Raw genomic sequence first — 144,179 nt, 5'->3', positions numbered from 1 at the left:
GCAACATATAACATACACAAAAATATAAGATCTCACCACTTGTAGAGGTAGTAGGATGATGCAGGTGATATGGTGGAAATGATAAGGACTAGAGCAACAAATAGGTTTGTGCAACATGGTAGGTTGACCCAAATGGAGATTGGTGACTATGTAGGGTGTTAACATGGTTGGTTGAATAGGTGCACATTTTTTTGATGGACCAATAAGAGTGTGTCACATGGAACTGACCAAGAGTTGACCAGATGGGCAAATAGCAAGGAAAGACCAAATTTGAGTTTCCAAGGAAATTAAATATAATATCCATAGTCATGTGTACCACAAAAAGGTATTAATTGGGATATTACGTCAAGGTATTATTAAATACTTAAATTTCATGGTTGAGCACCCAAGAGAAATATGAATGTTCCATGTGGGACCTGCAACTAAGGGAAAATTTAAAATAAGAAATTAGTGTGGATAAAAGAAGGTGGGCCCACATGTAAAGGAATATGATATAGTTGAAGGTATGCTAAATAATAAATATTAAAGGGTCTTGACATTAAAAATATTTAATTAGAAACTATATAGTTATAGGCATGTGTATTTAAATAAGGATACCTATGAAAATTTAAAGTAATGAGAAGGTAAAAGAGCATGACAAGGAAAAAATTACTATTGTTTTTTGGTTCATTGGTAATGATTTTAAGAGGTAACAAAGATTGATGACTATGCAGGGTGTTGGCATGGTCGGTTGACTAGGTACACATGATGTTGATGGACCAATTAGTTTGTTCCATGTGGCAATGACTGAGAGTTGACCGAATGGATGAATAGGAGGGAAAGGCCAAATTTGAGTTTCCAAGGAAATTGAATATAATATCCATAAGAGTAACATGCACCACAAAAATGTATTAAATGGGATATTACATGAGGTTAATGAATAGTTAAATTGTATGGTTGAGTACCCAGTTTAAAGGAAAAATATGAATGTTCCATGTGGGACTTGCACCTAAGAGAAAAAATAAAATAGGAAATTAGTGTGAAGAAAATAATGTAGTCCCGCATGTAAAGGAATATCATATAGTTGAAGGCTTGCTAAAGAAGTAATATTAAAGGGCATGCTCATTAAAAGATTTAATCAGAAGCTAAATGGTTACAGGCATATGGATTTAAATAAGGATGCCCAGGAAATATTAGAGTATGTTGATCTCAGATTGGCTTTGACTAGTGAGTGTCTACACACTTAAGTCATCTACTTCATTCATGTAGAAAAAGTAATACATGTTGATGATGCAGGAGCATCCAGAGGTATAAGGGCAATCCTGTGTCACCCAAAAAAAATGTATTTAGACTTAGTTTCTGTTTTATGTCTTTACATTTTTGGATACCAATTTGGCTCAAATAAAGGTTCCAACTCTCATAGTTCAACTATTAGTGCATTTGAAAATCTCAAAAAAAATAAGAGCATGTATTTGGACCATCATTTCGGTGAACTAGAAGGTGTGAATTGACTAGATGAATGTAATCATGATTTAGAGCATTCTAGAAAAAGAATCAGGTCAATAGGCCCCACGGTTTGAAAGTTATTGCAGTTTTTTAGGTTTTGGAGACCTCCTAAGAATGCTTCCAAGTCAGGTTTAGGGCATTAAATGACCTCGAAAAGGGTCAAAAAATGGGGGACGAGCAAAGCTATCCTTATGGCTATAGAGCGCTTCGAGAGCTTTTCAAAAATGTAAACGGTTTGTCTATCGGAGCTACGGTTCAAAAGTTATGCCTCCCAGAAGTTCGGCTACCATTTCTGGATTCTTCTAGATTTGCACCGACTTCTAACGCAGCTTCTGGAACCTTCTATTTTGTCGTTGGATGCCTACTAGCACTTTCTAGAATGTACTCCTAGTCCTTAACCCTCCGGGGTCTATTTAAGGAGATTTTTGGCATTGTAAAAGGCAGTTCGCATTAGAGCTTGAGAGGAGGTGCTAAAAGGAGAAATATTCTCCAGATTTATGCTATTGTAAGCCCGTAGGGCATGTTCTGAAGTTTATTTTCTCTGCACTATTTGTACTAGCTTATTTTCTCAGTTAATATAAATTCCCTTTTCTATTGTGTCCATTCTGTTGTTGGGTTGTGTCCCCATCAGTCGAGCACAACATGTATATGATAGATCATGATGAGTCCATAGTGAGTGTTGAGTCACTCAGGTGCCAAGTAGACAATGTATGCCAAGTGATTCAGGTGTTGGGCAAGCAGTGCATGTTGAGTAATACATATGTCAAGTAACAATATACAAGATAGTATATGTCGAGCATTAGAGACTTCATATGCCGAGTAAGATAGTTTTGTCGTAGTTGTTTGTAATGGTACAAACAACTATGTAAACCATTTTTGAGCCAAAAGATTGAATTACAATATTTTGGAGATAAGGATGAATTTTAAGTTGGATTCCCAATGCATTACATGCAACCAATCAGGAAAAGGGAAAGTTTAAGTAGCAAAATGGATGAATCACAGTCGTTGATTCATACCTAACCCTAAGTCACCTAAGCCTTCTTAAGGAGGACAAACCCTAAACTTTCTAAGGTGTATGAAGGAGCAAAGAGAGAAGTTTGCATGCACAAATAGAGCATTCATGGTGGCTAAGGAGTTATGATCTAAGATTGCATTGCAAAATTAGTTAAAGGAGAATAGAGGAAGAGAAGAGCATACATCAAAGAGACATCTGATCAAGAAGGATTGAGAATACATTAGTTTAGAGGTGATGTGTTATCAAGCAATCAAGTGCTTACTGTAGGATCAATGTTGAATTATTCTAGCAAGTGAATCAATTATATCTCTTAATAGAGTAGTCCTAATAGGTTCTATTGAAATCCTCTAACAAGGTTCTTGCTTAATTATGAGTTGAAGTCCTTTAACAAGGCACACTTTTAACAGCGTGTTGAAATCCTTTAACAGGGTGAGACCTAAGAGTCTTTGTAAGCCTTTAACAGGGTAGACCTTTCACAGGGTAGTTCATGTCTCATGATCAAAACATTGTAACCTTCATTGGATACACTTTATTACTGCAATAGTGAGGATTTTGGGTGTCATCCCCAACCCAGTTGTACCTTCTCACTGGAGGGTTTCTGGGTAATCATATCTGGTGTCATACATGTGTGAATGTCTACTTTTTTACATGTTTTAGATGTATATGCTTTACATGTTATTTCAGTTTACTTAGTAAATGTATGAGATGGATGTGTGGTGAATGATTTTATGGGTCAAAGTTTAAACTATTTATTCACACACCCCCCCCTGAGAAATTTACCTTTCCTATTGTAATTCCAACAAGTGGTATTAGAGCCTTGTTCTTTGAAAGAGAAGCCTTGCATCTTTGAGGAAAGATCTTGAAATGGAAATCTACAAGTTGGGAAAGATCATTGAGAATCAAAGGATTGAAATACAACTCACCCTACATCAACTGAATGAAGCAAGAGAAGAACTAAAGAAATCCTTGAAGAGAAGGAAGGAAATTGCTATTGAGGAGAATGACACACAATATAGAGAGATAGACACTACTAAGCTATTTTCTAATGGAGACTCCAACGAATTTGATGCAGCAGTTATAGATCTAATGGAAAAGAATAGAGCCCAAGTAGAGGAAATTAGAATTCTCAAGTTAGAGCAAGAATCACAATCCATTCTACTATGTGAGGTGATTGAATAGAAGAAGAAAGCTATGGCAGATAGAGACATGATTGAAAAAGGCAAAATAATTTTGGCCAATAGACTGGAAGAGAAATCATCAGTGCTAACCAAGATTTTCAACATACAATTAGATACTTTGAGTCAAATGATGAATGCAACTATGAGTTGAATATCAAGGGCATTGAGATAACAACATTGAAGTTACAGAATGAGCAATTGCAAAGTGACCTAAAAAGGGAAAAGATTTTTTTTGAAAGTTTCAATAAACCAAATCAAGCCATCAAATACTTCGAGAAATTATTGAGATCCCCTAGATCCAATAATGATACATTTGGACTAGGATACACAAGTACTGAAGAAGGAGAGTCATCCAAAAGTGCTAAAGAAAGGAGCAAAAAAGGTAAGAATTCCAAACCTACTTGTCATAGTTGTGGTAAGAAAGGACATATTGCTAATGTGTTCAGGACCATAACTACAAATTAGAATGTTAAGCATAAGAACATGGGTCACTATCATAAGTGTAACAAATAAGGTCACCAGGCACATGAATGCAAAACCAAGACCATACACACACAAAGATTTGAAGGATATTATTATAACTATTAGAAGTATGTACATGGAGCTTTTGAGTGTAGATCCAAACCCATGAGGTCACTAAATAGGAAAACAAAGGTAAGGAACAATCGCAACTCTTATAACTGGGATTATAATACAAGATATAGTTGTCACTACTATCAAGAATATGGACATGTTCCTGAGAATTGTATTAGGACACACTTCAAAGGTGACTACAAGAGGTGGTTGAGTCAAACCACATGTTTTAGTTGTTTGAAGACTGGTCACATCAATCGATATTGTCCAACAAGGTCAAAGGCACCAAGTTGTGAGTTTGATAAAGGCAAAGGCAAAGTAGATGAAAATGTCAAAAATGAAATGAACAAGACATGGAAGAAAAAGGATGATTGCAGCACATCAAATGGAGAAGGGACCACTTCACCCAATGGGTCAAGTGATCACACCTCATCAAACTAAGCAATCAAGAGGTATGTGGGACTAATATTCATAAGGTTATATCATACATCAATTCCAAAGGATTTAGTACTGAAAAGATTACATAAGCATGAACAAAGATGCAAGATGTTATTAGGAATCAAGGAAAAATCTTTAAGTTTTTCATGTTATCATTGAGCATCAAAAGTTTCCTATAAGTGTCAAGTGAAATGATAGAGCATGTCAAGCTAACAGACTGGCTAGTTGATGTCAAGCTTGTAATGGTTGTCGAGTGAATGAAATGTTAATGGATATCGAGTGAGCCTTAAATTGGATGAAGTTGAGCTTATAGTTGTGTAAGCACTCAGCATTGATGGTAGGTTTTCAAAAGGGTGTTTGATCAATTTTAACTCATTTTACATCATTTCAAAATTGAGAAAGAATAAGGAGAGCAAGAGGCAATTAGAAAATTCATCCAAAGAAATTGTAGAAGATTTCAGCACCAATTCAACACCATTTTGTCAAATCTTGCAACGTATTTATCAAGTGTCGAGTTATGTTGTTTATATTTTTGTAAACCCTAGTTTCACATAATGGCATCTAGTTCAAAGAATGTAGAGGGTAAAGAGGTTTTGAATGTTCAACTAGTTAGTAATGAGGTCAATCAATCAATATTCAAAGCCATTCCAGACATTTCTTACAAACAAGACCCCTTTAGTGTGTTATCCATGATACCACTAAATATTTTAATGATTCAAGATGTTAGGAAATGTTACAATTGAAAAATTGGCAACATTGGTGAAATGGAGATTAGGCAGCCATATGATAGACTCTGTGAGAATGGTGTATTGAGGAAAGAAATTAAAATTGTAGAAAAGAAAGAGTTAACTCATGCCCTAGATTTCTCGTATCAAAATAACCAAGAGGATAATACATAGGGTAACAGTGTATCCAACCCTAGATTGGCCTAAGAGTCTAAGGAGCGATTCAAAAGAGGTTATTGAAAAGAATATAGGAGCTGTGTGGAATAAGAGAGGAATGATAATTGACACCATTACAAATCCATTGATAGATTTTGCAGTAAGCATTATTTCACATAAGTTTTAGCAATCCAACAAATTGAATAGTGTGCCTTCTATTGCAGTGGATGTTGGTTATAAGATTGTGCAGAAAGATCACACATGTGATCTTACAGAGCTACAATTATAGCAACTGGTTGAGAACCTAGGATCTATAAGAAAGACAAAGAGTCCTCAATGTAAATTTGGTTCTATTCTGATATCTATTTTCTTTTATGTTCAAACCACATTTCCCACATTTGGCATAGTTGCATGGAAAACAAGCAGGTCAATGGCAGTACAAATTTGTGAGTTCATTGAACAATTGGGTGAGAACTTTGAGTCAGTTATAACCAACTACTTTGAAAATGAAGACTTTAAGCAATCAATGAAGAAAAGATTGAGAATTATGGTATCTTTAGTGGAAAAACATTACAATGATGTTTGTTTTTTGGTAGATGTTGATTATACTTTTGTTCAAGCAGCAACTCCAAGGTAAGATGGTTGAGACCCTTAGGATATGAAATAAATGTAGATGAAGCCTCTGTAGCTATTACTACATTACTTGTAGAAGATACTGACAAAAATGCTACTACTTTTGGAAACTATGAGATGGAAAAATCCAAGATTACTATGGAACTGAAAACTGCCTTTGTTATAAAGAAGAAGGAAAAGTTGGTGAAGAAGTTGAAAGAAAAATTTGGTGAAGGTGTCAAGAAGGAAGAGGATGAAGAGGAAGAAGACATCTAGACACAATCACCACTTGCACTTACACAAGGTCAAGGTGAAGAACAGCCAGTGGAGGTAATAGAAGTTGTTGAAGGTGCCTTGGAAGAAGAAGTTGAGGAAGCACCTACACCTACTGACCAAAAGAAGAGGAAGGCTAAGGCACAACCAATGACAAGGGCTAAGAATACTACAAAACCAAGCTAGCCCAAACTAACTACACCTACTACAAGGGCTAGTGCATGTATCATTGCACTAAAGGCTAAGGAGAAAGTCAAACCAACTGAGCAGGAAGGAGGTGTGTAGAGAAGGAGGTGTGTAGAAAAGGCCGAGGAGGAAATACATTGCACAAGTTGAATCTGATGAGGAGAGAATGAAATCAGATGACAATAGCCAATTCAAAGTGGTGAGTCATAATCCAGCTTCAGATTTAGAAAACCTTTTTGAAAATGTCAAGAATAGTGCAGATTTCATAGGATTTACTCATGTTGATTTTGATAACCTTGGTAAAGTAGAAAAGAATCAAGTGGAGGAGGCTATATATGCCATGATGGAAAATTTAAGAAATTCCCACTAGAAATTGCCAACTCAATGCCTAAAAGTTTATATGAGAGAGTTGAGTAGAAATGGCACTATTGTTTGAACTCGGAAAGACAAATAAGGGAGACTTCACTTGCACAAGTGATGCCTAAACTCAGTAAGACACAAATTGCTAAGACTATGAAGAAATATGCAGTTAAGTTTGTACCTAAATATAGAGCCTTTAGCATACTGCAAAACAATATTGAAGATGTTGTGAAGAAGTCCACACAAATGTAGAAAGTCACATATGGACTAGCAATAGTGAAGGATGGTGAACGAGAGCCCATAGAGGTCAAGGATGATGATGAAGATGATAAAAATGAAAAAACTATAGAGGAAGGGACATAAATGAACATAGATGACAAGGCAATAGCTGAGGTAGAGCATCAAGAAGAATAGAGTGTACAAAATACACAATTGCCTAATGTCATCCCTCAACATGTAACAAATGTAAATACTAAAACAATCACAGTAAAGGATGTTTCTAATCTAACTACTCAGAACATCAATCCCCTTATAGAGGAAGATTTGAAAAAGATACTTGATTAGTCTATACTACAAGAAAAATAATGTGATAATCATGTATTGGTGAGTGTAGATGAATTGCAAAAAATAGTGAATGACACAACAAGGGAAGAGGTGAATACACAAGAACCACCTACTATCACCTCTCAATTTACTAATGTACAACCTTTGGATAAAGTACCTAAAGCTACATCAGAAAAGGTTGATATAATTGAGAAGAATACAGTGGAAATCCAAGCTACTACTAATACATAGAGTGAAATGGGTCAGATAATCTTATTTGCACCTCCAGCACAAGTAAAAGGTGCATCAAAAGGCATTATGGAAAACAAGGATAAGCCTAAAGAGATTGAGTTGACACCAAAGGTGAAGGAGCAAGTAGCAATTCAAGCCCCAGTAACTTTACTAGAATCTAGCACTCCTTCCTATCACACTCTTCGGAAGCCAAGCACAATGCAACACCATTGCAGATCTTAGTGCCTAGTCCAAGTACATCAAAGACTAAAAAAGTGATACAATATGGAGATGTAAGTCTTGATGAAGAGATTGTGTTACCAAACAATGGAAATAGAGCAGATGGGTATATTGCAAGAAGCCCTAGCTAGAAAGAAGCATCAGGAATTGCTTAGAAGGGAGCATAGGCAGAAGCAAGCATTATTATATATTAAAGACATCTTTTTAGATGCATTTAGTCTTCCTACTCTAGATGAGACCAAGCCACTTATTGAACAACTAACAACTACAGTGAAAAAGGTTAGTGATGCAGACCTTGATACAAATGCTAAACTGTTAGAATGGTCTGAAAGGAAATTTTGAAGTAAAGTGAATGAGAAGATATCAAGTGACATAGCACTCACAAAAGTTGCATTGGAAACTAAGGTAGAAAGTATGAAGAAGGTACTTGAGAATATTTTCTCACTATACACTAAATTGTGCAATCCAATACTCTTCACACAAGAGACCAAAAGTCACATTTTGAGTTCAAAAAGTCAAATTAATGCATCAAGTGCAAAACTGCCTATGACACTAACTCAAAGTGAGAAGCACTTCAGAACTTTGCTACAAAGCCAAAGTCAGTTAGCAGTATTATCAGCAAATCAAGCCAATATAAGGGAAAAATTAATTAGCATCCAAACAACATTGACCCCACACATGAAGATTTTGCACAAGGAATTAGATTATGTTGAAACTCTTATGAAGAAAGACCCCAATCTTTTAACATTAGATGGCCTAGTCCACCTTGCTATCGATCTGGCCATCCAAATCAAGTTTTTGGATGTAGCATGTGAAAATTGGGATGTAGCTCTCAAATTATTCTAGATCTCCATGAATCTTTCTTGGAAAAACACACTATCAGTGTATAGCCCATTGACATCATTGTCAAAAAGGGAGAGAAATAAAGGAGATATAGATTTTGGGGGAGATATAGAATTTGGGGAGATAGAGAGGAGAAAGAAAAAGAAGAAATAAAGTAGTAAAGACAAAGGGGGAGACAAGTCATATGAAAGAGTATTAGTTGAGGCACATTTACTCAGCAGGAGTACAAAATTTTGAATACAGAACAGACCTATCAACTCAGGGGGAGTTATCAAATTTTGAGGTATATAAGTTGTTACAAAATTTTGAATTTTTGAATTTTTGTACATAAGCCAAATAAGATATATGTTATGCTCATAAGATTGAGGATATTAATGCATGACCAAGTATTTTTGACACTCATGTCAAAGGGGGAGATTGTTGATCTCAAATTGGTTTTGACTAGTGAGTGTCTACATAATTAAGTCATTTACTTAATTCATGCCGAACAAGTAATACATGCCAAGTACAATATGTATATGATAGAGCATGCCAAGTTAACAGTGAGTGTCGAGCCACTCATATGTTGAGTCACTCAAGTGTTGAGCAAATAGTGTATATCGAGTGATTCAGGAGTAGAGCAAGCAATGCATACCGAGTAATACAGATGTCAAGTCACAATATAGAAGACTGTTATGTTGAGCATCAAAGACTTTAGATGCCAAGTAAGATAGTTTTGTCATAGTTGTATGTAATGGCACAAACAACTATGTAAACCATTTTTGAGCCAACTAAAGATTGAATTAAAATATTTTGGAGATAAGGACAAATCTCTAGTTGGATTCTCAATGCATTACATGGAACCAATCAGGAAAAGGTAAGGTTTAAGCAAAAAAATGGATGAATCACAGTCGTTGGTTCATACCTAATCCTAAGTCACCTAAGTATTCTTAAGGAGGAAAAACCCTAAACTTTATAAGGTGTATGAAAGAGAGAAGAGAGAAGTTTGTATGCACAAATAGAGCATTCATGGTGACTAAGGATTTATGATCTAAGATAGCATTGTAGAATCAGTTAAAGGAGAACAAAGGAAGAGAAGAGCATACAAAAAAGAGACATCTAATCAAGAAGGATCGAGAATACATCAGTTTAGAGGTGATTTTTTATCAAGCAATCAAGTGCTTACTATAGGATCAATGTTGAATCATTGTAGCAGTTGAATCAGTTAAATCTCTTAACAGAGTAGTCCTAACAGGCTGTATTGAAATCCTCTAACAAGGTACTTACTTAATTGTGATTTGAAGTCCTTTAACAAGGAACACTTTTAATAGGGTGTTGAAATCCTTTAACAAGGTGAGACCTAACAGTCTTTGTAAGTCTTTAACAGGGTACACCTTTCACAGGGTAGATCATGTCTCATGATCAAAACATTGTAACCTTCATTGAATACACTTTATTACTATAGTAGTGAATATTTGTGGGTGTCATCCCCACCCCAGTTTTACCTTCTCATTGGAGGGTTTCTAGGTAATCATATATGGTGTCATACATATGTGAATGTTTACTTGTTTACATGTTCTAGATGTATATGGTTTACACATTATTTCAGTTTACTCAATATATATATGACATGGATGTGTGGTGAATGATTTTATGGGTCAAAGTTTAAACTACTGATTCACCCCTACCCCAACCCACCCTCCCCCCCTCCCCCACCCTCTTAGAAGTTTACCTTTCTTATTGTAATTCCAACAATAAGAGGGTAAAAGGGCACAACAAGGAAAAAGTGATTAATTTTGTTTGGTTGTTATGTAGTTCATTGGTAATTATTTTAATAGCAATGGGGAGTGAAAGTACATGTTATAGGATGACCATAACATAAATATTTTGAAGGCTATTTTGGAGCATTTTGGTAGAACCATAATCTAAATTCTCTCTAGACTTAGCAGAACTTGTACTTGTGTGTTTATTTTGTTGTTGGAACCATTTCTCTTAGGTTTTATCAGTGATTTTAGTAGAAATTCAATTTTTTTTGGAGGACTTTTTCTTTATCATTTGGACCAATTTTGAATTTGTCTCAATTGTAACAATGAAGATCCAATTTTTAGTTTTTGTGAGATTAGATTGAAGGTTGTTCTTCTACATATGGATGAAGAATCAAGTGGACAAATCACAACAGATCAGATCTAGATTCCTCTTCTTCTATATGTTTTCTTCTCTTCTCATTCTCTAAGGTTGGTTCTAGATTTTGGACAAGTTTCTATTTATGTGATGTCATTACCCAAAGATTGTATGAGCACCATGTTGTATAGTTTCTTTGAGCAAAAATAATGGATCTATGTTGAGTCTATTGTAGGGTTTTAAGTCTTGTGAGTTGCATTGTCATTGTATATCAGTGATAGCAATAATTTCATGAATAAAATTATGATTTAGCACTTTCCTTTGTGTAATCAATAAGGTTTTGAGAAAAATAGAATATGTGTTTCCTTCTCTCATTGTCATGTTGTGAGATATGCATTTATCTTTCATTCTTTAATCCAAGGGATTGATTAAATACCTATTGGATATTGTAGATTTTATTGAGTTTACACATATATGCACCCTAAAATGGTCACCCAAACTATGGGGCCCCATTATTCAATTTATCAATTTATCAATTTCTTGAACCAATGGTTTGCAATATTTTATATAATCAATTCAAATCAATTTCCTTGATCAAATTTGATTATTTATTTTTCTAAGGTTGATCATTTTATCCTAAGTCTTGTTTAATTAAAAGAAAATCTCCCTTTTAATTAAATAAAATAAGTCCCAATTTAATTAAAAGAAAACTTCTCTTTTAATTAAATTCATCCACAATTAATTAATTAAGAGAAAAACCCCTCTTTTAATTTAATTAAATATTTCCTATTTAATTAAAAGAACTTGCTCCCTTTTAATTAAATAAATTCCACGTGAAAAAGAAAATTAAATAAATAAAAATTAAACCCACTTGAAAAAAGAAATACAATTAAATAAATATTTTTTATTATCTCTACACTTGAATGCACATATCTCTAAATGGGAATCCTCTTTTTCCTCTTTCCACTTTCTTCTCAAACACTCCTCTTTTCCCATTGGTGGAATTTTATCTCACATGGATCAAACTCTATTATCCCATATTGGTTGTGAGAAGCCTCTCACCTCCATATTTTCCTTTACAGGGGAGAGCCCTCTCCTCATTTTGGACATCCACAATATATACACCATTATACATCCACGATTGATCCACAATTATACATCCATGATTATACATCTATTATTATGCTATGGTTATGTTGTAGGTTTGGAGAGTGATTTTTGAAGAAGGAGTTTGAGCATTAAAGCTTTTTGTGGAGAACTTTTATCTTCTTGTCTTATTCTCTCATGCATCCATGGCTTCCATCATGAAGTTTCATTCTTGCATTTGCATATTAGCTTAGATCCATATTTGTTTTCATAGATTAGTATTGCATTGTTATTACATTTCCTTTATTGCATTGTTTTGCATTGTTATCATATAGATTAGTTTTCATCTCCATTTGCATGCATATTAGATCCTTGAATCTCTTATTTCATGGTGTACTTGCATAGGCACAAACTAGGTCAAGCTGAGGGCTTCCATTACAAATCCTTGCACTCCATGAATAGAGAGCTATGAGCCACCATTCGAGACCTCATTCTTGAGCAATATGATAAGAAGGCTAAATTAAAATTATTGCTATGAATTGTTGTAAGGCAAAATTTCATAGATACAAATTTATTTCATAAGTTTGTCACATAATGTTGTATTTATCATGGCTCTTAGACCCAATGGTGATAAGGTAGTGATATTAGTTATAGAGGCTTTGGAATTTGGTTGATGTTGTATGTTGTGGTTCTCCATCTCATGCTCCATGAATATGGAAGATGAATGGGTATTTAGCATATACTTAGTAGCTTTTTTCATGTTTGATGCCTTCCTTGTGAAGTTATTTGTTTAATGGATTTAGATTTAGTCTCAACATAGGTTTATTTCATGAATCCAATGTGCACCTACCTAGGTATTGTAGAACCTAAAGTCTAGGATGATTTTATCCTTGTAATTTGGTCTAACCTTTCAAGGAATTCAAGCATTGTAGTTGGTTTTCTCCCTATAATTTAATGTTAACTATGTTGGTAGTTGTAGAGCATAAACCTACAATTTTGGGAACCAACAGGTTGTTTATGCTATTATTTTAATTTCTCTAAGGATTACACCTATTTGGTATTATTGTCATGATTGAATTTACTGGAATAAATTTTAAATTAAACAAGATTATTGGTGCATAAATAAGGTTAGTTTCTCTATTCGATATTGATATATTATTTTGATTATACTTATAATAAGGTCAACTAACAATGAAGTACGCAGTCACCCATTAACTCTTACTTTGTCTTGATATTATTATGGTAGGATTTAGAGCTAATAATGATTGTCAAACTTTAGGCAAAAGCCTACAATGCAACGGTAACTTGTGAGCCTCTTATGTGGGAGGTCTGTGTTCAAATCTACCTTTGCTTAGCATACTATAATTATTTATTCAAACAAATAATAATAATTAATCTAGGCTTCGGCCATTTATCGATCAAAAAAAAATGATTGTCAAACTTTCTAGATTGCATGTTATAGTTAGTCATTAAATGATTCTTTAATTATGATATTTACCAAAAAACATTGATGCTTCACCTTTGAGTGTTTAGGTATACATGTTCTTGATCGATGTAATCGTTTGGAATAGTTTTATAAGACTATTTGAACATCTCAACATGTTAAATATTTTATAGTTGAGTCAAAAACTTGTGAATATGTGGTATATATAGTCTCTCGATCCATCATTTTCACTGTCACAAATCCAAATCATCAGCAAATTCTAGATAACTGTATAGTGGGTGAATTTTCTAAGTAGTTGGTTTCTTCAGTCTTATTTTGTTTAAATTATGTTTTCTTGCACTTTATTAGTCTAATAAAATACATTCTTTATAGTGTTTTTGGAATATTTTTCAAGGCTTGGTTGAAAATATAATTATTTTGTCATCTTAACGTCAAGGTCTAATTCATGTAAATATTGGAAAATAATTTAGGAATTAACTTAAAATAAATCATTGAAAAATAGGTTCATTTGTTAATTTAACAGATTTATATCAATATAAAAAATGTATAAATTTGAAACAAATGCATAACCAAAATATTTCTATGAGAGAATAAATTATAAAACTAAACAAAGTGATTTTAGACTTGTGATTCCAAACAATGTCAAAATGTCAAGATAACAAGATTGTATCAGGAACTCAAAGAGAGGCTGTAGAAGAATGACTAAACAAATACATAATGCTAGTTTATGCAAGAGGGTCATAGTGCATACAAAAGAATGTTAAATACAAGCTAAGTAATGAGTTTATATAGAAATAAGGAGAGAATGGGGGTAGAAAATGTAACCAATAACATGTGACCACCAACTATTCTAAAAATAGAAAAGAATGCAAGACTAAGAAAATATGCACTAGTAGATATCGTCAATTTGAGCATCATAAACACAATACCCTAAGGGGAGGAATGTAGTTTTTAATTCTTGGATCTTCATCAACATTTTATCTAGAACCTTTGTCTTTAGCATCAGTGCTTCTTTATTATGATAAGGATACCTTGTCTCTTCTTTTCTCTCCTATGGAAAGAACCTTGATTGTACTTATGTGACCAATTCAATACTCGAGAGAACATTGGGAGTTCCTCACACTTAGTCACATGTATTATTTTTCATTTATATTTCAACCTTTTGGAGAAGAGTTTTCTTGTACTAGATTTCTTCATTTTCTTTGTTTACAAGAGTTGGATTAGTTTATACATGAGTACCTAATCAAACCTTATGGTTGGGACATTCCTTCTTGTATTTCATGCTTAAAGGTTTTTACTTCTCCGTAAGTTTCATTTTGGGGGTATTTATGCATGCACATTTGTTGTATCATACATAGGTTTGTTACATCATGCATATTGTTGTATTAAATAACTGTGCACATGTTCATGCATAATTGAGCACAATCATGCTCATCTACTCATGCATAATTGAGCACATGTTTGTGCATGCATGCTCATCTACTCATGCATAATTGAACACATGTTTGCACATACACACTTAGCTTGATTTCACTTGGGGGAACTTTAGTTCTACCTAATCTAGCCTAGTTAAGTGTTTGTTTTCTTTTTAGTTTTTTTTTATAATTTTTTTCATTGCTTTCTATGAAAGAAATGTATTGTAATCTCAACTCATTTTTTGTACAATCATACATGATTCTTAGGTCATTTTGAGCAGATTATCTTGCTTGATTTTTTTGTTATAACATGTGATGTACTTGCAAAGCATTATTGGCTTGTAAGTTGCAATCATCATCAACTTCTATAAAATCTTGAAATTTTTATTTTTAGATTGATATTGTAGGTTGTACAAAAATCGTATTGGTTAATTTTTGTTGAAGAAATAAAATTATAAATATACAAATTGTAATATTTCTTATTTCCTTATATGTAGATATTTTATTTTCAAGTTTTAATTTAAGTGTTGAGAAGGAAAATGAAAGAGTTTTTAATGAGAAATTTTTGATCTTTTATTATTGTCAATTTTTACAAGGTTCAGGTAGAGTTCAATTTAACTACATAGAAAATGATTATTTTGGATTAAGGATGCTTATATATAAATAAATAAAAACATGTGTTAGTTATTTGTTTGTGCTCAAAAAAAATTAGGAAAATATATTAAATTGTGATATGGATATTTCTTATTCACATGTGATTAAATTATTTGATAAATTTTCACCAACACTTGCAATATATTTTTTCTAACATCTAAGGTTATGTCTACTAGTGCTCATTCTCGAAATATTAAAAAAAATTGGCAAATTTATTATATAAAACTTGGTTTATTGATGAGAGGGGATAAAATGAAACGTAAAACTCTTAATTAATTTATGCCTATAGTCTAAAAATAAAATGAAAATTAGTTCAATATTTTTTAATTTAAAAGTAAAATTAAAAATTATCGAAAAAATTTAGAAAAGTGCAAAGTCAATGTAATGTCAAAAAAGGGCTCTCAAATCGCTAACTCTAATATCTAGTGCAATTGCATTGTCTAACCTTGAATATACTTTGTGAGTGAAAAGTGAATTAAAAGTGATTAGTACAAAAATTTGAAGTAGAGAGTCATGGACAACATTTTTTCAATAGATTTGTTATCGTAAGGAGGAGATCATCAAGGTAAATTTTTTATCTTTAATTTAAAAATTAAATAAATTTCTTAATTTGTATTTGTTGATTTGCTACAATTCTCTATGTTTTGTGCACTATTAAATTAGGTGGCATGATAGAAAGGGAATAAAAACCTCATGGGAGATTTGTACAATACATTATAAAGATAAAGAGGAAATTCAACATTAATGAGTTGAATACAACTAAATACAAACTCGTATAATGTATTATTGATCATAGGTGGAATAAATAGCATATCCATTTCATTACATACTCTTCAAATCTTGCAATTCCATTCTCCCCTTCTTTCGAAATAACTAAAAAGATTATATTGCCCCATGAAATATATATTAAAAGATTGATACTTAATGACAACCTCCAAATCATCACACATGATGAAATAAAGATTACAAGTGGGCAATGAGGGAATTGATTGCTTTGACTTCATACATGCCACTTTCTAGTCATTCATATTTTATCTCAATCTTGTAATATATCTAGTTGTGATGTGGACCAAGAAAGAAAAGATACTTCAAAATTTTCAAATCATAAAATTACACTCCAAATCATAGAATTTATTTTATTAAACAAACATCCACTCCTATCTTACACTCTTACAATCTTGTAAACTTGGTGTGTGTGTGTGTGTGTGTGTGTGTGTGTGTGTGTGTGTGTGCACGCGTGTGCGCATGTGTGTGCATGTGCGCGCACGCGTGTGCATGTGCGTTGTGTGTATGTGTGTGCCTACGCATGCATGTTTACATGCCACTTTCTAGTCATTCATATTTTATCTCAATCTTGTAATATATCTAGTTGTGATGTGGACCAAGAAAGAAAAGATACTCCAAATTTTTCAAATGATAAAATTAAACTCCAAATCATAGAAATTTTTATTTTATTAAACACACGTTCACTCCTATCTTACACTCTTAAAAGCTTGTAAATTTGGTGTGTGTGTGTGTGTGTGTGTGTGTGTGTGTGTGTGTGTGTGTGCACGTGCATGTGTGTGTGCATGGCTCTGTGTGTGTGTGTGTGTGTGTGTGTGTGTGTGTGTGTGTGTGTGTGTGTGTGTGTGTGTGTGTGTGTGCGCGTGTGTGTGTGTGTGCACGTGCATGTGTGTGTGCATGGCTCTGTGTGTGTGTGTGTGTGTGTGTGTGTGTGTGTGTGTGTGTGTGTGTGTGTGTGTGTGTGTGTCTGTGTCTGTGTCTGTGTCTGTGTCTGTGTTTGTGTCTGTGTCTATGTCTGTGTGTGTCTATGTAACTTTGGAACTCCCTAATCCACTAAATATGGAACTAATTAATAACTTTACATAATTACCAGTTATCTAAAATCTTATCTAACTAAAATTAAGATAAAGACAATTCAAAAGATTTATCTTCTGGAACTCTATTCTTGGTGATTTGTTGATTCTGCATTAGCCTCATAGGGAACAAAAGAACTGTTTATGGGCTCTTTTCCACGAGGTCCTCAATATCAATTCCATACTTGAATAGGTATGATCCTATCATCCATGTGGAATCTTCAGTTGGATGCCCTTTCCATTTGACCAACTATTTTAGATGTTCCCTACCTCTTGTTTTCATGATGACTTTTGTGTCCAAGATTGACTCATGTTGCTTTGGTGTGGCTCTCGACAACTATTGATCCCATTTGATGACTTGTTCTTCAACTATCTCAGGATCCTGAATTTTTTTATCTCATCCTTATAAGGGTATAGGTCTGACACATTAAATATAGGATAAATCCCAAGGCCATTCAGAAGCTTGATCTCATATGCATTGGTTGAAAACTTTCGTAGAACCCAACAAGGACCAATTTTCTTTGCTTTCAGTTTATCATATTCTCCTCTTGGGAATATTTCCTTTCTAAGATGAGCTAGGATCAAATCCCCAACATTAAAATTGACTTATTTCCTTTTTCTATCAACTTTCTTTTTGCACTTAATAGTACTTTTCCTCAAGTTTCCTTTTCACTTGGTCATGCAATTCTTGGATTAATTGGCAAATTCCTCATCATCAACACTCCTTGTCTCCATTTTACCTAGATTTCTTAGCTCATACACTCCTCTAGGATGCATTCCATACAATATTTGAAAAGGACTCATACATGTACTTATGTTAGGAGAATCATCATATGCAAACTCAACTTGTGCAAGCACCAAGTCTCATTATTTCAAATGCATACCTGCTAAGCTTCGCAAGATGTTTCCAAGGCTTTTGTTGACTACTTCCATTTGACCATTAGTTTGGGGATGGTAAGCTGAATTGAAACTCAAAGTAGTACCCAATTTGATTCCTACAAATTTAGTGTCTCAATCAAAGACAATACTTCGATCAAGTCCATACAGTCTGACTATCTCCTTGAAGATCAAATTAACAATATTAGTAGCATCACTTTTTTTGTACATGGGATGAAATGAGCCATTTTAGAAAACCTATACACTACTACAAATATTGAATCATGTCCTTTATGTGTTCTTGGTAAACTAAGTACAAAGTCTATACTAGTTGAATCTGATGGCCTATTTGGGATTTGGTAGTGGTTGATACAACCCTATATTCTAGCTGCTTCCTTTGGCATGTTGGCATACTTTACACCACTCAACAAAATTTTTAACATCATTTCCCATACTTGGCCAATAACAATGTGAACTTAATTGCGCTAGTGTTCTATTTTGTCCAAAATGCCTTACTAAGCTTCCATTGTGTTTCTCCTTCAACTAATTCTCTTTCATGGAACTTCTTGGAATGCAAAGTTGGTTGCCTTTGAATATAATACCCTCTTGTATCATGTAATCCATCCAAGGACTTCTATCACTATTCAAAGGATTTAAAAAATCTTAATATGCTTCTTTCAACTCCCTATCTTCTTTGTACATCCCTTTCAAGTCATCAAAGCCTAATATACTTACTTGAGATTCTTGCAAGATCAAACTCCTCCTGCTCAATGAATTTGCCACTTTATTAGATTGACCACTCTTATGTTTTATGACAAAAGTAAAAATTTCCAAAAATTTAACCCATTTGACATGTCTTTGGTTCAACTTATGTTGACTATTGATAAATTGCAAAGCATGATCGTTAGTAAACAAAACAAATTCCTTAGGCATGAGATAATGCATCCATTTCTTTAATGCTTATGTGATGAAATAAAACTCTTAATCGTATGTTGAATATTTCTTCTTTGCATCATTAATCTTTTCATAGAAGTAAGCAATAGGCTTTCCATCTTGATTGAGGACAACACCTATAGCAATCCCACTAGCATCACATTCAACTTGAAAAGGCTTAGTAAAAACAAGATAGGTTCCTCTGTAATTTTATTTTCAAGCATATGAAAGCTCTTATTATCCACTTATGTCCAATAGAATGTCTTTTTATCTCCCTTAATGTTATCCACCATTGGAGCACAAAATCCCACTAAAATTCCTTATGATTTTTCTATAGAAACAGGCCAACCCATGAAAACTTCTTACCTCAAGGATGTTAAGAGGAGTAGGTAATTCAATGATTGTCTTTTTCTTGTGTTAGTCCATCTTTGGTCCTTCTTGTTAGATGAAAAAATCGAGGTAAACTAATTATGTCTTCAAGAAAGAACACTTGTTGAGATTGATTAGTAGCTTTTCCTCATGCAATTTATTTTTATACCATCCTTAAATGTTTCAAATGTTCTTCCTTTGAGCTACTATATACTAGGTTGTCATCCAATTATACTATGACACATGTATACTATGACAAACTTACTCGTGAAATATTTAATCACCTCATTCATTAGACACATGAAAGTACTTGAAGCATTAGTTAAGCCAAATGACATAACTAGCCATTCATAGAGACCGTGGTTTGTTTTGAAGGTGGTCTTCCACTCATCACCATCTCTAATTCTAATATGATGGTAGCCACTTTTCAAGTCTATTTTAGAGAAATATTGAGCCCCACTTAAACAATCCAATAAATCATCAATTCTTGGAAAAGGGAACCTATACCTGATAGTAATTTTGTTGATTGCTTTAGAATCTGTGCACATTCTCTAGCTCCCATCCTTCTTAGGTCTTAAAAAAATTGGAACTACACAAGGGCATAAGGTTTCCCTTATCAATCCTTTCTCCAAAAATTCTTGCACTTGTTTCTTAATTTCTTCATTCTCCTCGGTGGTATCCTATAGGCAGCTTTATTTGGAAGATTTGCTCTTGGAGTCAAATCTATGTGATGACTAATATTTCTTAATAGAGGTAAAGCATTAGGAAGATCTACACTACAATGTTTTTATACTCTTCCAACATGTCTTGAATTTCTTCATGAAAATTAATTATCTTTGTGCTAGTAACTTCACTTTTAAGTTGTCCTTTGGCAGCTCTGATTCAGTTTGGTGTTGCTATCCCTTCTTTTTTGGTTGTTCAAAACATTGTTTTTGGTGTTGCTTTAGTTGCTTTATCTCCTGATGCGAGGGTGTTGGGGGATGGTTGTGGGGTTGTTTGCGCTGAATGGCAAAAGGCTATTGGGAAGGTGGAGGATGGATGGACATCAGTAAAAAGAAAAAAAAGTCAAATCCTCCAATCCTTAATTTCATGTCTTTATGTTCTCAAAAGATGGGACCAAAATGTAAATCTTGATAGTTTGTTTTGAACAAGGTCTCGGATCTTTTCTAAACCTGTTGCTCGCTTGCTCTTTTAGAGGTTGTTTCTTTTTAACATTAATAGATTTCCACAATCCATTTGTAAATAATTGGTCTTCTAGATTTGATTGTGTGCACTTTTTTAGCATCAACGTTTTGGATCATACTACATGATCCATCATCAAGATGAGAAAGCGCAGGAGTAGAGATATTGCAGACTGAGCCTTCCTCTAGAGATATAAAAACAGCAAGGGAGAGCACGAAAATTAGTGCAAAGAACAAAGGAGTACAAACTAATGAAATAAATGAGACAATAAGAGCATAAAGAATTTAAAACTAAAGAACGGCAATAAAAATAAAAAATAAAAGAAAGCAAAGAAGACCTAAACCACAAGCACTAAGAGTAAGAAAAAATAATTAAACAAAAGAGAGCAAGTGTATATATATATATATATATATATATATATATATATATATATATATATATATATATATATATATATATATATATATATATATATATATATATATATACATATATATATTAATAAATAAATTGATATATATATTTATATGCATACAAGAACAGATCTATATATATATCTAATTATATATATTAATAAATATATTTATATATATTTATATATATACTTACAAATATGTATTATATATATTTATATATACTTATATAGAGTATATAAATATATAAAGATATATATTTATATATATATATATATAAACACAAAAACAACCAAGGAAGCTAATGTAAAAAATAAACAAATAAGAAAATTAAATAACACGAGAAAGACAATTTTTAAAAGTTATATATAATAAAAAAAATTTAAAATTAAAAAAATTGAAAAATAAAAATAAAAAACCAAGAATGAAAAAAAAAAAAAAAAAAAAAAACATAAGAGCATATCTAAAAACATGAATGCACCTATATAGGCAAGTAAACATGCGGATATATATATATATATATATATATATATATACAAGATGCAAAATACAAAAGGAAACAATAACAAGAAGAACCCGCCAAGTCAAAAGAGAAAAGAAAAAGAACCGAGAAGACCATCCTAACAAAGACCAGACCCACACAACTCAAGCACTACAGAGACAAAATTAAACTAGAACATGCAAGGACCAACTATTCCGCTCAAGGTTTGTGTGTGCCTATGTGTGGGAGAGGGGGGGCGGGGAGGAAAGAGTGAGGGAGGGAGGAACAATGTGTGTGTGTGTGTGTGTGTGTGTGTGTGTGTGAGAGAGAGAGAGAGAGAGAGATCAACACAAAACAAGAAAGAGGGAGGAAGCCAAGAAAACAAGCTAAAACAAACGAACAAAAAGGATGGAGAGAGAGAGGGTAAGACCAAAAGAGAAAAGGTGGGGGGGACACCACTATACCAAAAAGAACAAAAGAAAGAGAACGGAGGAGAACCAAGAGACTATCAAGGATCACGAGGTCTGTCAAGCGTGCCATGTTGGGGGTTGTCAAGAGCATCAAGTAGGGGGCGCCACGTATGGTTGATGGACCACCCGTCATCACGGTTAAGGTTAATGGGATGGTGGGAGATGGCAATGGCCTCCTTTAATTTTCTCTTGAAATAATTGTCCTCCCTAGACACGATTTTTGCATTCTCCAGACAAATATGATGCTTGGTAGAAAATGAGTGTTCTGCTAGAGCAGACTTTTGCACCCTCTCATGTTTGATGTCGGCACTGTGCTCCCAGATCCTGGTGATAATAGAGCGACCAGTTTCCCCAATATAAGGCATGTCGCATGAGCACTCAATCTTGTAGACACCAGAGTCCTGAAGAGAGTTATGTGAGTCCTTGATCGGGGGGATAAAATTTCTTAATTTCGAGAGGGGTTTGAAGGCAACCCGAAGGCCCTTTTTAGATAAGATTTTGCTAATTTTTTGGGAAATGCCTTCCACAAAAGGAAGAGAGACATAACGCGGAGGAGGGTCTGAGGGGGTCTGATGACTACTGCCAGAGAGATAAGAGGACTTGGCTTGGGTGAGAGCTTTAAAGATTTGCTTATGCGAGTACCCATTGAGCTTGAAGACTTGGCGCAAGTGTTCAAGTTCATGGGGTAAGTTATCCAAAAGAAATAACCTAAAGTTTGACTAAGTTTGATAGCATTTTTTTTTTATAAGAAAGTATAACATACACATCAAACACAAATTAGCAAAAGAAATAACATACATAACAGGTTGCATTCCTTAAAGATCTCATGACGTTGAATCACATTTAAAACTAAGTCCATCAATTACTACATCATATGAAAGAATAATGAAAAGTCCAATGTCCATATAATATACAATAGTTCTGAATGCTTCTTGGCAAATTAATTCGGAATGCTCATTCATCCACTGTACATGCCACAGGGTATGAAAGGCTTAAAAGAATATACATAAGCAAAGATAGATATGCATCATCCTCTTCGGATCCATGATACTCGTGCAATAAAATAAATGAAACCATCCATCATACATAATAAATCCATACATCAAGAGATATACATCCATCATAAAATGATACAACATCCAACATATAATATAACCATCTATCATAATGATCCATGAACAGAATGAAGGTATATGCCAACAAGAATACTCCAGCCACGGTGTCTCGGATGGATCTCAATGGTAAGAGTAAAAAAGCACTACCACCTAACCACATGGAACCTAAATGGTCCACTCCCACCGCACTGAGGAGATAGTCTTAAGTCCCAAATAAGATATCAAATCACCTGACACAAAAACTCTCTAAGTCCAGGAAATCCTATAAGTATGCTAACTCAAAGGCTCCTAAAATAGATTGACATCTAAACCTAGAGGCACCACAAAGACACGTAGGTATCTACTATGTAAGCGGGAAAGTGTCATCGCACAAATCACATTCGGAGTTACCCGAGTAGTCCCTTAGAACTCCTGGGTCCCTAGTGATCCCCGCGGCCACTAGTATCCTCTCGCACTGACAAGGCATACTACGGAATGCAAGGTCATAACTAATCGTTCTCTCTACTCCCATCCTAGTCTGTAATAGCACTCATGGCATGGGCGAGAACATACAATTATCTCTTATTAGGTTCATTTAAGTTAGTATTAAGTGTAAAGTTATCACTTATTAAACAACTTACAATGGGTTACCCCCAGGACGACTTAGAGTCCTCGGCCCCCATTGCAAGCCACTTCCCAACACTACATAAAGATAACCTACCCTAAGCTCATGAAATCAAAAATCACATAATCATAGCAAAATCACCTCAGTCCTATACAAGTGACTGGAAAGCATCATAAAGATAATCATAATAATCACATCGGTTCTCTATGAGCAACTGGAAAGCAACAAGATATATCAAAATATCCATCTGTTCTCAACAAGCAACCAAAAGTAATCCAACAGTACTGATCAATGACTCATAATGGTTATTCAGGTATCTCATAGCATACATTTCGCTATTTCACAAAGACACTGAAAACATAGTAATCAACAAAACGAATATACTCATCATAAACATACCATCACATACATGGTTGAGCAATAATGATCAAGATCGAGTCAACATGATACCACACTCACAAAAGCCCCAAGCCTCTGGTAGACATCCTATAACTAGTCAACACTCTAGTCAACCCAAAAATTCCAAACATAAATAGCATAAGGAAACAAGGTACAAGCACATGTTTTCAGTTTTAAGTTAAATGTGGGGTTTCAATTTCCATTTTCAAGTTTGCTAACAAGTGGTGGAATATTTTCATCGTTTTTCCTTGTAGTAAATTCCAATATTAGCTTAAGTATAACAAATATTTACCCCATGATCAATTTCCCAAATTTAGTAAGGTAAATATTATTATATTGACTTAAATTAATGTTCATCTATTTTAAAATAATTAATTAATATCATTGATTAATAATATAGTTCACAATATAAATCTTATAAACAAAATATTATTAAATATTATTTTATTTAATATTTAGAATATATTAATAATATTAATCTTGTTAATAATTATTAATAATAAAAATAATAATTAAAAATTAATACATATTAAAAAAACTATTAACAAATTTTAATAAATTAAAAATGATAATTAAATAATTTTTAAAATAAAACACATTTAATTCATGCATTTATAGCCCACGTGGCTAAAATTATTGTCAGCCGCAGGCCAGCTGCTGCCACAGTTTGTACTGTGGTCAACGCAGTAGTATATGTTGCGGAAGGTAAGTGGGGACGGGGTGGGGTAAACCCCCCCCCCCCCCCCCCCCCCCCCCTCCCAATTCATTTCATTCATTTTTTTTTATAAATTTAAAAAAAATGTTTCTGAATCGACTATGATGTTTATATATATATATATATATATATATATATATATATATATTCAAAAAACAAAAACTAACATTTTATAAAAACCGTTTTTACAATCTTTGTCCAAAAGAAATTTTCTTTTAATAATTTTGGAGATAATGAATTTGATTCATCTAAATTTATTTTAAAATTCTTTATTTCTTTATCATTTTTTATTTTTTTTTTAAGATTTTCCAATAAAATTTCTACCCTTTCTGATAAGTTTTCTCAATTTATAATCTACTGGAGAGAAATTATATTGAACAATTAAAACATTCCATGTACAGAATAATTTCCCAATATCCAGAATGCACAAACATGATATATATTCTTTACCAGAATTATCCAAACAATCATTTAGCAAATACTAAGAAGACAGTAATTAAAAGAACGTATTTAAATTATGCAAATCTTCACAAGCGTCTACCTAGACACTGATGCTAATTTGCTAGGCTCCAAAAATCTGTAGAAAACAATTCCCCTTTCAAAACTTTCTCCTTCTCTGAAATTTTCCTTCTTCTCCTCCAAAATTCCCAGCCTCCTCAAAAATGAACTCCCAATTTGTGAAAAAGGAGTTCTCTCCCTAAAATCGGGGCACTAATTGTGCATTCACCTCAGAGAACTCTTTGCTCACACCTTTTTAACTCTTTATTAACTTTTATTTATCTTTCTTTTATCTTTTCCATGCACATACAATAATCCATTAAATTAATTTATTTAATCTTTACTTGACCTCTTTTAAATTGATTTATTTAATTTAGTATCATGCACGTATTATGCAATCATAAAACTTTTAATAATTTAATTTTCTTTTCCCACTTCTAAATTTATTTTTGAACAATAATTTTGATAACTATCCATTAATTTAAATAATAATATTATTTAGCATTTATTTAAAAATGCACTCCAAATATATATATTATTATTAAAATAATTAAATATTATCATGTTCAAATTTAAACTTATAGATTTATTCTCAAATTTAATTCTTTTATTTGACTCTTTTATATAATTAATTTCTCAATTAATTAAATAAAATATTAACATAACATATAATTTTCTATTAAATTAAATTATTAATTAAATTTATTTAATTAGACTTAATTAACAGAAAATTCACCAAAACTCAAAAGTAAAAATACGAAAACCCATCATAGTAAAACACATACAAAATTCAACTAAGGGTTTAAAATCATGAATTAACGTCATCCGACGCATTCGAAAGGTACATGACTCGGATACTTGTCCTAATTGTCAATTAGGACGAATGGCTCAAAGGTTTAGGATTTGGACTTAAGAATTTATCTCCCCTCTCTTACCATTGAGATAATGCGATAGGGTACGCTCATCCTGGCAATTCAAGGAAGTCGATACTCGGTACCTGCAACCTGCATAAAATCCACGCATGTACATACACAATATATACTAAGCTAAACAGGCAATGGCAGGAAGTGGTGCATCGTGTAGATCTCGACTAGCAGGTAACTACAACTCCCTTCCTTAACCACATCATAAACATCATACATAAAGAAAACAAACACGCACACTATACACATGCAGTATGGGGTAAGTATCCATCAGAAAAGACATAGGATAATCCATCTAACTAAACATCATCAATAATCTAACAGCATTGTAATAATCATCATGCACACATGAAGTATAGAGTACCAAGTAATCTCATCATATATCAATTGAGTCTAAAACAATAACTAATAATCTCCAGAGAATGCTACTAATCATCAACATAAAACTGGTCTAAAAGAGTTTGGCAATGATAGCAGAAATGCAACTAGAAAAATGTAGACTAGGGGCAAGCACTACAGTCAGGCTCTCCTGGCCTTCTTTGGCCTATTGTATCTTTGTTGTTTGTTAAGGCTCAAGACTTAATGTCTATTTCTTTTGTAAACTATTGGCTTTCAGGCACCCGTTAAAACCTATTTTACTTAATCAAAAACTTCACTTTTAAATTCTCCTATCAAAGCAAATTTTACCTCTTCCTTCTTAATTTGGTGTAAAAAATGTTGACCACCCATTAACATCACTCTTAAACTTGGTTCAACAATAGCATGTTCCTCCTCCAAGGGTGTAAGAATGTGCTTGTTCTCATTTTTCTCAAAAGTGTGAGTATTGTCTCACCCATCATTCATAGTCTTTATGTCATATTGTTAAGGTCTTCCAAGAAAAATGTGGCATAATATCACATACTATTTGATCTTTGTAAGTTCCTATTTGTAAATCCACTTTACACTATTCATTAACAAAACTTTGATGCCCTTTTTGCAACCATGATACTTTGTAAGGAGTAGGATGCATTACCTTTTTCAATCCTAGCTTCTCCACCATATCTATTGAAACTAGATTGTCAGTGCTCCCACTATCTATGATAACCTTGCAACATTTTCCTCCACTTTTGCATGTTATTCTTGGCAAATTTTTCTTGAGGTGGTTCTTTCACCTTCTTGTTGTGTTTGAGCAACATTTTTTCACCAAGAGTGATTCACCCATTCAAGTTCACCATTATAAGTGGTTGGTTCATGTACGTATTCCTCTACTTCACCTTCAAAATGTGTGCACTCCTTTAACTCGTGGTAGGATTTTTTGGACACTCATAAGATCTATGTCCATATTTGTTACATTTAAAACATTTTCCAAAAAATCCTCTACCAATTGAATAAGGCCTTCTTCTAAAAGAATAGTTACCTTGATATCGTTGTTCTTGTCGATGTGAGCTACTAGCTTCTTCTTTTTATGCTTTACATTGTCCTCTACCTCCTTGTGATCCCCTTCCTCTAAAATTTTGACTTTTCCCTCTCAAGCTTTGTGTTTGTTTGTTGGACAATTTCTCTTCTACTTTAAGAGCATATTGGTATGTTTTCTCTAATGTTCCAAAACAAAAGAGTTTAATTTCATCTTGGATATTATATTTCAATCCCTTGAGATATCTAGCAACTTTTTCAACATCATCCTCAATGTGACCAGCTCTAATTGTCAGCTTATAAAATCCTTCTGTGTAATCTTTAAACTGTAATGTCCTTTTGTCTAAAATTTTGTAATCTTTTGAAAAGATTAATTTGGTAATCTTTGGGTAAGAATTTACCTTTTAGTTTTGCTAACATTATGTCCTAATTGTTGATCTTGACCTTTTCTTGATGCATCATTTCATCTTGTACTCCATCCCACCAAATGGATGCATGACCCTTCAATCGGGTTACGACAAATTTCACTGTCATTAGCAACATTTTCATATTCAAAATACTTGTTCATTGCACTAATCCAATCGATCAACTCCTTAGCATTCAAGTTGCCTTCACACATAGGTACTTCCATCCTTGGCCTGGAACCAACTTCCAAAATTGTTCTAACAGTTCTTTTTTTCAGCTCCTTCATCTTCTTCTTCTCGTTGAGGTAGTGCCTCTTCATCACTGACGTCCCCCATGTCAGCTTCTCTTCTTTGTGCAAGTTCCATGGCTTCCAACCATGCCTCCATGTGTCTCATCCCCTCTAGAATTTCTGCATTGGTGGCTTGCCTTCTTGGACCTCTTCCTCTTCCTCGTCCTCAAACTCTAAGTGTCATCTCCTAGCAAAAGTCTTGTCTCTCACTGACTGAGACTTCTTCACTTTCAGACCCCAATAATGATAGAGGGCTGAAAAATAGTCTTCTTCTCATACAAATTTTGATTTTTTTTGTAGTAATATCAAAATGCTAATTTAGAAAAATATTTCAACTATGCAACCAACATTTTACACATTCTAATAAAAATTTGTCACCTTCTGTCTAAAACTACTCATTTACTAGATTGGATTCTTAAGAATGACTTATGGCTTTAGATGCTCCTGGCTCCTAGATTTCCGAAACATTTTGAATTTCTCCATTTTGTTATGAAACGAGAAATTTATGGACACTTAACTAAGGCTAAGTTTTAAGGAAAATCTGCAAACTCTTCTATAATAAAACACTTCATACACATCAACCCCTTTGAAAGGGATTTTTTTCTTCGCGTGAATTGTCTCTTCAGGTCAACTACCAACATCAATGATATTTTTGTTGTTGTTCCCTTTTAACGACATTTCAAGTCTTTAGCCTTCAATACAAAATATCCTCAACTGGCTTTAGCAAGTTTTCAAATTGAAATGCTTCATCATCAAGATCTTCAATGGCTCTAATACCAAAAATGATGTGCAACAAGAAAGAAAAGATACTCTAAAATTTTCAAATGATAAAATTGCACTCAATATCATGGAATTTATTTTATTAAACACACGTCTACTCCAGTCTTAAAAGCTTGTAAACTTAGAATATTTATATGAAACTTTGGAACTCCCTAATCCACTAAATCTGGAACTAATTACTAACTTCGCATTATTACCAATTATCTAAAATCTTATCTAACTAAAATTAAAATAAAACCAATTCAAAATATTTATCTTCTAGAATTCTATTCTTGGTGATTTGTTGATTTTGCATCAAGTTGCAAGGACAACTTGTAGGTATCAAGGCTATATTGTAGGTATCAAGGCTATTCATATAATTAAAAAATGTGATGTATTGGTTCAAAAAGTTTGAATGATCTTGTTCACAAATATTGAAAATTTGGAATCATTTATTGGTAGGTGGTGTATTGAATTCTAATTTTAAATTCTATCAAATAGAGTAATAATATGTTCCAAATATTCAATAATATAGATATTTTTGTAAAATATCTTTACAAAATAAATTAGTATTATGTTATATATATTTTTTTTTTGATAAATTTGTCAAAATATTACAATTTTTTTTCCAATATTTTAAAAAATATAGATCACTTCATTTAATACATAGTCCAATTTTTGAATTGTGTTAGATAATCAGTTGGTGGGAGAGTTAGCAAAAGGTAAAAATACTATTTAGTCTTACAACATAGACTCTCATGACACCTAAGGAGACTTATTATTTTAGAGATAATTAGTTTGTTTGGAAGTTAACACAAAGTAAAAATGTGATTTAATCTAAAAAAAACATCTCAATTGCACAGGAACAAATCTCTTCAATACACTCATAACACCTAAAAAGACTAATTACTTCTTTTTTTCTTTTTCAATAGGGTTCTTGTTCCTCCGTGTGTTATGTTGTTGCACCAAAACATATTATTTACTACAAAAATTGATTAATATATATTCGTTAAAAAAGTATACATTCTGGTAGATCATAGAATGTAATCTAAATGCTGTGGACCCTCATCCCTTACGATGTCGGGCCTTGCACTGAACAAGACTTATCCCTGGTGGCTCTTTAGCATTGATCAGATTTTCTTACTTAAAGCAAAGTACAGTGACAGACTTTAGCTAGAGCATCCACGAGACAAAATATCCTTTTCTACCATTTGTAGAGCAACACGATCCTGTTAGTGTTAAAGGATGTGGAATAAACCACTACAGATTCATTATCAGCAGCTTTTAATGATCTTCGTTAAAGCACTTTTCAACTCAGCGAAAATCTTGGTTTCCGTTGAAGTAAAATATGCCTGACGCTTTGTGGCAATTGTTTCTAGTTATATCTTACCAAATATTATGTACAATTTTGAGATGATGGGGCCAACAAGATGGCATAATCTCATTAAAATCTCTGGTTATACACCGCTAACACAAAAAGTATTTTGATCCTTTGGGCAAATTACCCTCGGCCTCGAATGAAAAATACCAGCTAGATGAAAAAGAAGAGAATTTATTACAATTGACATAACACATTTATGTCAGATAAGGATAAAAAACAATATCACTTCTGCTAAAAAATGGAATAAAATCATATATAAAGGAATCAAATCATCATATATCCAGATAATATGGTTACTCGGATGGTAGCGTTAATTTTGTCCTAAAAGTCCTTCCAACTACTTTTTTTGGGGTTGGATCATCCACGCCTCTATCACGTTGCCCTGATGTGAAATAGAGCCAACCATCCCAAAACGCAACGAGAGTTGTTTTTACGCGGTAAGGCATCTTACCAATTGTTCTCCATTTCTGCATATCAAACAGCCAAATTCAGAAATTCAAAACATTAGAATTCAAAAACAGCACGGGGAGTTGTTAAATGAAATAATCTATATGAGAATATTCAGCCACTGAAACTTTTCCATGACTTGTTCACAATAATATTTTAATACTGCATTTAATTGACGCGTGCTAGTGGGTAGGATGCAAACTGCAGGCAACCTCACTTCACATTCCACAAAAATGTATATTCTTAAGAAATCCACCACAACCTCGCAGGACAGGGCAGAAGAAAATAAACCCAAATTTGCCAATAAAAAAGACTTGACCTTTTATGCTACAAGTCAAAAGAAGCGTATGACTTGTGTTGCAAAGGGCTACAAGATACAAAAGAATGATATTTAATGCTTCTTATTAGAATGCATTGATGAGGTCTACGGGGGATAGATATCAAGTTAAAGGGGTGGTTTCTCCATCGGCGTACTACAGTTCGCAAAAGATATCCCCTTGACCAGATTTCATTCCACAAGATTAGATTTACTTATTGGAGGTACTGCAGTCTACAATAGGTATCTCCTAAACCAGATTTCTCCCCACAAGATTAGATTTACATATCTAATAAAAACATCAACTGCAATTGTTGTATCTTGCAAACAAAGATTGTCAAGGTACTGCAGTCTACAATAGGTATCTACTAAACCAGATTCCACAAGATAAGATTTAAACATGTAATAAAGACATCAACTGCAGTTGTTGTATCTTGCAACCTTGTAGACTTCGTTGTAGTTACTAAAGTCTACAATAGATATCTCCTAAACCAGATTTCATCCCACAAGATAAGACTTACATGTGTCATAAATACATCAACTACAGTTGTCGTATCTTACAACCTTGTAGACATTGTATGTACTACAGCCTACAGTAGATATTTCCTAAACCATATTTCATCCCTGAAGATTGTATTTACATATGTAATAAAGACATTAACTGCAGTTGTATTTGTAGACTTTGTTGTAGGTACTAAAGTCTGCAATAGATATCTCCTAAAGCAGATTTGATCCCACAAGATTAGACTTACATGTGTCATAAATAGATCAACTACAGCAGTTGCATCTTACAACCTTGTAGACTTTGTATGTACTACAGCCTACAATAGATAGTTCCTAAACCAGATTTCATCCCACAAGATTGTATTTACATATGTAATAAAGACATCAACTGCATTGTTTTATCTTGCAACCTTGTAGACCTCATACTTTCCCTTCTGTATGATGGTAAAGCACTTAGGGAAGTGCAACGTTCGGCTTATTATGAATACAATAAAACACATTAAGCACATGGCATGTACCATGTTCTACGTAAAAATTAAAAGAAAATATGATGATAAAGGTCCTCCACATCAGAATGATCAAAACTAAGTAAATTGGATGTAATAACCACTATTTTGCCAGTATTCAAGAGCTGATGTGATGCTAAGCAATTGAAGAACCACAAGAAGATGTCTGTGAGTGAGTGAGAGAGAGAGAGAGAGTACCATGACATTCAAATCAAACTGGAACACTTCCCCAACCAATATCATTCGTTTTGTGATGGGGTGTTTCTCTGTTGTGCCTCCTACAATCACAATAGAATTGTTCACGACCACCCATGCAAACTCTATATGAGAATCTGGCTTTGGCATGGGAGGCAACTGCTTCCATGCAGATCCATCTTCAAGCATATAAACATCACCATAAACCACCTGTGCCGATTAAAAGATAATATTGCTTATTACATGAAGGAATATCCAAAATGTAGTTTGAGAAACCATACATGAACAGAAGACAAAAAAAACTTGTGGAACATTAAAGATATATTACATCCATTACAGAAAAGAATAATTTTCATTAAAAATCTGAAAGAAAAAATAGTGAAAAATAGGCTCGTTATAAAAATTTGGTGATCAAAAGTAAAACCAAATAAAAAGATCTGTAAACTTTAAAACAATGTGGGACAAGCAAATCATCTAGAATAAATGGCATCAGTAACTTGCAAAATCTGTTTGTTACAGATTGCAAAAATTTGCTACATGACTCAAACTCTGTGATTGGAATTGCCAAAGATCTTAACTACAAAATAAACTAAGTGTCGTACTTTCTATCAAAAACATGAATGCACTTGCAACTTCAAATTCAAGCTGCCATCTGGATTACTTTGTAGCACTATTTCTTACCCAACAAATCTTTTTAGTCTATTGCCAACAACATCATTTTATTTAGCCTTTTGCACAGAAGCTTTCTGATCCAAGATAACTGGCATGAGTATCAGATATTTTCAGAACAGAGGAAGAACAGACCAAAACATCAAATCACAGGCAGAAATATTATCTATTACTTCCTCATGAATCCTCTTCACATAATACATTTAAAAGATGTAAAATAAAGTAGTCAAAGGGTACCATGATTTGAAATTCAAATCTGGGCGGAATGTAAAATGTTCACCTAACTCACTTAAATACAAAACTAACTGTCGAAAAATTCAAACGCGCGCAGTTAATGTGATGTGAATTGACAAGGTTAACCGGCAGAGAAATACCAGAAAACTAGAGTCAATAATTACATTTAACGCACCCCCTTAATTTTGACTCTATCTACATTACAAGATTTTCAATACTAACAATTCCTAATTGCTGCTTTTGAAATTCAAAACTTGCTTTTGCTAACAGCTTTGTGAATATATCTGTGAATTGATCCTTTGATTTGCAACGTTGTAGGTTGATTTCTCCATTGCTGACCAGCTCTCTGATAAAATGGTAACGAGTGTCAATGTGCTTGCTCTTCTCATGCAAGAATGGATTTCTGGAAAGTGCAATCACTGAGTTGTTTTCACTAAAAAAATGATGATTGGCTCCTTCTTTGATGCTGGTTCAAGATCACTAATCAATCTCTTCATCCACACTATTGATCACTAATCAATCTCTTCATCCACACTACTTGACAAGCTGCTGAAGTGGCTGCTACATACTCTGCCTCTGCTGATAAAATGGTGACAATTGGTTGCTTCTTGGATGCCCATGAAACCTGGCGTGCTCCTTTTGTCACCTACACTTCCAGCAAAGTCACTATCTGTGAATCCAATTAGTTGGTTGTCTTCATTACCTGCATACAAAATACCATGTTGCATTGTTCCTACAAAATACCTTAGTTTCTTTTGCCTACCTTCCAATCTGATGTCTTTGGTGATTCCATGAACCGAGAGAGAAGGCTGACTGCAAACATAATGTCTGGCCTTGTTGCTGTCAAGTACATTAGGCTGCCTACAAAGTACTTGTATAAAGTGGAATTCACTGCTGCACCTTCATCATTTTTGCTCAATTTTGTATCTGGAACAATAGGCGTGCTGATCGGCTTGCAATTATTTATTCTAAATTTTGTCAACACATATTGTGCATATTTCTTTTGACTAATGAAAATGCCCTGTTCCAATTGTTCAATCTCTAAACCAAGAAAGTATTTCATGTGACCAAGATTGGTCATTTCAAATTCTCTTTCCATGTCAAGTCTGAATTCTTCAAGATGCAAAATACCAGTGGATAGTAAATCATCAACATAGATACATACAATTAAAACTTCACCTTTCAAGTTTGTCTTTGTGTATAATATTGGCTCATTGTTGCTACGCTTGAACCCTTTATTGAGCAGATAGGAATCTATCCTGCTGTACCAAGCCCTTGGTGCTTGCTTTAATCCATATAGAGCCTTTTCAGCTTATAGACCTTTTGTCCTTGTCCTTTGATCTCAAACCTAGGTGGCTGATCAACATATACTTCTTCATTTAGAATTTCATTTAAAAATGTTGATTTCACATCTAATTGATGAATTGACCATTGGTTTTTTGCTGCTACTGCTAATACGGTTCTAATTGTGTCTAATCTTGCAACCGGTGCAAATGTTTCTTCATAGTCTATACCGGGCTGTTGTACATAACCTTTGACTACCAACCTTGCCTTGGGCTTCTCAATTTTGGCATTTTCATTAAGCTTTGTCTTATAAATCCACTTAACTCCTATTCTTGTTTTGTCTTGTGGCTAGTCTACGAACTCCCATGTGTCATTCTTCTCTATGGCTGCAATTTCATTGTCCATTGCTTCTGCCCACTCTTTCTTCTCAATTGCTTCTTCAAAGCATGCAAGTTGACTAAACATCAAAGCAAATAATACTTGTTCATTGTTGTCCTGCTGTTCATATATTTCTCTAATTGTTCTAGTCTTTTGGTTCCTTAATTGTGCTAGTGTAGGGTCTAAATCACTACTAGAAGGACTATGCACTTTTTCTCCTACTGCTATTGGAACATCTAATCTAGGCAGTCTTTCTCTTGGCTGATCAACATTTGCTGGTTCAATAATATTTGGAGTGGGCTCACTATGAGCTGTTTCATTATCTTGTTCATACTATGACTTATCTTCAAGAAATTTGACATCTCTAGATACTATTGGCTTCTTAGTGATTGGGTTATACAACTTATAGGCGTTGATGCATCACTATATCCTACGAATATGCATTTCTCACTTCTATCATCAATCTTTTTCCTCAGCTCCTCAGGCAAATGTGCATAAGCTACACTTCCAAAAACTCTAAAATTTGTTACATCTAGTTTTAGTCCACTCCATGCTTCTAGAGGTGTCTTATCCTTCACACTTTTTGTAGGTGCTCTATTCAAGATGTAGATTGAACATACAACTGCCTCAGCCCAATATTCTTTTGGTAAGTTTTAGCTTTCAACATGCTTCTTGTCATGATCATGATTGTTTGGTGTTTCCTCTCTATTACTCCATTTTTTTCCGGAGTATACCTGGCAGTAAGTTGTAAATGAATTTCTTGTTCTCTACAATATGCAACAAAGCCTTTGGAATCATATTCACCTCCTTCATCAGACCTTATGACTTTAATGTGCCTACACTCTAATTTTCTACCATTGCTTTAAATTGTTTGAATCTCTCAAATGTGTCTGATTTGTTCTTGATGAAATACACCCATGTCATCCGACTACAATCATCAATAAAAGTCAAGAAATAATAGCTCCCTCCTATAGACTCTGTTTGCATGGGGGCACAAAGGTCGGTATGCACCAACTCTAAAAAATCTTTGGCTCTATATGTTGCAGCATTTAGAAAGGCACTCCTCTTATGCTTGACAAATATGCAACTCTCACAAGCATTATGTGAACATCTATTGCTGGTAGAACTACAACTATTGACCCTTTTTGCAACATATCTAGATTGTTAAATGCTAAGTGGCCATATCTAAGATGCCATAACCAAGTTTCATCAGAATTTGTGACATACTGTGCATAACCAATAGGTTGTTTGACACTCAAGTTTAGAGGATATAATCTATTTCTTGTCATTTGAACTCTAGCAATGACCATTTTACTTGGGGTTTTGTCTAGGATAATGCAAGTAGGTCCTTCAAAACTAACTTCAAACCCATTCTCACTAATGTGGCCTACACTCAACAGATTATGCTTCAAATTCTCAACATAGTAAACATTATGGATATCTTTCTTTTCATTTTTCTTATTTACAATTGTGACAGTACCTCTTCCTAGAGCATGAACCAAGTGATCATCTCCTAACTTTATCGTGGTCTTGACTATTTCATCAAAGCTAGTAAAAAAAATTTGTTACCTGTCATATGATTGTTGGAGGCGTTGTCCAACAACCATGTGTCTTCTTTGATGTTATCTTCTGCTGCTGAGCATGATAGAAACAGTGAATGAGCTCCCTCTTCTACGTTGGGCACGTTATCTCTTCCTCTGTTATGGTCTACGTGTTTCTTGCTGCACTCACTCTCAAAATGTCCATGTTTTTTGCAGTAATAAAATTGTATGTGTGATTTATCAAATCTGCCTCTTCCTCTTTGGTTGTGAATGTGATAGAGGTTGTTGTTCTGCTTAATTTTCAGCACCATGTCTGCTATCAAATTGAAATGAACTTCTTTCTCTTCTTCCTCTGCCTCTATTTCCTTTACCTCTTCCTCTGCTGATCATGGCTTGTGTTTGTAGGGCAATCTCCAAAGATCCATTTCTCTTTTGAATTCTAGACTTATGGTTCAGCATTGAACCAGTCAACTCTTCAATGGAATATGTAGAAAGATCTTTACATTCTTCAAGAGTAGTTACCAAAGTATCATATGGTTGTGGAAGACTTCTAAGGATTTTCTCCACAACTTTTCCATCTGTGACATTTTCACCATAAGCACTCAGCTGATTTACTACATCCATAGCTTGAGACATGAACTGGTCTACAGTCTCAGTATCCTTCATTTGCAAGCTTTCAAACCTTTTTCTCAAAATCTGTAGCTTAGCATTCTTCGCCTTTTCTACTCCTTGATATGTTGTTGCAAGTATCTCCCATGCCTGATTTGCATTACTTGCTGCTGAAATTTTGGGAAAGATGGATTCTTCAACTCCATTAACTATGTTCCACAAAGCTCTTGAATCTTTCCTTGTGTTCTCTACATTAGCATTTCTTTGTGCAGCTGTCATTTGAGCTAGTTCTTGTGTATTGGGTTCTTCATACTTAGTTTCTACAACCTCCCAACAATCTAAATTCTTCAAGTAACTCTTCATTTTGATAGCCCATATAGAATAACTTTTGTCATTCAATATTGGTCCTTGTGTGCTAGGATTACTTGTGTAAGCCATTACTACTTTAATCTATTTTTCCCTTTCTCCTGAGCTATATAACAAGATTCTTTTGCCAAAAAATAGTTAGACACACTATTACCTTGATCTGCTCTTCTTCTAAGAGAGATTGTATACCCTTGGACATTTTTGTTGTGGAAGCCTCTATCTCTGTAGGTTAAACACGACTGGTTTAACTTCTGTCTTTGCAAGGTAAGAGCATGACTAGTCCACCCAAAGCTTTCAAACTTTACTCCAGCAAACTCTTGATCTTCTTCAACTTCCAACTGTTAACTCTCAACCATTACCTTTCACCCATTGGCTTTCAACCATCATCATCCAACCATCAGCTTTGATACCATATCAGATATTTTCAAAATAGAGGAAGAACAAAGCAAAACATGAAATCACAGGCAAAAATATTATCTATTACTTCCTCATGAATCCTCTTCACATAATACATCTAAAAGATATAAAATAAAGTATTCAAAGGGTGTCATGATTTGAAACTAAAATCAGGGCGGGAATGTAAAACGTTCACCTAACTCATTAAATACAAAACTAACTGTCGGAAAATTCAAATGTGTGCAGTTAAAGTTATTACAATAATAGATAAGTCGTTTATTATTAGTTAATGGTTATCTATTGTAAATATCTAGTTAGCTTTAGTTAGCTTTCACTTTTTTAGCTTTATCTCTTAGAATAGAATATTTCTATTCTTTTTGATAGTTTCCTAAGGAAATATTGCTTTATTCTTTTGTATAGATTGACCTTTTGGTCTCTATTAATAACAAGCAAGTATTTACCAATTACTTCCGTGATATGGTATCAGAACCTAGACTTCAAATTTTTTTGAATTTCTTTTGAAATTATCTGCTCCAAAAAAAAAATTGAAATTATTTCTTAAGTCTTTTACGTGCTTCGTAATACCTTGTCACAGCTAGGGTTTCAGAGACAATAATCTGTGAATTCATATGAAAAAAAAGGTGCATTTTCTTGGGCATTTTGGTCTGTGCTGTCCTTGCAAAAATGCCTCTATTTTGGAACAAATCAGGCATCTTTTTGCCTGCAAACGTCCTTTTTTCTGCCATTTTTTACCTCCATGGCTGCCAACTGTATTTTTTTTTAAACCCTCATTTCTGAGCTCGAAAAAATAAATTGATTTTAGATTCTTGGTGGGTTTTTCGAGAGCTCAACTGGGTTGTCGTCCATTTTTTCTGGGTACCTCAATTTTTGTGCCTCAATTTGCAAGCCAGTGGATCCAAAAAAGAGCAGCATATTCCTTTTGGGTTTTTCGAGCTCTCTTCTAAGTCACTTCGATTTTTCTAGGTCTTCTGTTTTTTGCCTCGAAGAATGTGCCTTCACAGATTTTCAGTCATTGAAAAACGTGCCATGGCATCTCTGACAAACATTCTGCTCGAGCATAACTCCAAATTCAATGGTCGAAATTATGGCACCTAGAAGCAGCGGATCATTGCAATTTTTGAATATCAGAACACCGATCAACTTGTTTTGGGTGTTACGAAGCGTCCGACTTCTCCGGGTCCTAATCAAGATACATGGGATCTGAAAAATTGAGAGGCAATGATGCTTCTCAAATTATCCGTGGCTAATGATCAGCCTTTTCAAATTCCATCCGACAAGACAATTGCCAAGATCTGGACATATCTCAAAAGTCTTCATGAGACTCCTAACAAAAGCACAGTCTTCTTTCTAAAAAACACTCTATTTTCTATTGTCATGGATGAGTACACCTCGCTCCAGGCACACCCGAATCGGATTCAGGAAATCCTTGATCAATTACTTGCCATTGGTTGCAAGATGGAGGAAGAGGATATTGTGGTTATCACTCTTTGGAGTTTACCAAAATCCTATGAGCATTTTATCAGGACTCTCAACATCACATCTTTTGGTGTTGATTTGAAATTCACTAATCTCTGCACACTACTGCTTCAGCAAGATCGGTGGAAACAACAATTCAATAGCAGCTCTAGTTCCACCTCCATAGAACAAGCCTTTCCTACAAAATCCTTTCAAAAGGATAAAAGCAAGTTTCAGCAGCCATCTCAATAGAAGTCTTCTACTCCAGCATCAGATGGTTCTAGAAAGAAGAACATTCTATGCAACTATTGCTACAAGTTTGGACACATGAAGGTTTAATGTCGGAAACACTTAGTTGCACAGTCTAAGAAATCAGGTTCACAGCCAAAAGCGAATAGTGCAAAGCACACTAAGCAGGTGGAATCAGCCTTTTACGCCTTCATGGCTAAAAGACCTGCAGATCATGTGAAGTCGTTTGCCTGGTACATTGATTCAGGTCCCTCTCATCACTTCACTCACCGCAAACACTAGTTTATTGACTATCAGCCTTATTCATACTCTGTTATTTTTGGTGGTGAAGAAGAGCACATGGTTGTCGGTAAAGGCGACATTCAGATTCAGTCCGTTGGGAGGAATCTCATATTCCTTGATGTGTACTATGTTCTTGGGATGGAACTAAATCTACTCTCAATCAGTCAATTGCTGCGACATTCTCCACACTTGGCAGTCACCTTCAGTTCACATCAGTGCACCATTACTGATCAAGTGACTAAGTCTATAGTTGCAATGGGTCTTCAGGATCATGGTCTTTTTAGACTTACTGATTCTAGTGATTCTTAGGAATTGGCTATGGCTGCTCGGTGGTCTTCTGTTAGCACACTTTGGCATCAGCAATATGGGCACTTAAATGTACATTATCTCTCATAGCTTGCTCGAGATGACCTTGTTCTTGGATTGCTTGAGATTCAGACTCAATAGCTTGAAGTTTGTGACGCATGCCAAGCTGGAAAGCAACATCGCACACCTTTTACTAGTGGCAACTCATGGCGAGCTTCTATGGTGAGTGATATCTACAGCCCTATGGCCACTCCTGTTCTTGGGTCCAGATATTTTCTATTTTTTGTTGATGATTTCAGTAGAAAAATGTGGGTGTGTTTCGTTAAAATGAAATCAAATGCACTTCCTGTATTTCAAAAGTTTAAACCTTTAGTTGAAAAAGAGTCTGGGAAATCAATTATTACTTAGATCAGACAATGGGGGGAATTTTGTTCTAATGTTTTCTCCAGCTTCTTGGATACACATGGCATCAAACGCTAGTTAACCATACCCCACACGCCACAATAGAACAGTGTAGTTGAACATGAAACAAGACAATCACTGCGATGGCTCGATCCATGCTCGAACACAAACATGTTCTGAAGCAATTTTGAGTAGAAGCAATTGACACTGCAGTTTATCTGTTGAACCGGTCACCCATAGTGGCAGTCAAAGGTAAAACTCCGGAAGAGGCCTAATGAAGTTGTAAGCCCAGAATCAATCACCTAAAGTTTTTTGGCTCCCTTGCTTTTGTTTGGATCCCTGATGCTTCGCACACCAAGTTGGATGCCAAGAGTTAGAAACTCATGCTTGCTAGAGATAGAAGCCTTCACAAAGCCTACTGCCCAATCTGTTAAGACATCTCATCTCATCTACAGTCGTGATGTAGTCTTTGATGAGTAGGGAGGACCTTTCATGTATGCTTCTCCTATTCCTGATCCAGCAGACCAGCCTATGCAGGCTCATGATTTGGGAGTTCGACTTCCATTAGATCCACCTGATAGGAGGGCTCCAGTAGCTCTTGTAGCTCTAGTTATACCAGTGATACCTGTACAGACACCTCTGGCTTCTCCTGCAAGATCACCTCGCTTTGTAGATGCTTCACCTAAATTTAATCCAATTTTTTCTAATAAGGATCTTGTTGATCAAGCATCTCCTAGTACTAATGTTGGGTCATTCTCCTATCCGGCCTAAGTGGTGGGCTAAGACACTTGTTGATCTTCATGATGATGAGCTCATTGATGGGAGATCTGCTCGGAAAAAGAGGAAAATTGCAGATTTTGTTAACTTTGCTTTCATGGCCAACATTCACAGTGTGTTTCAACCTCAAACTATTCTAAGGCTAAAGGAATTCCAGAGTGAGAACAAGCCATGACATTTGAACACTAGAGCCTACTGAAGAACAACACCTAGGTCCTTTCTGATCTTCCACCAGGGAAGAAACCCATTGGCTACAAATGGGTCTACAAAATCAAATACAAATCGGATGGTACTTTGGATAAGTACAAAGCTCATTTAGTGACGAAGGGCTTTTCTTAGCGTCAGGGCATTGATTATGAGACCTTTGCTCCTACTGCAAAGATGAGCACCATCAGATTAGTCCTAGCCATGGCAGTACAATTTGGCTAGAAGGTCCATCAGATGGACGTCAAGAGTGCTTTTCCTGAATGGCAATCTCCATGAAGAGGTCTACATGACGCAACCTCCTGGTTTCAAGGTTGTTGGTAAAGACCATTAGGTTCTCAAATTGGTAAAAGCTCTCTATGGCTTGAAGCAGGCCCCTCAGGCATGGTACATAAAAATTGATAAGTACCTCAGTGATCAAGGCTTCAAGAAGAGTTCTTCAGACTCAAATCTGTACATCAAGACTACTGACAGTGACATCATCCTTCTAGTTATTTATGTGGATGATCTGATCATTACTGGTAGTTTGTCATCTTTGATTGAGGGAATCAAACAGAATTTATGCCAGTCTTTTGATATGACTGACCTTGGGCTCATGCATTATTGCCTTGGTGTTGAAGTTTGGCAACAGTCTTCTGGTATATTCATCTCTCAATCCAAATATGCTAGGGCCCTGTTAGACAAATTCCGTATGCAAGATTGCAAACCTGCATTTACACCTATGGAGGAAGGTCTCAAGTTATCAACAAAATTTGATTCTCCTTCTGTTGATGATACTACATACAAGCAACTAGTAGGCAGCCTCATCTACCTCTCTGCTACTAGGTCTGATATCAGCTTCGCATTCAACTATATTTCACACTTTATGACAGCTCCTAAGGCTGATCATTGGACGGCAGCAAAGCATGTGCTTCGTTATGTAAAGGGCACTTCAAATTATGGACTTCTATACTCTTAAAGTTCTAATCCTAAACTCAATGGGTTCACAGACTCAAATTGGGCAGGCTCTATTGATGATAAAAAGTCAACCTCTGGATATGTGTTCAATTTGGGATCCAGTGCAGTCACATGGACCAGTAAGAAGCAGCAGGCAGTTTCTCTCTCCTCTACAGAGGCAGAATACAGAGGGACTATTAAGGAAGGATGTGAAGCTATTTGGCTTCGTCGGATGCTTGGGGATATGCAGATGTCACTAGCAAGACCAACTACTCTGTTTTTTGATAATGAAGGCGTTATTAAGTTAGTACAAAATCCAGTCTTCCATGAACGAACCAAGCATGTGGATGTTCACTGTCATTACATACAACAGCTGGTTGAAGACGGGACTATAGATTTGTAGTATGTTCCTACCATAGATCAAACTGCAGACATTCTCACCAAGCCTCTTGGTCCTAATAAGTTTGTTCTAGATAGATTAACCATTAAGGGAGGGTATTACAATAATAGATAAGTCGTCTATTATTAGTTAATGGTTATCTATTGTAAATATGTAGTTAGCTTTAGTTAGCTTTCGCTTTTTTAGCTTTATCTATTAGAATAGTATATTTCTATTCTTTTTGATAGTTTCCTAAGGAAACATCACTTTATTCTTTTGTATAAATTGACCTTTCGGTCTCTGTTAATAACAAGCAAGTATTTACCAATTACCTCCGTAATAAAAGTGACGTGAATCAACAGGGTTAACCAGTAGAGAAATACCAAAAAACTAAAGAGTCAATAATTAGATTTAACAATAAGGTGCCCTCAATCAAGCTTCTACTGCTGTTGGAGTGTGTTATTCCTCACCATGTGGTTTTTTATCATTAATAATTGTGTTAGGTACTTTATGGGCACTTCAGCAGCATTTCATTTTATTCATCAGAACATCAGACACCGCTGTGCTTGCATAGATTTATTTCTGTTTTCACTTTGGAGTTTTTTATGTAATTCATATTCTAATTTCACATTGCAAACTATCTCATTGGTTTCTACTTTTGCTATTCATTTATCATCCTCATTGAATAGTTTATCTATATATTCCTTTTAATCTGGAAAGATACTTATGATATCAGACAGAATATTATAAACAGAAACAAAGAGCACGCCTATCTAACAGCTGCCAAAGCAGTAATGGTACCATATTACATTGATGATATATCTCTGCCAATAATCGAACGACACATCTTTCACTGGAGGGACAGAACCTATTTTAGGTCTTCCTTCACTGCATGCACATCTAATCAGCTATCGTTCTTCCATAAATCTATCCCATTTACTCTTTATATATTGGAATATGCAATTCCTATGTATTTCTTTATACACCATATGGTATCCTACATGTGCACTTACGGCATGTTCATGTGACAAGTCCAGAGATGCCATACAGCATCAATATAATCATTGGTTATTTCTGTTGACTGAATGTTTGGAAAACATGAATGCGTGAGCTTTTAAAATCAGTCCTTGTTTATCCCATAAACCAGCTCATCAAGATTTCTATAAAATTATCCCTCACAGTCATCTTTCTGAATAGCAACCTAAAGGATCAGGCCCTAATGAAGAGGTTGGAAGAAGAGATGAGAATGTTGGTGAATATCACTAGAAAAATTAATGGAAATATTTTCCGAGTATGGAATGTTGATGAATATCAATAGAATGTTAGACGAATCTTTCTTATTCTAAGAAAATGTTTTTAAAGGCTACATTCTGCTGAAAAACATATGATTTACTGTTAAAAAAATTACAAATCGGCAATTCCAATGGCTTTAAGTAAATTTTGTTACAAATTTAATCAATATATTTATAAAAGATTGAATCTTAAATTTGAAATTTGTGTGAAAAAAAAATAGCCAATCGACCAAAAACAGCCCATTAAAAATACTGATGATATTTTCAAGATAGAGTGAGCATGTTTACTACTTATTTACTGTCCTTGGTTAGCTCATCTTAAAAATGACCTAATGATGATTAGGGATTGATGCAAACTTTCTAGCAGCCTTCTCAAAGTCAAACTTTAAACAAATATTTTAACTGTTTGCCTGTTGAAGTGCAAACTTGGATGTCAGCTTTTATGGGGAGACAAAGTCCCTGCTTTCATGTTACTCAACCAATGCAATCACTTCTTGAATTAATATAAGATGGATTTCTCACCCAGAAAATGAAATAATGTGCATTAACAAGGAAGAACTATGAGGTTTACTAAAATATGTGGCATTGATTGCAGACACCCAACCAAGACTCTTCACTACTCTTTGGTGCATCTAAAATTAGTCCTGTTCTTTCTTTCCTTGTGATAAGGATTTCCCTGTCTCGTCTTGTATGTTTCTCACTCAATGATTAGGGATTTTGAAGCTGCTGATACAAGAAAAAATTCATCCTTTGGTCTTTATCTCAACCGAACCATCTTCTGGCAGGTTTTCTTTGCTATTACTAATGGGATGACATTGTCATTGAAACCACCCATTGTGGGTCTTTACCCATGGATACTGTCTCCTCTATCCACAGTGCAGCAAGGCTGGATGACTATCTAGTAAGACGAACTTCACCCATAATCTCCCCAATCTATCACAAACACTGAGGAACTTCTGAAAAAGAGGCAAACTTAAGTAAAAATCAGAAGCTTCCTTAAAAGAGAATCTATCTTCAACTCTTGGAATTGCCATCAGTTATTCTCAATGTTTCACAGGGTCTGGCAACCTCTACAAGTTATTCATTCCTCCATTTACCCTCTCCACACCTCCCATCCCCCATAAACCCCATCCCCAGAAATTCTTCTTTCTTGTATGGACAAAACCTGGCAAAAGACCAAGGAAAGTGCTTCTACATGGATCAGCAACATTTTCTGGAATATTTGTGGCAGACATGGAGCTTTTTTGCAAGCACTCAACGATTGAAGGGTAACTGATCTAAAATTTAGCAATGGTGGTAAATGCACAACATTGATTAAAGAAAATAAGGGCTTTTCAAATCAATTTTGCAGGGGTATCTGCTTAACCAATGGATCTTGATCGATACCTAACATTGAATAATGTTTAAAGCAATAAATAAAATTTGGAAGCCAGCAAGATAAAAAGAAAACATTTGAGTCATTGGGTGTGAATAAGATCAATTGTGTAGAGATACTTTGACAGAAGACATTGGGTACCTACTGTTTTGTGCCTTGAAAGACTCAACTGTCAATCCATCTGGATCAATGGCACTTAGAACATCAAATGAATTGATGTCAACAAACAGGTTTTTAAAAAGTTGGTATATTATTGGTTTCCGACTGTGAAGTAACACAATTGGCTGCAACTGCTGAAGCTTGTTATCATAACAATGAAGTAAGAAACATTGCAGAATAACTAAGGGAGTTATTGTTAAATATATGCAGGTATATATATATAACAAGGTTGCACGGGTACGGGTACGCATACTTTTCAAAATAGGGGACGGGGGTACGTGTGTATGCCTATTTTTTCTATATAATTAATATTTTATAGAAAATATAAAAATCAAAATATATGTCATGAGTCATAACATTGAGCATTCAAAACAAGAAATTTGAAATATATATATATATGCTATTGCTGAATGTTTAATGTTTAAAGTATTTTTCATAATAGGGGACGGAGGTACTTGGGTATGTCAAACTTATTTAAAAATTATACCTTTATATTTATACAACATCTGAAATTATGAGTCATGACAATGGTTTTTCAAAACAAGAACAGTGATAAAGTTTGCAAATGTAATGTATTGTTTTCAGTTTCAGATTTGCTATATGTTTGAAATAATAATACATGATAAATGCTTAGATGCATAACAAAGAAGGCAGACTTTAAACATGAACAAGAGGATCCTAAATCATATTACAATGACATATTGCAAATGATAAACTTATGACTTGAACAGTGATAAAGTTTATTGTTAATGAGTATCAAAGTTTCAAACTGATTTGGTATTGAATTACGTTTGATAAACAACAAGCTAATACAAAAATAAAAAACCAAAAAAAAAATCAGAATCTTAATCAAGGTCCTTAGCTATGATGCTCTCCACCGAGTACCCGGTATGTGGGATACGTGTACCCGGTACTTGGGTACGTGGGTACTCGATGGGTACGAGTACCAGGGGTGTGGGTACGAGTACTCATGCAACCTTGATATATAATTATTTTTCTCCTCTATATCTTTGAGAGGATGAAATATTTCTTCCTTAATATTTATCAGTGGTGCCCCTTCACTAAAGGGTCACCACTTATAATAATGTAATATAATATAATAATTATACTATTATATCATATAATATAATGATTATATTATCAATTTTAATCAAATCATAATATAATAATTATAATACAATTATTATATATTATAGTTATTTTATTATTAGTCAATAATAATAATTACATTATCATATGATTAATTATATCTTAATATTTCTATTATCACAATAGTATAATCATATTATCATAACTATTTATCTTATCTAGGTCAGCTTCAAAAAATTCATCCATAGCTACAAATCAACACTCCCTCTTAGTTAGGGAGGAATCCTTCTTGATAACTTCTAGTTCATCCTCCTGACACTATCTTCAACAAGCGATTACCTATATGTATATAGTACAAGTGAGAAGATGTATTAGTTCAGATAACCAACACATTAGTCATATGTTGGGTTATGATTAACTGATGCATTAATTGACTGATGATGACTGATGAGTGTAAACTGATAAAACATTATTTTATAATAATCAATGCATTTACTATAATTAGCGATGGTAGAGAACATATATTTTGTTAGATTAATTTAATTTATTTATGAGGGCAATATATCTAAATAAGTTATGATAAGTAATCAATTAATTTTATGGATTAATGTCTCAAATAATACCTTGTATTATTTGAAACATTGTTGTGAATCTGATATGTAAGCCTCCCGAGACTAACTTCAACACTCCATCTTAGCTAGGGAAGCTTTCATATTAGGTTTAGGTCATAATGATTAAGTCATTATGATTCAACATAAATATTGTAATAAATAATATGTGATATTGTAATAAATAATATGAAATATTGTAATAAATAATATGTCCTCAGATATCACTTTATGTGATATTGAACATTATGTTCTCGAATGCCACCTTATGTGATATTGAACATTAAGTTATGTCATGTTCTCGGATATCACCTCATCTGATATTAAAAATTAGATATATATTGTTAAGGAATGTCATTCGGAAATCACCTCATGTGATATTGAACATCTAATATCGGCCATTATGGCATGTTCTTCAGATACCACCTTAAGTGATATTGAACATTAGATATCAACGATTATGGCATGTTCTTCAAATACCACCTCAAGTGATATTGAACATGATGTTCCTAAAATACCACCTAAGTGATATTGAACATTAGGTATCTGCTATGTAGAGAATGTTATAAAAATTCAAGGGGGGTATTATTCAGAATATATTCAGATGATTTTTGAATTTTGATAATTTTCTAGGGGCTTTGTATGAAGCAAATTTCTGGAGACAAAAACCTTCAAGAATTCACCAAAGAAGTGAACTAAAACCTAGTTCTTGAATGAGGAAGATTCGTGACAGAGTCTATATTTGGGCTAAAATTGTAAAGTCTTCTGTCAGAGACAAATTGTTTCAGAGGTAATAATATTCTGCATCTATTTCTTATTTGAGAAAAGTAGATAATGTATTTTTGAATCCATAGAAAATTATTCTCGAAGTATAATATCCTAAATATTGTGTTTGGGCATGAGTTCTATGAAAGATTGTCTTATTTTATATTATGGGAATTAATTCTATGAAAAATTATATTATTTTATACTCTGAGAATCAGGGGCAAACAAGTGGTGGGACCCAAATTAATATTTGAGCCGGTTCACATATGGTTCAACAATTAAGATTACAAAGCTTGCCATGAAATATACAAGAGATTGACTTATGTTTAGAAGGTTGAATATCTTATTGAAATACATAAGTGATTCCCTATAGTTGGCTTAAAAAGTTATTGGTGAAATAATAAGCTCTTTGCATAAATACTTATGGGACAAACATTTGAGTTTATATTGGTTTTTCATATATGTAATTGTCGTGGTCGGGAACCATTTCCTCTGTATATAACTATGTCATTTCATCAACCAAAGCAGAAATCTTAAAATCCGCTTGGCATGAAATTCTCATATGATAGTTCTAGAGCACGTATGCCATGGTTACCATATTTACAATGATCATAAGGAACATCTATTCTTTGGGGCAATATCTATTTACGTTGAATAGAGAAGCCTTGCGAAGAAATAGTGTGGTTCTCATTAGCAAAGTGTTAGGAGGTAGATACATACAGAGATATGAGGACATGATCTGGAGTATTCAAAGCACTATTCTATATTATGAGGCCATGTAATGTCCCCTTTCTAGCATTCATAGCATGATGTTGTCATTAGCCTATTTCCCCACAGTCCCGTAGGCTAACTAGGACATTAAAGGGGCTTAGAGGCCATTTGGCCTAGACAGTTTCAGTTGCAGGTCTTTCTGAGGGGTTCTGGGGCAACTTTGGGCATACTTACTATTTATAGTAAGTCATCTTGGACATGGCCGAACATTCAGTCACAGTGGTATGTCGATGGTAATTGTTTAAAATTGACAGGAAAACTTATTTATCATTGATAAGATTTGTTATGCATTGATAAAGCCATTTTATAAAGTTAAATTTAAATATTTAACTTTATTAATGCATAGACTATAGTTTGTGGGAAATATTTAAATTAAAAGAGTTCCCTTTATTTTTATAACACATTGGAGACATAAGGTACATAAAGGGAGTTATGTTTTATCCCACATTGAGAAAACGAAGGATTGAGCTCTTGTGAGAACACTATAAAAGAAATGGAAGAGTTTTTTTTTTGTATGCTTGGATGAAGATTAATGTTATGTTGCTGGATATCTGATTATTGGGCTTGGAAGACGGAATCCCTCTTTGCTAGCATTCTCTTCGCTGTTGGAAGACACAGTCAGGAGGATCAAGGGTGTTTTCACTTCAGGAAACACACTGGGTTTCATTTGGGGCGTTCACATAAAGAAATTTACAAGGGTTTGAGGTGCAGATCTGAAGTTAGTTATTGCTATAGTGCCACATGAACAGTATTTTGCTACAGTACGGCATGAACAGTGTTGGTATCAAGTTTACTTGTTTTTTCCGGCTGATTAGAAGTTTGGAGGGCTGCCGACTACATCTGCAAAAGACTACGGCAACTAATTCTAGGTTTCTTCTGTCAAATTTTGATACTTTGCATAATAATTGTTGAATACAAGTTTGAATAGTTGTTGCAGCCTTTAAGGCAGCTGTAAGTGCACATCTACATTTAAAAATCACCCTTTTATCAGCAGATTGAAAGAGTTTCCACATTTTTCATATACTGTTGAATGTGTGCCAAGTGTTTGTGAAAATGTTATGATGTGTATTATGCATTTTAATGTCACTTCATAGTTTTTCGTAAATCTACTCATTGGAAAGCAATTTATTGAGGAAATCAGCTTTATGAGTTTGCATACAAAGTGTTTGACAATATTCCTTAAGTTAAATTTCTACAAGTCAAAGTTCAAATCAGGGGAGGATATTACAGTGGTATCAGAGCTATAAGTCCTGCCATCCTGTGGAGGTCTTATAGGAAATTTGGAACTAGTGGATAGAGGGGAAAGTGTTTGATGAAATGTCAAAACACTAAAATCAGAGAATTTATGTTTGAGCATGCGACAGGGGCCTTATAATTTTCGCAATACCAGAGCAAGACAAAGTAGGAGTTCAGACCTGCAAAGCAAACAGTCTAATTCATCTGTACAGGGGGGTATAGAATCCAGTCATACAGACACAGCGGAGGTATTCTTTGATCAAGACAGCAATATGGGTGACCGAGATGACAGGAATACAAGATTAGGTGGAGGCGGGAATGCCGGTCCAAAGCCTGGAGAGGAAAGATTCTTACAGTTATTAGAGACCTTGGTGCAGGGTCAGCGAGTAGCAGAACAAAGGGCACAAGAACAGAATCAAAGATTGGATCTTATGATGCAGATGATGGCTCGTCAAATGGGGTTGAATGCTAACATGGGTGGAGGAAATAATCAGAATGGTAACAATCAGAATGGAAATGATCAGGATGGGACACATAATGGAGATGAACAAGTTGGGAACAATTTCGGTCATGCACCCCAGTGAGCTAGGACAGTGAGTTCAAGGCCCATGATTCCTACATTTCCTCCTAAAGCTCCAGAGCAGCTCGTACCAGAGCCCCAGATTACTGATATACAGGACCAGTTGAGGAGAGATTGGGAAGCTGAAGAGCCATATTTTACTGCTGCAATTACCTTTAGGGAGTATATGGATGTGCGGATGAAACATATGCCACGTGGACATGACAGGAACCAGAGCTATGAGCTACGTAAGAAAGTAGGGAGACTTGAGTTACCATATTATGATGGCTCAGGAAAGTCTACAGCAAGAGCTTGGGTTCAAAAGCTTGACACATACTTTCAATTGAACCCTATGCCCGAGGAAGAAGCTATTAAGTACGCAGCAATTCATCTAGATGGGTTAGCACATGGGTGGTGGCATCATGGTATGGTCACTATGGGACATGCACACATTACCTCATATGTGGAGTTTACAGAGAGGCTAATTGAACGTTTTGATAGGAAGGATCCAGAACTCCATTTCAAGGAGTTAGCTCAGCTTAAACAGTGGGGATCATTGGAAACATACATTTCAGAGTTTCAGAAACTTGCAGTGTTAGTAACAGATGTATCTGAACGGAGGATACTAGTTCTATTTATGGATGGGTTAGCTGATCCGTTGAGAGGGTGGATTAAAGCTCTCAACCCTCCCACTTTGCAGGAAGCCATTAAGAAAGCTCGTGACATGGATTCCTCTTCATCTTCAAAAAATAAATTCCAGGCAAAGAGCTTCCCTTCAAGGAAAGATAAGGACAGGAAACCTTTTCATAAAGAGGTTCAGCCAACTAAGGAGGAAAGTAAGAGGTTGGACAATGAGACACTTAATGATCTCAGGAAGAAGAAGCTTTGTTTTCATTGCAGGGAGCCTTGGGATTTGTCACATAAGTGTCCATTGAAAGCAAAAGCTAAGCAGATGGAGTACTTTTCAGCCGAAGAGTCAGTAGATGGAGATTCAGAGCAGTCATCCGAATCAGATGGAGATGATGATAGTTCTTCACAGGAGGAAGCACGCGGTGATAGCACGATAACTCAGTTGTCAAGTATACAGGAGGCCGTCACTTTCAGAGTTAGGGGAACCTTGGATGGACAGAGAGTTGTGGCACTCATTGATACAGGGGCGACACATAACTTCATTGATGAGAAGTTTGTGACACGCAGAGGGCTACATACAGAGGAGCATAGGGGATTTAAGGTGATGGTTGCCGATGGCTTCAAAATTGAATGTACCAAGAAAATCTCCAACTTGCAGCTTTGTTTGGGAGATTATGACATGACAAGAGATTTCTTTGTGGTCAACATTGGTGATCAGGATATGGTGCTTGGGATAAACTGGATGAAGTCTCTGGTAGAGTTTACATTTAACCTTGAGAAAATGGAAATGAGGTTTGAGGCAAATGGTAAGAAGATAGTGCTCAGAGGTTGGTCAGATGGGAGACTTCGAGTGGTGTCACTCAAGTGGATGCAGAGTTTCTTTAGACATGATCAGGTGCAATGGGCAGCAGAGTTTAGAGTAATGCCTGAGATGACAGAGCAGCATAAACAAGAGTATCCAACTGATGTACAAAAAATAATAACCAAACATACTAAGGTGTTTGGTGAGATACCTCCAGGGAGACCCCCGGATAGGGGAATCGAGCATGTTATTGAATTAGAGGAAGGGGCTAAGCCAGTTATCATCACACCTTACCGCCATCCGAAGAGATGTAAGGATGAAATAGAAAAGGCAATTAAGGAGTTGATTGACATGGGGCACATACGGCCAAGCAAAAGTCCTTTCGCTTCTTCAGTAGTATTGGTGAAGAAGGATGGTACAATGAGGATGTGCATTGATTATTGGGAGCTAAACAAGAAGACAATCAAGAACTGATACCCTATCCCGCGCATCGATGAGCTTATTGATGAATTGCATGGTGCATGCTACTTCTCCAAGATTGATTTGAGATCCGGCTACCATCAGATACGGGTTAGAGAGGTGGATGTGGAGAAGACAGCTTTTAGATGCCACTATGGACATTTTGAGTTCTTGGTCATGCCCTTTGGGTTGACAAATGCCCCTGCCACTTTCCAGTCCTGTATGAATAGAGTGTTCAGAGATCAGTTGAGGAAGTTTGTGTTGATATTTTTTGATGATATACTGATATACAGCTGTACTTGGGAAGAACATTTGAAGCATATTGATACAGTGCTCAGTATTCTAGAGAGGGAGTCATTATATGCCAAGATGAGTAAATGTGAGTTTGGGATGACAAAGTTGCTCTATCTAGGGCATATTATTAGTGCAGGAAGTGTTCGAGTTGACCCAGACAAGATCAGGGCCATTCTGGATTGGCCACCACCGAGGAACACTTCACAACTCAAGGGATTTCTCGGGCTTTGTGGGTTCTACCGCAGATTTGTGAAGGGATTTTCACAGATAGCAGCACCACTTACAGATTTGACACGGAAAGATAGTTTCAAGTGGTCAGAGAGGGCTCAGGATTGTTTTGACAGGTTTAAGGAGCTGATGAGTACATGTCCTGTTTTAGCCATTCCAGATTTCACCAGGCCCTTTGAGCTGCAGTGTGATGCCTCGGGAGAGGGCATAGGAGCTGTTCTCATGCAAGACAAACATCCCATCGCATATGAGAGTAGAAAATTACGAGGTGTGGAGAGAACCTATAGCATCTATGACAAAGAGATGCTAGCAATCATGCACGCGCTAGCTAAGTTCAGGCAGTACTTAGTGGAAAGCCGATTCACAGTAAAAACAGATCATAATAGCTTGAAACATTTCCTTGGACAGAAGGACCTTAATAACAGGCAACAGAAATGGGTGAGTAAATTATAGGCCTATGATTTCGACATAGCCTATGTCAAAGGGAAGAAAAATATTGTTGCAAATGCTTTATCTAGAAGGCCTCATTTGCTTACTGTTGGGATAGTCATGGATGATTGGAGAGAGATGATCTTGGCAGAATATGCTAAGGATAGTTGGGCATCTAGCATTATTGAGGGAGCTATTCAAGATAGTCGATACACTGTCGTAAATGATCTGATCATCTACAAGGAAAGGATTTATTTAGTACCCGGGTCTGCTATGAAGCAAAAGATTTTGAGGGCATTTCATGATTCACCAATGGCAGGACATCCCGGATTCTTTAAGACATATCAGTAGGTGAGAGAGCACTTCACTTGGAAAGGACTCAAATCAGAGGTGCTTCAGTTTGTGAGGGAATGTCCTATGTGTCAGCAGAACAAACAGGAACATTATTTTCCGGGTGGTTTACTACAGCCCCTACCCATACCAGAGAAGAAGTGGGATAGCATTTCCACGGATTTTATCACAGGCCTCCCCAAGGCACAGGGTCAGGATTGTATCTTTGTTGTGGTAGACAGATTGGCGAAATTTGCACATTTCTTTGCAATTTCGTCTACATATTCAGCAGCACAAACAGCAGAACTATTTTTTCGAGAGGTATTCAGACTACATGGGATACCACGGAGCATAGTCAGTGACAAAGACAGCAGATTTATGAGCCACTTTTGGCAGGAGTTGTTCAGGTTATGTGGAACAGAGCTCACTCCGAGTACCAGCTACCACCCCCAAACTAATGGGCAGACAGAGATAGTGAACAAATGGGTTGAGGGGTACCTTCGAAACTACATTGCAGGAGAGCAGAAGGCTTGGGTGAAGTGGCTACATCTAGGGGAGTACTGCTATAATACCTCTTTCCATATGTCTATTCAAATGTCCCCTTTTATGGCACTGTACGGGTATGATGCTCCTAATTTTTTGGATTTGTTATTTGGGGACAGCAGGGTGCCTAAGGCCAAAGATACTTTGCAGGAGTGCCAGGACATTATGCGATCCTTGAAAGAAAATTTGCAAAAAGCACAAAATCAGCAGAAGCAATATGCTGATCAGCACAGGGCTGAGAGGTCTTTTGAGGTGGGAGATATGATGTACCTCATGTTACAGCCGTATAGACAGTCCTCTCTCAAGAAGAGTGGAGCAGAGAAATTGAAACCATGCTACTATGGACCGTTCAAAGTAATCAGGAGAGTGGGCGAAGTAGCTTATGAGTTGGAGTTGCCTACAGACAGTAAAGTGCATAATGTGTTCCATGTGTCACGCCTTAAGAAGGCATTGGGTCACAATGTGGTGCCTTCAGTAGTATTGCCACCTCTTGATGATGAGGGAAAGCTTATCTTGGTTCCCGAGGCCATACTTGACTCCAGGGAGAGGGTGCTTCGCAGGAGGACTATCAGGGAGTATCTAGTGAAGTGGAGGAACCTACCTGTCGAGGATGCTACTTGGGAAAATGAGCAAATATTACAGCATCCAGAGCTGAAATTGCTTGAGGACAAGCAATTTTGAGAAGGGCGGACTGTAATGTCCCCTTTCTAGCATTCATAGCATGATGTTGTCGTTAGCCTATTTCCCCACAGTCTCGTAGGCTAACTAGGACATTAAAGGGGCTTAGAGGCCATTTGGCCTAGACAGTTTCAGTTGCAGGTCTTTCTGAGGGGTTCTGGGGCAACTTTGGGCATACTTACTATTTATAGTAAGTCATCTTGGACATGGCCGAACATTCAGTCACAGTGGTATGTCGATGGTAATTGTTTAAAATCGACAGGAAAACTTATTTATCATTGATAAGATTTGTTATGCATTGATAAAGCCATTTTATAAAGTTAAATTTAAATATTTAACTTTATTAATGCATAGACTATAGTTTGTGGGAAATATTTAAATTAAAAGAGTTCCCTTTATTTTTATAACACATTGGAGACATAAGGTACATAAAGGGAGTTATGTTTTATCCCACATTGAGAAAACGAAGAATTGAGCTCTTGTGAGAACACTATAAAAGAAATGGAAGAGTTTTTTTTTGTATGCTTGGATGAAGATTAATGTTATGTTGCTGGATATCTGATTATCGGGCTTGGAGGACGGAATCCCTCTTTGCTAGCATTCTCTTCGCTGTTGGAAGACACAGTCAGGAGGATCAAGGGTGTTTTCACTTCAGGAAACACACTGGGTTTCATTTGGGGCGTTCACATAAAGAAATTTACAAGGGTTTGAGGTGCAGATCTGAAGTTAGTTATTGCTATAGTGCCGCATGAACAGTATTTTGCTACAGTACGGCGTGAACAGTGTTGGTATCAAGTTTACTTGTTTTTTCCAGCTGATTAGAAGTTTGGAGGGCTGCCGACTACATCTGCAAAATACTACGGCAACTAATTCCAGGTTTCTTCTGTCAAATTTTGATACTTTGCATAATAATTGTTGAATACAAGTCTAAATAGTTGTTGCAGCCTTTAAGGCAGCTGTAAGTGCACATCTACATTGAAAAATCACCCTTTTATCAGCAGATTGAAAGAGTTTCCACATTTTTCATATGCTGTTGAATGTGTGCCAAGTGTTTGTGAAAATGTTATGATGTGTATTATGCATTTTAATGTCACTTCATAGTTGTTCGTAAATCTACTTATTGGAAAGCAATTTATTGAGGAAATCAGCTTTATGAGTTTGCATACAAAGTGTTTGACAATATTCCTTAAGTTAAATTTCTACAAGTCAAAGTTCAAATCAGGGGAGGATATTACAGGCCAGTCACGTAAGCAGTTAGGAGGCAGCATTTGGTGTTTAAGGAGTCATGGCTTATATTCCATACAGCCACACCAAAGACAATCACGCTGACCTAGCTGACTTGACAGGGAGACACAAATAACAGAGAGTCGGGTTTCACTGGATGCTATTGGGACATGAGTCACATGCACAATCTGAACTCAACTTTCTGCCATAACCAACCACGCCTGAAGGAGAATCTTAATCGGTTATGTCTCAGAATTCTCAATCATAGGTGCACCGACTGAGATTATGATTTGCTGCAATATTTCTGCCTTGCCTATTCGTCACAATTTTATGTTGTATTGTAAAATCGAACATATACAAATCTGTAGCAACTTTATAACCTCAGAGAGAACAAGTGATTGGTGAAATTCGGAACTATTAAGTGTATTATGTTGTGTATACTTCAGCACTGAACATCATACATCCAATCTCAGTTAGACCAATATCTTATTTATCTCAGACAAAACAGCTTTTATTATTTGATGTCACATGCCAAACGTTCGATATAATGTCTTGAGGAGTTAGTGTTTATTCCTGAATAATATAATCACATGAATGTTTGATTTTAATGGTTTTTTTAATGACCTAGTGATTTGTGTTGAAATCAGCAATTAGTTTTAGTAAGAATTCTTACACAGCAATCCTAAGGTCCATCCAACTTTGGACTAAGGATGGGATCCAATAGGGGCACTTCAGGATTTAAGAGTAGGAAGTCCCATGGAATTAAAAATAAAAAATTGGTTCAGCACTAATTAGAATCTTTCCTCATAAATAGCAGCCTCAACATTTTAGGGCTGCAAATTTAAGTGGGTTGAAAAGTGCGGAGTTATTGACCCAATAGCTTAGCCTTTTTTCTTCAACTTGTCAATAATCTCAAGTTTTTCAAGTTTATGCAATTGATTTTTTTATTATTTTCTATTTATTACTCAACATGCTAAATAAGACTCTACCCATGAAACCACCAACTTCCATGTATTTTGGAGCAAAAATTTTTAAGCATATATTTAACTATAAAACTCATCTGCCCATCTACTTTATAATAATCCTAAAAATTCTCAGCTGCACTCATTGAGATTTTTTAGGAAAAACACTCCCCATGGGACCCCACCCTAACTGATCTTGACTTCTAAAAGATTAACAACAGCTTTTACCTATGCCAAACAGATTTGGAAGAGGCGGAGTTGGGATTTGGGACAGTGAGATTGCAAATGTTAAAACTAGAGCCCAGAAATCAATAAAGATAACGAGCAACAAGGAAAAGATAAAACTGAAACAAAGACACCAGAAATATCTTGGGAAAACCCTTCTAGAATGAAGGGAAAAACCCAGCCACACAACAAAACTTATCATTTTATTGATAATAGATTTCAAGTGTAAAATTCCTATCACTTAACATGATATTAATAACTTAAGGAGAGACTCTTCACATTCCAACTGAAGGTCTCTCCAAATTCCCAAAATGAGACTCCTTATTACAAATACAATAACAACTCTTTGAGTTTCCACGCCTCAATGCATGTCGAATGACACGTATCATTATATTTAATATTAAAATTTAAACATAAGTGTCCTTTTCAGCTGAACGTAACAATAACAGTAATAACATTCATATTTCAAGAGATAAAGATCTCTATCGCAGCTACCATCTTCAACAGCAAAATCTAGTAAATACAGCTGAAAATGAAATGCCATCATCACAAATCACAAGACACTGCTCCATCTACAAATGAGAGAATGGAAAGACCTCTTTCAAGTTTTCAGCACTACAATTTTCTTAATGTTACTAATCTATTATTTTATTATTTTATTTTAAATAGAACCTTTACTTGTTTCTCATTTTATTTTATTTTATTTTATTGTAACTTGTTATTTTTAAATTTTTTATAGTTAGACATCTTACTCAAACAAAAAAAAATTAAAAAAATTTAACAAAAATTTAAAAAAATCGTGAGTTTCAATTTAATAGCTCTTTTAATTTAAATTTATTCCTTACAGTAAAATCATTTTCAAATTTAAATGTATAATGAAAAATATTTATAATTTACAATATTAGTGTCTTTCTCCTCATCGTCCTATGATTGGCCAGATAAATCATGACTGGCAGTTTCAGTCTTTTTCTGAGAAAGTTCATAGATATCAGGTCACCTGATCAGTGATTCGTGAGCTTATAAATTTGCTCACTTTGTCCCAAGATCTTTCACTTGGTTCTTGTTTAATACATTTGGGAATTTTATTTTATTTTTTAACAAACACAAACATGCACTTCTATTGTGTATGTATAGTCTAAATTGGCTGTGTAATTGACAGTTGTTCTTTGAACCCTACACCAAAAATGACTTATACACTGATACAAAGACATACGTATGTAGTAAACTACAACAAAGTTTGCTTACATAAAATCGATACAAGACTGATAAATCACATCTAAATGAAAGCATTAAAGAATTTCCCCTTTGCCAAGGTTGGTTGAGGTGGTTGCATGGAGTTGGACCAATCTGTCAAAAAAACAAATCTAATGGAACATGCAGCAATGCAGGAGTAGTTCAAGTTTCAGAGCCTTCATGTATCTTATTTAATATTCTGAGGTCCTCAAATGAAACATGTTTATAGAATGTCATACATAAAAATGCATTTAAATTGTAAATTTATATTCTATCTAGACTAGCATTCACGTAGTTTTATCCATTAATTTTCTGCAATAAAGATCAGGAATTTTGCATCAAATAACTTGAACTAAACAATTGCATGCCATGTGATACTAGGCAATATTCAAGAATTGAAAATGAAACAAGAAATAATTACCTCATGCCTCCTAGAACATTTAAAAATAGGAGATCCTGGTTTAGCCATGAAATCTCCCTCTTGACCTCCAATAACATAGAGTCGATTGTCTACCACAATACATGCCCTGAGATTATGACAGAATTGTTAACCATGTGAAGAAAACTATTAATCAACATTAAACATGCTAATATAAATTACTGTAAATTGCTCTTGCTATTTTTTAGAGAAGATTTTCCTATATATATAAATATATCTCATGTTAAGCTAAGATACTGGTGCGTCTGGAAAATTGACAGATGCAGGTGCATCGGTGCTTTTGGGTGCTGCGCTGGTTCTGCTTGTGCTATGCTACCTTGTTATGTTTGTTCTACCACAATCTATATCGCATATATTATGCTTGTTCCTTGCATGTGTTGACTTGGCACCAAGCAAATATTTTGGATTTGCTGGCAGTATGTTTTATAAAGTTAATGATTCCTATTAATGCAAAAATTTGCACCCTGTTAAACTAAACAAGTTTAACAACTTTGCCTAACATGGGATTCATTTCTGCATGTGGGAAATGCGAAATTAGAAATGAAACCTCCTAGAGATTCTAGGCTGGTTCCTATTGGATAATCACTGATAACTCCAGAAAAACTAACATGAACTTGTGGCGAAAAGGGATAGAATTACTAAAATAAACCTAAGATCTTAAACTCTAAACTAGAGAATCAGGTGATACACCGAAATATGGATACAAAATGCATGAACAGCTTCACTTTGGTATATTCTCTCTATGACTTGAACATTTCTACTTTGTAAAGGTTTGCATAAATATTTCACAATGAGGTTTTTGAAAAAAAAGCTATAGAAACAATATTATTTCACTTAACAGTCCTAAGAAATGGCACACAATGTAACCTGCAAATAGACTTACACTCTTGCAATTTGGTAAGGGTTGAGACAGAAACAAAGGAGTCCTAAAACTCACAGATTTATCTTATCAATCAAACTTTTACATAAAACTGCAGAGAAAAGGAAAAGGCTTGTAATCAATCCCAAGAAAATTACTCTAAAATGCTCCAATTCATATATCTTGTTCAAAAAATTGAGTTACAAAAGGCAAAAAAATATCTTAAGGACACCAGAAAATAAGTCACAAAATCCCTTTTTTGCATAATCAGAACTCCCTCCAAAATCAGAGTTCAAAATACTAAATACAAACCCCTTCAAATCCATGAAAAATGCCTCTGAAAAGGGAGTCATAATCACTGAAAATGATGATTCACCTTTGAAAAAGGTCCACTAAGTCATAAAGAGACTTATGACTCACTAAAACTGCCCTCAAAAGACTCAAAATGTCAATAAATGGCCTCAAACTGCCAAGAAAAAGTCAAAATCCGACCCACAGTCCTGAAATGACTCAAAATTAAGATACTCTCTCCATGACTTTAAATCAAGGTTGCACGAGTACGTGGGTACGGGAACGGGGACGGGTACGGGTACGGGTATGCATATTTTTCAAAATAGGGGACGGGGGTACGTGTGTATGCCTATTTTTTCTATATTATTAATATTTTATAGAAAATATAAAAATCAAAATGTGTCATGAGTCATGACATTGAGCATTCAAAACAAGAAATTTGAAATATATATATATATGCTATTGCTGAATGTTTAATGCTTAAAGTATTTTTCATAATAGGGGATGGATGTACTTGGGTATGTCAAACTTATTTAAAAATTATACCTTTATATTTATAAAAAATCTGAAATTATGAGTCATGACAATGGTTTTTCAAAACAAGAACAGTGATAAAGTTTGCAAATGTAATGTATTGTTTTCAGTTTCAGATTTTCTATATGTTTGAAATAATAATACATGATAAATGCTTAGATGCATAACAAAGAAGGCAGACTTTAAACATGAACAAGAGGATCCTAAATCATATAACAATGACATATTGCAAATGATAAACTTATGACTTGAACAGTGATAAAGTTTATTGTTAATGAGTATCAAAGTTTCAAACTGATTTGGTATTGAATTAAGTTTTGATAAACAACAAGCTAATACAAAAATAAAAAACCAAAAAAAAAATCAGAATCTTAATCAAGGTCCTTAGCTATGATGCTCTCCACCGAGTACCCGGTACGTGGGATACGTGTACCCGGTACTTGGGTTCGTGGGTACTCAGTGGGTACGAGTACCAGGGGTGTGGGTACGAGTACCCATGCAACCTTACTTTAAATGATATTAAAAATGCCTAGTCAAGGATTAAATTCGACCCTACATTTGGCTCCTATAATTCCTTCTCATGATTTAGTCTTGCCTAACATTTCTCCTCCTTTCCTTCTTTAAGCACATGTCACTTTATAACTTAATGACCATGGCATATAAAAAAGTCTATCAGCCTTTATTTTGCATGAAGAATAGAAAATATTAAATGATTTCTAATGATATCATTAATATTTTCTTTTTACAACAAAGACTTATATAAAAAATAAAGAGAAGGTTCATTAAAATAATTAATAAACTTACACATATGCCATAATATCTAAGTCCACATAAAAATTGGCAAATAAACTCCAACCTATAATCATCGATTTGTAAAAGGGTTTGAAGGAAGCGGACTTCAAAACTTATGAAAAAGAATAAAGGGATGAATTATATAATTTCTCATAACCCTAAAGTTGCTCATTTTGCATTTTCTTGGAAAGGACTTGTGGCTAGGGTTTGACAGTAGCCTTGGGAACTTTTAAAAGAGGATAATGTTGTTCATTTTCAACTTGCTGAAGCTCATTTTGAGCCGCTATAGTTTTGCTATTTCTTTATGCAAGTTGGGCATATTTATCTGAGCCGCCATGCTTTGAAGGTTATCTTGGCAAATATTTATCATTTGTGACTTTATTTCTTACAGACACGAGGATTTTTGCTCTTAAATCGATTCTGCTGAGCACATTTAAATGTTTTTTCAATAAACCCGAAATGGGGTTTTCCCTTCCTCTTTTTGAAGTCATACTGTCATTTCGTGCTGCTGTAAATTTCTTGAATTTTCTGATCTGCTACTGTATTCTGTTTGCAAGAAAATGTGATTTGCTTTGAATACACTCAATTTTTTGGGGTTTTCACGTCCTCCATTTGCTAGCTTTAACTTTTCTGTTTGTGTCTCTTTGCTAGATCCATGCCTTGACTGAATGCTCACTTGAATGAGCTACTCTATCTTCTTTGCAAATCTGGGCGAGTTCGAGCTCTTGATATCGTGACTCCTTTTCCTCTCTACAGATTTACAAATCATCTCTTAGTTGCATTCAGATTAATAACCATACATAAGGGTTTTGATAGGTTTTTTTCCTTTGGCTGCCATTGTGATTAGAATGAAGATTCCTTGAAGTCATCATTTGAGCGCTTGCTATTGTCTTGATATTCTGAGTGCATTTTTCTTCTGCATTTTGTAAGACATCTAGAATTAATGAAGCTAGAAAATGCCATGAGAATTATATTGGAATATTTTCTTTTGTAGATGCAAGGATTCTTTGTTATTATTTGCACGACTTCTTCTTCTACTTGTTTGAAAGCCTTGATTACTTGTTGTTTGTTAAAGCCTTGATTACTTGTTGTTTGTTATATTGAAGGCCTCTGAAACTTAAAACTGCCATATCTGCTTGCTATTAGTTGAATCATGGAAAATTGCATTTGAGTGCCTACTTCAGATTACTCCTGCTGAAAGTTATAAAGATAGATAGTTTTGTTGGAAAATTCAAGTATTACACACACTTCATTCACATCCTCTGCTGATTTTATATTATCCATCCTATAACTTTTGTAACTTTTGTAACTTTTGTATACCTGTTACAGTTGAAAATTGATGTCTTCATGTGAATTTGCAAGATTTTTGGTGGAGACTTTGTCGATCATGCTTCTTTTGATTTGTTGGAATGACACTTGCAGTTGATGTAAGTTTTGAGGCTGCTGTTATAAAAACTTTTCCATGAATCTGGATTGCTTGCAAGCTCTTGCTCACTAGTTGTTGAAATCTGGAAGATTATGGATGTATTGCTTTTCTTCTGACACAATGTATGACTTCAGCATATGTGTTTTTATCTATATGCTCCACTTCTTCAGCTTGCTCATGAAATCACATAACTGATGAAATTTTGCTTTAATGGCCTTTTGCATATCTCATACTGCTACAACTTTGTGGAAACCATAAGTAAAACAATTCTTATTATTAAGAACATAATCCGCTGTATAATTTTCCCTTTCTGGTATTCTTCTCTGTTCATACTATAGCTTGTTTGCTTCTTGTTGAATCTTGATGAACATCTTGCTTCGAATTTAGTACATGATATCATTTATTCTAGTACTTCTGTAGCAGCTACTTTCTTGTATCATTTATGAGGTTCGAGCATGGGCTCGTGACACTCATAAACCACTTTTGTAATTTGCAGCTATTCCTTATGAATCTAACATGCTTGTACTTGATTTAATGAAAGGTTTCATATCAAAAAATAATAATAATAATACGTCCATTTGACATTATATTTTTCTGATTTTTCCTCATTTGTGCACTAAAAATGTACTTTACTATTTTTTATATGTATTCAAAATAGGGAAAGATGGTACATGTATGGGATGACTAGTTACAGGTATTCAGTCATTGCTTAGATCTTTCAAGATCTAACCCCACTTTTTTTCTTATTCAAAGAAACGAAGACCAAAACTTAGTGGATCAGGAGCTGGACCAAGAACAGCATCATGGATCACCTAACCAATCAAAAGCTGAAAAGGCAATGACTAGTTACCTCTAACCCTACCTTCATATGTATCATTTTTTCATATTCTAAATATGTATGAAAAGTAGTAGTTAAACTCATGGCTTGTGTGAGATATTTCACCTTCAGCATTTCAATTCATTTCACTCTTTTGTAAATATCAGTTGTATATTCGAAAATGAATAATACAAGGACATTTCTATTCCTTTGTAAATATAAAATGAAAAGTATTCTTCAGCAAATACAAATTTGATTTTCAGAACTGAATTTTAAAATGAGTTAAAATTAAGTAATAGTTCCCATGCTCTCATTGATGATCCTTTTTAATATTTACGAAGATAACCGTTCATATTTTATTCCTTGCCATGTGTTTTTGTAACCGTCATTGCTTGAAGTGGACGAGCAACCCTTTAGCTGCAAAGCGTCATCTTTTTCTTTGCCATTGAGATTTATCATTTATACATGGTTTTCATGCATCGGGTTGTTGTAGCGTGACAGTCTCTTTGAGAGAGATCATACATTCAGCTCTGAGAGTTTATGTGCAGTTCTTTAATTATTTTTGATCTAACAGTATTTTTGGGTGAGCCCTATTTTTTATCACACAATAAAGAAGTGCTGAAGTTTTGTATTGCAATTCTGAAATTGTTCTGAGCTAGATTATGGTACTGATTTCGAGAATCTTAACTCTGGTATAGTGATTGGTATTTGAGAGACTGATATAATTTGTTAAAGTCAGACCTATCAATTGATTGCTTTGAAGAATTCAATCATAGCAAGCATCTACTATCAATGGTGAAGTATCATGATAAGGAATGGTTTATTTTTGCATTTTTCTTGCATTTCTTTTCATACACACACACACACACACACACACACACACAATGGTTTATTTTTGCATATTTCTTGCATTTCTTTGCACACACACACACACACACACACACACACACACACACACATATACATACATATACATACACACACACACACACACACATACATACATAATACATATATACATACACTAAAACAATATGTATATAGACGCATCCAAAACCCCCTAAAAAAATTTGCACATCCGTGCATCAGAATCCCGCACCCGCATCAGCATCAGAACCAGCATCGGTAACTTAGATGTTAAGGTTTAAAAGCTCACTTCATATTAAGGGCATTGTTCAGTAGATATTCCTTTTTGCATGTATGAAATAATAATCAGCCTCACTGCTCTAGCCATCTGAATGTTATGTATCTGTGACAAATATTGTGAGATCAATGGGAATATGCAGCATTCTTTGATTAAGCATTATTAAATCATAAAATAGTTTTCATACAGTTCAACACAAACCTAAGTTTCTGGTTTATATTCAGAATCCGGTCAAGGTTTGGATTCTGGGAGTCTATATGGAAGTTCACCATCTTCTTTTTGACCAGGCTCAGTACACCTTGAGCATGCTCATACAAAAATTATCTAGACATTCAAAATCCAAAACAAACAAACAAAAAGCAGAATTTTTTTAAAACATACAATTTATTTAACGTTGTTAGGTTAGCTAGCTGATGTTATGGCTAAGACAAAACAAAATCTTTATGATTGTTTTTAAAAATTGGATCTGTGGTGACCCAATTTGCCATGGTTATAGCCTGAGTACAGAATTACTGTCCAGGTACACTCCAAATTCATCTTTGACAACCCCCAGAGCTATGTCACAAGGTTCGAGTTCGAATTCAAGTTCGACAACAACAAAATAAGAATAAAGTTTGGCGAGGCCAAAAAAATCGAAAAAAAATTGTCTTATATAAATTTCCTTTTTAAAATATAAATATTAAATCTAAAACATAAAAAATATCATGTTAAATTTCAATGTAATATAAATAAATTTCAAACATACTCATATTATGAAATTTAAAAAACTTAATTTAAATATTAGTAATTACTAATTATAATAACAATTATATTAGATTATTATATAATTTTAATATTTAAAATATTAAACTTTAATATATTTAATAAAATACAGATCAAATAAAAATCTAATAATCTAAAACATAATAAAGGTAGATTAATTTATTTTAAAACAAATTTAAAGCAAAACAAAACTTAAAAATTAAAACTAAATATTTAAATTAAATCTAAATGTTTGAATTTAATCTAGATATTTAAAGTTCAAAGGGAACTGGACGACCATTTAACCTGTCGAGCTAAATTTAAAACTTTAAAAGAGGAGCCGAAGATGTTTATGCCTACCGAACAAGAATATTTCCATTGACAGAGCATGAGCTCCTATGCAGATTATCTTTTCCGCGCCATTCGACATGGAAACGGGCAGCAAAAAAAAATTGTGGTTGGCGGTTGGTATGTTCATGCATGTCGTTCAACACTAAAACCTGATCTAAGAAATATTCGCCAATGGACATTTCATCGCTGCTTGACGTGAAAAGGCCCTGAGTAAATGATTATTTAATATGTTTTATTTAAATAAACTGCGCCCTTCCTCCGTACGAATTTTGGGACGAATTTTTACAATTGTTTAGCAGAGTTTTGAAGTTCGCCACATTTCGAATTTCATGGATGAAATCTGGCGAACCCTGTGACTTAGCCCCAGCGTGTACCCATACACCACACAAAAACCGGAAACTGGTAGCAAAATAAACAAACTTGAGAGCTGGCTGAATTTACATAGAAAAATTACTTTCTTTTCCAAAGAATCTTAAACAAAATCATGTGGTATAGAAGTTGTGCAGACAAAGGATGGCACATGTACATTTGGAAGAAGGCTTAGGTCTGGAAGATTGAAATTTCAAATGACTTGCACAATCATTCAGGGTGTGTAAATTTCAGTGTACATTAGAGGAGCCAACAATCAACTTATTTACTCAATAAAATTCATGTTGAAACCACACACATACAGTTCCAAACTTCCAAGGGTTGGGTACCAATCCATGCCATAGATGATCCTTTTATCATATTCAAAGGCACAGATATGCATGGTCCACAAATAAAGAGACTTTAAGTTGGTCAACTTATTTGCATAAAAGAGACCATCGAATTCTTTATCAAGACACTCAGGTCTCTATAGATTGTGGGAAGAATCGAAAGACAATAAATAGCCATAAAAGTCTTTCTTAGAATGTGATGTCCCCTTTTAATTAAACTAACAAAGATGAGGCCACCTGACTCCTTCACAAACCCAATGAGAACAGAAAAATTGAGAAGTCAACCAGGGTCAAAACATCACACACAGAAGGATTTGGTTGTTTGACTATTCCGTAATCAAATATTTACAGTGATTACTTAGCTCTATTAGTTTTGTTTTGTTGTTTTGTCTGTCTCCAGGTTTTTGAAGCTTCAATCTTTAGAATATGAAAAACTATTAAAACAAAATTGTAAATAGAACTTCATTTACCAATGCAACAGCATTGTTGTTGATGTGAGGTTGTGAACATAAGTACATCAACCACAACTCAGAGAATCTATTGTCTACAGGAATGTATTTGTTTTGATTCCATACTGATTCAATGAAAAGGAAGCTAAATACCTGTGTGGCCCACCACGAGGAATTGGTATCTCAGGTCGCCAATCCAGTTCCAAAGCTTTCCCATCCTTGACTGCAATACTCCAGTGCTCTAAACCAGGTTCATGACGATCCTCCTTACTACCTCCCATGACATGCAATCTTCCTTTCCAAAGCTGTGTTGCTGGAGCATATCTGTTAGTTCCCATAGAATTTCAATATAAATAAATAAAAAGTGGGATATTCCCAACACATTTTTAAACATTAAATTGCAAAAAGATAGTTGAGATATGAAACAGCCAAAGAAACAAAATACAGTCAATGTGAATAAAACAACCCAACAAACAAAGATTCCACCAGTTGCTTAAGGCATTAGAAAATGATTTAAAAAATAAAAATTCTGGGAATCAAAGATTACAAATAAATATATGTTGAATTGAGAAAATCATCCACTTCAAATTGGAGAGCAGTCAACAGCAAAAAAAGAAGAACAAGAAACTAAGATGCAACTGTAAATAAGACAATGATTTAGAAAATGGAGAAATGTGCATGGAGCAGGACATGGAATTTGCCTTGAAAATGATTCATTCCTTTATATTCTGTGTCAAAAGTACCACATATATGTAGGTTGACAGAGAGCAAGAGAAAAGCAGTGAACTCGTCAAATGAAATATAACAATTCTCACAAGATAATCCTAGTACTCTTGTACAAATCAAGAACAAGACTCCCCAAACAATTTACTTGCTTGTGACTGTCCCAAAGATCTAGCAATTACGTAACAAACGAGGCCTCTTTTATGTTTACTAAAACCCCCCCTGGCTACAATCCAATCTTGAGAAAACAAAGCTTAAGCTCAAATGCCTCGTAAGGAAAGGTCCGGATCAGCCTATATTCAAAACATTTAATGGTGTTTGTCTGCTAATTGTTGACAAGTAGGTTTATTAGGCCTTCCACCACATCTACAAATGGAATATGATAATAGAAACAAATGATCTAGAGAGAAAATATACGCTTGATCATCACTGTGCACTATAAGATAGGATTTTTGCAGCAGATAGAATGTGATAAAGTCTCAAACATCAAACATTATAATGCTGGGTTATCTGCATAATGTATAAGTAATCTCTCTTATGGTTATTTCAACTTACTCGTGGCTATGAGCAAGAGGATACAAACATCATAACATGTGACTGCTAAATGTTTGGTTCATTAAAAATGATTTCCTTGCAGCAACATTTTAGATTGCCATGGCACTCCGATGCTTGCTAATACATACTTGCACGTGCACAGGTTCATCTTAATGCACATGTGTAAAGAAATTATGTTTGACTTCAAGTCCGGAGTAAAAAGAGCTCACAAATTCACCATGGATTTTATAACAATAGAACACAGTATATAGTTTGTTGGAAGTTTAACCTATGCAACAACAGAGCCAGACATTTCTTTTGTTACAGTCCTCTCTAGAATGACATAGCAACTCAAAGAAAATTGCACGGTAGCAGAAAAGAGAGTTCTTAGGTAAATGAAAGGAACTTAGAATTATGGGATCACATACTCCAAGGCAATAGACTTCAAATTAGCCGAGTATTCAAATTTAGACTATGCAGGTGACTTGGAAAATGGGAAATTCGCTTCAAGTTTCCTAATGCATCTAGGGTCGAGAATCATCTCGTGGAAGTCAAAGAAGAAGTTTGTGCCAACTAACTCATCAGCATGAGTAGAATATCTGGCAGCTTCAAAGGCAACCAAGACAATATTATGGCTCACACGGATTGTTGAAGATTAAGAGAAAAGGGTTTCATCTACACCTCTCATAGTTGACAATACTTTGGAAATCAAAATGGCAAGAAACAACAAATACCAAGCACATTAACACCAAATTCAATATACTTTTGCATCATGTACTAGTAGCACTGTAAAAATCAAATATTGTCAAAGTGCAAATCAACCAGCTGATGTACTCAACAAATATAGCTTATAAGAGAGAAAATTGAAAAATTCAAAGCCATGCTTGGTCTCACAATCTCTGCAGATCAAGTAGGGAATAGAACATTCATGGAAATACTGATTTTTGGTGTAGTATAGTACTAATGTGATTATAATAGTTTATTATCATTACAACTCACCGGTAGGAAATTGGAACAATCATAGTAGAAGATGAACTGAACTGTCATATTAGACTGTTAAATATGTACATTAAAAATGTAATGTAACTTTCAGATTTTTGATTTGCATCAAATACAATTCATGATTTGTATTGCAGTCAACTTTCCTGGCCTGATAAATAGCAGATGCCTGTAGCTCCCTTGTTTTTTTTGTGATTCCTTATGACATCTATTGTGATCTATAAAGCCCCCAATGCTTTTTGGAATTGCTCTTGGCTTCCTTCATATACAAAACCATTCCAAGGCATCTTGTACTATAGGGATTTAATCCTTTTTATGTCTTGTAAATATTGAATTTGAGATAGAAGAAGCTTGCAACACCCTCATTGTGACAAATCTATTTGATAACCCCAACGACACCTTAGATGCTAGGTATGTCCTCAATTATTCTTCGTGATGCTTTGTGACATACAATAAGCTTTATAAATCCTCTATTGTTTATTTTCTTCATTTCTGTTGAGATTAGCAACTCCCACATCCCCCAACAACAACCCTCAGTGACTCACCATACTCCTATGAAAACATTCTTTATAACTCCTATGACATTTTCATTACTCATATATTACTTGTCCCATAGTCTATATTTTGGAAAATACTTCCTTGATTTACTAAAAACATTTTTTTTTATTTTTATGATTTGAATATCAGTGAAACATGGGGACATGTCCCCTCCCAGAGCCCCAAGTTCCTGAGATGGAAACTTGTGCACGGCAACGGGGCATCCCCCCACTGTCCTGGCACTAGGACAGATGGGGACGGCCAGGAATCATTGGGACGTCTCAGGGATGCCCAAGAGTGCCGTAAGGAGCTTGGGAACTAAAGTCTCCCATCCCTAGACGTTTAAAAAGTGTCTTTTTTTTAATTTCTTTTTCCTATATATCTTTGCAAGTGAAACAGATATATACATATATTCTTGACTAATTGAAGGACATTTTCAGATCATTTGCAAACCTAATATGGGCAATTTACTGGTGTTTATACTTACATTATTGCTGATTATGCTGTCTGCCTAAACAAAAATCAGAATTGTGGTTTCTATGTTGGTGCTCCGATATTTACAATTCATGTGGTGCTAGTGTCATATTTATCCAACAATGCATTATCCAATTCCATTTTCATATATAGTTAATTTCAATTTATAACGGTTCCGTATATCAGTGGTGAATGACAATATCACTATCCATAAAATATGAGTCATAATGAGCAGTCATTTTTGACATATTTGATACATAAAATCATATCTTAGTATTTGCAGTTTTCCTATTTTACTAATTTGTCAATGTCTCATTGAAATTTAAGTCCTATAAATCTTTTCATAGCTAGTTTTTCTAGTATTATATGTATATCAGCACCGCCCCCGGCCACCCTTCTTTCACCATACTTTTCATAGCTAGTTTTTCTAGTATTATATGTATATCGGCACCTCCCCCGGCCACCCTTCTTTCACCATACCCCATCGTCCCTAAACTTAGGCCCTTCATCCCCGCTGTTGCGGAAACCTGTCCCCGCATCCCCAACAGGTGGTGGAACACTGGATTTTATCTTAAACACAAAAAAAAGATCTATTGCGTTCCCCAAAGGAGTTTAGCATTTTTTAAAGGAAAAAACTGCACATTTTGTGATCTTAGCTAAAAATTTGAAAATCTAAAAATCTGTGATGTGTTTTCTTTTCTTCTTCTTTTTTCGAACTAAAATATTATGGATAGCAGAAATTTTCTCCAAAAAAGGAGAAAAAGAAGAACCCAAACAGAACTTTACTACAATATAGAAACAGTTCTAGGTTGTACATAGGATTAAAAAAGGCAAATTTCTTGAGAAACCATGAGCACAACTCAGACTGAGTACCCTCCATGTGAGGTATCAGCATTGCACTTGGCCATGGACTAGTCTTTGCCAACTATCCACACAACCAAATCAATATCTTCGAGAATGGAAATACTTGTAACTCCTCCATTGAGACAAGAGTCTTTGTTGATCCCTTTAACACCATTAGACACTTCGTAATTTGATTTTTGTTGCAACTGCTTGGCTGAAGTTCTGTGGATACCATTATTATTTGTAACTTTGACAAGATTTTATGGCACACATTTGTTATGATCTCTATGATAACAATTTTTGTAACTAGTAGACATTATCATGATATATAAATGGCCTTGTTCTGTGACACGTAATTGAATACCCTTACTGCGATCAGTGAATATAACTTTACTTTTCACCCAAGATACAACCTAGATCATAACAATTTTTCAATCTATGCTATATTTGTAGAGAAAATTCCATTTCCTCAGGGGTTACCTCCTTAAAATTGACAATCTTTTCGATTGAACTGAAACAAAAGACTTGAGATCTTTCCCTGAATTGTCTAACAAGATGATGCAAAGCAAACTAAATTTAAAGATATTGTTAAAGTAAATTGATTTCCCTCAAGAGATTTAAATAGAGGAAGAGATCATTCATGGCAGCTATATACGAACAAAACTAAAACTAAATTAAGTACCCACCTTTTGTTATACATGGCATGTGTCTCCAATTGGAAATTATGGCCAAGCACTATTGCTTGATTATAAATAAAGAGAACTCCAAGATTCCAAGAACTTTTCAGAATTACAAAATTCAAAGAACATAGCTATCAGGCACATTCATTACAATTTGAAATAAAATATTAGGTATATTCTGCAAAACTTTACAATATAAGTATATGCATGTAATTCTAATATTGATACATCCTATCATGGCATCACCAATATTTAATCCAACATACACTTCCAAGCTATAAAACAAAGACAGATCAATTAACAGAGATAAATCATTCTGTGGCCTGAGAATTCCCTTAAACTAACAAAATAAGGGAGCTTATAAAAATAAATAACTCAAAAAGCACGTGTACCTTGGTACAGGAAGTGGAGGCAGCCTAGACCATTTCTTGGTTTTCGTATCCAACACAAAGTTCAAGGCTATTGGACCTCTACACTGTGGCCCATATTGTCCAGTTACAGCATATATATAGCGTCCATCTGTTGCCATTCCCAAATGTGAATGTGCCATTTCTTTTGGCATGTCAAATTTACCTCCCCATGTGTTGTCTGTCAAATTATAGATGTCAACATGGGAATGTACCTGCACTAAAATAGCAGCAATCTCTTACACTTCCAAAAACAAAATAAACAGTTTGAGAAAATTTATTCAATTCTAATAAAATATTTGCTCAAATCACTACAAACTCCAGTGCCACCAATTGCCCTCACTAAGTATAGATTCCAGCCTATCAAACCAAAACAAAGAAGAGCTGAAGCTAAAGCACAAATGAAAGCAATAAATGTTGGCTATCCTTATTAGGAGTGGTTGACTTCCAATAGAGAAATTTATTTTCTCTAAAAATCAGTTTCTCTAGCCTAGAAAATATTATTTGTAGTCCATGTTGGGCTGGAATTATTTTTAAAATATACTAGGATCTGTGTCACAAACTGTAACTGTATTTGGAGGAGGGAATTGTCAACGTGATTTTAAGGACCAGAATTTTGTTTGCCTCAGGACTGTGATGACAAATTCTACTGCTTTCTGAATAGGGATATAACATAAAAGAAAGAAAACGAGACAAAATGATAATGCTCACGGAGGGTAAAGAAAATTAACTCCTTGGTGCATCTGCCCTGAAGGATACAGTTTATTGCTTTAGTTTTATGACTTTGATACCAAATGTAATCACAATGAAACACAAAAATAGAAAGGAAATTCAAAACAACTCCACAATAAAATGACAACAAGAAGAGAATCTTCAGCTTCCAAGAAATGTGTGTGATCCATTGTACTATATCGATGTAAAGATTAAAATCTTATTGTAAATACAAAATTTGGAGTAACAGATCTTTGAATTTATTTAAAATACAGACTTGTACAGTTTATGATTTCGTACAGATAGCCTTTGCCTTTCTATTGCTATATCCTTGAGCATTTTGGTGGAGATATGGTCAAAAGATGTTACACAAAGACATTGTACAAACAATACAATAGTATGTGCACCTGCCTAATCTCTTGATATATAAGAATGGCAAAAACAGAGGAATGCTTAGTAAAGGTGGAACTGTGATTAGGCAGATGTCCAGTGAGATTTAATGTTAGCCCCCCCTACTTCAAACTCTTATTTCTTATATTGGAAATAAAAAATCTTTAAGAAACCTCTTGGATTTGGATTTGTTATAGACTATAATACTCAGTGAGAACAAGCTTCAGCTGTAAGCATTAGCACCTTGGAGGTGCCATGGAGCTAGTTGTATGGATTCTCTAGAATCTCTTTTTTGTATTTTTATATTATGTTGGTTAGCTGGGTCCCCAGTCTCGAGTGTTCATTCTTTTGGTTTATTAGAGGCACTAGCTGTAAGAAAACTATTAATCTGACAAGCTAAAAGGAAAAAGAGCTGAACTGGCAAAAATATAAATTGACTCATTGAGTGTGGAGAAAAACATGGTTTGTTAAAGCAAGTTCTTGAGCACAAGTCACTCTGAACACTGTGTTGGACAAAAACAGCATCCATATTGTACAGAACTCAGCTTGAGTCAGCAAGCAAACAGTCTATGTGCTTTACAGCAATATTAGAGTTTTGTTTGCTTTCCAGTTTTTTGCCTCTTTAAATCATTTTTACGGTTGAGTTTTATACAGTTGATCAGAATTTTTAATTTCATGATATCTTTGTCCTTTGTAAGATGCTTAAGTAAATTCAGAAATATTTAACTTTAGTTTTGTGCAATGTTGCCAATTTCGCTTTGGTAATTTTGGGAATAAAAATCCCAGAATGTGTTCTACTCTCTCTCTCTCTCTCTCTCTCTCTCTCTCTCTCTCTCTCTCTCTCCCCACACATATATACATATATATTATATATTTAGATGTATATAAATATATACACATTATTCTAAAGGTGAAGAGTGCATGCCTGAAACGTTTTTCCCACTTGTGAAGAGTGCAGCTCAATTTGAGTGTTTTTGTGCATAGTTGGTAGAGTACCCAAATTTTATAGAAAAGAAGATTGCCATTTTAACTTGCCAATTAGTCTTGCCAAAAATACACCATTAATGTTGCAAAAACATGATTTTCTGCCCTCTAAAATCATCCATGCCCATCTCACTTTGTACACGGCACTCTTTCATCATTGTGAGAAGATTGGAAGGAGACTTTGGTGAATTTGAAGGGTAAATTTAAAGAATTACAAGAGCAGGTTAGTAGTTTTTTGTTTTAATGCATAAATATTAAATATATTTTGGCTAGTAAAATGTATAAAGTTAAAAATTTCCTAAATCTAAGTAGTATTTTCAAACTTACTTCCAAATAATTGGACTCATGTTGTGACCTTTAAAACGTTGCCCCATTGCAAATGGGGACCCCCTCTTTTTGCTGAATGAGCCAAGTCTTTTTGCAGTCAGTCTCCGGACCCTTATAATACTTGGGTGGAAGTGGATGTGTCTGGATTTGAATGCCTTCTGCTGCTGAATCTTGTTAGGAACGGTGAACTTGCCCAAGTGTAACAGTGAATTTATCTTTTAGAAAGACTGTCTGTGAAATCTTGAACTTTTTGACATAATTGTTATTTTTAGAAATTTCTAGTTTAGTGTGTCTACTTTAATAAAAGTCACTCTCCGATTGGCCTAATTTTGTGTTTGAACAAACTTACTCTATATGGTAAGTCTATTTTGGGCAGGTCATTCTGGCAGCTAATGAGTTATGGTTGAGGAAGAGGAAAATATGTGATATCCCCTTTCCACGACAGGATTTAATAATAAATAAATAATTATAAAGTAGAAATTAATCAATAAAAACAATATTAAAATATAAAATAAATATGTAAAACAACCAAAATAAAATTAATCAATATTATAAATCAATGATAATCTCTACTGTTATTATGAAGATAAAGGTGTGTTATGAATGAGTAGACATGTCTTCCCAAATACAATTATTCGGTCAGTGAAATATAAAATGGAAACTGATCTCATTCGATAGCAGGAGGATATGAAGAGTCAGAGATAGAAGTTGAGATCAGCAGAGTTGCAAAAACAGCATTTAAGTAAGAAATCAACGAAGTAGTCTGAAAGCAAATAGTAAAGCAATTAATAACTGATCAACACAGAAACAGAAAATAATATCACGAGATTAATATTACCATGTTGAATTATGATAGAATACATATCGGCAAAGTATAGAATAATTGATAGCAGAATTAATAACTTTACCATCATCCAAGTTTGAACATTATCACAACTGGCTGAGGAGTGAATGATAGAAGATAATGTTGATTAACAATCTGAAAATGTCAGACTAATGAAGAAACTTGATAAACTGCATTCTGCAATGATTCGTGTATGAATCTAATCGATATGGATTGACATAAATATATATTATGCTCGGCCATTATAATGTAGGGGTGCAACATGAATGCACACGGCTATGACTTAATCAAGAGGCCAGGTGATACGTAAGCATATGTTCAGACAATTCTTACTTAGATACAACTATGAGTTGCAGTCTGTCAAATGATAGTTATTAATACATAATTATTGGAGTCCAATCAATTATGATAGTAGACGAGGCGCTAGTCTGATTGGAAATCATTGAAAGAGTGTGATTAGCAATAATTATGCAGATTATCTTGAAAGGACATGAGGCATGTTCGTTAACAATATTTCAGCATCGGTAAATAAGATGTTATTTTATCCCATTCAAGGGAGGATGGAATATGTATTATATAATATATAAGTATTACTCTTCACAAGGAAGATATACTCTAAATAAATCAGCGACTATGCCTAGTGTGATCGCAAATAAGGCTATCGAAGGTATTAGAGTATTATATCTGAATTCTATAGTGTGATGATATCAGGGTTATTCATATTGTATCACATATATATATACTAAGTTGCCGATTCGGGTTCGGGGACGGGTTCAGGTTCGGGGTTCGGTTCGTGGATTCGGGCAATTTTTTATTTCCCCATTTGGGTTCGTGGGTGGGTTCGTGAGTGTATATATATATATATATATATATATATATATATATAAACACACACACACAAGAGAAACATGCATAGTTGCAAAAAAAAGTCATTTCACAATATGAACAATTGTTGCTTGATCATTGATCAATGCCAAATGCCAAAGGGTTTCAAGTCCCTTCAAAACCTGTTTTTACCTGAATCTAAAAGCATTAAATACTCGCTCATTAATCTATCTTCATGATTGTAAAGAAAATTATACATTGAATTACTAAATTGCAAAACATAGACTAGTTCATCAAATAATACATTGAATTACTAAATTGCAAAAGAAAGACTAGTTCATCAAGTAATAAAGATTGAAACATGATGATAGATGACAAGTTTTTAGTAGTTTATCAATAATCATAGTATCAAATGCCCTTCAAGGTTCAAATGGATCATCACAAAATGAGGGATCAATGGCTTCATCTCCAACTGCAACTATATCTAGATCTTCATCATTGGAACCCAAACTGGTTCCGCTAGTCCCATATGCTGCTATATCATCGTCCTCCTCCTTGACATAAGGGATTAGATGAGTGAAATGGTTTTTATTAAATTCCTTTGAGAGTTGCATAAGAAAACAATTAAAAAAACACACTCTTTTATATTGTTTTAGCCTTGGGTTCGCTGTGGGTTCATCTGGGTTCGCTTCAGCAAGGACCCAGACGAATCCACAGTCAAAACTAAGGACCCTGCCCGGACCCGAACCGAACCCAGGGACGAACCCGGACCCGTATGGACCCGAACCCGAATCCAGGCAGCAAGGGACGAATCCGGCAACTAAGTATATATAGTAACAAGGGTATATGTGCTATCAAGGATTAGCATATCTAAATTAGATATGTATATATGCCATCACATCATCAAACTATTGAATTCATTCAATACTGTATCAGGTAAATGCTGAAGCCTGAAACTATGATTAACTATACAAGTATTTATACTTATATATTGAGACCATCTTTAAACCTACTTACTGCTTGACTCAAGGAAAAAAGTTGTAATGTTTACCAAGGAGGGGCTTGTGTAAATTCCGACAAATGGATCTTTGTCTCAAAATAGGATCGGGAACAGCAACACCAAGCACCTTGAGGCCATCATATCAAGAAAGGCTTAAGGGTGTGATATGTAAACTTTGAGAAAATCCATTGATGGTGTCTAGGCAACTTGGATAACGTCAACTCTTTCCGTCTTTGGAATTAGTAATAAGTTTGGATATGAGTGTTAAAGATAACTTAATCTAATAAGATGAACAAGTAAACCTACCAAGGAACAATACAATTCAAACCCTAATTGAGAAAGATGTGATAAGATCCCAACTGGGGACATTAGGAAAAGGGTACCTAGTTCTATATCCAAAAGCATGACCAAGCGAGGCAAATCATCAGAAAATGGTCAAGTCTAGAAGTATCCTTGAAATATCTAGAAGTGGAAAGGCATGAGAAAAACCAAAAAAATGGTTAGGTTTGAAGAGAGTCTCTGAAAAACATCCAAAAAAGGAAAGGAGATGAAATTTCACTATGGAAAGAAAATCCTCCTTTGCCCTCGAAGTGTGCCAAGGAGAGGGAATTCTCTCAGCTCAAAGAATTTCTTCAAAATGGAAGAATCCTTCTTTGTTCTCCAATTGCACCCAAGAAGGGGAATTTTTAAAGTACAAGGGTCTCAAATGCGCTTAAGAGAACAAAGAAAGATGAAAAATGGCTTAGTGTTGGAAAATTTCTCCTCCATGTCTAATATGTGCCCAAGTTGAAGAGAACAAGGAAAATTGCAAAAAGGCCAAGTGGTGGAAAATTTCTCCTACTAGATCATGTATAGTCAAAGAAGAAATTGCAAGTAGTAAATGAAACTTGGCTAAGTATGGAAATTCCCTCTCCAAATTGCAACATTCACCCTCTTCAAGCGTGCGCCCATGGATTGAGAAATGTTGATGAAGATAAACGTCAAAAAGGCAATTCTTGGAAAATAAAATAAAGATGTGACAAATTCAATTTAAATCATGGGAAGAAGAAGGTATGAATTTCGAAGAGAGGGAAAGAGTTTCTGGAGAGAGAAGGCCTGAGCTTTTAAGAAGAAAGAGGAAGAAGAATTCCAATTCTAGATATTCAAGGAAGATGTTCAAGAATTCTAGTTCCAATATTGAAGACATCCAAGTTTTAAGTAATTCAGTTCAAGGCATTCAAGGTTCAAGACCTTGAGAAGTAAAGTTCAAGGGTAGAAGGAAAAGGCGACATCTTTAAGTCCCTCCATAAATCCAATGTCAAAAATATGAACGTCCAATCTGTTTCAAAAAGATTGATTCTAAGCAAGTAGATGGAAGAAAGAAAATGATCAAAGGGAGATAATTTCAAAAATAGAAATCAAAGTTGGATATTGGTTACCGAAATGATGCAATTAGAAAATACCTAAGTCCACATGGCACCCAGCATGTTGGAATGGTGCCTAGTCATCTTCACCAACCAATTAAAAGTATTCTAGTCAACATATCCAAATCCATTGCATTCAAGGAATAGAATTAGGCATAGGCTATTTTGGGCAAAGGAGCATTTAATGCTTAGTGGGAACCGTCACACATTATGAGTCGTCTTTGACCACTCTCCTACTGAGTGGACACCAATTTTTTAATTGGTCCATATGGCCCTGCTCATTTATGACACATATTCTCTCTTGCCCTAACCCTAATAAGGGCTGAGATGGCAAAGTTTGGACCCTCTATTATGCTTCAATCTAGACCACCCATTGTAATTTGAGACCTATATAAAGGCCTCACTTCTCATTTATAAAGAAGCGAATTTTGAGATTGTTGCTATGAGCCACCAAGATAATAAAGTTTTCATTGCTGATTTCATCTTGGTTACTTGAAGTGTTATGGTGCTTTCACGGTTTCCTTGTTCCCTCACTTAGAGTAGATTAATTAGATAAAGTGCTTTGATTTCAATGGAGAAATGTAATGGTGTCTGATGAATTTCCATGGATCATACTTTTGGTAGCTAGCTTATTATAAGTTGTCATGTGAAGTTAGCCTGATCCGTCTTTCTTATGGATGCTTAACTTCTATCATTAAGTGTGCAATGTTCGTTATGATGACATTCATTGCTATATTAAAATTCTTTGTTTAGCCCTTGAATATTGCACCAATTCTTGCAGACTTGTAGGTGGTCCTTGTGAAGCAGAGCTTGGTTACTTAGATTTTTTCCACTGTAGCATTATCCATTGATATCATTGCCCTTCGGAATAGATCTGGATCCTTCTAACCCTTTCACTTTTAATTTCAGTTCATTTCAATTGTGTTTATTAAAAGAAGCATCCCAAAAATTGTAATATCTCATAAAGAAGTTCCAGCTAGCATCGCAAAAGAAGTGAAGAATGATTCAAACATAAAACCCTTTCACTTACCAGAAAATTACAACGGCCACATACCTTATCCATACAAGAAAGGAACCTTGAAGTCACATGTATAATCTTTTGCTATCTTAGCATACACTGGATTTTGTTCAAGAGAGGGTGAGGTATCTCAATATTTTATTTTGTATTATTGTGTTCACCAGACACGCATCAACAATTAATTCATCACGATTTTTTACATTTTTATGATTTCTTAATGAATTTGTTATTTTTTGTAAACATGAGTTATTTTTTGATTTATCCTTTTTTGAGAATAAAATGTTTAGTTTAAAACTTTAACTTTATATTGAATTCATACTAATTCAACTAATTTATGTTAAACAAATAATGGCTATATTTATGGTGAATTTTAAAATTGTTGTTAAATTTAGACTATTTTGGAGGTACTTGAAAATTTTAAAAAATCTGTTTTCACTTTGTACTTGCAGGTTAGATACAATGCAAATAGAGAGGCTTTTGAAAAAAGATCAAGATCAAGCTTAGAGTCAGCCCAATCAATGCCAGCTATAGGCACTCATCCTCCTAGAGATTGAAACCTTGCTCAGGAATATTTTGTACAAGGACAACACTTGGGACAATTACTTGCATAAGATGTCAAAATATATATCATAGAGGCATAAATTGCCTCAAACACCATATTGCAAGCATTACTCATCACAATAACAAGCACAATATCAACACCACAAAAGAGATAAAGTGAAAGATGAATGTCCACCTTGAATTGACAAAAGAGGGAAAATTACAATGGGAGAAGACAAAAGAAGCCATAGCAACATCCATAACTAGGGGTCACAATCCTCAAATGCAAGCAAGAATAAATGAAGCTATAGCATGTTAATGCATGGTGGGCTTTATTCATGGTCCATTCATAGAAAGAACATTAGCATCCACTATATATTTCAAGGAGAGCGTCAATGTCTAAATGCATACCACATAGCTTTTTTATACCAAAATACATACTTGGAGCACAACCATCATTAGAAGCTCCAAGGTGGAATAGGGAGATGCATCAACAAGCAAATAAAGGATATGCCAATTTTTGGAACTTCAATAACCTTCCCTTTAATATGGCAAGCAATAAATATTGGGAGGATTTGGCAACTACATTGATAGTAGCACGAAAGGCTACAAGACACCTTCTCAGAAAGACTTATGTGGCAGTTTTCTCATGAATAGCAAAGAAGAAGCATTTTTATAGCCAAAAACATGTCTAGGGCATAACCATCATTGAAAGCTACAAGGTGGAACAAGGAGGTGCATCAACAAGCAAATAAGGGATATGCCAATTATCAGTACTTCAACCTTCCGTTCAATGTAGCAAGCAATCTTTATTGGGAAAATTCAATGATTGTATTGGTAGTACCTAGAAAGGCTACAAGGCACCTTCTTGAAAAGACTTTAACTGGCATTTTCTCATGAATGCAACCAAAGAGGCAAAGTTAGTAGTGGAAGACCAAAAAATGCAATGGCACAAGTATGGTCGAATTATTCCTTCAAATATGTGGACAAATAGAAAGAACCACACCATTATCAACTTCTTAGTAGGTTCAAATGGTCGCATATTTTTTTGAAATTAGTGGATGCTTCTGATAAAGTAAATAAAGAAAAAGCAATGAGTATAATGTTTTAAGAATATGTCATGGGGGTGGGCAAAAATAAGGTAGTTCATATCATAAATGACAATGCAACAACAAATGTGGTGGATAGGAGATTGTTGGGATAGAAGCACCTCACTCTTTTGGACCCCTTACACAACACGTTGTCATGACCTTCTTGTGGAGGAGACAAGCAAACTTGATCAGAAGAGGCAATTTGCAGACAATGCAAGAAGTATGCCAAATTTATTTACAATCATTGTTGGGTTCTTAGTTTGACGAGAGACCACACCAAAGGGAAAGAGTTGGTATGATCAAGTGTCCAAGGTTTGCAATGATATTTATAACATCACAAAGCATAGTTGGTACATCAACTTCCTTAAAACAAATGTTGGTGAATTAAGCATGACTAGGCTCATCATATTCAAAGAAACTTGAAGGATAAAGGGTTTCAAGAATAGTCTTAATAAACTTTTTGCAAAAAAACCAAAAAGATCGTGAAGGTAAACTCAAAACTACAATTTTAAATTCATATTAAATATTTTAATTTTTAATTTAAGCTTTCATTCTAAACTTTTAACTTTAATCTTTTTGCATTTGTGAACTTGCAAGTGTTGGAGCCCTTGGCTAGAGTTCTACATCCAACAAATGGGGATCGAAAGCAATGGGATACATTTATGAGGGCATGGATAGGGCCAAAGAGTCCATTTAAAACTATTACAAAGACTGCAACCTTAAATTTGGTCCCATTTGGGAGATCATTGATCAAAGGTGGAATGATCAATTCCACCAACCCATATGTATATAATCATATTATTATTTTTGCAAAACTATTTATTTGCATATCTTTTATTCTTTTATTTTTCACATAGCTATTAATTTCTAGTGTGTGGGCATGCTTCATGGACTTGTTTCAATGTCCTCTCCTCTCATTTTCTCTCTCTTGTCTCTTAGTTTTTGTGTCACTCCCCCAACCCTACACTACACCTTCACAACTTACTTGCTCTGGATCTACTATTCATTCATTTCTCTTCTCTAGCTCACTATCCTAATGATGGATTGTGGAGTATGATTCGGAATGTTGATTCAAAAAGAGGCAGTGGAAACTCAAAGTCTTTAGTAAGATTTGTTGCTTCAAAATCTCCCTTCTCCACAAGTAGTTTTGTATAGCATGGGAGGCATCACAGCATTTGAAAAGATGTTCTTTAGGAACAAACAAAAAAGGCACAAAGGGGATTTATGCAGGGCATCAACATGACTAAAAAATTAAATTTGAAGATTCCAATCCCCTCTCTTGTGCGTTAAAAAATTCAAGGAAGAGGAGACTAAAATTAATAAACAAGGAAGTGTTGTTCGAGTAACATACAAGAGAGGGAGAGTGTCTTTTAATGAATCCGTTTCAGGGTGCTTTTGGTGGGGTTTGTCTAACAATTTGGGGGGGCTGCAATTTCCTTTTCTTGGGAAGCTTGTTTTCAGAAGAGGGGGGTGAATAGTTTTTTTTGTGTGTGGCTAAGTGTGGGAGGAAAGGTTTTTGGGGGGAAGCTGTGAATTTTTCCGAGGTCTGAGAACAAACCACTAAAAATCAATTTTGTATTGTTTTGTATTGAGAAGCCAATCCTTGGTTCACTGTTTTGTAAATCCAATTGAACTTCAATAAGAATTCCAATGAGTTTGTTTGTATACGTTAATATTTGAAACTGTGTAATTTGCAATTGTAGATCAGATTGATTGTGTGTTTAAAGTGTGTTGCAGGTGTTTTCTGAGAGGTTTCTCCAGCCTTTGCATCAGTGGTATCAAAGCCAGAAGATTCTAAGTGTGCAGACCCATTCACAGGAGGGACAAATTTTGCACCAGGATCAAGCTTGTGGGTGTTGTGAATAAAGTCTGCAAGAAGAGCCCCATGTGGTCAGTATAGAGTTGGCACTGGAAGTGCAGGGAGAGGTCTTCCGTATGTTACCCTCTAATAATTTTAGAGCTCTTGGTAGCCAAGTTGAAGATCTGCAAGAAGAAATCAGAAGTGGGTTTGCTCATAAAAGAGCACCTGAAAGTGAAGATGATGAGACTGAGGAAACTTCAGAAGAAAATGAAAATGTTGGAGAAGCTGTAAACGATCTTGTGGTTAATGCATTGATGAAGATCGGGAAAACAATAAATAAAGGTTGAAGTTCCTTTCTTCAATGGGAACTTGGATCGTCAAGAATTAATAGAGTGGATATATGATATGGAAGAATTATTCAAGTTTAAAGAAATAGAAATTCCAGACAAAGTGAAATATGCTAAAAACCAAGCTAAAACGACATGCTAAAATCTGGTGGAAAGAGGTACAAGCTGGAAGAGGAGGAAGAGGAAAAAGCAAGATTTCCAAATGGGATAGAATGGAGAAAATGATGTAAGGGACAGTTTATTCCTAATAATTATAAGTTAGACTTGTTGAGAAAAATGCAAAATCTGAAACAAGGACAGTTAGAGAATGAAAGGAGGAATTTCACAAAATTCTAATCAAAACAAGTCTTTCTCAAACAAGGAGGACATAGCTTGTTACATCAGTGGGATAAGACCAAGCAATTAAGAAGAGGTGGGTGTAATAAGAATTTTTGCCGTGGAGGATGCATTACAATTTGCTCTAAATTTTGAAGAAAAGACAAGGAAGAAATTTGAAAATGAGCAAGGAAAGAGTCCAAGATGAAAAGTGTTAGTGAATAGTTTTTCCTCCTAGTTACTTTGAAGTTAAATCAACAAGAAAAACAATTTTCACCACAAATGAGTCTAAAAGACTTGAACAGAGTATCTATGTTTAAAGGCACAGCTCCCTTCTACAATAATTTATCAATGCAGTTCTGATTGTAAATGAATTATAGCAGTCATTCTTTTAACCTGAAAGAACTTAAGGGAAATGAAAACATCCTCTCATAGCCATAAAAGAATGTTGCAGATTTAATTACTAACATTTGATATATATGCCATACAACACATAGCTTAGAATTCCAGAATTATGATCAAGCTCACCAAACCAACAAAAGGAAAAGAACTACAGCACAGCTAATGAAACAACATCCATACGGGAATGAATTTCACACGAATTTCATCACCAGCAAGATAACCACATGATTATCAAATAGATACACCAGAAATAACCATACGATCACTTCTATTATCATTAACTTTATTGTTCATCAACAACCAAAAGGAAATAACTAAAACTTACTAGCAAATGAAAACATTACATATATAGCCACGCAGGGCTTTCCGAATTCCTTCAAAAAGTAACTCCCTTGAAGAAGTTCAAACATTTTTAAAAACAGAAGAGTTTTAAAACGAAGATAACTAAAAATAAGGAAAATGATGCAAGTGACCCTTGATTCTCTTTTAGGCTCCAGTTGTACTATCGATATTGGCACGAGGTCCTTGGGCATCAGAGTAACTACGATCATTTTCTTTCAAAACTTTGTGCACTGCAAGGAAACCAACTAGCTCTCGCTGCTGCAAGACACCTAACAGCTCCAGGCGAAGTTGCCACGCCCTCATGATTTGACAGATATGACCCAACTTTTTGTCTTGTACCTCCACGTGATCAATACAGATAATCATCATGGAGTCTGCCCTGGCGAAAATGGTTAGATCTTGGACTGAGACTTCGCTCGTTTTTTTCAGCAACTTAATTTTGGAGAAAAAGGTTGTCTCCACTTCCTTAGAGGGCTTTTCACTTCGATCCTCATTTCCCATAATCTTAACATTGATGCATTTTATATCAGCAACCAAGATTTTCTTCAAACATCCTACTTCCTTTAGCAGTTCGGAGCACTCTTCCAACCCATGTTCCATTACTATGTTTCTCCATTCCAGATTAGCTCGGGCAATGAACAAAAAGTTAGAATCAAACTTGGCTTTTGGATTTTCTTTCACAAATTTGTCTATGCCATATTCCTAAACTTCAGAAATGTCGATGATATACTCATCCCATTTGATCTTCTCGGATTCCCAAGCGTTCATTTCTAATTCTAAAGCTATTGTCAATTTATCAACTCTTGCACTGAAATGAGAGAAATAGTGGTCGCCTGAGCATGAACAGCGTTCAACCATAAGCTTGGGCAATGGAGCGATCACTTTTAACCTGCTCTATGAAGCTCTTGTCCAAGGGAGACTCAACATCAATAATAGAAATTGCAGTAGGTAGGGCTTCTGCATGTAGGCTCTGAAGCTCATGAATGTATTTAGACATTTTTTGCATTGATTACTTTAACTCTTGTTTATCCCTCTGATTTTTCCGTATCCGCTGGGAAATTCTAGTGTTCCCTACATTCCATATTTTCATATTAGTGGCCCTTGAAGCAGGGCCAAGAATAGTCTTCTCTGCCACATAATCTTGGGGTTGTATTTCATCTATACCTTTCTCAGTCATTGGCTTCATTACTTCTGCAACCCACTGCCATGTATCCTCATCGATGTCCAGCATAGTTTCAATCTTTGCCCTTTTGGTCTTAGGAGTCTTCCCAAGGCATTTGCTTACCATGTTGCCCATAGGGAGAGTCATTGGCACTATGCTTCTTTTCTTACTCACTAATAACTCAAACCAATTAGGGACAGGAGGATTCTCTTTGGGAGGACTCTATAGCACAGGTGATGAACTAAAGTGTCATCGCACTCAGAGTGTTAGCACCTTCTATTGTTTGTTGGCACCCTCGTTCCATCTCACCGATTAGGGATTCCCCTATTTCTTCTGTCTCTTCTCTTAAGTCAAGCTCTATCGTCGTTGGTTTGTCATGATACTCGTTCAAGCCCTTCGATTGCTCCTACTTCTTCCTACTTTGAGAACAGGTCCACTTGAAAAATGGAGGGAGATGAATTGAACCTTGAATAGAGTGTTCAGGTTCAACACTTGACTTTGGCTTTCCTGCAGCGGGAGAAGTCACAACTTCATTAGAACTGAGAACAACCAAGGGTGATCTTGAACTAGCATGAACCCTTCGAACATTACAAGCCACTGATCTTGACTGTCTCTTGCTTATGAGCCATTTCTCTGTTCTGGTTAGGATGGGTAGGGTTCTTGTATGTTGGTCATCCTCCTCTAGCATTGTCCAATCAATCTCCGGTAATGGGTAAGCTTCAACTTGCTCAATGTAAGCTAGGTCTACAACTTCTTCATTTGTTTCTTCGATTGCCCCAGAAATATCTAGCGGGAGATTGAAATCTTTGATTTGTACTAGTGACAACCTAGACCATAGTCTCCTCCTAACTTCATAATCATCCTAACAGTTAGCCCATAAATCCTCTGGATGGGGTACATAAAGAGCGGAGGAACTAAGCTCGGAGTATTTTGGGGCAAACTCCTAACTATCAAATTAGGTCTAGTAGAATAGGTTAACAGACTCAGATTTAATATCAGCTTTAAGCTTGAGGGCATCTTCGATTGTCTCACATTTGTAATGTCCAAGTTCAATAGGGAAGATGTAACCGGAACCTTTCCGAGTTTTGTAGTTCTTTTCAACCTCTGCTAATTGTTTGCATATCTCTATCAACACAAAACAGTCTAGGCAGTGTCAAGGTAACCTCAGAGGCTTTCCCTCATATCCTCTGATCCTAAGATATGTGAATTTGGGAAATTGGGTAAAGAAGCTACCATAAATATCAATCAACTAGTTGGCTTCTTCTGTTAGCTTCACGTTCTCTTTCCCTTGTAGTTCAAACACCAATTTGGCTAGAAAAGTGTCTTGGACTATTTTGAAACCTTCAAGGTTTTTACTCTTCTGCAAGAGAGAATAATACTCATAAATGGGCATGCTTGGATTCCAGTCTGAGTGTGGTAAGCCTTTCCATTCTCTACCGCAAGCTAGGATGTAAAACAAATAAGAGGTTATATAGAAACCAAACATTCCAAAAGCTTGGGAGAGTTCTTCCTATAGCCTAGTAGCTATATATCTGTCCAATTAATGATCTTATCTTCCCCCAAAATGGTTTGGATGAAAAAGTACATCCAACTCTCCCAATGAAAAGCATGAGAGTTCCCTTCTACCCTATTCAGCAATGTAATGACGTCCTTAATCTCAGGAATCATGTGTTCTCTGATTAGTGGACGTGCAAGGCGGAAACCCCCTCTCGGATTGGAAAAGCCAGCTTATTGCAATGTTGTTAAATTCAGTGACATCCGCGGAAAATTGGGCGTAGGAAGAACTAATTGTCCAGTCTTCATAAATTTCATGCGAGGGAATTCTCAAAGCACCCATGACAGCAACTCGGCTAACATACACCAGGACTTCGCCATTAAAGGCACGAATGCACTTTTCGGCGGCATCGTATCTATCTCTGCATGCTAAGACTAATTCAGGACAGGGGAAGCTTCTGGGAAGGCAAACGCTTGCAGTAGACCACTATCTGAGACTTTCTGCGATATGAAACCAAGCTTTGGGTTTTCAAATCTAGCCAGTAATTTGCCCATGTCTTCTTTAACAAGGAGTGTGTCTTCCATGTCAGGCAGGATACTATTAATAACAGATTCCCTAACCTTGTCATGTAGCTTCGGGCAGAATGGGGTGGCCATGACAAGAATTTAACCAGAACAAAATAGAAATGGAAAGAATACATTGCCTTAAAGTAATGCAAAAAGAAACGGCACCTAAAAGATGAAAAACTAGAAACTCACCGTATTGAGTGCATGCAAACTTGTAGAGACAAAAAGCATAAGCTATCGCCACATAAATCTAGACAAGGTAATCTTTACCAAAAGCAAAAATGGCAGGGGAATGAAAACAAGGCGGCTTCCATTTAAAACATAAACCTAGACTTGAAGCGTGTGAATAGATGACAAGACAACTGACGGGACAAGTATTTAAATCATTAATAGCTCACTCAAGATCTGCACGTGCCGCAACATGCCTTAACATCATTACCTTTAACTCCCAATTAATACAAATCTTTTCTGTAGATTTGGTAAGCATTGCGCCCCCGCAGAGCTGTTCGCCTGGACACATGGCATTGAAGCCATCAATCTTTATGACCACTTGAACATGAACAGTTGAACTACAAAACAGTTCAATGTTTGAGTTCAATAGTCACAATATATTGGAAACCGCGCTCATAACGACAGACTAGTCATGAAGGTGAAACCATGAACTTGAACCTTGAACAAAGTGTTCAATGTTCAAGTTCAACGTCAACGATGGGCGACAGTATCCATGGCACGATTGACTTTACCGACTCGACCAAGAGAACCGATGAACTTATGAACCTTGAACATTGACCAAAGTGTTCAATGTTCAAGTTCACGGATTCGTTCAACTGAGAGACTTAAAAACAAAGAATGCCAAAAAAGTTAAGATTCACGACGGGACTTCAATAATAGACCATCCTTTTACAAAAGCTTAAATATTACCTTGATTATATGCAAGAAATAAATGTGAACCATTCATGGGTAACAAAAAGAAAGAGAGAAGATATACATAGATTGGGATGAGGATTCAAATCAGAAAATTTAGAAAAGTGAAGACCAAAGCAAGAGCAAGAGTTGGAAGAATGATGACTCCTATGGCACAAAAGATCAAAGTTTACGAGGCAGGGGAAGACTACGTAGAAGCTTCAAGAGAGGAATCTGTTACAAGTGTGATGAAGAAGGCCACGAGCCCTATGAATGCCCTCGTGAAGGTCAAACATTAAGGACTGAAAACCAGAATACCGTAGAAAAGATCAATGAACAAGAAGTCCAATCATCACAGCCAGATGAAGTGGAAAAGGATAATCCTAGTAACAAGAAGAGCCTATTACGAAGTAATTGGTAAAATACTTGCTTGATATTAACAAAGACTGAGAGGTCTATATATACAAAAGAATAAAGCAATGTTTCCTTAGGAAACAATCATAAAGAATACAAACATTCTATTCTAGCTGAAAGAAAGCTAAAAAAGCTACAGCTAACTAAAGCTAACTAGATATTTACAATAGATACTAGATATTTACAATAGATTACCATTAACTACTAATAGACAATTATCTATTATCATAATACCCTCCCTTAAAGGTTAATCTATCTAGAACACCAAGCTGTCCTCTAAATTTGACAAACTTATCAAGCCCAAGAGGCTTGGTGAGAATGTCTACAGTCTGATTTGTTGTAGGAACATACTCCAAATCTATTGTCACATCTTCAACCAGCTGCCGTATGTAATGATAGTGAACATCCACATGCTTGGTTCATTCATGGAAGACGGGATTTTGTGCTAACTCGATAATGCCTTCATTATCAACAAATAGAGTAGTCAGTCCCGCTGGTGACATTTGCATATCCCCAACCATCTGACAAAGCCAAACAAGGTCACATCCTGTCTTAACAGAGTTGCATCCCAAAATTTTGACCTAATTAAAATTATTATAGCCGTTGAGTTGATTGGATTTTTCTTTCCTGTTCATGTGAAAAAGGTAGTTATATGTAATCATCATTTAATATGAAATTGGTTGTTATCGATTATTATGTATAACCGTTTAATGATGATGGTCGTTAACCATTACTTGTCATATGTTGATGATGGTAGTTAGCAGTTTCTTGGTTTCGAAATTATGGTTATTAACTAATTTCTTTACTATTATCTATGTTATGTGTTGATATGGATTTATCATGAGAACTTATTATTGTGGAAAATGTTGCACGGGTGGTTGTAGGAGCAAGTGAAGGGGAGAAGCATTGCTTAACGGGATCTACGAAATGGGGTACTACCTTAGTCCATTTGTCTAATTGATAGGTATGACCTCTAACTATCTTGATAAGGACCTAGCAACTTGCATAACAGGGTACATTCATGGGACATGTGTGAGCTATAGGACAAACATTAAACATTTTAACTTAATCAAAGTACATACCTTTAATGGTTTATGTTGACATTCTCATCATTTTGAATAATACATATATATGTATGTGCACGTAAGTATAAAAGTATGGTGCCACCATAACATTAAATTATACAAGCTCATATCTATTAATATACATATACATAAATATGGACATAGCCTAAGAAGATATGAAGATAAAATAATCTTCCAAGTATACAGGTATTTAAATATACCTATCCAAATAAATATAACCTTGGACAAAATAATAATATGATGTCACCATTCAAAATAATATATGTGTGTGTGTGTGCAAATATATATATATATATATATATATATATATATATATATATATAAGTTATCCTTTTTTATTCGATAACCTTCGAATTCTTCCTCATATTTATTAGTCTCTATAAGAGACGAGAATGTACACTTGGCATTTCTTTTTATTGGTGAATCAAGAAGCCAATTTTCTTTCTTATAACTGTTGCAAGAGTCACGGCTTCTTCCAAGCCTTTATATTTTTCCGTATGTCTTCTTGCAGGATACAAGTCTGAGAATCAAAACCAAGTTCAGCACTTTACCTATGTTCTCTCTTTCTTCTCTTCATTATTTCTGCAACTGGATTTGAAGACAAATCTAAGTCATTGTTTTTATTGAAAGATCTCTGATTTGAGCTCTGCATTTTGGAACTCGCACTTCAAGAGCCGGATGTACACAACCAAGCCCAAAGCTCCATATCTATCTTGATCAGGCTAAGTGATCAGCTTTCCCAAATCATATTTGATATATGTTATGCATTCGATAGTACAAATGAAAGGATTGTGTCAATAATTTCTATGTATCAATGTTTGATTGTAATATCGAATAGTACATTCGATGAGTCCATCTCACCATGTTAAGTTTGAACCAATTATATATGTTAAGCTAAGACACCTCTTTGTTTCAGTTGGATTCTAGATTCAAGTTACTTCTCTGCAATTCCTTAAGAAGTTCTTGGGTCTTAAGAACTGTATTATGACTGTACTAAATTTATATTATTCTTTCCACCAGTTGAGTTTCAGCAAAAGAGTTGAATTACTCTGAGATTTGACACCTAGGACTCACCCGGCTGAATGGCCAAGAAAGAGGGTGAAGAGGTGAGAGAAAGATCTGCAAGAACAAGAAAACAAAATCAAATATGATACAATAAATTTATTACTTTTAAAGAATCATTAAATAGCTCATGCATGTCCACTCAATTTACCTGTTGTCAAGTTGGGTATTAGAAACTCATCCAAAATCCTTGGCCAAGGTCGTTAAAGGCATGCTTGCCTTCCAAAGATCACATGATGTCGATAGCACCAGTTATTTAGACATGTCTATCTATAACTAAGTGGACATTCTAAACATCAGTATTGCTCGGATGGCTAGACTAGTACTGCCCCAAGCCTAGCCCCAAGGTAGGGAGGGCCTTTCTTTTCAAAAGATTGTGTGGGGATTGATATGGTCCACAGTTGGGAGGTTAAGCCTAAGCTAATGCTTCTCCTCTTATCCGAAAGTTGAGGCTTGCACAACTAGTTCAAGACTCTCTAATTAGCTTTTGTATGTTCTTTCTCTATCCTTAGCTATGCATTTACTTTGTTTTGTGAATATCAAATATCATAGTATGAATGGTAATGTTTTGATTTGCTTTTGTAAAGATAATAGAAAACAGTTATTTCAGTTGGTAGTTATTTCAGTTGAATGTTAATTCAATTATTATCCCATGAAATATAATTAAAGATGTTATATTTCGGTTGTTTAGTTGAAGTATTACTTTCATATTTATTTGAAATCAGATTTTAACCCTAATTTTTTAGTTAAGAAAATTCATTTATTACATATGGTATCAGAGAGTTGGGTTCGACACTGAACCTTGGGCACACTACCTAAGTAGGATTAGTAAACCTGACATTTTCTTAGATTAAATGTAACAGGATGCAGGTACGTAAGACACCTCGCAAGAAAGCACAACATCCCATCTTTCCATACTTGATTAGGAACATGCCGAACTACGATTACACTTGTTGTTCCATGCCTCAGGACAATGAAACCTTAAAACAAGCTTTGCAACGAATGAGGAAGGAAAGAGTTAGGTGGACTCCTGCCAAGAAAGCAACCTATAGAAACAAACTAATTCAAACTTGGAACGTCCGCTAGGCCAACCCTCTTATGCACTTTCATAGATCTTGGATGGTGCGGGATATGTATAAAACCAAAACTGAATGGGATGCTACCAATAAAATTTCAAAATAATTCAATCTATAGTGAAAACATCCTCAGAAGAGGAAAATTTTTGTAAATAAAGGCTTTTGAAAAATGCAGCAGAGAAGTTTTAAAATTGATTAAATAAATTGGTCTATTTATGTGTTCTTTCTACTTGCAATCTCTTTATTTTCCTGTAAACGTGTAAAAAAAAAAGAGAGAAAATTTTTGACATAAGGATTAAGTCCCACCTATTGCTCCATGGCCTTAGAAGAGTAGGGCGCTGCCCATTCTAATATAAGGGCCCTTCAAATGGTAGGGGTTGGGCCCCATAGAATTGTAGGGGCCCATAGCCCATAAAAGGGGTCCTTTTAGGTAGGGGACCCCATAAAATTATAGGACATAAAAGGGGTCCTTTAGGCCCCCTAAAATAGGGGATATAATAGTAGGGCCCATAAAAGGGGTCCTTTTAGGTAGGGACCACCTAGAGACATAATACTCTTTTCCAATAATTGGTCTTGCAATTATTTTTCAGGTCAAACAATTAAGAAACATGAGCAGTGACGAAAATGTTGCAAGCCACGACATGTTCCATGAAAATAACCCACAACCTCCTACTGAATTGCTACTTCAGATTTTGCAAGAAACACAAATGAAGTTAGACAATGTAGAGAAAAGAACAAACAAAATGGTAGCCATGGGGCAAAACCAAGAAGAAATGCAATCCTCGCCCCCTCCCAGAACAAAAACAGAAATCTCTGAACACAACGAGAAAACCCCTCAAGCCTCACTTACCCAAACCGAAAAACAGAAGAAACTTGAAATAGTAAGCAACCTATCTATGGACATTAAGAAGATCAAACCACCCAAGCTCTCTGGTTCTAAATCCGAAGAGAATGCAGAGGCCTGGTTAATAGAAATGGAACAATATTTTGAAATTAGTAATTTTTCAGAGACCTCAAAGGAAGTTTGGGGAATATACCATTTTACAAGAGAAGCTACTACATGGTGGGGACACACCAAGCTTGAGCTGAATATTAAAATAACTAAAATTACCTAGGAGAAGTTTGCAACCATCTTTAGAAACTGTTGGTTACCCCAAACCTTCTATGACCAAAAGCTGTTGGATTTCCAAAATCTCAAACAAGGAGATATGACCGTACATAAGTATTGGGAGAAATTCACCCAAATGCTGAAATATGTACCTCCATACCAACAAGATAGGAATCTAAAGGTGAGAATATCGTGGGGTTGAATAATAGGATCGGAGAGGTAGTTGATGTTCTCACTCCTCGAACCATGAAAGAAGCTCTAGAAAAAGTTGTCCGTCAAGAATATAAAATCAAGAGAGATGATTCTATCCGAGATAACAAAAGGAAACCGAATTGGAATACAAAAGGTGCAGATACTGGGTCCCAAAAGAAACAGTTTAAGGACTACAAATTTAACAAGCCAGAACCAAGAGGGAATGGTATTAAGGATTTTAGAAGTAACCCCAGTACAAATAAGAATGGCAAGGGCAGTGAAAAGAAGGGGCCGCCTTCCAGATGCTACACTTGCAAAGATCACTATGCTAACAAATGCCCCGTTAAGGCCAACACCAATCAGCCACCCTGACCAACACAACAGCGTGTTTACCAACAAAGGATTCACGCGGCACTTGACAATCAGTAAGCAGAACAACAGATAGGCCTAATCCAAACTCTGGGTAAGATCTACAAGAACCCTATTTCTATATTAATTGATATTGGAGCTTCTGAATGATTTATATCACCTAAATTATTAAGTAGATTTCCAAAGAGATCTAGTTTTATGGCAAAAACATGGACAATTGAGTATGCAAACCAATCAAGGGCATAAAGCAATGTCTGGTTGAGGCTCGGGTTGATTTTCCAAACTTCTCCACTGAATTGCACTTGTATGTAGCACCTCTTGGGTCTTACGACATTATTATAAGCATTAACTGGCTCAGTGAGCATAAAGCCAAGGTTGATTGTCTTGCTAAAATTGTAGACTGTTTGGATGACCAAGGCAGACCTGTAAGCATTAAGGGAGTTATACATGAAATTAAATCAAGACAGATATCTGCCATGCAACTCAAGAAATGTGGAAGAAAAGGTTGTGAGATCTTTGCAGTAAGGGTTGAGGATTTGAGAAAACCAATGGATGCCACGCATGGAAACAAAGAAGTTAGAGGAAAATTGAAGGAATCTTTCAAAGAGAAGTATCCTTACCTAAAGAAATTTTAGGATGTGTTTCCCGAAGAACTCCCCGGATTACCTCAATCCTGAGTCTTTGATTTTACCATAGATTTAGTACCCGGAGCATAACCAATTTCTCGAGCTCCTTATCGGATGACCACCACAGAATTAATGGAGTTACAATTGCAGTTGCAGGATATGTTAAATAAGAAACTTATTCAAACCAACATTTCACCCTAGGGAGCCCCAGTATTGTTCATCAGGAAGGACGAAACTATGAGGTTGTGCATTGATTATAGGATGCTCAATAAGGTCACCATCAAGAACCGATACCCACTTCCTAGAATAAACAACCTCTATGATCAAATGAAAAGTGTTACAGTATTTTCAAAGATTGATTTAAGGTTGGGATATCACCAACTCCGTATCAAGGATGAAGACATTCACAAAACTGCATTCAAAACTAGATATGGGCATTATGAGTTCACAATATTACCCTTCGGGTTAACCAACGATCCGACAACTTTTATGAATTTGATGAATAGCATATTCCAAGATTGTTTGGATAAGTTTGTATTGGTCTTCATAGATGATATCCTAATCTACTCAAAAAATGAAAAAGAACATCAAGAGCATCTAGATAAAGTCCTACAAAGATTGAAAGAACATAAACTATGCGGGAAGTCATCTAAATGCGCTTTTTATCAGAAAGAAATCCAGTATTTAGGACATATTATATCAGCCCAAGGGATAGCCGTAGATCTTTCAAAAATCAAAGCAATTAGGGAATAAGAATGCGATGGAAGTTAAAAGTTTCATGGGATTGGTAGGATCCTATAGGAAGTTTGTCAGAAATTTCTCCAAAATAGCTTACCCAATCATTTCACTTCAGAGGAAGGGAAAGAAATTTATATGGATTGAAAAATATCAGTCAACTTCTGAGTATTTGAAAGAAAAGTTAACTACTGCACCTATACTAAGAGTACCACAAAAGAAATTTCTAGTCATAATTGATGCATCAGGGAAAGGAGTAGGAGGTGTGCTAATGCAGGATAAGCAGGTGATTGCATATGAGTCAAGGAAGTTAAAGAATTACGAGCAAAATTGGAGGCACTATTTGATTGGAAAACCTTTCGAACTTCGATTCGATAACCATGGTCTAAAATATATCTTTACTCAACCCAACCTTAACGTCAAACAGAGAAGATAGTTGGAATTTTTAGTGGATTATGAACTTGATATTAACTATATTAAGGGTAAGGAAAACAAGGTAGCAAATGCCTTAAGCAACAGGAGACATTCCGCAATGGTGGTCATAAATTTCAGATTAAGGGACCAGGTACTACAACATCTAGAGCATGATGAATTTTATGAAGAGATCAACCAAGTTCTCATCAGAGACCCACAGGATCCCAAGTACCCAGAATTTAGAATAGAAGAAGATGGATTGTTAAGATATCATGACAGGATTTACATACCCAACAAACCTGAACTTCGAAGAGTGATTCTAGAAGAATCCCACTCGGCTCCCTTATTCACGACATCCTAGAGTGACTAAGATGTTGTCAGATATAAAACCACTATATTTTTGAAAAGGAATGAAAAGAGAGATAACAAATTTTGTGGCAGGATGCCTGGAATGCCAAAGAGTAAAAGCAGAAAATCGTTAGCCAGCTGGCCTCTTACACTCAAACGAAGTACCAGAGTGGAAATGGTAGATAATTTCCATGGATTTTGTACAAGGATTACCTATGACACGAAACAAACACAACACCATCCTAGTAGTGGTGGATACATTGACTAAGGTTTCTCACTTCATACCAGGAAACCTAACCGATGGAGCACTAGAAATCGCTCACAAATTCATGAAAGAGAATTTTAGACTTCATGCATTTCCAGAGAAAATTATCTCAGACAGGGGTGCTAGGATAGCCTCCAAATTTTGGCAAACATTTATTTACAGCATTGGGAACTAAATTAAATATTAGCTTGGCTTATCATCCCGAGACTAATGGTCAAACAGAAAAAGTAAACTAGGTTTTGGAGGATCTTTTAAGAGTTTATTGTATGGATTGGCAATACCAGTGAGAAATGTATCTACCCTTGGTGGAATCTGCTTATAATAATTCCTATCAATCCACCATTAAGATGGCCCCCTTTGAGGCCTTAAATGGTCGCAAATGTAGAACTCCTGTAAGTTGGAATCGTGTTGAGGACACATATAATTGTTGGACCCAAAATGCTCAAAGAGATGGAAGAACAAGTAATACAAATTTGTCAAAGATTGAAAGAAACCAATGATAGACAGAAAAGTTATGCAAATGCTAAAAGGACGCCTAGAGAATTCTCAGTAGGAGAAAAGGTGCTACTAAAAGTAAAACCCCAAAAGAGTACCATCAAGTTTGGTAAGAATGCCAAGTTAGCCCAAAGGTATGTGGGACCCTTTGAAATATTGGAAATCATGAACTCGGTAGCATACAGAGTTGCCCTACCTCCAACTCTTGTCAAGATGCATGACGTCTTTCATGTGTCATCTTAAAAAATACATCACTCATTGTAATCATATAATTGATTGGAACCTATTGCAAGTACAAGATCCAGGGTTGGTGGAAATAGAACCATTCAAAATACTCGAGGTACATAAGCGTAGATCCAGGGTTGGTGAAAATAGAACCATTCAAAATACTCGAGGTACGTAAGCTACACTTACAGAATCAAGATGTGACTCAACGCAAGGTCCAACGGGATTAGTTTGCAAAAGATAATACTACTTGGGAAGACTACAATGAGATTTTCCAAAAATACCCCCTTTTCTCCAGGGCTAGAGCCTGATCTTTTTATTTCAGTTCTTTTATAGCTGTAATGTTTTGAACAAATATTACGTTAAGTTTTGTTGTGGTATTCATTGAGGACAATGAAAACACAAGGGGAAGGGTATGTTACATCCCAAAATTTTGACCTAATTCATGTGAAAAGGGTAGTTATATGTAACCATTGTTTAATATGAAATTGGTTATTATCGATTATTATGTATAAGCGTTTAATGATGATGGTCATTAACCGTTACTTGTCATATGTTGATGATGGTAGTTAGCAGTTGCTTGGTTTCGGAATTATGGTTATTAACTAATTTCTGTACTATTATCTATATTATATGTTGATATGGATTTATCATGGAAACTTGTTATTATCATGGACAATGTTGCACGGGTGGTTGCAAGAGCAGACGAAGGGGAGAAGAATTGCTTAACAAGATCTACAGAATGGGGTACTACCTTAGTCCATTTGTCTGATCGACAAGTATGACTTCTAACTATCTTGGTAAGGACCCAGCGACTTGCATAACATGGTACATTCATTGGACACGCATGAGTTAGTGGACAATCATTAAAACATTAAACATTTTAATTTAATCAAAGTACATACCTTTAATGGTTTATGTTGACATTCTCATCATTTCGAATAATACATATATATATGTATGTGCACATAAGTATAAAAGTATGGTGCCACCATAAAATTAAATTATACAAGCACATATCTACCAATATACATATACATAAATATGCGTATACCCTGAGAAGATGTGAAGATAAAATAATCTTCCAAGTATACACGTATTTAAATATACGTATCCAAATAAAGTTAACCTTGGACAAAATCATAATATGATGTCACCATTCGAAATAATATGTATATGTGCAAATATATATGTGTGTATAATTTTATAGGTTATCCTTTTTGATTAGGTAACCTTCGAATTCTTCCTCATATTTATTAGTAAATCAAGAAGCCAGTTTTCTTTCTTATAATTGCTACAAGAGCGGCGGCTTCTTCCAAGCCTTTATATTTTTCCGTATGTCTTCTTTCGGGATACAAATCTAAGAATCAAAACCGAGTCCAGCACTTTACCTCTATTCTCTCTTTTTTCTCTTCATTATTTCTGCAATTGGATTTGAAGACAAATCCAAGTCATTGTTTTCATTAAATGATCTTTGATTTGAGCTCTGCATTTTGGAACACGCACTTCAAGAGCCGACTTTATAAAGTCAAGCCCAAAGCTCCATATCTTTCTTGATCAGGTTAAGTGATCAGCTTTCTCATATCATATTTGATATATGTTATGCATTCGATGGTATAGATGAAAGGATTGTGTTAATGATTTCTACGTATCAATGTTTGATTGTAGTATTGAATAGTACATTCAATGAGTGAATCTCACTATGTTAAGTCTAAACTAATTATATATGTTATGCTAAGACACCTCTTTATTTTAGTCGGATTCCATATTCAAGTTATTTCTCTGTAGTTCTTTAAGAGAAGTTCTCGAGTCTTAAGAATTGTATTATGACTGTAATGAATTTATATTATTCTTTCCACCAGTGGAGTTTCAACAAAAGAATTGAATTACTCTAAGGTTTGACAAGTAGGACTCGCTCGGCTAAATGGCCAAGAAAGAGGGTGAAGAGGTGAGAGAAAGACCTACAAGAACAAGAAAACCAAATCAAATGTGATACAATAAATTTATTACTTGTAAAGAATCACTAAATAGCTCATGCATGTCCACTTAATTTCCCTGTTGTCAAGTTGAGCAGTGGTGATTGGGTATTAGAAACCCATCCAAAAACCTTGGCCAAGGTCGTTAAAGGCATGCTTGCCTTCTAAGATCAAATAATGTCAGTAGTGCCAATTATTCAAACATGTCCATCTATAACTAAGCAGACATTCTAAACACCAATATTGCTCGAATGGTTGGACTAGTAGTGCCCCAAGCCTAGCCCCAAGGTAGGGAGGGCCTTTCTTTTCAAAAGATTATGTGGGGATTGATATGGTCCGCAGTTGGGAGGTTAAGCCTAAGCTAATGCTTCTCCTCTTATTCGAAAGCCGAGGCTTGCACAACCAATTCAAGACTCTCCAATTAGCTTTTCTATGTTCTTTCTCTATCCTTAGCTATGCATTTACTTTGTTTTGTGAATATCGAATATCATAATATGAATCATAATGTTTAAATTTGCTTCCGTAAAGATGATAGAAAACAGTTATTTCAATTGAATGTTAATTCAATTATTATCCCATGAAATGGAATTAAAGATGTTATATTTTGGTTGTTATTGTGAGTTGAATTACTTTCATTTTTATTTGAAACCAGATTTTAGCCCTAATCTTTTAGTTAAGAAAATTTGTTTGTTACAAACAGTCCCTCTATATTTGGCCTTTGTAGAGGAGAGAGAAACTGCCTGCTCCTTCTTACTAGTCCATGTGATTGCACCAGATCCCAAACTGAACACATCTGGAAGTTTCCTTTTTATCATCGACAGAGACTGCCCACTTTGAATTTGTGAACCTACTGTGTTTAGGATTAGAACTTCGAGAGTACAAAAGTCCATAGTCGGAAGTGCCCCTGACATAATGAAGCACGCACTTTGCTGTCATCCAATGATCAGTCGTAGGAGCTGTCATAAAGCGTGAGATATAGCTGACTGAAAAGTTGATATTAGGCCTAGTAGCAGAGAGGTAGATGAGGTTGTCTACTAGTTGCCTGTTTGTAGTATCATCAACGGAAGGAGAATCAGACTTTGCAGATAACTTGAGACCTTTCTCCATGGGTGTAGATGCAGGCTTCCAATACTACATATAGAATTTGTCTAGTAGCGCCCTGGCATATTTAGACTGAGAAATGAATATACCAGGAGACTGCTACCAAACTTCAACACCTAGGCAATAATGCATGAACCCAAGGTCAGTCATATCAAAAGATTGCCATAAATTTTGTTTGATTCCTTGAATCAAAGATGACAAACTGCCAATGATGATCAAATCATCCACATAAACAACCAGAAGGATGATGTAGCTGTCAGTAGTCTTGATGTACAAATTTGAGTCTGTAGAACTCTTGAAGCTTTGATCATTAAGATACTTATCAATTTTTATGTACCATGCCCGAGGGGCCTACTTCAAGCTATAGAGATCTTTTACCAATCTGAGAACTTGATGGTCTTTACCAGCAACTTTGAAACCAGGAGGCTGCGCCATGTAGACCTCTTCATGGAGATCACCATTCACAAAAGCACTCTTAACATCCATCTAATGGACTTTCCAGCCAAACTGTGCTGCAAAGGCTAGGACTAATCTGATGGTGCTCATCTTTGCAGTAGGACCAAAGGTCTCCTCATAATCAATGCCTTGACGTTGAGAAAAGCCCTTCGCAACTAAACGAGCTTTGTACTTATCCAAAGTACCATCCGATTTGTATATGATTTTGTAAAACCATTTGCAACCAATGTGTTTCTTCCCTGGTGGAAGATCGAAAAGGGCCCAGGTGGTATTCTTCAGCAAGCTCTGGTGCTCAGATGTCATGGCTTGTTCCCACTCTAGAATTCCTTTAGCCTCGAAATATGTTTGAGGTTCAAACACACTGTGTGGCTAAGCATCTCCGACATGCAACCTTCATGTGCCCAAACTTGTGGCAATAGCTGCATTGAATGTTCTTCTTGCGGAAGCCATCTGATGCTAGAGTAGAAGACTTCTGTAGAGACGACTGCTAAAACTTGCCTTTATCCTTTTGAAAGGATTTAGCAGCAAAGGGTTGTTCTATGGAGGAGGAGCTGGAACTGCTACCGAACCATTGTTTCCATTGATTTTGCTGAAGCAAAAGTGTGCACAGATCAATGAACTTTAAATCAACACTAGAAGACGTGATGTTGAGTTTCGATAAAATACTCATAGGACTTTGGTAAACTCCGAAGAGTGATAACCACAATGTCCTCTTTCTCCATCTTGCGACTGATGGCAAGCAATTGGTCACGGATTTCCTGAATCCGATTTAGGTGTGCCTAGAGCAAGGTTTGCTCATCCATGACAATAGAAAACAAAGTGTTCTTCAAAAAGAAAGCTCTGCTTTTGTCAAAAGTCTCATGAAGACCTTTGAGATGTGTCCAGATCTCGGCAGCTCTCTTGCCGAATGGAATCTGAGAGAGTTGATCATCAACCACGGATAACTTGAGAAGCATCATTGCCTCCTAATTATTTAGATCTCATGCATCCTGATCAGGACCAAGAGCAGTCGAACGCTTCATAACACCCAAAACAAGTTGATCAATGTTCTGATATTCAAAAATTGGATGATCTACTGCTTCCAAGTGCCATAATTTCAACCATTGAATTTGGAGTTGTGCTCGAGTAGAATGTTTGTCAGAGATGCCATTGCACGTTTTCCAATGAAAAACGTGAAAACTGAGGAGGTGCATTCTTCGAAGCAAAAAACGAAAGACCCAGAAGAGAGCTCGAGAAACCCAGAAAGAAAATGTTATTGATTTTTGGATCTGCTGGCTCAAAAATCGAGGCACCCAAAAAAACGGACTACAACCCACTTGAGCTCTCGAAAAAACCACTAAGAATCTCTAATCAAAAAATATTTCCGATCTCAAAATTTAAGGTTTCAAAGAAAACTCTAGTCGGCAGCAATGGAGGCACAATTATAGAAAAAACAAGATTTCAAACAAAAAAATGGCTGATTTCTTATACAAAGATTGGTTTCCTGCCAAAATGTCACAGATTATGAAGAAATCGACACCAAAAAGTGGTATTACATGCACGTTTTTGAAGAAAAACAATAGAAAAATGTGGCTATAAAAAATGTCTTAAAAAACACAGGAGTTTGCTTTAGATTACGACCATGGAAAAATGACAGCTTTTGCTGTGTATAGGTGTGATTTGTTCTTCGAAAACAAAACCATACAAACCCTAGTTCGAAGCAAATAATTCAAGAGAAATAATTTTGAAAATAGCTTCTGATAATTTTGGAAAGGAAATTATTATTTTCAAAAAAATTTAAAAACCCTTGCTCTGATACCATATTACGAAGTAATCGGTAAAATACTTGCTTGATATTAACAAAGACTGAGAGGTCTATATATACAAAAGAATAAAGTGATGTTTCCTTAGGAAGCAATCATAAAGAATAGAAACATTCTATTCTAGCTGAAAGAAAGCTAAAAAAGCTACAGCTAACTAACGCTAACTAGATATTTACAATAGATTACCATTAACTTATAATAGACGATTATTTATTATCGTAATAGAGCCAAGATAAGTGAAAACAATGAACCTAGTCAGAGAAAGAAGTTGTTCAAAACAAGGAGCAAGTTGGAAGGGAAAGTTTGTGATGTCCTCACTAATAGTAGAAGCATGGACACCCTTGTGTCTAAAGAAATGTTAAGTTAGAGGTTGAAAGGAAGAATTGCCCAAATCCATACAAGCATGGGTGCAAAATAATAAGAAACTTTTGGTAAATGAACAGGTGGATATTATGATGAAACTTTATGTAACATAATCCCCATGGATGCATACCATGTGTTATTACAAAGGCCTTGGCAGGTCCATAGGAAAGCCATGCATGATGGATACGCTAATGTTCAATCATTGATTAAGGATGAGGTTAGGCATAAGTTGAAACATTTAAGTAAGAATGACGAAAAGGCATGTAAGAACATTGGTAATGTTTGATTTATGGAGATAAAGAGTCGGTCACAAAGGATAAAGATGAAGATTAGGATTGCTCATTCAAGTTGTGGCATTGTTGATTGCATTACGAAGGACGAAATCATAGTTCCAATGGAGAAGAAAAAAGAGGTAAAAAATCTGATTTTTGCACAAATATTGTTGAATATAATTTGTTTAAGGATGATAGCATTGGTATAGGAGAGAATCTTGTGGCAAATAATCTATTAAAAGATAAGTTATGTATGAAGATAAAAAAAAATAAGTGAAGGATGAATTGATGGATGATCTCCTACTTGAAAAAGAGATGTTTGAAGTTGAAGATTTTGAACTTGTAGGGTGAAAAAGAAGAATCTCTTGGCTGTTTTTCTAACATTGATGTGGATGCATAAGAGAAAAATTTGGCAACAAAACAGCGTCTCTTGGAAAGAAAGAACAAAGGGGACCACAGTGTTGCAAAAGAAAAAATTGATGGACAAATTGTTGCAGCAATCTCAAGGAAAGAGATAACACATAAATTTGAAGCTTATGATATTTATAGTTTCCCAGTGCGTATTGATGGGATTGGGTTATGTGAAAAGTGGAAGAAATAGAGGAAAGATGTAGGATGTAAGAGACATCAAATTGCAAAGAAAAATGACAAAGCATATTGCGAGAGATAAGGCAGAGAAGTGGATTCACAACAAGCATAGTCCTTCTAGATGTTTACGAGTTTCACTCATGAAACATCTCAAACTACCATGGGTGTCTTATACAAGGCATCCATGTGGCACAAAAATTCCAATTCCCCTCTCTTGTGCATTAAATACTCAAGAACGAGGACACTAAAATTAGTAAAACAAGGAAGTGTTGTTTCAGTAACATATGGGAGTGTAAAAACTCTAAGTGTGCTCTGATAGGATTTTTGGTGCCAATGAACAATGTTGCTATGCCACTTAGTTTTATTAGAATTGATTTTCAAAATACATTAAAAGTGCAAGGAAAATACTAGCAACTCAACTTCAACAATATTCATAACTTTAAGTAGAAAGGCACTACAATAAACATGAATCCAATTCCACCAGTAATTCAGAAAAGAAACCTGATTTTTCTCCACAGCTTAATTCTTGTGCTTGCCGGCTGAAAGGGAAATCCAAATATGAGATAAAGGCAACTCCTCAACCCCACATCTTCATGATTATCCACAAGGCAAGCTAGAGATGTTATCACAACACTCTAAAGTTAATGCAAATAACTCCCAATGTGAACTGCGGCCAAGAAAGGAGAGGCATCCAGCTATAAGAAAATCGCAGGTGGATGATTTTAACAGTGCCAACTGCACACAATTCCGCCCAGCACAAGTATAACTCCAGCACTAATTAAACCCACGGTCTTTTAGACGTCAGCCCAATAGAGAAACAACAATCTTCAATTTCCTCAAAACGTCAATCAAATCAATTGCCAGTTGGCAAAAAAATACAATTGATTTCCTTCAGAATAACAATCTTCGTAGCCACAGTGATTACAATAAGGAAACTCAGCAAATTGTTTATAACAGCACAATTTGCAATGAAATTACCAGAACAATCTCCCAGACACAGGAAACACGGATAGGAGATTTAGATAGTGAAATCACTATACATCAACAGTGACTTCAAACATTAAATCCTTATACATCAACAAGGGCATACAGTTAAGAACCCAGGAAAAAGCCACAAAGGCACAAAATCGACTATATAATCAATGCATGTTTTTTCCGATAAAATGAGCTCTCATTTATAAGCTTTCGTTGGCAAAAGTTTCCATAAAACTCCACTTTAGAAAACATGGAAGTTTCCTAAAAGAACTCAAAACACTAGAAGCTTTCCAACTTGCTTTTTAGAAATATCTCTTAAAGTCATTATTATAATAATATAAACATTATTATAATAATGCAACTCAATGAATAATAAATAAATAAGAGCTCATGCAATTATCAACCCGATCAACCGCGGGTGACAACCAACTGCCAAGCCATCCACCGCGTTGCTGAAAATAGCAACTACCCATAATAGACTTACTAAAAATAGTAAGTAATCAACTGAGACCCCCAAAGCACCCTGCCAGCTCACAAGGATTGCTATGATGAGCTAACTCTATCAACCGCACAGACTGGCCAAAAACTGGGACATTACAAGGAGAGTGAGAGCACCTTTTAATGAATTTGTTTCTAACTGCCTTTGGTTGGGGCTGCATGACAATTTGTGGGGCTGCAATTTTATTCTTTTGGGAGGCTTGTTTATAGAAGAGGGCAATGCATAGTTCTTTTTTTTTGGTGTGTGACTAAGTGTGTTGGAGTAAGGTCTTTTGGCAGGAAGATGTTTTGAGTTTTTCTGAGGCCTAAGAACAGACCATTAAAAATCAGTTTTGTAATGAGAAGCCAATCCTTGGATCGTTATTTTGTAAATCTAATTCAACTTCAATAAGAACTCCAATGAGTTTGTTTGTATACACTGATGTTTGAATCTATCTAATTTTCTGCTGTTGATCCGACTGCTTATCTGTTTGAAGTGTGTTGCAGGTGTTTATTGAGATGTCTGTTCAGCCCTTAAATCAGGGCCGGATAAATCAAGAGTGGAAGCATTGTTTGAATTGAATTTTTAGACCCAGGTAATAGATGAAAAAAAATTGAAATTGAATAATTCATATATTATCCACTATCTCACATTTCAAAGGTTGTCAAAAGCCCAGAGGATAGAATGCAGTCGAGCCTTCTGCAGAGCATATTAAGGCCGGATAAATCAAGAGTGGAAGCATTGTTTGAATCGAATTTTCAGACCCAGGTAATAGATGAAAAAAAAATTGAAATTGAATAATTCATATATTATCCACTATCTCACATTTCAAAGGTTGTCAAAAGCCCAGAGGATAGAATGCAGTCAAGGCTTCCGCAGAGCATTTGCTTCAGGACTTAGGTGCTCTAGAGGGAGGATTTATGGATGTAAACAACCATGTAGCCAGACCAAAGAATTTTCAAAGAGACCTTGTGTTAATAGTGGATATCGTCCACATGATACTATACAACAACAATCTGCTTGTATCTAGTGTTTTTACTATCCCCGTCCTTTCTCAAGAAAGGCTACATAGGACACAACAACATTACTTCCTATATCCTAGTGTTCAAATTGTCAATATAGAGGATCTTAGTGTAGTTTCTGTATTCAACTGCATAAGTATTTTTTGCATCAACATTTCGCATCGTACTCAGTGCTCTCTATCATGAGGACGATAGAGAACACCAGAGAAAAAATTGCACTACTAACTGCATCCTGACTTTCCTTAGCTATGTTTCTGTTTTGGTTATTAGCTGCTACTACTGCTTATCCAGCTGGTTTTTAGAAGTTTGGCTTATGTATAACTTTTACTGCCTTTTCATCCTCTTGTAAGAAATTTCTCAAAGGTGGGGAGCCCCAATAGACCCCTAGGCTATTCTATCATAATAAAATAAATTAATATAATATATATTATCAATAATTATTATATGCATTCATTCTTTGTATTTAGAAATCAAGATCAAAGCTTTATTTTATGAATACTATCATCCTTTTTATTCATTGTCAATTTTATATAGGCAAAGGTGATGGGTACACATTTGAAGAAGTTGAAAAACGTCATTTTTTTCTTTTCTAATTACATTTTGCCTATATTCTAGGAAACAGTAATGAGAATGTGAAATTGCAAACATTTATGGATAGAAAATCTATGGAACTTAACGTCACTTTCAGCACAGAAGATTTTTCTTTGGGTGCTGAAATTTTTTATTTTGAATATATTTTTGTTTGCCTTGCTAATATCTAGGGTGAGACCCTAAGATAATGGCTACACCTTAAGACTACTAGGGTAGAGCTGGGGAACTGTGTCATCCATCTAGTGGTGCACCTTACTCTAAATAGTTTGCAACACTCATCTCATGTTATGTATGTAATCAAACAACTTCATTGGCCTATGGGTACCAGCCTTTGGGTGGATAGGGGACCTCTACCAAATCCTACCCATAGTCACAAGAGGCAAAAGAGATTGAGTCAGACATACCTGAGATATGACCCATATGAAAATTCTTAAAAGCAGGTTCATCCTTGAAACCTGCCAAATCCTGCAACATAGATTTTGTGTTCATCTTTTGAAATTTTCAGATCTAAAATTAATAGAGGAAGTTTTCTCGTACAGTTTTCTCAAGTTTCAGACATATGGTTTCAACTTTCAACCCGGGTTTTGCACCAACAGCCAACTGCAGCTGGGTTCACAACAGGATTACTGAGATCCATCTTGTGACCAGAGCTACACAGCAGAAAGATTCAAGGAAATACAATGATATAATCAGCATTGTTCCACCTTTAACCCTCAGGTTGGTTTCCTTTGGGTTATGTTCCCGACATAAAAGTACACACTGTATTTAGGCAGGAGTTAGAATCAGATTCAATGTTAGTAATTAATTCTTCTATGAGGATGTCAAATAAATGGAAATTTCCCAAAAACCTAAGATGCTAGAAGGTCAATCCAGATTCTCTGAAAAAAGAATCTGTGTGGTTAGCAGCACAGTACTGGAGTGCACCTTCATACTCATGGTGGCTCCCAGGTTAGTGGCTTAACCAGATGCTTCTCAAAGCTATCAGATTTCCACAATCCATCTGAATTTGTTAGATAGTTTCTGGATTTGATTGTGTAGTATTTTTTAAAATCAAGGTTTTGGATCACACTACATGATCCATCATCAGAATGCAAGAGAGCAATATTTTTATTCCTAGTTCGCTCTCTTGCATCCTGATAATGGATCATGTAGTGTGATCCGAAACGTTGATGTTAAAAAATGCTACATCAATCAAATCCAGAAACTATCTAACAAATTCAGATGCTTCTCAATATACTACCAAAGCTGGTCGAGATGAGCCCAACTCTATGAGGAAGCAGAAGAAACACTCCAGGAAAATAAAACCTGAGGGGCTGATAGCTCAGTGTTAGAGCATACCCAGCATGCCTCTGCAAGGTCACAGACAATCCATGCTTTTCACATGGAAAAGGTGGAAATTATATTTATTTTTCAAGTAGCAGTTCTAATGAGATACAATGTAATTCACTGGTCAAAACATGAATGTTGTTGCCTCAATTTTTCAGATTACTGAGATGCACCTTTTGAGCAAACTAGGAGGTTCAAGGAAACAGAAGGCTGGAGATTTGTGAAGTTCAAAAATCAAATTGACCTGCACTGATGACAATCAGGTGTATCAACCTATGAGAAGAAATGATCTGAATTTGATCGCGAAACTATTACACAAGCCAGTTGGTTGAGATAATCAGCTTTCACTTCTAGTTTGTAGAATTAATATAGTGCCTTTAAGTTGAAACATGTTTCCATCCACCACATGATAGACAATTGAGTGAACGAAGAATGGTCACCAGCATGGCCAGGGCAGAAAATTTATGAGGATGACCCAAGCATTAGAAAACAAGGTATACTATATACAAACTCAGAAGAAGTCGAAGATGCCTCATTTTCTGTACAGGTTTGGTGAATGCCAAATGTTCCTTATTGTTCGTGTGCAGTCATCACATGTCAAATTTTCCCATTAAAAGATAAAAATTAAGAGAACCACCAAAGAAAATAGTTAAAACATTTTGTCCAATGTCCTGTGATAAATGACGTTTGGAGTTTCTCCATGATTCATTTGCTAATATTATCCGATTTCCTCTAATGAGAAATGGGAATTTAACATATGTCCATGGTTCCAGGGTATAAACATACGCCTTGATCTCATGTATTGGCAATCAATTGTTGACTCTAGATAAATTTAAAATTGTTGGATAATTGGGCAGAGTTAAGTCCACTCACAAATCATATAGTTTTAACATGTTTTTGGTGCACCCCAATATAGTAGAATCTTGTAAACGTGTTGTAAATTCTACACAATGTTCTTGATGGCTCAACTAAAGCAATTGACTTGTACATTTAGCATGACAATATCAGAGAAAAGGATGAATGACCGCACCCTTCTGCAATTTTCCCACATTAAGTATCTCCGATATAACTTGTTGTGTTGATTTTCTCTTTTGGTGCTTAATTCCATCTTTCACCCAATTTTAATCTTTACAAAAGTTCTTGGATATTGAACAGCTGAGTGCAGTAGCAAAGCATATTGTTTGATCATGTTTCTAGAGTGCCCCAAGTTGTAAAATATTGTAGCTGTGCTGTGAAAGTCCCACAATGTTCTCAAAGGCTTTACTTGTGCGACAGGTTTGCAAATTTTGCATAATAATGTTCGGGATAGGGACAAAGAAACACATTCTTCTAGAGTTTCCCACAATGGGTATCTCGTTGTAAATTGTTGTGTCCATTCTAAATCTTCCCACATTAAGTATCTCCAATATAACTTGTTGTGTTGATTTTCTCTTTTGGTGCTTAATTCTGTCTTTCACTCAATTTTAATCTTTACAAAAGTTCTTGGATATTGAACAGCTGAGTGCAGTAGCAAAGCATATTGTTTGATCATGTTTCTAGAGCGCCCCAAGTTATAAAATATTGTAGATGTGCTGTAAAAGTCCCACAATGTTATCAAAGACTTTACTTGTGCAACAAGTTTGCAAATTTTGCATGATAATGTTTGGGATACGGACAAAGAAGCACATGCTTCTAGAGTTTCCCACAATGGGTATCTCATTGTAAATTGTTGTGTCCATTGTAATTTCTGACGTCTCTCTTTCCATACTTATCTGTCTTTCACTTTCTTAATTTTACTCTTTGCAACTTCACAAATTTCTGCACTGCACTACAAACTATACGTTCAATTTAGTGCAAGGATGCTACTTATTTATAATAGCAAGTAGAAGTAGAATCCAGTCTCACACAACTTAAGGAATCAGCCTACTTCTTTGTTACCATTGATTATGTTGACTATAAAAGTTACATATTGGCAGTAGCATTAAAGAGTTATGAAGTCTTGTGTATAGCAATATGGGAACATTTAAGCATATACACATTGCAAACTGAGTAATAGAAGCGGATAACAGCCCACAGCTATAACAACTATCTATTAGTTGCCCTTGCATATGTTTGTTGCAACATATTGCATTGGATTAGCACATAAATGAATATAGATAATAAATCTGTGGTAAAGAATAAACACATTGGAATATTCAAGGAGATTACGGAGCAAAAAAATGAGAATTTAAAATGTTTGTACAGAAATGGGAAAAAAATGATTCAATTCTTACAAAAAGGCTAGTGTTAGGTCTATTAGACTATTACATATGACAAAAAATCTCTTTCTCTTCTTAGTCACAACTGATACCAGAAAGACAGAGCAGTTTTTGACAGTTCTGTTTTCGGTTGGACAATTTCACCATTGGAAAAAATGATTTAATGACTGCTTTCAAGATCTATAACTATTAATTTTATGTCCCTGAAGGAAAAGAAATATATTTTCTTGTAAAAGACTGACCATAATTAAAGGACGAGACCTAAATTTATAAAACAACATCATACATAGATTGAACAAACTTCCAACAAAAACAAAACATCAAACCTGATTTAAATCCAGAGAAATCTTTTAATTGTCATTCAAAATAAATGGTCAAATATTCAATAGAGGTGGTCATAGGAATAAAAGGAAAACATATAAACCATTGCAATCTTTTATAACTCAATTGCACCATTCAACTAAACATAGAAAAAAAGTTTCTAGAACAAAAAACTTGATCAAGTTTAATCATGTCATAAGCTTGTATACTTACATTATTTATTGTTTCATATCCAGCAAAAACATAAAAAAGATTTCCCACTTGTATTGCTGATCCATCAAGACGTGGCACAGGAGCTTCCGCCATCTCTTCCCACTCCAGTTCAGGACCGTTCTCTTCCAGATATTTGAAGCTTTCAACCTTCAACTTGGATATTTTTTCTCCTTTAACATTTTCAATCTAAGCATGGATCGAAGAGAGAGAAAGTCAGTTTATCAAACTCACTCCTGTACATAACAGTATATTAATTGCATGCATATGTTTGTGCATATATATGTGCAATTTATATTGGGTACCCCTTGGTGGATCCAGATAAGAGATTATATGAATATACATCCTTTTAAATGATTGCAAATTCATCTCCCAAATTGATTCATTTGAATTAGTTCTTTCCATGTAGAGATTTGATTACAATCAATTGACCTGATTACACATATCAATTTGTACAGCTCATACTTTATTTCCCTCAGACATCTACCACGCATCAACAAACTACTGAATTACAAACAAAATATGATTAAAATCCAGTACAGAATTTCACCCATTTACCACAAAATACAAGTTGCACTTGTACCATTGCAGTTTGTACCATATGGGTTTTTTTTTTTAAAAATCTTTACTGTTTCTGTCCTCTTAATTATTTTTTAAATTGAAAGTATTATGACCAAAAACAAGTCCGCCAAAAGAAGACGGAAGCAGTAAAACAAGAACTGGATAGAAATAGAACATAGAAAACGCATTGTGGCTGGGTCAGAGGTCGAACACTTGATGCAGATACAACAATCAAACCAATTCAAACAAGTACAGCAATAAAGAAAATCTAAATACCCAAAATGAATGGGAGATTAAAATATTATGACATAACGAGAGAGGAAGAGGATCCATTCCATTTCATCACCCCTCCCTCTACAATATAGACAATGAAAATCCCTTCCATCCAGTTGAGCTATGTGAGGAAGAATCTACAAACCTACTATTTCTGAACATTCTGCCTCTAATTTATAGTCAGTGTATCTTATTTAACAGCTATCTGCAAATTCCTGAAAGATATTAGCCAACAATTCAAAAGAGCTACAAAGAGGTAATCCAGGGTTTAAAATAGAGGGTGTTTCCTCTGCTGAACATTTGGTAGCAAGATCTTATCTGATCTCGGAAAATTTAGAGGATCTTTTTCACTAGTCTAGAGGGTTTTCTGCTCAAAAAGGGAATGACAGTTTAGTTTGGTTTGTTGGAAGTGGGATTAGTCTGCAGAGGGGTTCCCTTTTTATATTCTAATTCATCCTTCTAATGTTATAATCTTTGAATAGAGATGTGATTCCAAGAAACTCCAATTGGGCTGTGAACCTCGTGAATGGCCAGAGAGGCTCCTCCTAAACCTGTTATACACATTCTAATAAATACAAAGTCTTTAGGGGATGAATCTTTAAACTGCTTTGTACTTTGCTATGGAACAATATTCCTTCAATATCCAGCAGTTTATGTAATTTTGAAATTGCATGCGTAGAACTTTTTAGGGGTAAGGGTCACAGCCAATGAGTAAAGTAGTGTTCTTCAAGCATCCTTGGATCTTATTTAGGCAACTGAGTTTGTAACAACTAACAACATTGGAGTGACTGTCTCGACAGAATCAATTTCTACACTAGTTTCAATGTCCTTTCCTGACTAAGGCAATCATGAAACATGATATGATTGTTAAAGGACTTCCTATAGATCTCAAAGGACAAGGATACTATTTTAGCACCCTAATTTAAAGGAATTTCTTAATAAGAAAGAGAAAGTAAGCAAGAAAACAATTTGTCTGCACACATAAAGAAGAGTATTTCAAGATAATGGAGTAGCAGGGCTTCCAATAAGAAAACAAGCTTCAACAATTTTTCTTAGAGATGGATAGTTGATGCTGATGAACAAATTCTAAACTGAAAGATATGATTTGCCCACCAAATTACCTCATTGTTTTAAGCCAATAAGGTTACGGGAAAAGAAACGAAATGACCAATGCTGACATTCCAATTTGCACTAAATAAATATACATTGATCCATGAATGCACTTTGCTTTTAAATGCTTGTTTAAAAAAACGTACTGCATGCATTGTGGAACACTCCTAAAGCTGAACTGTATCAAAAGAGTTAATATTAACAATAAAAAATCTGAATGTCTACTTGATCTGGACAGGAAGAAAAACGTTAATCAGTACTGACCAGAGACGGTGGAATTACTAAATGAGAGGAGTCATGAGCGGCCCATTTGGAGAGAAGAGATCGATATGAAGACGCCCACAAAATATTAGTGAGCAACATGGCTGCAAGAAGTCCCACACATATGCACATTACAATGTATCTCTTCCCATGTTTTTCGCCAGACGCTCTTGCCATTCAGAATGTATATATCTCTGCAGAGCCTTGTTCGGATTGAATACACACTTCAAACATGGCCCTGAAAATAAAAGCTCGGGTTGGTGAGCTTAAACAAATCCGGGTATTTCTGTATCAGGGAAGAATTAGTTCTTTGATTATTTATGACGGGAAAAGTTGTACCATGAACCGAATGAGCAAATACTACTCAAAATCAGTGGGCCAAGTGCAATCCCAGGTAATGGCCGCTGTTGGTTTAAGCGACGCGGCTTTCCAACTGTAATTGAGAAATTACCATTCACGTGTCATTTTCGAGGGAGTCTTCCAGGAAATGTTTTAATGCGATAAAATATAAACCGTCGGCCATTCTTACATATATTTTGGTTTTGTTTTATTTTTTTAATATAATTTTTTTTTAATCTTTATTTTCATCTTTACAATTTATTTTGATTGTGATTTTTATTTTCGTATGCTGGGAGTCAATTTGGTTTAATTAAAAAATTAACTATAACGATGAGAAATTTGAATTTTTTAAAATTAAATTGTTTATTTATTTTTAATAAAAGTTTGATATTTTAAGATATTTATAATAGTATTATAAATTAAATATATAAATATGATTGATTTTATTATAATATTATTTTATATAATAATTAAAAAATAAATAAAGAAGATTATTTCATGGTATAGTGGTTTTCTTATTGTTGTTGATAGTGCAACTAAGGTTCACATTCTAGTTTGGCCTAAATGTTTTTACTCTTCCCTTAAAATCAAAAGTAGGCCCTAATTCCACTTTTACCAACCAAAAAAATAATCCTATTTTATTTTTTATATTTATTGTACTAATTTTATTAAATTTCTATATCACACAAATGAACAAATTTATTTGTATTAATTTGTAATATAGAATATAATCTTCTTAAAAATAAATTTCATTTTCCACAAAAAAATAATAACAAAAAATAGATGGATTCAAAATGAATAGATTCATGACAAAATTCACACCTGAATGTGTATGGGTGCGCAATGAATAGTCGATATGATCTAGATTTTTAAAGAGTTGTTGATAATTAGGACAATAATTTAATCTTTGGTTGGAAGAGTTGTCAAATTTTATGTGTGGTTTGGGAACAATGCTGCAACTCGACTAGAAGTTGGAATTCAAAAATAGGTATCTTACTCAAACATTGGCGGGTTGTGGAATCATTAACAAGTTGGACATTTTTATATAGGATGGAAACTATTTAATAAGTAATAATATTTGATTGTTGATTACAAAGTGAGATTGTATTACATTTAACTTCCTATTCCTATTTCGAATTTAAAAGTACGGCGTAAGAAGAAAAATATAAATTAAAAATAAAATGTCGCTATATACATGTCACAAAAGTTATAATAATCAAAATTGAGGAATAGATAATCAAACTTCCCCCACTTAGGCAAGTTTTGTTTGCAATATAGTAAAAATGTGTAAGGATAAAAACTACAAGAGGATAAAAACTACAAGAGACAAAATAGTAGAAGACCGTGTAAGTATTATAAGGTCCAGGATTACTAAGAGGTGGGGAGGGGGGAAGGGAGGGGATGTAGGTGAATCAGATATCTATCAAACTCAAACTTTGATCCAAATAAGTAATCGAAATTAGGTCCACTCAATAGAACTTTCTAGAAGACTCATCCAATGTGAACTTGTGGAGCAATAAGCAACACATCAAAGTATCCACACAATAACACCAGTATTTTTCATGTGGAAACCCTTGGTCAGAGGAAAAATCATAATTCGAATTAATATTCACAAATATTTTGCACTCTTTTGAAATGTGTCATGTTAAAGGCCTAGCCTTGTTACAAGCTTAAAATAATGCTCGATTAAGATAAAACTATACTAATATTCACTAGTTAAGGGATTTGACTCTAGCCTTGTTAGGAGCTTTACCCTATTAGGAGTAACTTCACTAAATGATTTATAACTCAAGCTAATGAGCCACCTAGCTAAGGGAATTAATCTTCAAATATGTTAGTATTTTACTCACCTTGTTAGGAGTGACCCGGTAAAGGGATTAAGTTTGGAGAACTTGTTAGGATTCAACGGGGAAGATGATCTAAAAATAACACTTCTATCTTGCTTGTATAGATCTAATTAATCTTTGATTTTCTTCTCTTTGTAGACATTCAATCAACTACTTGAATGCATCCAACATTCATGACCTACCAACTTGCAAATACTATATATATATATATATGTATATGTATATGTATGTATTGAATTTCACCTATGGCCTACCAAAATGTGTTACATTTACTAGATTCACATGATCACCTATTTGAATTGCTCATCAATTTGACCAAGAATATCTAGCCCTTTTTACTTTTTTCAATAAGCATATAGAACTTCAAGAAATTCAATCACAATAACCAATGAAAGACCAAATCATCACAACCCATTATTGCCACATTATTTCCACATCATTGTAACTCTTTATGTCACAAAAGATCCACAAGAGTCAGCCACTTCATCACTAGTTAAGGTTCAAGCATAAATTATTCCAAGTGTTCTATCATTTCCCATAGAATGAACTGTAATCAACCCAAACCATGCCTTTTAGTAAGAAAAATATTGTGTGAGCATAACACTAGTCACATAATGGAGTCTAGATCATAAAACCAAAACTACACCATCTAAAAATTCATAGATTTGATAGACCAATCAAATCATTCACTCTCTCTCACTAATTATTCTGCCTGGTTGCTTTGTCATATTAACAAAAATGTGTTAAATTTGAATTTCACCTATGTGTTAACCTCATAATGGTTTTTGACACTTGAGTGCCAACACTCTTAATCACATTCCACATTGGAGCTGAGTACACCATGCATGTCGAGCCACAACAAATGCCGAGTGATCTTCATGTGCCAAGTAGTTTTCAGATACCGAGTGAAGATCAGATACCAGTGAAGTGTAAGTGCCGAGTAACACAAAGTGTCGAGTGTTAACAAGTGTCGAGTGTTAATAAGTGTCGAGTAACACAAAGTGTCGAGTGTTAACAAGTGCTGAGTAACATAAGGTGTCGAGTGATACAGTTTTGTTTAGGTGCCGAGCTATCCAAGAAACAGCATGTGTTGAGTATCAGCAATACTTCAGGAGCCGAGTAACTCAATATATCAGCATAAGAGTTTGTAATTGCACAAACTATGATGCAAACCATTTTTACAGCCGACATAAGGTAAATCTCGAAGGATTTAATGATGAGATCGAATCTTTTATTTTTCCTATGCAATCTACATGCAACCAATAAGAAAAATGATGAAAGCATGCAACCAATAGAAGAAGTGCAAATAATAAGAGGAAAATGAAGATTGAATATGGATCGTAGATCCATACCTAACCCTAAATCCTCAAATGTCTTTATAAGGAAGACGAAATTTCATTGTAAATAATATGAGTGGATATACAAGGGTACACAAGGAAATCTATTTTAGAAGCGAGGGTTATCAGATCACAAAGGATCAAGATCAGAGAAAGAGGAAAAGGTGTCTGAATTCAGCAATCAAGGATTGCAATCTATCAGGTTCATGATACCTAATACTTTCTAGCAATTGTATTAGAATGAAAATCCTATGGTGATAGGTTAGCTTAACAGCTACTTCACAGATCCTTTAATTAGGTGATTAAAATCCTTTAACAGGGTGACACTTCATGTTAAGTGTTTGTAAATCCTCTAACCAGGTCACTATTGACACAGTGTAAAGCCTTTAACAGGGCAAACCATCAGAAGTGGTTGAACAATATTGGTGCAGTAATTTTTGTGGGTATCATCCCCACCCCAGTTTTACCTTCTTATTCCTAGAGGGTTTCTGGGTTACCAAATTCTAGTGTTATGAGTTGTTGATGCATGTGTTTGGTTTCATGTTTACTTGATGTATTTACATGCATGCAATTTACTTTCAGTTAAAAGTTTTATTGGCTAAAGTGTAATACTTATGATTCACCCCCCCCCCCCCCCCACACACCTCTCATAAGTACTCTTTCCATATTTGAATATTCCAACAATTGGTACCAGAGCGAATCCAGGTTCTCACAAGGAAAAGCCTAACAGCTTGGAGGAAAAGATCTAAAGATGGAAGCTTTCAAACTTGGAAAGATCATTGAAAATCAGGTGATAGATGTGCAACTTGCTCTGCATAGCTTGGAGGAATTTAGAAACAAGTTGAGAAACTCATTAAAAAAGAGAAGGGATCTAGCCATAGTTGAAAATGATATACAGTACAAGGAGATTGATACCACCAACATATTTTCCAATGGAGATACAAAAGAGTTTGATGCAACAATAGCAGAACTGATGGAGAAAAATAAAATTCAAGCAGATGAGATAAGATCTCTCAAGATGGAACATGAGTCACAGGCCATAATGATATGTGAAATCACTGAACACAAGAAAAGAGTAATTGAAGATAAAGTGATGATGGAAAATGACAAAAGAAATCTTGCAAACAAACTTGAAGAAAAATGTATTGAATTGACAAGGATCTCAAACATGTAGATGGATACGCTTGCCCAAATGATGAACCTTCATCATGAACTCAATGTAAAAGATATTGAGATCTCTACTTTAAAGATGCAGAATGAACAAATGCAGAATGAATTGAACAGAGAAAAAGAGGTAGCAGAGAATCTCAACAAGTCAAGTGAAGCCATCAAGTATTTTGAATAGTTGCTAAAATCCCCAAAATCTGCCTATGATACATCAGGACTAGGATACAATAGCACTGAAGTTGGAGAATCATCAAAGAGTGCTGAACAAAGAAGTGACAAAGGTAAGAATTCAAAACCTACTTGTCATCACTGTAATAAGAAGGGGCATATAGCTAATGTGTGCAGGAGTAGAAGATTCAATCAATCAAACACACCCAGAAATAAGAGTTTCTGTCACAATTGCAACATGCAAGGACATATAGCACAAAATTGCAGATCCAATGTCACAAGGACTCAGAGATTTGATGGACATTGTTATAATTGCAAAAAGTATGGACATAGGGCATTTGAATGCAGATCAAAACCTATGTGGACATCAAATCAACCAGCAAAAATAGAAGGGAATGAAAGTCATTATCATTGGGATTACAACACCAGGTACAGCTATCATTATTGTCAAGAATATGGTCATATACCACAAAATTGCATAAGAACACATTTAAGAGGAAACTACAAAAGATGGTTGAATCAAACTACATGTTTCAGTTGCTTAAAAATTGGTCATATCAGCAGAAACTGTCCTACAAGATCAAAGGAACCCAAGACTGAAGAAAACAAAGGAAAACAAAAGATTGATGTCGAAAAGATAAGGGGGCTAATGAACAAGACTTGGAAAAAGAAAGATGAGTGCAACACATCAAGTGGAGGGATCACTTCACCCAATGGGTCAAGTGATCACACTTCATCAAACTAAGTATGAGAAGTACACAAGAATGATATACAAAGCTATATCACACATCAGTCCCAAGACAAAGAAGATAAGCAAAGGATAAACCTACATGAAACAAGATGTCAAGACAAAAACTAAATGTTGTTGTCGAGCTGTCTTTGGATACCGAGTTAAACTCTAACAAATGCCAAGCTCCTAACAGCGACCGAGCTAATAACTGATGCCAAGTTGGATAACTCCAATGGAAACCGAGTAAAATGGAAATATAGTGGAAGCCGAGTTAGGTTAAAATTTCTTCAGAAGTTGAGTTGGCAGTTGAGCATTTAATGCGATGGAAATAGGGTATATTATCACGATTTCAATCAGTTTTACTCATCGTGATCAAGAAGCAAAGAAGAAGAAAGAGAGTTGAGCGACTTCATAGCAAGAATCCAGCATTTCGAGCAGATTGCAATCTCACTCAACACATTTTTCATCGATCTTGAGGTATTTTCATTTGTGCCGAGCTACGTAGTTTCGTATCCTTTTGTTGTGAAAACCCTAGTTTGCATAAATGACGTCAAGTTTGAAGAAAATCGAGGAAAAAGAGTCTTTTGAAGTTCAGTTAGTTTCAAATGAGGTCAAGCAACCTGATTTTTGTCCTATTCCTGAAGTTACCTACAAAAATGACCCAGCCGGAGCTCTCTCCCAAATTCCCCCAAAAGTTGTAATGGTCCAAGATGTGAGAAAATGTTACAACTGTAAGATAGGTGCTCTAGGAGACATGGAAATAAGACAAGCATATGAGAAACTATGTGTAGATGGAGTTTTGAAAGAAGAATTCAAAATCATTGAAAGAAAGGGTTTGACCCGAGTTTTAAGCTTTCCCACCGTATTCAAAACAAAATGGATTAGCCTTGTACTAAGTAGAATTCATGGTGGAAATTTGTGGTTAGAAGATATTCCCATCAAATTGACCAAAGAAATCATACATAGAGTAACAGGGTATCCAACCCTAGATCGGTACAAAACCCTAAGAAGTGAATCAAAGGAGGTTATTGAAAAGAACACTGGTGCCCAGTGGAACAAAAGAGGAATGACAATTCACACCATACAGGATCCTCTAGTTGAGTTTGTTGTTAGAGTCATTGCCCATAAATTCTATCAATCCATTAGACTCAATAGTGTACCATGTATTGCAATAGATGTAGGCTACAAATTGGTGAAAAAGGATCATACTTATGATCTTGCTAAAGTGCAACTACAACAGATCAATGAAAACCTAGCTGCCATAAGAAGAACAAAGGGCACTCAATGCAAATTTGGAGCAATCCTAGTTTGCATATTCTTTTATGTTCAAAATGAGTTTCCTTCTTTTGGAAAAGTGGCATGGAGGAATGAAATAACCATCATTGCCCAAATCAATGAATATATAGAGCAAATGGGAGAAAATTTTGATGCCTTGATGACAAGCTATTTTGAGGATTTCAAGAAATCCATGAAGCAAAGATCAAGGATACCAGCTTCCTTAGTAGAAAAACATACTAATGATATATATTTCTTAGTTGACATTGATTTTACTTATATTCAAGTAGTAATACCAAGGGTAAGATGGATAAGGCCATTTGGATATGAAATTAATATTGATGAGGCATCTGCAGCAATAACTGCATTATTGGCAGAAGAAACAGATAAAAGTGCTCCACATTTTGGCACTTATGATGTGGTAAGATCAAAGATAAACATGGAATTAAAAACTGCTTCCGCATTGAAGAAGAAAGACAATTTATTAAAGAAGATTAAGAAGAAATTTGGTAAGGAAATTGAGGCTGAGGCAGAAGAAGAAGAAGATGATAGTGATGATGAAGATGAACAAGAACAAGGGCCAATGGAATTAACTCAAGGTCTTGGAGAAGACAAGGAGGAAGGCGTAGAGGAAGAAGAAGCCAAGGAAGCACCAATTGAAGCTAAGCCAAAGAAGAGAAAGGCAACAGAACAACCTTTAGCTAAGCCTAGATCAAAGAAAGCTGCCACACCATCACCTCAAAAGCCAACAACACGAGCTACAACAAGGGCCTCCACTCAAAAGGCTAAAGAAGAAGTTACAAAGAAGAAACAAATCAAGGAAACACAGGAAGAGCTGAGGAAAAGAAGAAGATATGTGGCTCAACCTGACACTGATGAAGAAGACCAATCTGAAAAGGTAAGTCATTCCTTAGTTGATATCTTATGTAAAAAGATTGGAAATGGTGACTTAAGTAATTTAAATAAAGTTGATTTCAATAAATCTAATAAAGAAGAACAGAATAGAATAGAAGAAACAATCTATGGAATGATGGCACAATTCAAGTACACTCCACTTGAATTAGATGGACAATTGCCAAAAGAACTGTCAAAAATTGTAGAAGACAGATGGCATTTTTGTTTGAAAATGGAGAAGGAGATGAGGGAATCAACCCTAGCAAGTGTATTGTCGAATTTGACTAGGGAACAAGTAAAGAATGCAATCAAAAGAAATAATAATAGGTTTACACCTAAATACAGGGCATTCTTCATACTCCAAAATAGAATGGAAGAGATTGTTCAAAGAACAGTGAAATCATGGAAGAACTTGTACAAAAGGATTGAAGACTTTCTTGAAGAAGAATACAAGGAAGAAGTTGTTGTACCAATAGAGGAGAGGAGAAAAAGGAAAGAAGATGAAGAAAAGAAAAGAGAAGAAGAAAGGAAAGAAGAAGAACAAAAGAAAAGAGAAGAAGAGAAGAGGGAAGAAGAAAAGAAAGATGGAGAGGAGGAACAGACATAAAAATAGGATATAGTGGCAACAGCTAAGCAAGAGCAACAACCAGATCAAAGTGTGCAAGACACACAATTGCCACCCCCTAGCCCTCCTCAAGCATCCATCTCACCTGCAGACACTGTAACTATTACTGATGTTCCTGATACTTCTGGTCAGAATATCAATCCATTAACTGCAGAAGATCTCAAAAGAATTCTTGACCAATCTACACAACAAGCAATATTATGTACAGATCCAGTATTGGTCAGTATAGATGAATTGCAAAAACTAGTAGAAAGTACAGTCAAAGATAAGGTGAATCCACAAGAACCACCTTATATTATCTCTACAACTACTAGTAGTCAATTTCAAATGCCAACATGCATAGTTGATGTTGCAAGATAGAAGCCAAGTGCAGCTATAGAGAAAGGAACAGAACAAACAAGACAGACTATTACATCTGATCCTACAACACAAACACAAGGTGCACTTCCACAAATTACAATAATTGATCATGGCAAATAGAAGGAGGAGGAAACAGTGAAAACCCCTAAAGAACAGGAGGCAATACAAACATTAATAAATTTGCCTACCTCGGGAACTTCTTCACATCAGCCATTGCAAATATCTTTACCAGGATCTACCTCTACCAGAATTGCAAGGGTACTTCACTATGGAGACCCTGAATTAGATGAGGAGATATTCATATCGAGCTATGACTCAAAATCAATAACCATTGATCAAATCAATGAGGTGCAAGAAGTACTGAATAGGAGAAAAAGACAGGAAATACTCAGGAAGGAGTATAAACAAAAGCAAACACTATATGAGATTAAGGACATCTTTATGGATGCCTTCAGCTTGCAATCACTAGATGAGTCAAAGCATATCACGGAGCAATTAACAGATATTGTTGACCAAGTGACAAATGAAGACCTAGAAACAAATGCAAAACTTATGGAATGGTCAGAAAGAAAATTTTAGGGGAAAGTGAATGAGAAAATATCAAGGCCAAATTAATATAGCTCCAATTCTCCATTACCCCACATTTAGAGATACTCCATAAAGAGCAAGCATATGCTGAAACTATTCTCAAGAAAGACCCAAATCTTTCTACATCAGATGGACTCATTCATCTTGTTATCGAGACTGCCATCCAGCATAAGTCACTGGAAATTGCTTTGAACAATTGGGATGCAACTCTTAGGATGATTATGGAGGTAAACAACACATTTTTGGCTAAATATGGTCTTTAGCCTTAAACATTCTTTGACATAAGTGTCAAAAAGGGGGAGAAAACAAACATAATAGGGGAGATACAGATATTATGAGATGAATTAATGGGGGAGAAAAGATACAAAGGAGGAGCATGATATACAGATAAGGCACAATCAACTCAAGGGGAGTTACAAATTTTTTGAGGTATATATTGTAAGATTGTGAGTTACAAATTTTGATCAAGTTTTCTTTAAATGTTGTATATACCAATCAGATTAGTAAATGTACTTATAAGGTCAGTTAAGTGTTTTTGTCACTCATGTCAAAGGGGGAGATTGTTAACCTCATAATGGTTTTTGACACTTGAGTGCCAACACACTTAATCACATTCCACATTGGAGCCGAGTACACCATGCATGCTGAGCCACAAAAAATGTTGAGTGATCTTCATGTGCCGAGTAGTTTTCAAATACCGAGTGAAGATCAGATACCGAGTGAGGTGTAAGTGTCGAGTAACACAAAGTGCCAAGTGTTAACAAGTGCCGAGTGTTAATAAGTGCCGAGTAACACAAAGTGTCGAGTGTTAACAAGTGCTGAGTAACATAAGGTGCCGAGTGATACAGTTTTGTTTAGGTGCCGAGCTATCCAGGAAATAGCATGTGCCGAGTATCAGCAATACTTCAGGAGCCGAGTAACTCAATATATCAGCATAAGAGTTTGTAATTGCACAAACTATGATGCAAACCATTTTTATAGCCGACATAAGGTAAATCTCGAAGGATTTAATGATGAGATCGAATCTTTTACTTTTCCTATGCAATCTACATGCAACCAATAAGAAAAATGATGAAAGCATGCAACCAATAGAAGAAGTGCAAATAATAAGCAGAAAATGAAGATTGAATATGGATCGTAGATCCATACCTAACCCTAAATCCTCAAATGTCTTTATAAGGAAGACAAAATTTCATTGTAAATAATATGAGTGGATATACAAGAGTACACAAGGAAATCTATTTTAGAAGCAAGGGTTATCAGATCACAAAGGATCAAGATCAAAGAAAGCAAAAAAGGTGCCTGAATTCAACAATCAAGGATTGCAATCTATCAGGTTCATGATACCTAATACTTTCTAGCAATTGTATTAGAATGAAAATCCTATGGTGATAGGTTAGCTTAATAGCTACTTCGCAGATGCTTTAATTAGGTGATTAAAATCCTTTAACAGGGTGACACTTCATGTTAAGTGTTTGTAAATCCTCTAACCAGGTCACTATTGACACAGTGTAAAGCCTTTAACAAGGTAGACCATCAAAAGTGGTTGAACAATATTGCTACAATAATTTTTGTGGGTATCATCCCCACCCCAGTTTTACCTTCTTATTCCTGGAGGGTTTCTGGGTTACCAAATTCTAGTGTTATGAGTTGTTGATGCATGTGTTTGGTTTCATGTTTACTTGATGTATTTGCATGCATGCAATTTACTTTCAGTTAAAAGTTTTATTGGCTAAAGTGTAATACTTATGATTCACCCCCCCCCCCCCCCCCTCTCATAAGTACTCTTTCCATATTTGAATGTAAACTTCTTCTTCTAGAATAAGTAAACCCATATGGATTTTCTATGTAAACTTCTTCTTCTAGAATAACATTCATAAATGTAGACTTGGCATCCATCTAGAATACTTTGAACTTTTTATAAGTAGCATAGGAAAGTAAAATTCTTACCCCTTCAAATCTTGCAACTAGTGCAAATGTCTCTCCATAGTCCAATCCTTCTTCTTGTACATAACCCTTGTAAACTAATCTTTGTTCTTGATTACTTCTCTATCTTCATACAAATTATTCTTGAAGACTCACTTTGTAGAAATCACATTTTTGTTTATTGATATGGAAACTAATGTCCATGTACCATTATTCTCAAACTAATCAAGTTCATTTTCCATAGCCTTGATACAAGCATCACTCTTTAGTGCTTCATTGACTTTCCTAATCTCATCAAACAAGTACTCTCCTTGATCTTTCTTCTCATGTGTTCTTATCACCAATCATCTAATTTGTAGAATGATTTGAATTTTCACATACCTTGGTATTACTTGTTCAAGCCTTGGAGCTTCTTCTACTTCCACTGGTTGAACTATTTCATCTTATTTGTTTCTATGTTCAACATTTTCTCACTCCTCATATTTAATATAAACAAATTTCTTAACCACTTTCAAATTCACATTTATTGCAATCATTAAGAATATCATATCTATTTGGAAATTTATCTACCTTCACATTTTCACTCTCAGTCATCTTGTTATTTCTTTTATTAAAATATTTATATGAGTTACTTTTGGTAGAATATCCTAAGAAAATGCCTTCATCGCTCTTAAGATAAATTTACAATGAATTCATATCTCTTAATGTGACATATACAAGTAAACACTTCAAAATACTTCACACTATGAGTATGACCATACCATTATTCATAGGGAGTCTTACCAATTCATTTCTTTACTTGAACCAGATTCATAGTGTAGACTACAATATTGATAGCTTATAGCTTATAAACTCATGTAATGTGCCACCCAAAGATCCTTGGAAACAAGGATAAATATAAACTAAGATAAAGAAATAAAATTTAAAACAAGTATGGATGCACACAACATACAACATACGAAGATCACAAAGATCGCAATGGAAGACTAAACAAACATCCTAATGCCACTACTAACCAAAATGACTAACCACAGAAGGACGCAAACAAATATGAATCTAAAAACATTTTGCATTCAAAATGCAGTTCCAAGGTATTTGAGAACACCATAAAGGGTATCCAAAACACCTTTGAAAAACTTCCAGGCAAACCAAAAAGTGATTGTTGTATGCTTGGATAGGTTTTTCCAAAACCCAGGTGATACTTTAAATCAACACAATATGATACTTTCCAGTATTATATGACCTTTATAATGAAGGTGTCAGATACAATCAAGGCTTGGGTGACACTTCTCAAGAAGCCATGTGATACTTTATAATTATTGTACAACCTTTCTCCAAGAGGTGTGTGATACAATAGAGTGTCACATGATAGAATTTGCATAAGTGTGCGATACTTTCTAGTATCTCAGAATTCTTCTCCTTTGAGTGTGTGATACTTTAATGTGTTGATGCATGGTCACCCAGAGAAAGCAATAATTACTCTAAGGACCAAAATAAGGGATAAAATAGGAAATCAAACCTCCACACCTGGGAGTATCAGATCCATAGTTGAGGCAAAGGCACTCAAAACAATAGCTACAAGACGTACTGCATCTAACCATCTATCATAGCAGTGAAGGGAAAAATTGAAAGTAACATCACAATGTATTGAAACAAATCGCAATAACTAAACAACCAAACTAACTACTCAGTTCCTCCCAACCGTAATAGCATCATGAGACAATCATGGGTCCTAGTCATTCCCCGCGCATAACATCCCAAACCATCGACCAGATCATCGGAGCTATCTTATGAGGACGTCACTACTAAAATGTGCTACAACATAAGAGTAAGGAAATCTAACATGCTAGAAGTAAAGCATAAGATAATCCTACAAATCTAACTCGTCATCTAACATATGCTAAATATCATAACATAGGAATGCATCAATAAAACTAACATCATCTAACATGATAACCAAGAATTCTAATGAAAGCATAAATCACAAGGAAGCATACTTTGGAACCTGAAGTACCAAGTGAAAGCATCCGGTAATGGTCATAATGGAACAATAGACCGTCTCTATACACTAGTCCCTAGTAGTGGTAAAGGTAGCTACACCTCCTAACCATGCGAAACCCATAGGTCCACTCCCACCATGCTAATGGAGATAATGATCCAACCACAAACACACACATAAAGAAAATGTCCATGGCTAACACTCATGCCCAACTGTATGATGACTGAAACCAAGAACATAGACAATGCATAAACTACAGGTCCTGGTCAAATGCTCAATGGGCTATTAAGTAGGGGATGACATCATGAAGAGTCGCCTGACATCAACAAGCCCAAGCTCGGATCATTGGGCTCAACTCCTCAACAGAAGCCTCTTGCACATAGATTTTATTATCTTAAGTTTTATTACCACCCAGTATTTTCTTTAGTTATCACTTGATTAAAACTTTTGCACACCAACCCTTGAGAAATAGGCACTAGGTTATGGAAAAGAAGCCCCCTCCATATGCTACCCTACCCTACCCATTCTCATCTAATGATGAGTGCCTATAGGCATGCATATTCCCAACCCAACCCCAATGACCATAACTCCCGCAAGTATCATGGAAGATCGGGCCTTGCAAGTCACCTAACAAATGTGCACGCACATACTTGTGTGTGGTGCACCACCATCACGAAGATCATAACACAAGGATTGGATGAGAATATCACTTAACCGAAACAAATTGGGAGGATAGATGTGGCACACATCCCAATGCAACATAAAAGTGCTACAATAGTCTAACAGACATCCAAATAGATGATCCAGGTCCATGATCAACATCATGCCAAGAAAACCTAAGAAAATAGGGCAACATGCAAAATGAGGTAAAAAACCCAAAAACTAGAAAACTTTGAAATTAAAACCCATTTGGTCTTTGGGCACAAAAGCCTAAAAAATCCAATAAAATTTGGGTTCATACACCATATACAAAAATGACTAGCATAACGGTGTGAAACCCCAAACCCTCATCCCAAAAAATGGGAAAAATGTTCATATTCAACCAACTAGACAAAACCAACAAACAGAAACAGAGGGGAACACTCAACCTCCTAACAAACTGCTATCATAAACAAAAATTGAAATGAAGTAGAAACAAGAAAATAGGAAAGCACTACCTAACAACCAAAAAGGCTAAAATGAAAAACAACTAGGTAAAATAAATAACCTGCAGATACTGTCGAAAATGATGGCAAAGCAAGGTCTCCCCGAGCTAGATCCAATGAGTATTTCCTCACAAAGATCCCACATCTATAGCTCTCATAACGAATAGAAGACCAATCCTTCAGAAAAAGATTTTAGGAAAATCTCTCCAATTCCTAAATTACAAGATCGAAAAGTGAGGAATTAAATTCATCTTTCCATACTTATTCATTTTTCAAGTGAATAATCGATTATGGCAAATAGCCAATTAAACTAGCTAAACTCTAAATCCATGCACATGAAAATAGGCTATTCCTAGAAATAGGAATTCATCTATGGTAAAGCTATTATAAATTAAATTCAATAAAAATTAAAGCCCAAAAACCCAAAATCACAGAAATTTTCTTAACAACTTTTGCAACAATGTGAACCTCTAAATGCACAGACACACTCACTGGTCTAATCACATAATGCAGATGAGTTTGGATTTAATAATCACTGAAAGGTTTAATTTAAACAATTAAATAAGGATATATACCATACAAGGATGACACTGGTAAAATATGAACAATTGAATCACTAACTCCATGTGCCACTACTAGCGATATAATTCCTGCACACTAAAACAAATGATCAAGTGTAATTGCATATAATATCATAGCGTAATCAATAAATTCATTAAATGACTAATTTAACCATTTATTCAATTATACTAAAATAATCCATTTACATCACTCACGTTCGCATAAAGTATAATGAAACAAGACTGAAGTAAATATCCATAGCATAAAAATTCATCACATAAAAGAATCAATGATATGCCCAAATATCAGATAATCAGATATCATCATAGACCTACTGTCATCTCAAGATGGCATCAACATGCAAATATGATAAACTGAACAACATAGCAGTACAACCTCTATGATATTGAAATCAAAGTATAACATCTGATCCTTAGGTCATCTCAAAGTACAAATTGTAAGAGTAACAAGTATCTCATGAATCAAAATATAACAAGGTACAAATTGCAAACACAAGAGGCACTATAACTCTAGTGTCACCAAATGGTCAAATATTCAATAGAGATGTTCATAGGAATAAATAGAAAACATATAAACCATTGTAATCTTTTATAACTCAATTGCACTATTCAACTATTAAACATAGAAAAAAAACTTCTAGCCAAAAAACTTGATCAAGTTTAATCATGTCATAAGCTTGTATACTTACATTATTTATTATTTCATATCCAACAAAAACATAAAAAATATTTCCCACTTGTATTGTTGATCCATCAAGACGTGGCACATGAGCTTCTACCATCTCTTTCCACTCTAGTTCAAGGGTGTTCTCTTCCAAATATTTGAAGCTTTCAATCTTCAACCTAGATATTTTTTCTCCTTGAACATTTTCAAATTAAGCATGGATTGAAGGGTGAGAAAGTTAGTTTATCAACCTCACTCCTATACATAACTATATATTATTTGCATGCATATGTTTGTGCATATATATGTGCAATTTATATTGGGTACCCTTTGGTGGATCCATATAAGAGATTATATAAATACAAATTCTTTTAAATGATTGCAAATTTATCTCCCAAATGGATTCATTTGAATTAGTTCTTTCCATGTAGAGATTTGAGTACAATCAATTGACCTAATTACACATCAATTTGTAAAACTCATACTTTATTCCCCTAGACATCTACCATGCATCAACAAACTACTGAATTACAAACAAAATATGATTAAAATCTAGTACAAGATGTTGGAAATATTCAATACTATGCTAGGTTACTGAGAGGGAGGGGTGAATCAGTAACCTCTAAAATTTTATCAAACTCAACACTTTATAGCAATATACCAATTTCATTTATTGATCTAATTGCATGCATGAGAAATTGAAAACATAAAACATTCATAACACTTGAACACAATAATTTGGTGACCCAGAAACCTTCCAAATAGAAAGTAAAACTAGGGTGGGGATAAAAACCACAAAAGTTCAATACTGCAGCATAAAGTTGGCCTGCGAAGACTTACATTGATCACTTCTAATGATCTGCCCTATTAGGAGCAATTAGGATTGCTAGGTTCACCTTATTAGAGGTTTTTACAAACACACAATAAAGTATGCACTATGTTAAGAGATTTAAGAAAGATTGTTAAGTCTACCTTGTGAAAGGATTTTGACTGGTTCACCTATTAGAATGAAACAATAGATCTCTGACTTACAATTGAATTGTTGATAGAGATTCCTTGATTGTACTAATCATATTTTGTGATGGATATGTCTCTGCTACTCCTTTTCTGATATGACCTTCAATGTATACTTTATCTGCTGCTTGATTACATTCGCATTCTTACACATTTATATTCATGAATTACACATTCACACACATTGGATATGATACAATACATTACATATATACCAATCCAGTTTACATAATAATAAAGTCAGCCATTGTACAAGTTAACACCAATATTACAAAATCGGCCCAAATGAAGACACTTGGGTTCTGAAGATTGACTTGGTGAAGTTTTGATACATGATGTCCACTTTCATTACTTGGCATCATCATGCACTCAGTAGAAGTAGAAGCTCAATCTGTACTAATCACCTCAAAGTAGTCTCAAACTTGGTTTGCACTGGTGATTGGGTAGATACTATGTCACTTGTCATTAACTGAATTACTAGTTTACCATAGCTTCACTCGGTAAACACTATCTTCATATATGGCTTGATTAACACTAGCTTCGCATCACATGAACTGCCAACTTGGTAGAAACTACAAAGATTGATAATCAATGAAGTGCTTGGATTGAGCTGCTAGACTTCACACTACCTGATTCTGCTCGGTTTGAACTACTGCACTTCACACTAATTGAATTCCCTTGGTAACCACTAAAATGCTCAGTGGCCACTTGGAATTAGTCCATAAGACTTGGTAACAACTGTAGAATTTGGTGGCTACTAAATTACATGGCAAACACTGTAGATTATTCAATGAGCTCGATAGCCATACAAAATTTGAATAAGTGTTGTCACTAATAACAAACTTGACTGATATGTCAACAATCTCCCCCTTTGGCATTACTAACAAAAACACTTATTAGCCAAAACTTATATACATCACCATGTGATACTAGCTAAGTAGGGTATACTATTTTGAGATTTTTCAAAAAAATTCTTTATAAGTATATACAGTATACTATACAACATATCTACAAAATTCTCCTCTGCTATATACATTTTTCTTTGCATGATTCTCCCCCATACAATATACATAGTGTCTCACTATACATAGTCTCTCCCCCTTTTTGACAATAATGCCAAAGATTTATTCAAAACTTATTTACATGGAGACACCAAAAATGAGATAGAAACTCATAATGTACCTTAAGAATAAGTGCTAGAGTTTTATCCCAATTCTCTTATAGAATCTTGCATGTATGTAGAGCAATTTGAACTTCTGCAGAGAGTTCTATCATGTGATCTACAATAGAGAAGTTATTGTCATGGATCAAGGTTTTTGAGTAAACAATGTGTTTCTACATTGTATCCATGATAGGAAGGATCATATTTTGAATATCTATCAATGTAGACCAGATCCTTGCTTCTTCTCTCAACAACTCTACCTACATGTCTGACAGAAATCTGATCTTCATATGATGTGTAGAGCTTGAACTAGAGTCAAGTTGCAATTGCTGTGCATTGGCTTTCAGATACTCATCAATCTTTTTCAGTTTTCTCTTTATCTCCTTTGTGAACTCAGTAACATCACACAACTTCATAAAAAGTGATTTCACATTAGTGCAAGAGGTTTCAAGATTGGTCAAAATTGAGGAAAGCTCAACTTGATGGATAACGATTTGCTGAGCAATGCGCTTAAGCACTTTATTGTCAAATTTATTTTTTGCTTTCTTAATTAACTTATCTTGACCACTAGTGTCCTCATTAAACTTTTGGACTACTTCTGCTAATTGCAACAAAATAGGTTGAGATGAATCTATCTCAGTACTTATAGCCTCAGACAAAATGTTCTTGGCATCATCTATAATCTTATATTCTCTATCTCTTTCTTCTCTCAATTTCTTTTGCTTTGCCTTCTTTTGGAGGAGTTCACTAGCTATATGCATTTGATATGCATTAAGATTGTAAAAGTCTCATTTGGGAATTTTTATTTCCTCATCTAGGTCTATATCATCTTCTATCTCCTTGCCTCTACTCAAAAATCGTGTACTTGGTTGAGCCTTAGGTTTAATTGTCCTTGTAGTTAATGCCCTTATATCTAGAATGGAAACAATTGTAGATATACTAGGACTTGTTGTGAAAATTGATATAGTACTAACTAATTGAATACTAATAGGAATGCTTGCTAAATCCAAAACTATAGTATTCAAAACTGAAGTACTTACTATTGAAGAGCTCAAAATTGTAGAAGCCATTGTATTCATAACTGATGACTACAACTCGAGAGCTGAAGAAGAGGGAGGTTGCAGCTCAGTAGATGAAGTGGTAGTCACTTCTATAAATGATGTGTTGAGCTGTGTGGGGGTGAGGAGTGATTGGACGTTTGAAGTACTTGTAGTTGTCACAATCAAACTTGTTGAAGTTGTCTCTAAGCTTGATGTAGCAATTGGTTTGCTTGGAGAATGAGGAAGTGAGGCAATGACTGCAACTACTATCTTCATAGGGTTAGTCTCCTCATCATCTTCTTTGTCTTCCTTGGTAGCTTCCTCATCTTTATCTTCTTCAACTTTTTCATTGTCAAAATGTGTGAGCTTAGTATAAGTTTCTTCTTCATCATCATCATTGTCATCATCATTATCCTTTACATATACTTGGAAGTCACTTGGTTTATGCAAGTGATAAACATTCTTCCACATGCTTGTGGCATTCTTAACCACATGCTCTATATCCATGATCAAAATTAAACAAGTATTAAATCTAAGAGTCATTTTGTCTTTATTTTTCTTCAAAGTCTCTTTTACCTTAACATTTGTCATGTTAGGTAGCAATTGCCTCAAGGTTTGTGCATAAATATCTTTTGTTTTTTGCATTGCAAAGTCCCATATTGGCTTTATTTTCTCTCATGATTCATTAGAGATTTGGGAGGCTATCTAATCTAGTGAATGCTTCCATTTTCCCATTTTGGTTAACACCAGTTCTTCCACTTGTTTCTTCTCTACCTCTGACCTAGTTTCATACTTCAAAGATTTGAAGTTTTTTATGCTTGCACCTTCTTCCATTTGTTTCAATTTTTCTTGGAAGGTGGGAGGAGGTTTGCTAAGGACAATTTCACTACCTTTCTTCGTGGACCTCCTTGTGAAGACTGCAGTGGATGGTTTAGGTGGCTTGGTGATGATCACCTTGCCTTTCTTCTTCATAGGTTCTTCTTTTTCTGATTCCTCTTCATCCTTTGCCTCTTCATCTATATCTTCTCCTTTTCCCTTGGTAAACATAAGAGGTGTGCTTGATTTTAGTTTTTCTATTCTCCTTTTACCTTTGTTAACCACTTGTGGGAGCTTTATCTCCAGCTCTATCCTTGCCTTTGTCTCATCATATGTTCCAAAGTGTGGTGCCTTTGGATCAACAAGTTCATTAATCAGAGCTTCAATGATGTCCTTTACTTCATCAATGTTTACCTCATATGGAAGAGGTTTTACCCATACAATTCTGGGCTTTACTAGCCAAATGTAGAATCTGTCATTATCTACCATGAAACAAGCATCATCTTTGTAATCTTCTACCAGCTTCTTAGGTATTCTAAATCTGTTATTCATTTTCTCTTTGAATACTTCAAAGTACGTGTCCATAATGCTAACAAAATTCTCTCCCATTTCTACAATGTATTCATTAATCTGGTATAATACAGACACATCTTTTCTCCATACTACCGTGCCTTTGGAAGGGAAGAACTTTTGAACATAGAAGAATAAACAAGTCAACAGAGAGCCAAATTTGTAGGGGTTGTTCTTGGAAGTCCAAATACTTTCCATGTTCTTGTTGAATTCCTTCAACAATAGATCTGCCAAGTTATAAGACAAATTGTTCTTCACAACTTTGTAAGCTAAGTCCACAGCTTTACATGATACACTATTGAGGTGACTCGAACTATATATCTTGTGAGCTATCACATGTATCCCAAATTTTAGTTTTGCATCTGTTACATTGTTGATTTTCATGCCTCTACCATCCCACTCAGCTAGGGTTTTCTTTTCTAGCTCAGTCCAACCTAGGGTTTTGGTGGTTTTAGCTTTAGTGAGCATGGGGAGGCTGGTGATGTGATGAATCATTTTCTTTGTAATCAAAACTGGTTGATCAAGCCATATCTGACCATTATGTACTTGGCTTAGAATGTATCTGATCCATTTGATTTGGAAACCTCGAGGCATGTGAGGAATGTGGGTCAAACCTTTGTCTTCCAAATGTTTATGCTCAGGTTTGAGAACTCCATTAACACACAATTCACCTAGGGCATCATCATTTCTAGGGTTCCAATTTCTTAAATAGAACTCTTGAAATGATTTTGAATATCGTTAATTAGGAGTACCTTTGGAGGAATTTTTGATTGTGCTCCACTTGGGTTGAGGGTTTTTGTGATCACGGGCACAAGTTTGAAGTTTGGTGCTTTCTACTTGACTCCTCGAACCAATATCTCAAACCCTTTCTTTGCTTTGTTGTTGTTGCTTGATGCCATGATTACTCGATAAATTATCAAACCCTTGAAAACCTTGTTGCAAATTCACTTGAAGTTGCTTGATCGCATTGTAATTCGCTTTCTTTGTAATAACACTTAGATTTCACTATGAAAATGAATTCAATTTCATGCTTTTTGTTAAAACTTCACCATTAATGCTCAGTAGAAAAGTAGTTGGGTTGACATCATGTTTGACATTATGCTCAACAATCTGTCATCCACTGTTTAATTGATTACTCAGTGAAGGCTTCGTGACTCAGTAACCATGTGTGTCTTGTTACTCCTGACCTTGCTCGGTAGAGTCTATGACCCAACCTTACTTGGTAGAGAAGGTAACTTGGTGATAATTGATATCGATCTTTCTTAGTGATCCTTTTGTATCTTGAATACTAATTTGGATCTTTGTCACCTTTCAATTAGAACTATTTAAATGTGATTTTGATAACATAGTTCCAGTTCTTGTTTGGATACCTAATTGAAAATGGTGGAGTCACCCACTTCTTAAGTGACATGACCATCATTACTTGAACTAGCATCCTTAGTAGATTTAGGAATCCATTGCTGCCTCATTCGCTTTCAAATGTTATCTGCTTTTGCTTTCTTTTCATCTTCAACTCTACCTGTATTCATGCAATTCTTGGCTAGATGACCAAGTTCGATACAAGTGAAACATCTTATGGTGGTATCTCTTTTTCTTGTGTGATGTTTAACACAATTCATGCCAATGTGTCCATATTCTCCACAGTAATGACGTCTACACCAAGTGTTGTAGTCCTAACTAAATATTGTTTTCACAGTTTACTCTACTAGATTGAATGACTTAGTTCTACATTCTGATGCCTTGTAACCTTGTTTCTTGCACTTGTGACACTTGCCCTCAAATCTTGGTTTCTCTTTGCATTCATTAGCCCTGTGAACGTGCTGACTAAAATTGTAGTATTTTCCATTAGCTTTTGCTTTTCCATTACTCCAACATTTGTTTGATGTATGACCTAACTTACCACAGTGATTGAAAGTAGGTCTTTGATTCCTTTGAGCACCTTGTTCAAAGGATTCACCTTCTTCTTTATATCCAATTCCTACTTTACCCTTTTGTCTATAGAGATTTTGCTTATTTAGTTGATTTAATTGATTCATGTCTGCTTGGGATTTCATCATTCTTTCATTGATTTGCTTTTCAGTGTTTAGGTCATTTTTCAATCTTTCAATGATTTGCTTTTCAGATCTTAGCTCATTCTTATTCTTTTATTGATTTGTCTTTCCAAATTTAGATCATTTCTTAATCTCTCATTAATCTGTCTTTGGCTCGTGATTTTCTCATTTGCATTGGAGATTTGGTCCATAAGATCTACATGTTGAAGGGATTGGTTCTGGATCTCATTGTTTCTTCCATCCATTTCTTCTTTCATCTTGTTCCTCTATTCCAAGATTTCACATAGCCTTACTGATTGAATTTCTTGTTCTCTTTTGAGCTTTCTTACTTCTTCTTGTAGGGAACCATTCTTCTCTAGGATTTCTTTGATTGCGTCATTTACTTCATTTGAATTACTTGAAGAGAAAAAGTCTTCAATTCTTTCTTCAATATACTGATGATCATTCATTTGATTTGCAAGTTCCTTCCTTCTTTTTAGGGATTGGGAAAGTTGCTCCTTAGCTTTCTTGAGTTGTGCAATGGCCATTTCTAGATCCAACTTTTCACTATCAATTGCCTTATCAAGTCTGAATATCTCCATATCCTTAATCTTTGCTCAAATTATTAAACTTTCTCCTGAGAACCACAAAGCTCTAATACCAATTTTTGGAAATATTCAAGATTGTGGTAGGTTACTAAGAGGGGAGGGGTGAATCAGTAACCTCTATTTTTTTAGCAAATTCAACACTTTATAGCAATATACCAATTATCATTTATTGATCTAATTGCATGCATGAGAAACTGAAAACATAAAACATTCGTAAAACTTGAACACAATAATTTGGTGACCTAGAAACCTTCCAAATAGAAAGTAAAACTAGGGTGGGGATGAAACCCACAAAAATTCAATACTATAGCATAAAGTTGGTTCGTTAAGGTTTACATTGATTACTTCTGACGATCTGCCCTGTTAGGAGCAATTAGGACTGCTAGGTCCACCTTATTAGAGGCTTTTACAAGCACACAATAAAGTATGCACTCTGTTAAGAGATTTAAGAAAGATTGTTAAGTCTACCTTGTGAAAGGATTTTGACTAGTTCACCTATTAGAATGAAACAGTAGATCTTTGACTTACAACTGAATTTCTAATAGAGATTCCTTGATTGTATTGATCACCTTTTGTGATGGATATGTCTTTGCTACTCCTTTTCTGATATGGCCTTCAATGTATACTTTGTATGTTGCTTAATTACATTCGCATTCTTACACATTTATATTCATGAATTACACATTCACACACATTGGATATGATACAATACATTACACATATACCAATCTAATTTACATAATAACAAAGTCAACCATTATACAAGTTAACACTGATACTACAAAGTCAACCCAAATGAAGACACTCAAGTTCTGAAGACTGACTTGGTGAAGTTCTGTTACACGACGTCCACTATCATTACTTGGCATCATCATGCACTCGGTCATAGTAGAATCTTGGTCCATACTAATCACCTCAAAGTAGTCTCAAACTTGGTCTACACTAGTGACTTAGTAGATACAATGTCACTTTTCATAAACTAAATTACTAGTTTATTGTAACTTCACTCGGTAAACACTATCTTCACATATGGCTCAGTTAACACTAGCTTCACATCACATGAACTACTAGCTCGGTAGAAACTACAAAGCACAGTAACCACTGAAGTGCTCAGGTTGAACTACTAGACTTCACACTACCTGATTCTACTTGGTTTGAATTATTGCACTTCACACTAACTAAATTCCCTTGGTAACCACTGGAATGCTCGGTGGCCACTTGGAATTAGTCTAGAAGACTTGGTAACAACTATAGAATTCGGTGGCTACTGAATTACATGGAAAACATTGTAGATTGTTCAATGAGCTCGTCAACCATACAAAATCTAAATAAGTGTTGTCACTAATAACAAAATTGACTAATATGTCAACACAAGATTTCACCCATTTATCACAAAATACAAGTTGCACATGTACCATTGTAGTTTGTACCATATGGGATTTTAAAAAAAAAAATCTTTATTGTTTTTGTCCTCTTAATTTTTATAAAAAATGAAAGTACTATGACCAAAAACATGTCCACCAAAAGAAGATGGAAACAATATAACAAGAACTGGATAGAAATAGAACATAGAAAACACATTATGGTTGGGTCAACAGTTGAGCACTTGATGCAGATACAACAATCAAACCAATTCAAACAAATACAAAAACAAAGAAAATCCAAATACTAGAAATGAATGGGAAATTAAAATATTATGACATAATGAGAGGGGAAGAAGAGTCATTCCACTTCATCACCCCTCAATCTACAATATTGACAATGAAAATCCCTTCCATTTAGTTGAGTCATCTAAGGAAGAATCTATGTGAACCTACTATTTCTAAACACTATGTCTGTAATTTATAGTCAGTGTATCTTATTTAATAGCTATCTGAAATTTTTTGAAAGATTTTTGCTAACAATTCAAAAGAGCTACAGAGAGGTAATCCAAGGTTTAAAATAGAGGGTTTTTCCTTTGTTGAACATTTGGTAGCCAAATCTTAGAAAATTTAGAGGATCTCTTGCACTAGTCTAGAGCATTTTCTACTAAAAAAGGGAACCATAGTTCAGTTTGGTTTGTTAGAAGTGGGATGAGTCTGTAGAGTGATTGCCTTTTTATATTCTAATTCATCCTTCCTATGTTATAATCTTTGAATAGGGATGTGGTTCCAAGAAACTCCAATTGAGATGTGAACCTTGTGAATGGCTAGAGGGGCTCCTCCTAAACTTGATATACACTTTCTAATAAATACAAAGTCTTTAAGGGATGAATCTTTGAACTGCTTTGTATTTTGCCATGGAACAATATTCCTTCAATATCCAACAGTTTATGTAATTTTGAAATTACATGTGTAGAACTTTTAAGGTGTAAGGGTCACAGACAATGAGTAAGTTAGTGTTCTTCAAGCATCCTTGGATCTTATTTAGGCAACTGAGTTTTTAACAACTAACAACATTGCAGTGACTCTCTCGACAGAATCAATTTCTATACTAGTTTGAATATATTTTCCTGACTAAGGCAATCATGAAACCTGATATGATTGTTAAAGGACTTCCTATACATTTCAAAGGGAAAGGATGCTATTTTAGCACCCTAATTTAAAGGAATTTCTTAATAAGAAAGAAAAAGTAAGCAAGAAAACAATTTGTCTGCACACATAAAGAAGAACATTTCAAGATAATGGAGTAGTAGGGATTCCAAGAAGAAAATAAACTTCAACATTTTTTCTTAGAGATGGATAGTTGATGCCGATGAACAAATTCTAAATTGAAAGATATGATTTGCCCACCAAATTACCTCATTGTTTTAAGCCAATAATGTTACAAGAAAAGAAATGAAATGACCAATGACATTCCAAATTGTACTAAATAAATATACACTAATCCATGAACACACTTTACTTTTAAATGCTTGATTAAAAGTTGAACTATATCAAAAGAGTTAATATTAACAATAAGAAATCTGAATGTCTACTTGATCTAGACAAGAAGAAAAATGTTGATCAATATTGTCCAATGATGGTGGAATTACTAAATTAGAGGAGTCATGAATGATCCATTTGGAAAGAAGAGATCGATATGAAGATGCCCACAAAATATTAGTGAGCAACATAGCTGCAAGAAGTCCTACACATATGCACATTACAATGTATCTCTTCACATGCTTTTCGCCAGATGCTCTTGCAATTCAAAATGTATCTTGATAGAGCCTTGTTAGTAATGAATATAGACTTCAAATATGTCCTTGAAAATAAAAGCTTGTTTGTTGAGCTTAAAAAAAATTGGGTATTTTTGTATCAGTGAATAATTATTTCTTTGATTATTTATTACACGATAAGTTGTAGCATGAATCGAATGAGAAAATATTGCTAAAAAATAAGTGTGCTAATTGCAATCCCAACAAATGGTCATTGTTTCTTTAATTTGACCTATGCATTTTTCACTTGACCTATTAAAGGGACCTACTTCATAGACCTTTGGGAATTGATAAAATCATATTCATAGCCTATCAATCACTATCACGACTTCATGCTTCAGATTCACACTTAATGTAGTTAACTCAAGGGTAAAATCAACTTGAAAGCTCAAGAACTGTGGAATATGAAATGTTAGGGCAAGATAGTAGAGAATGAAATACATAACACTTACTTCTCATCTAGAAGACGTCAGAACAAACCCCAACGATGACTAAATCACCTAAATCTTGTGCACACTAGAAAAATAGGAAACCCACTTAGAAAGATTGGGTAAAGGTAATACAAGGAGAGATACATAAAATAAAGAAAGAAGAGTATTTCATGAAAGATGAGAAGTAAGTCACCTAAAATAGACTTAGACACCTCTTTCTTCTAAATACACTCACCTCTACCAATGAATTCAAGCTTTTAAAGGGTAAGACTAAAACTTGGCAACAACTGGCTCTAACTGGGGACTTGGGCATTGCAAAATGTCTGAGAAGGGATCCAAAATCTCTGGTTTCACTAATAGGAACGAAAAACTATAGTGGGAAACTAAACTAAGCATGCAAATATAAAGGAAATCTAATATGGGAAAGTAGAAAAACAAAGCAAGGAAACATGCAAAGCAAACCTATCTAGACTAAGATTAAGTGCAAGGGTTATCTTCTTTTCAATTGTGAACTTGATACAACTTTAGACCCTGGCCATTGTAGGAAAATGAAAAAACCTCTCCAGAAGGATACATCAGCACGAAATAATTGTTTTGGTTTGCTTGCATAATCTTGAAAGGGCTCTTCCAAAGGGAGTCTTACTTGTGATGCATACCTTTGGGTTCATGCCTTTTATCCCATAATAGGACTAGGTTACCCTCCATGAACTTCCTTGGTCTAGCCTTCTTATCAAAGAATGTCTTCATGCACTTCTAATGTTTAGTAATATGATTAACCATCCTTTCACATTCTTCTTCCAACTTAGTTAGATACATAATGCACTTCTCCAATCCATCTTGGAATTCTAGATCCTAGATCACTTGTTATAGTCTACAAATAGGTAGCTCTAGTGGAAGAGGAAGACTAGCTTTAATTTCATATACTAGCTTAAATGGGGAAATCTTGATATCCTTCTTAGGTGTAACTTTGTCCGCCCAAAGTGCATCATAAAATTTCTTATGCCAGTTCTTCTGGTTCTTAGAGAACAATTTCTTCATGACATTGATCAAGTTTTAATTACTTGATTATGCTTGATCATTTCCCCAAGGGAAGTAATCTGATGAATGATTGAAATGTATGCTATTATCATAGTAGAATTTTGTAATCTCTACAAAAGAAAAGTAAGAGGCATTGTCCATGACAAGCTTTGTTGGCACTACAAACTTTATCGAGATGTTCTCTTTGATGAATTCACATACGACCTCAGAAGCAGTTTTCTTAGTTGGCTTGGCCTCCACACATTTGGTGAAGTAGTCCATAGCAATGATGACATACAAATGACCAACATATGAGGGTAGACTGATTGGTCTAATGAAATAAATTCCCCATTGCTAAAAGGGGCCTTCAACTACAACTAGCTTAAGAGGTAGAGCACCTAATTGGGGCTTGCTAGAGAACATCATGCACTTGTCACACTGGGCGACCCACTTATAAGTGTCCTTGAACATGCCAGGCAAGTAATAATATTGCCTCAAAATTTTGTATGTTGTAATTGTTGATAAAAATGACCACCACAAGCCTCATTGTAGAAACTATGAAGAAACCTCTCTTATTGAGGTTTATTCACACATCTCATAAAGGTCCCATCTATTGCCCTCTTGTATAGTTGGTCATCATATATGACATACTTAGCTGATTTGATTCTGAGGTCTTTTTTTTGCTTGTATGTCATTCCATCAGGGTAATCTTTGTAAGTTAGAAAGTAGGCAATGTTTGAGAACCAAGGATCCTGAAGACTGACTATTAGTGCCCTTGAAGATTCATCTTCTTGGCTTAGGTCCTAATTTTCTATGATTATGTCGCACAAGTTGTTCCCTCATACTAATTTAGTTGGCTTCAAGTTAATTTCATACTCTTGAACCTTTGCTATCCATGCACCTCTAGTGTTGCAACCCATCTCTTTTTAAGTCAATATACTTTTGACACCTGAATCAGGTACAAACACAACAAAGTGAGAGTGTAGTACATACAATCTAAAAATTTTGAGATCTCTTACCACTGGATAGGCATGATTTTCTATTTGAGAATAGCTCATGCTCATTAAGGGTGGTACTTATGAAAGCAATTTGCACTTGGATACCTTCCTTGTTCTCTTGCATGAGTATTGCAGACAATGTATGAGCTGAGGCATAGTAGTTAGGCATAGTATGAACTCCTTGCTGTAATATGGATGTACTAGCATAGGGGCTTTGGCTATGGTGTTGTTGATTTGATCAAAAGCCACTCTTCTAGAATTGTTCCATTTGAAACTCTAACTTCCTTTCATCATATCAATAATGCACTTGGTGATTTTGGAAAAATTAGGGATGAAGCATCTCAGAAAGATTACTTGTCCAAAGAATTATTTGACTCCATATTTTCTTCCTAGAAAATTCAACTGTTGGATGGCTCTAATACACTCTGGGTCAATTCAAATACCTTCCTAGGAAATGATGTGACCTAGTAGTTTACCTTTTGTAACACCTAAGACTGATTTCTTGGGATTGAGTGAAATCCCATGATCCCTGCATCTTTTCAACACCTTCTCCAAGTCCATTAGATGATTTTCTCTTTTATTGGAGAAGACTATCAAGTCATCCAGGTAGATAACTATGATCTTATCCTTTAGATCAAAAAAGGAGGAATTCATAGCCCGCTAAAAGGTGGTGCCAACATTAATGAGCCCAAAGGGCATTTTGTTATATGCAAAACATTCCCCAAGGAGTGGTGAACGCATTTTTGAATTGATCTTCTAGGTTTACCTCAATTTGGTTGAAACTTGAGAATCCATCTAGCATGGACATCATTTCAGAGCTGGCAACTATTTGTAGTAGATGATCCATATTAGGAAAGGCACAATTTTCCTTTATAGATGTTTGATTCAAATTCCTAAAATCCACTCAAATTCTAATCTCCCCACTCTTTTTTTGGACTAGGAAAATGTTAGCTATCGACATTGAATGATGTATGGGGTAGATAATTTTGGCTTCCAACATTGCGTGTACCTCCCTAAAGATGACATCAGAAACCATAGGGTTGTAGTTATACTGCTTTTGACTAAACGAGGTAGCCTCTAGCTTGAGGGGAATTTTGTGCTTGAACTCACCATTCCTAAAGGTCTTCATGTCCTCATATCCCCAAGTGAACACATATTCATATTCTGTCACCAAAACTGTTGCTTTTGCCCTTTCTTCTTTTGAGCAACTACTACCAATATTAACCAACTTGGGTTTATATTTAGTGTATTCACTAGAATTTCCACCTTTTCTTCCCCTCTCCCTTCTGATAAATGCATCATGCCTACCAAATATTTTCTCAAGTGAAATAAGGTGTTGAGGGATCTTATTTCCTTTGAGTTGTTTAGCTCCAAGCTCCAACTGTTTCTTGGTGTTAGGGGAGAAATCCTTGCATGCATTTTCACTCCCTTCAAAGTATCAGTCATTAAAAGATTTGGATCCTTCCAGAAAAGGCTAGATTTTCTTATCATCATTGAACACTTGCCAGGTCTCAACGTTGTCAAGAACATTTGGCCTAAACAAGACTTCGACCTTGTATTGATTATCAATGAAATCTAGATGTGGGAGTAGCAATGAGGATAACGCAGCTAACAAGTCAACCCTTGCATTTTTCTCCCTTGGAACACCTTGTATTGAGAAGGCATCTAGGTGCTCAATCTCATAACAAACCCTATTTTTGTAGTTCTTGAGTCTAGCATTCTTTATAGTGTATTGAACTTGAACTTACTTCACTATAAGTTTTGCATCTCCGTGAGCTCTTAAGATCTTCACTCCTCTCTACTTTATAGTAGTGATACCAGCAATAAGACTTCATACTTCACTATGTTTTTGGTGTTTTTGAATTGCAGGTTGTAGGCAAGTTGAGTTACATCTCCACTTGGGGACACAAGCACCACACCACCTCTAGACCTAACAGTAGCACAACTTCCATCAAACTCCAGGGTCCAAATTCCCAGACCACTAGGAGGATCTATTTGTTCCTCTAAATAATTAGAATCAAAGAACATCATGTAATTTCTGAACTTTAGTTCTTGATATAGAATTTATGCCTTAAGATCATCAAACTTTAAAACTATGAATTTGGCCTTTTACTCAGGTTCTACCTTGATTTTATTATTCCCCACAAGAATAATGGCATGAGACC

At 35.2% G+C, this 144,179-nt stretch overlaps 1 protein-coding gene across 1 annotated transcript; it reads right to left on the bottom strand.

The window, feature by feature from the left end:
- Nucleotides 1-30,446: 30,446 nt before the first annotated feature.
- LOC149527820 (kelch repeat-containing protein At3g27220-like) lies at nucleotides 30,447-113,979 on the bottom strand. The gene is made up of 7 exons (XM_089812092.1): nucleotides 113,509-113,979; nucleotides 111,304-111,489; nucleotides 72,688-72,917; nucleotides 67,659-67,829; nucleotides 59,386-59,491; nucleotides 32,589-32,795; nucleotides 30,447-31,084 (listed from the first exon to the last, which is right to left on the bottom strand). Exons 1-7 carry the CDS (start codon nucleotides 113,680-113,682, stop codon nucleotides 30,911-30,913), a joined length of 1,248 nt encoding a protein of 415 aa, XP_089668218.1. The 5' UTR covers nucleotides 113,683-113,979; the 3' UTR covers nucleotides 30,447-30,910.
- Nucleotides 113,980-144,179: the final 30,200 nt, after the last annotated feature.

This window comes from Cupressus sempervirens, unplaced genomic scaffold (assembly GCF_028749045.1).
Source record: "Cupressus sempervirens isolate cs-2001-9-10 unplaced genomic scaffold, ASM2874904v1 CseChr00s100002_03, whole genome shotgun sequence".
NCBI lineage: Eukaryota > Viridiplantae > Streptophyta > Pinopsida > Cupressales > Cupressaceae > Cupressus > Cupressus sempervirens.
This window is presented reverse-complemented; position numbering and strand designations above follow the sequence as displayed.

Excerpts from the sequence above, each read along its gene's own strand:
- LOC149527820 (XM_089812092.1), bottom strand. The coding sequence starts at position 113,682 with ATGGCAAGAGCGTCTGGCGAAAAACATGGGAAGAGATACATTGTAATG. Across the intron at positions 67,830-72,687 it reads CCTCCACTTCCTGTACCAAG|ATATGCTCCAGCAACACAGC; the intron begins GTACACGTGCTT and ends GGGAACTAACAG. Across the intron at positions 31,085-32,588 it reads AGTTTGATTTGAATGTCATG|AAATGGAGAACAATTGGTAA; the intron begins GTACTCTCTCTC and ends TTTGATATGCAG.